The 113,572-nt window shown below is 38.4% G+C and overlaps 7 protein-coding genes across 10 annotated transcripts; 1 reads left to right on the top strand and 6 right to left on the bottom strand.

The window, feature by feature from the left end:
* Nucleotides 1-18,862: 18,862 nt before the first annotated feature.
* Nucleotides 18,863-41,058, bottom strand: tgfb1a (transforming growth factor, beta 1a). Its single transcript, XM_032544883.1, has 6 exons — nt 39,236-41,058; nt 26,628-26,897; nt 26,312-26,543; nt 20,340-20,490; nt 19,341-19,451; nt 18,863-19,265 (listed from the first exon to the last, which is right to left on the bottom strand). The coding sequence occupies exons 1-6, from the start codon at nt 39,606-39,608 to the stop codon at nt 19,218-19,220; spliced, it is 1,185 nt and encodes a 394-aa protein (XP_032400774.1). The 5' UTR covers nt 39,609-41,058; the 3' UTR covers nt 18,863-19,217.
* Nucleotides 41,059-44,961: 3,903 nt separating this feature from the next.
* Nucleotides 44,962-56,938, top strand: LOC116707521 (cyclin-dependent kinase-like 1). Of its 3 annotated transcripts, XM_032544900.1 has the most exons (10): nt 45,177-45,523; nt 45,670-45,858; nt 45,958-46,079; nt 48,050-48,122; nt 48,815-48,905; nt 50,095-50,295; nt 51,397-51,479; nt 51,555-51,611; nt 53,704-53,856; nt 55,236-56,938. In XM_032544900.1, the coding sequence occupies exons 2-10, from the start codon at nt 45,691-45,693 to the stop codon at nt 55,329-55,331; spliced, it is 1,044 nt and encodes a 347-aa protein (XP_032400791.1). In that variant the 5' UTR covers nt 45,177-45,523; nt 45,670-45,690; the 3' UTR covers nt 55,332-56,938. The 3 variants fall into 3 exon arrangements, with proteins under 3 accessions (XP_032400790.1, XP_032400788.1, XP_032400791.1); XM_032544899.1 differs by lacking the exons at nt 45,177-45,523; nt 55,236-56,938 and adding an exon at nt 44,962-45,047 and having other exon boundaries at nt 53,704-54,765; XM_032544897.1 differs by lacking the exon at nt 55,236-56,938 and having other exon boundaries at nt 45,169-45,523; nt 53,704-54,764.
* Nucleotides 46,706-70,917, bottom strand: LOC116707482 (cytochrome P450 2G1-like). 2 transcript variants are annotated; one of them, XM_032544838.1, is made up of 10 exons: nt 70,696-70,917; nt 69,512-69,674; nt 69,271-69,420; nt 68,014-68,174; nt 66,996-67,172; nt 66,139-66,280; nt 65,473-65,660; nt 65,263-65,404; nt 57,392-57,615; nt 46,706-46,721 (listed from the first exon to the last, which is right to left on the bottom strand). In XM_032544838.1, exons 1-9 carry the CDS (start codon nt 70,864-70,866, stop codon nt 57,434-57,436), a joined length of 1,476 nt encoding a protein of 491 aa, XP_032400729.1. In that variant the 5' UTR covers nt 70,867-70,917; the 3' UTR covers nt 46,706-46,721; nt 57,392-57,433. The 2 variants fall into 2 exon arrangements, with proteins under 2 accessions (XP_032400729.1, XP_032400728.1); XM_032544837.1 differs by lacking the exon at nt 46,706-46,721 and having other exon boundaries at nt 57,193-57,615.
* Nucleotides 70,918-78,165: 7,248 nt separating this feature from the next.
* Nucleotides 78,166-90,468, bottom strand: LOC116707513 (cytochrome P450 2G1-like). The gene is made up of 9 exons (XM_032544889.1): nt 90,231-90,468; nt 87,653-87,815; nt 86,730-86,879; nt 85,580-85,740; nt 84,281-84,457; nt 82,595-82,736; nt 82,320-82,507; nt 79,112-79,253; nt 78,166-78,459 (listed from the first exon to the last, which is right to left on the bottom strand). The coding sequence occupies exons 1-9, from the start codon at nt 90,396-90,398 to the stop codon at nt 78,278-78,280; spliced, it is 1,473 nt and encodes a 490-aa protein (XP_032400780.1). The 5' UTR covers nt 90,399-90,468; the 3' UTR covers nt 78,166-78,277.
* Nucleotides 90,469-93,289: 2,821 nt separating this feature from the next.
* On the bottom strand, nt 93,290-105,819 carry LOC116707483 (cytochrome P450 2G1-like). Its single transcript, XM_032544840.1, has 9 exons — nt 105,652-105,819; nt 103,607-103,769; nt 102,677-102,826; nt 97,662-97,822; nt 96,778-96,954; nt 96,137-96,278; nt 95,862-96,049; nt 94,417-94,558; nt 93,290-93,843 (listed from the first exon to the last, which is right to left on the bottom strand). The coding sequence occupies exons 1-9, from the start codon at nt 105,817-105,819 to the stop codon at nt 93,662-93,664; spliced, it is 1,473 nt and encodes a 490-aa protein (XP_032400731.1). The 3' UTR covers nt 93,290-93,661.
* Nucleotides 97,922-101,686, bottom strand: LOC116737683 (zinc finger BED domain-containing protein 1-like). Its single transcript, XM_032591033.1, has 2 exons — nt 101,294-101,686; nt 97,922-100,502 (listed from the first exon to the last, which is right to left on the bottom strand). The coding sequence occupies exons 1-2, from the start codon at nt 101,509-101,511 to the stop codon at nt 98,840-98,842; spliced, it is 1,881 nt and encodes a 626-aa protein (XP_032446924.1). The 5' UTR covers nt 101,512-101,686; the 3' UTR covers nt 97,922-98,839.
* A 3,089-nt stretch (nt 105,820-108,908) lies between the features above and the next one.
* LOC116707559 (pleckstrin homology domain-containing family B member 2) lies at nt 108,909-113,289 on the bottom strand. The gene is made up of 5 exons (XM_032544951.1): nt 112,730-113,289; nt 111,408-111,666; nt 111,155-111,188; nt 110,075-110,255; nt 108,909-109,583 (listed from the first exon to the last, which is right to left on the bottom strand). Exons 1-5 carry the CDS (start codon nt 112,770-112,772, stop codon nt 109,276-109,278), a joined length of 825 nt encoding a protein of 274 aa, XP_032400842.1. The 5' UTR covers nt 112,773-113,289; the 3' UTR covers nt 108,909-109,275.
* Between the last annotated feature and the right edge of the window lie 283 nt (nt 113,290-113,572).

Below are 113,572 nucleotides of genomic sequence, written 5' to 3'. Positions count from 1 at the left end.
ATGATGATGATGATGATGATGATGATGATTGTTTTTTGTGAGCCATCCAGAAACAACTGCCTGATCCATTTGGTATTTTTTTTTAGTGATAATTCTCTGGCTAACCACTGTTTGTCATAAAAGTTGACGGTTATAAATCAATGTTGTGGCAATATTGCTCCGTTTTCCTTTTCAAAATTCCACGTTTTTCCAGTTAGGACAGACTAGAATACAATAGAAATACCATTTCTTGTTCCCAGGGGTTTGCTTTGTTAAAAACAACAACAACAGAAAACCTGTTAGCCACTGAAAACGTCAAGATGGCCGCCATTTCTAAAGATGAAAATCAGACAATAATTACTAATAATGTTTTGATTTTTGAAAATGGCCGCCATGATTGCAATGGCAATAAAATCAGCTGAATTTTCTACTAAGGGTGGACACTGCTAATCAAACAGTTAGGCTCAGTAACCACTTGTTGGCCAAGTATTACTCTTAGCTCTGCAAATGCTAAATTGCTAAGCACATAAAAAACTAGCTGAAGCTAATGCTAACTAATTAAGACAACTGTTAGTCTGTGCCACAGATCTTCATCTCCTTCCAGCAAAACTCAAACAGCAAAATGTTGAAACTATCAACTCTAGTGAAAGAAATCAGAATTAATTTAGTGAATCAAAGTTAATTTCACTTGTTTGAATCTAATTTGATTTTAACTCATTTTATTTGTACCTCGTTTGAACTTGCTTCTCAGTTAAATGCCTTATTTTACACCAAGATGTTCTGGTTTTTCATTTGATAAGTTTTCAAATCATAATTTGGATTTTTAATCAGATCAAAGTTAATTCCCTCAGCAAACACTTGATAACTTTATTTTTATTTCTGCAATCTGGATGATGGAGATGTCAGCGGAAAGATCTTTTTGTCATTTGGACTCTCAGTTTTTTTCACTGCAAATTTAAAAGTAGCAGCAAGTTGTGCAGTGGCTGTTGTTAGCATGCCTGCAAACAGGAAGTTGACATTTTTATTGCTCTTTTTCCCCCTTTAAAGTGATCACTCCCAAAAATATTTTAGCTGGCAACTCCAAACGGGAGAAGATATGATTTTTTTCCGAATCCCAAGTTGGAAAAAATTAATGGAACATCCCCTGAAGTCAGAACTCCTACATGGAAAGTCGGAGGCCTCTGCATGTTGAATCGACCGCAGGGCTAGATTCAATATAAATATGCAGGAAAAATTGTAAGGAAGAATATTTAGACAGTTTAAATCTTATTGAATCCATCACCAAACACAGAATTATATCTTTTATTCACTACAAAGGGGTGTGGGCTTTTATTTAGACACACAAGATGTTTGATTTAGGACTTATCTTTCTGTTTTTGACATAGCCTCACTGATTTATTTAAATTGAAATAAACAGCAGGTTGATGAGTTCATGCGACATACATATGCATAACAATGCGTGCCTCTGTAGGAAGGGCGTGCATCAGAAGGATTACATAAACCAAACCCAGAACTTCACCCAACATGCCCCAGTCACAGGAAATGGGTGTAAAGGAATGACTCAGCTAGCTTTGACCTCTGCCACTGCTACACCTCCCCACCCTGCAAAAACACATAAATATTACCAAATATTTTTGTCTAGTTTCTATTAAAAACATCTTAGAACACTTGAAAGAAGACAAAACTGACTTTTAAGTAACTTTTCAGCAACATATAGGAGCTTGTCTTAAGTAGGTGACTTATTATACTTCCTTGAGCAGGTTAGAATAGATCTATGGGTTATTAAAAAATGTGTTTATTACATTTTTGGCACCATAATCATTCTTAGATAATGAGATTTTAATCTGCTCATCTCTGCCTAGTTTCAGCTGTTTTAGGGCGCCTTGTCACTTTAAATCAAAATATGCTGCATTGTGGCCACGCCCCCCAACTCATTGTTTACTCTCACACCTGAAAATGGATGCAAACAGATGGACTATTATACAAACGTACATCTTTGAAAAGCATTAGTGTAGCCTTCTGCACAGCCAAAAAGAATGCAGCAAGTGGTTTCCGAATCATAATTCAACGATGAAACATTTGTCTTTTCCAGCAGCCGTTGTACAGCACATAAAACCAGCTGACCAAACGTGATGGAGCTCTGCTGGGGTTGCCAGGTAACGGGCAGAACTCTGCTGGGGTTGCCAGGTAACGGGGCTGTGCCTGCTGACTTGTAACTTTAAAATCTGAAGGTTTTTTAACGGCTCATTTTTAAGGCACCAAAAAAACATAAATTTATCTCCAAAAACGGCTGTGTGTTTTTTAAGCACTTTGTGTTTTTAGAATCAGTAGAAACCCAAATTGAAACACAAAAACGTGCAGAATGTGAATTTGGCATGATATCTCCCCTTTAATATTGATTTAAAAATCAATATTGGCCCATCATTTCACTTATAGCAAGACATTTTTTTCATGTTTTAAGCGAATAATCTGCCAGTGGAACTAGAACCTTTTTATCAGAATTAAGGAGTTATTGACTTAAAACAAGCTGCACTCTCTTGCTGAAAAGTTACTTGTATGTCAGTTTTGTCTTATTTCAAGCATGCTAAGATACTTGCAGTTGAAATGGGACCAAAAAATATTTGGTAAGATTTTGTGTTTTTGCAGTGCAACAAACCCCCACCCTCTTTAGGTCAACTTTAATTACAAAGAAAACGTACACTTTTTCCTTTGTCTCAACACCCTTTCTCTGTAATTTTTTAGGAGTGCATCCCAAGTTTTGCGGATGAGTCACAGCTTTCTCCCCCACCCTCTCTGCAACCCAAATAGCCTTGATTTTTGCAAAGCGAGACACAGCTGCCACACAGCTGTGCATCCTTATCAAATCCACACAGGTGTGCACGATCGCAGGCGATGCTCCGGCGCACGTGTGCGGCACTGAAACTTTGGAGTTAATTTACTCGAAGACAGCACACACACTCATGCAGCCGTACACGTACACAAAAAAATCCAAAAAAACTCACATGCGGCTTCAAAGGATGGATGTCATAAACAGGACTGGGAGGGAGGAATGTGTTGTTCATTTGGGAATTCAGAGCTGGTGGAGGGGAAGAAAGGGAGGGCTGTGATGACCCTAATGTCCCTCTGAATGAAGGCAGGGAAGGAGAGGCTTTCTCTCTGCTGTCATAACCCTTTCACCCATCAATACGGCAGGGAGCGCCGCTGACACCGGAGGCCACAGATCACGGCTGACTAACGTAAAACAGACCCTGAGCTCCCTCAAACCCCCAAAACCTGAATATTAGGTGTCAACATGTGAGGCAACTGCATGCCTGTGCTGTGTTTAAGTCTACCTTCAGCGTTCAATGACTAGTGACACAACCTGCGTTAAATTAACCATAAAATTCTGCAGGTTTGAAATTACAAAAATACATTTGATTGATTGAAACGCGCTAATTTCTAAAAAAAATAAAAACTCACATTTTTTGCAGATTTTGTGCTAAATCAGCCTCATTGAAATAGATGTAGTTCCCAAAACTGCAATCGAAGCACTTCTTTTCACATCAGAGGAGTCACATGATTAACAACAGAATGTTACTACTGCTGGAAACCACAAAGAAGACAACAGGAAGTGGTGGGAGGATGATGGCACGGCGTGTTTTTTAATGTGTGTGATTTTAATTGCGTTTCTTATTTAATGGAAACACCGCAATTGTGACATTTGTTTTTCCGACATTAGGGGAATATCAATAAAGGTTTGCACACATTTGTAAAGGAAACGCAGCTACACCCGCAGAAATTTTCTAGCAAAAAACCCCAAAAAAACAAGTACATTTCTGAGCTTGAAAAAATGAAAATTTAATTTAAAAATTTCAGTTCTTAAAAATTTCTGAGCTGAATCTCATCATCTATCAGCCACCAGAGGAAATGTCAGCGTCTCATTCAGGTGTTGGAAGGACAACGCCTACTTGGGAGCGGTTTTATATATTTTGGGGAAATTGTAGTCTGCCATATTACAGAAAAGCTATGGACACAACATTTTGAAATTATACAACTTTTTATGAACTGTTTTGTTGTGAGAACTCTGATGGAGCCAGAAAAAAACAAAAACAAATCATCATCTGCTACAACTTCCTGTCGTTTTCTTCGTGGTTTCCACCAGTAGTAAGTAACATTCGGCTGTTGATCATGTGACTTGTGTGATGTGAATAAAGTGTTTTGATATGGCTGAAACGCCACCTCAGCGCAAAAACGTGTTTTTCAAAATTGACGTTGTTCTGAATCCCCACTAGAGGTCGATGTTGGACGGACAATATTAGCCTCATGTGTATACGCGTGATTGAAAACGTGAGTTTTGTATTTTATAGGGCAAAGTTGTGTGTGTGTGTGTTTTTTTTTAAAAATTAGCTTGTTTCCATTAATAAAATTTATTTTTGTAATTTGAATTTGCACAATTTTGTGTTTTGTGGAAATAACATTTGTGTAGAATATCCTAAATGTTATGAATATTATATAATATTTATTATTGTTGTTAATTTTTGTGTTACAGCAGAGACAAGGTAAATTAAAATATAAATTTTATGTTTTAAAATGTCTGTCAAACATCCTAGACACCTGACTCAACCTTAAACAAAACTTTTAATTTAACAAAAAAAATTACCATCCACATGCCACAATTCGGAATATTAAATATTAAATTTAAATAGATCACTTAAATGCTAAAACACAAAATAAAAAAAATCTCTAAACAATGTCTTTGCAAAGTTTTGGCATTTAGAAAATAGAAATAAGTTTTGTAATTCTAATTTAAACATTTTGTCTGATTTCACTTTAGTCAGTGAAAAAAAAGCGTAATTTAATTAAGTATGTGAAAATATCAGGTTTCAACTGTAAATAATGTTTTCCAAATTTAGGCTTTTAATCAAAGTCTAGAAAATGTACAGTTTGAATATCAAACACTTTCAAGGACCTCATACAGAGTTCAAACACTTTCCAAATCTTGAAAACATTTAATTTAAATTCAGCAGTAGAGAAGCAGTGGAGGCTGACCTTGAAGCCGCAGAGAAAGGTCGTGGATGAGCCCTAATGCTGATGATACTAGAGAGGATGATGGAGATGATGATGATGCTGACGAAGAAACATTTGCAAAAGAGGCTGATGCGCTTTGTTAGTTGAAGTTTTACAACGCCAGAGCTAAAGTATGAGTCAGTGGAAACAATCAAATTGGAGCTGAATAAGCACCAGAACTAGTTAGGCACTGGACCAGGATCGGTAGAAACCCCAAATGAGTCCTACTTGGGCTGTGCATGTGCAGATGGAGCAGAGGAACCTGGCACTGAGCAACTCTGCAACCGAAGGGAAGAGGCAAGGAGGCTACTGCAGCTACTGGTGGGGAAGAGGAAGCAGCTACTGGTGCTGCTGGTGACCAGAACGTTGATTCTGATGCTGTTGCTATTCTAGGTGATGATGAAGAAGACACTGCAGCAGGGATGGAGTGCTGAGGAAAAGCCTGGACTCGGTGCATAATAAAACCAAGAGGCCATTAAATGATGGGGCAAAAAATAAGTGGTAGTTTGGCCAAGCAAAGGTTGGGGGAATCCATATTATGCGAAAGCATCGGTTGTGTTAGTACGAGGGCATATTAGGGTCAAAAAAGGAGTAAATTTCCATCAAAATACCAACTTTGTAGAAAAAAAATTTACATTTCTGAGTTTGAAAAGTTAGAAGATTCTTAGAAATTTTCTACAAAAAAAGTGAACATTTTTGAGCTTGAGAAGTTGAAAATTTACTAGAAAAAATTCAGAAATGTTTTGGGAAAAATTTCTGAACCTGAAAATTTACTAGAAAAGAGATTAATGTCAGAAATTTTCAAGAAACCATAAATATTTTGGAGCTTGAACAGTCAAAAAATTGCAAGAGAAAAACTCAAAACCTTTGAAAAAAATTTGAAAATTTCTGACTTGAAAAAAAAAAAAAAATTACTTTAAGTCTACTGATGTCTTGCGTGCTTTGTAACCGGAGCTAAGTTAGCCAAAATTAGCAACAGAGTTATCAAAATTCAACAACCATAAAACTAAAACTAAGAGTGAAATGTCTGTTCTAAATAAACATGTTATGTTATCGACTCTTTGCTGGGTATCAACAGGGTTGAAACTAGAGCTTTAGTGTTAGTTGTTGTGCGTAAGGGAAACAAATGTTTATGATTAGTGTTTTATGACTAGCACAACTAACTGTTTAGCTAGCAGCGCCCACCACTTCCTAAGATAAAACCCAAAGGATCAGAGCGTCCATGACCAACAGAAGTTTGGCATGAAGGTCTCACACCTGCACCTCTGATTGCCTTCCATGATGCACTAACTTGGTGTTTGGAGCCGAGCCCGCTTCCAAACACCTGCTGGTAATCTGCTCATTATGCCCGAATGACACGATCCTATGAAGTCTGACTTCAGTTAGTGATCCGGGTTTGTTTTCCTTTCGACATGATTTGTCCTCAGCTCTCAAGTCAAGATCTCCACACATCTGCAGCACATTCAGCTTAATACACTTTATATTTTCAACGCTCGCTCCATGTGGGATTCTTACGAAAAAGGATTTTCAATGGGCCAATGAAAAACAAAAAAACCCTCAAAGAATTCTGACTTTTGATCTCAGAAGATTAAAATAGGAATTCAATCTGGAGAGACTCACAGGGCGCTCGGACCCGGCAGAAGACCTGTGTGCTGAGGATCACCGCAAGCAGGAGATTGGCTCGGGCGAAGCTCAGGGTAGTCTTCCCCCCAAAAGAGGGTGCCGGGTCGAGGCCTAGCTGGGCCTGCAGTCTGGCGAGACTTGTTAGGCGCGGCTGCATGGATGGGCCTGCGGTGGATGAAACGGCCGCTGGCCGAGCTGAGGGGCCTGCTGGGCCCAGCCGGATCTCCTGGATATAAAATAGATGTTAAAGATGGCGAGATGCTCCACCACCAGTCATTTGACGAGATGCTCACCTGCAGACATTGAACGTCGAGCTTCGAGCACGGCTGGAAGATCCGGTCTGATGTAAGAAGAGAAGGCCGAGGATGACCAGCGGCCGAGCTGTAGGAGGGAAGCTGTAGGGACGCCCCGAATGGCAGCTGATGTGGCTGCGCCTATTCTAAAAGAATGGCCCGAGAAGTGACTAGGGGGAAGACCGCATGATGCTAGAGTCAATCTGAGGTGGCGGATGAACTAGTCGGCGGTCATGGGGAAGCCTTCAGGAGTAAGAAACAGGGGTTTGGATTCGGGGCTGAGTTCATGTCTTTTTAAACGCGCATATTTAAACATTGAACGGAAGGGGCAAAACGGACCGTCTGTGCGTGCAATGCAGATGGTGCAAAGGCCTTTCGCTTTAGAGTGCTTAATAAGGAGTTTGTAGTGGTCGGGGTAGAATTTTAGATCGGAGATAGATAAATCTCTGGACGGATTTAACGCTTTAGATGCGGATGCGAACTCGCTCAGTCTTAGAAATCCGTAGAAGGCGAGGAGGAAAGCGCAAGAGAGGAGAGCTTTAAAGTAGGGGGAGAAAGGACCTGTGCAGAGCGCAGTGACGAGATTTCTAAGTAAGGGGAGAGTGATAGGTTTTCTGCTATCGGGATTAGAGGAGCTGTGTTTAGAGATCCCTTTGAGAAGAAGTCTCACTGCAGGGTTCGAGAAGAGATTGGATGACGTGCTAGGCTGCTGAAATTTGGCATGGAAACTAATCCCCGCGAGCAGACTGAGGATGTAGGTTAGTTTGAATCGACGGTGGTTGAAACAATGAGTGATAAAGGTGAGAACTGCGGGGATACTGACGGGGGGAAGGGGGCGCATTGATAGCCGAGCAGAACTTGGCAAAGGTTGGCCAGGCAAAAGTGTATGAAGAGAGCATAGAAGGGACGAGACCCGACTTGATGTAATATCGGGCTGATCGCAGGAGGGAGTGAAGTGAGCAGCTTAATTGAAAACCAGGTCTTCGAAGGCTGGGATCGGCTCGGGGTGAGCGTCGGCAGCGGGGCACAAGCGGCAAAAAACCTGAAATTTAGAGAGGGACAAAGCGATGGCGTTGGAAAAGCCGGGAACGTGCTGAGCTGTAATAATGAAATTGTTAGGTGCGGCCTGCCATGTGATGCGGCGAATGAAAGGCATAATCGATCTAGAGGAAGAGCGGCCTTTGTTGATGGTCTGGACCATGGCGGCATTATCGCAGAGGGCCGCATTCTATTCCAGAAACGGCCCCAGAGGCAGCATGCTACGGCGATGGGGACTATTTCGTAGAAGGCCGTGGACTCGGACTGGGGAAATGTGGGGGGCCACTTTCCGGCGAACCATTTACCTTTAAAAAAAAAACAACCAAAACCGGAGGATGGCGCAGTGTCCGTGAAAAACTGAAGCGAATCGGCCGAAAGGATGACGTCATCGTACAAGAAGGAGATGCCGTTCCAGTCCGAGAGCAGCTTCGACCAGAACGCGAGGTCTGAGCAGCAGCCGTCATCCAGGACGACACGCGCCAGTAGAGAGGGGACCGAGTTGGCCAGATCGAGTAGGCACGAGATGAAGGACTGGCCCTGGGAGATGATTCGCATGGCGAAGTTAAGGTGGCCCAGCAGCGAGAGGAGCTGGCGTTTTGAGATTGCTGATTCTGATGCGAAAGCACGAGAGACTTCGCGGATAATGGGAAACTTATCTGCCGGCAACGAGGCGACCATCAAGACTGAATCGAGTGTAATCCCCAGGAATTCGAGCGCCGTGGCTGGGCCGATTGTCTTTTTGTCAGAAAGAGGCAAAGCTGACGGAGTTTCGCTAAAGATGAACTGGGTGAGGGAGAGGGGGGGTCGACGAGGAGAAAGTCAAGTGGATGAAGGACCGCGGGTAGCCTTGAGACGTTAAGAAGTATCCAGCACAGCACCTCGGAAAGTACTGTACTTCTACAGCCGAAAGTAAGCCTTACGGCGAAATAGAGGAAACCATCCCACATGGCACCTAGCAGATGCCAGTCAGAGGGATGGACCGGCAAAACTTTAAAGGCGTCAGTGATGTCGGCCTTGGCTAGCCAGGCGCCGCGCCCTGCTACTTTAATGATGGGAATAGCGTGGTCGACCGAGGCGTAAAAGAGAGAGAAGGGAGGTTTGGGCATGAGGCTGTTAATGCTGGGGAACGGACCGCCGTGGGGGGTGGATAGATCGAGAATGAGACGTTTTTTACCGGCGTATTTGCGAGTAGCTACACCGAGCGGGCTTACACAGAACGGGGAAAAGGGGTGGGGGGAGCGGAAAGCAAATTCCAGAATTCTTTCTAGCAAATTTTTGGCTTTTCAAACTCGGGAATTGTCTTGTTTTGTATAAAAAATTTCTGAGATTAGTCTCATATTTTTTGACAGGAACGTGCTCCTCCTCCTTTTGTTTCTGTTTGTAGTGGCCCTGATACGCAGTTGTAATTATCACATCTCTTGCAAAGTTTCTAGCCAATGTGAGTTTTCAAACTCAGAAATCTTTTTCATCAAAATTTAAGAGATTTTTTTGCAAAAATTTACTCCTCTTATTTTTTCTTGTATTCCGTTGTACAATTCTGACCGTAATTGTCTTCCGTACATTTTTCCCATTGTTTCTTGTCGTTTCCCACAGTTTGTTGTTCCATAGCGGTTTTGTTTCTAATCTGTCATTTAATACTTTTATTTCCACATCACTTTATTCTCCTTTCCTCCTTTCAATATTTTTTCCTGCCAAAATAAAAGATATGACACAACCTGGCAGATAGCAGCAGCAGGAACGCACTTCAGCCGCCAGATTCTTGTCAATGGTTGCAAATTACTGCCTTCGTGCTTCCAACTCTCTGGTCTTCTCAACTTTAGCACATCTTATCGGTGAATTCAAAAACAATAAATTCACTGTTTTTGCAACAGAATCAACAAGATCTAAAAAGGAGAAACTTTTCAGGTTGAATCCAAACCAGAGATGGATTGTAACTAGTTACATTTACATAGTTACATTTACTTTAGTAACTTTTAGGGGAAAAAAGTACTTTTAGAGGAGTATTTTTACTATGCTGTACTTTCTACTTTTACTTGAGTAATTTTCTTATGAAGTATTGTTACTCTTACTTACTTTATACTTTCATATAGAAAGAAATTAATTTGTAAAATGTTTTCCTTTGCCTCATTACATTATTTTGTTCAATGGAGTATTAGGGCCATAGTAAGAAATTCTATTAAAAAAATTAAAAAAAAGTAACGTTACGAAAATAAACTTTAAATAATCAGAGAAAAAAGTCAGAATATTATCACTTTATTTTTGTTAGTTTATTCTCGTAATATTACGACTTTATTCTCGCAATTAAAGAATTTTATTTTCTTAGCATGACCCTACTATTCTACTACTGTCGCAATTTTGTAATAATGTTATTTAGATAAATTGTTTTCTTTTGTTTCAAATGTATTGTTTGTATGACTTTGTTTATTCTTTATTACATAAAGTCAAACTCAACTCTACTATGGTCATTTTGGTTCTTAAAATACCAAAATTTCCATTTAACTTTATATTTTGGTCCGTCTGATGATGTATTTTTTAAATATTAAATGATTGATCATCTGGTCAGTTACTCAGTACTTGAGTAAAAATACTTTTTTCCTCTTCAGTAAACGTTTTGGCTACTCTACCTGCCTCTGATAAAAACAAAGCTGACTTAAGAGTTTGCTTTAATTTGGTTAAACTCTAATTTTTCTTCTCGCTAACATAAGTGGAAACAACCCCAAATCTCCACCTTGTTTGTGTTAGATTTAGCAGCAGAAGTTTTTTACTGCCATTTATATAAAACTGCTTTTCTTGGCTTTAATTTTTACAACTTCGAGTGACATAAAATGAGTTTTAACAAAACACACATGCAAAAAGAAGAAGAAGCTCCTGATTGTGTTTCCAGTGAAGCTGAAAGCAGTTTTAACTCGAACCCCTGTCGTCGTTTCCCACTGCGCTCTCGAATTAAACAGTTATTTAGAGGCATATTTGTCTGAGGGAGAGCAAGCAGCATTTAGCCTGTTGTGTGCTCTGTTTATTACCGAGGGAGCTGTTTACCGGGTCGGATCCGTCCCTCTGGGTCCGGGGATTCGGAGAAAGTCGGAGAAGGAAGGAAACGGTGGGGCCTTATCGTGAGAAGGAGCCGGTCCTGCGGTTTAATTGGTACCTTTCTTTTTTTAGAAAACATTTCTCAGAGAGGGCCAGAACATGAGTCAGGCAGTGTGCTTTTTAACCACAGTCAGACACTCTCACATGGTGCATCATACTTTCTCTTTGTAGTTTTTTACTTTGAAGGGCTTCTTAAGTTTCCCCGTCCGCCTTTGATCTGCGCCTTTTAAAGCTGTGATGTTAGCTACTGGTTATTTCCACGACAAAAGGCCGCGGACGCCACCTGGCAAAGAGGAAATGAACAATTCACTGCTGGGTTTTCCCCCCTTAGATTCTCAATTTGGACATGATTTTTTCCCCAGCATGTCAAAGGTCGCGTGACGGAGTATTAGAGCCATGTGAAGATATGAAACAGATTCAATTACGAGAATAAAGTCGGGATTATACAAGAATAAAGTTGCAGTACTATTTTGTACGACTTTATTCTCAAATTATTTTGGTTTTATTCTTGTAATATTACGACTTTATTCTCATATTTATTCTTGCATATTTATTCTATTTGAAACGTAATCAATTACAAATTTAACTTGACTTAATGCTGTGTTCTGATTATTGATTCTATGTTGCTTTGTGTTTCTGTGTTTGTAATGATGTAAAGCACTTTGAAATGCCTTGCTGCTGAAATGTGCTATACAAATAAAATTTGATTGATTGATTGATTGCAATATTTCTACTGCATTCCTGTAATATCTGAATTTATTTCTAGTATTTATTTCAACGTTTTTTTTTTCATATTACTATGACTTTTTTCATGTACAACTTTAGTCTTCATAATTTCATTTTTACATTTCTTATTTCTGATCAGTATGTGCTTCACATTCGATCACAAGGTAGAAACAGCAGTTTAACATGTCGCCTGGTTATTTTCTTCCCCTTTCATGTCGCATGTTTATTTCAGGATTATAACTAAAATAAGGGGGGAAATCTTCAAAGCGCTGGCAGGGTTAGTAAAACACGGGAGCGAGAAGGAAAGACACAAAGAAGAGATCCGCTCGGCTGGTTCAGATTGTGATAAAATCTGAGTTTAACCTGCAGCTGCGAGACAGCAGCGAAGCTGCAGGTGCAGAGCAGAGTATCTGCCCGCTCCTTTCAAACTTTCTTTATGGATTCCGAAGTGAATTTCTTTTGTTTCCTCTGTGGCTCACCTGTGTGGGAGAGTTCATAAAGCAAGGAGCGTTCGTACAACACGCGCATATTTTGCAAAAACACAAAATATCACCAAGTATTTTTGGTCTAGTTCCTAGTGCAAATATTTTAGTACACTTGACTTAAGAGAAATCAAATTTGCAACTTTTCAACCTCAGAAATTTCCTTTTTTCCTACAAAATTTCTGAGTTTTTTTTCTTGCAAATCCTGAACTGTTGGAGCACAGAAATCTCAGAACATTTTTCTCAAGATTTCTTGAGTTCTTTCATTGCAAATTTTTCACCTTTTCAGCCTCAGAAATTTCTTTTTTCTACAAAATTTCTGAGTTTTTTTCTCGCAAATGTTACACTTTTCCAACTAACAAAGTTCCAGTTTTTTTCTTGCAAATTTTTTGAAGTTAGTCTAAAAATGTTCATGTTTTTTCGCGGAAATTTACTCCTCTTGTGTTTTTTTTTCTTTCTGGCCCTAATATAATGCTGTAATTCTGACCCAGTATTTTACCTGCTGTATTTTGAAGTACAGGTGTGCACCTGGACAGAATCCAGGTGCAAAGTGATGCCACACCCTGATGTCATGAAAACATCTCAAAATGAACGGCCCTCTGACCAGTTAACACAAGCCGGCGCTTCATCTGATAATATAATGAATACTAATAGTAATCCAGTGCTACTAAAAACACAAACTAAAAGCTTTCTTGTCTACAATTTTGTGTGCTTTGTTTAAAAAATATTAAAAGAAGTTCTCTAAAGATTCCTCCTAGTGTGACTGTTGTCACTGGGAGCAGAAACGTGTGTTTGTTGACGCTCTGCACCTGGAACAACAATGGATTGGAGCAGCTGTGTGTGTTTCAAGCCGCGCAGCAGCAGGACATCAGCGTCTGTTATTAAATCAGTCAGGAATTACGCCAGACCCGCGGACGTGTCACCGCAAATGTCACGCACGGTGCAATAAGACCGAACCCAAAACAGCGTTTGACAAACCGAATCAGGTTACATGCAACCGAACCGGGCTGCTGAGTCGACGAGCAAAAGAGCCACACTGCAAAAAAACAAACAAAAACACACTCACACTGAAAAAACACAAAACCTTACCAAGTAATTTTGGTCTAGTTTCTAGAGTAAATATCTTGGATTTCTCTTATGTCAAGGGTCCTAACTTACGAATAACTTCTGAGCGATTTTGGAGCTTGTTTTAAGTCAATAATTGATGAAAAAGTACCAAATTATTTGACTTATAACAAGACATTTTTCCCATGTTATCAGTGAAATAATCTGCCAGTGGAACTAGAACTGGGTTGCTAGGTTACGGGCTGGGCTTGGCTGAGGTTGCTAGGTAACAGTGGAATATTCTACCAGTGGAACTAGTGCTTTTTCATCAATATTAAGTAATTATACACTTGTAAACATGCTCCTATATCTTGCTGAAAAGCTACTTTAAGTCAGTTTTGTCTTGTTTCAAACACACTAAGATGTTTGAACTAGAAACCGGACAAAAATACTTTGCGATATTTTGTGTTTTTACAGTGCAGGGGTCATTATGAGAACTGAACCCTTCAGGTTTTGTAGGTAAAACCAGATGAAACACGCCACATGGTGGTAATTAAAGCACCAATTATGTCAAAAGTGATGAAAAGCAACAACAGAATAATTTTCTGGTTACTCATGCAGTCGTATAAAGTCGGCACGTGGATTGTGTTAGCGGTGAAAAACACCTGCTTGACCTCAGATCCCTGTACTTCACCTCTTACTCTTGTTTTTAGTGAATGCAAGTGTTGCTTTTATTTCTCTTTGGACGGAATGCGTTTTTCTGGCAGGAGATGTCAAGTCAGCATTTCGTTTTGGTCCCATGAAATGCTGCAGGGCCTGGGAGGAAGCAGCTGCTGAGAGACGAACACTGGTCGGAAGGACGAGCCAACTCGAGTTTACCTTCCCTCGGGGAGCGCACGATGAACAACATGAAAGATTTACGACCCTCCTGTCCTTTATGCTCTGCCTTTTTTCTCTCAGAGAAGGGAGGGTGGGGGTGGGAAGAGGAGTGGAGAGGGGGCGTGTAGCCAGTTTTAAAACTGTAATCCTGTGGTCTTCCTATCAAACTGGTGTTTTCCTTGTTAGGGGTTTGGTAATGATTCTGTTTTCTTGGAAAAACAACTCTTTATCTCACCAATTACATCCCGCTCGTCAAGATGGCAGCACACAGTGTGCTTTTACAACAATAACAAATCTAAAACTGGCAACCCATCTGTCAAAAAAAAATAAGAAAATTGTTTAATCCGCCTTCATTTATCTGCCCACAAGACACATTCACCACAAGCACCGAATGGGAGGAAAATTACCCTAATTTAGTGGTAACATGACCCCAAAGATACAGGATCAACTCTTAGCAACACAAAGTGACCTCCATGACACTCTCTAGTTGCGTTTCCATATGTACAACACTTTGGTTTCACTTAAAAATACGCAAATTTAAATAAATTAGATTAATGGAAACACACCAATTTAAAAAAACTGATTTTGCGCTTGGATCCGGTGGTTTTTCTGCTGTATGAAAATTAGTTTATTAAGCTAAACTGAAATGTAAATGTGTTTCGCATCACACAAGTCACGTGATCAAAACCGGATATTACTACTGCCGGAAAATACGAAGAAGACTACAGGAAGTGGTTGAAGGATGATGGCACTGCGTGGTTTTAATGGCTTATCGCATGAACAAACTTATTCACATTTTAATTGTGTTTTATATTTAATGGAAACATCACAATTGCAAAATTGTGTTTTTTAGACATTATCAGAATAATGCAAAAACATTTGTGCACATTTGAAATGGAAACGCAGCTAACATTATGCAAATGTTGGAAAAAATATTTTTTAATTGTGTTGTTTCCATTAAATAAGACACGCAATTAATATTCACATGTGAATATGTTTATTCATGCGATAAGTCATTAAAAATCATGCAGTGCCATCATCCTCCTACCACTTCCTGTCCTCTTCATCTTCTATTGCACTTTTTCAATAAAACCAAAAAAAACACCTCATGCTAGCACAAAAACCTTTTATCAAAAAACGTGGCTTTGTTTCCATTAAGCATATTTATGTCCATAATTCCAATTTTAAAAATTTTATGGTCAGTGGAAACTCAGCATAACGGGATCCACAATGAGTTGAACATGTTGGCCTAAATATATTGTAATTTTCCTTTTAACTAAAAACTCAGAATTACTTATTTATCTTTTGTTTTTACCCACGGTGAGGTCGCCATTTTTTCTTTTTTTTTTTGCGCCTTACTAGAATCTACAGAGTAAACACAGAAAGGCTAACTTTTTGAGTTATTACTAATATTGCATTTGACTGGTGTAATTTTATATAATGCCACACTGTGTCGCTGTTGGCTGTAAGTAAAAAATAAATAGTGACGTGATTCTGGATCGCTTCCCACATGAATAAAAAGAAGAGCGCAGTGGGAAGGACAGGATCTAACAGGTGACCGTTACCTTAACGAGCTAACCGCGCCGCGCCGACAAAGCTCCTAAACCCGCCACCTGTTGTTCTGACTACCTGTGCTACCCAACAATCCGTCCTACCTTGTGGACATGCGCATGCGCAAACCGATGTTACTCCGAAACACCGGAGTGGGCGAAAGACTGGGAGCTCTTTGAAATGCTAACGGAGCTAATGCTACTACCGCTGGTGTTGAATGTGAAACCATAACAGCTTTTGCCGAACCGGACACAGAGCTACGGAACCACTTACCGGATCACGCAGTCCGACCAGAGGTACGCGTCATTCATTGTTTTAATTATGACGCTGAAGTTAGCAGCAGCAGCACAAACACCTGCAACTTCTTAGGCCAGCTCTTTCCTCTTCCTCCGTTTGGTCCTCTTCATTTCTTCTGATGTCTACATTCCCATCAATTTTCATCAAGCTCCAGTTCAATTTGAAAAGGTTTAGAGACGTTGCTCGTCGCTGTTGTGGCTGGACGGAGCTAGCATACTTGATTTACCCAGAATGCATTGTAGCGTAAGCAACATGGCGACGTCCATGTGAGAATATTTTATTTAAATATATAAAAACTAAACAGCCTGCAGTATCATTGCAGTATAATTTTTTATATTAAAATAAATATTTCTCAGACTAATGCTACATCTAATGCCACTTACTAGCTGCTGCATTTACTTTATAACTGTGTGCAAAACCTTGTCGATATTTTACCAAAAAATACACAATTTTGCAATGTAGTGTTTCCATTAAATAAGAAAAGCATTTAAAATGACAAATTAATAAGTTTGTTCAAGTTTGTTTATACTGGGCCATCCTCCTCTTATTACTTCCTTTTGTTTTCTTTGTCGTTTCCACCAGTAGTAACATCCGGTTGTTGAACAACCGGATGTTACTACTGTTGACTCGTGTGATGCGAAGTGTTTCCATTGCAGTTTTGCAAAATACACCAATTTAAATACAGTTGAAAAATCACATCATCATAAAAACTTATTGATTTTTTATTTTATTTTTTTTAAATTGCCGTGTTTCCATTAAGTGAATTTATCTCTGTAATTCGAACTTGCGAGATTTTACGGCCGATGGACAGGCAGCTACTGGCTGCCATGTAACACCTTTTAATGGTTCGGCGGTGGAGGCGCGGCTGCGTGTCAGTGGGTTCTGTGTTTTCATGTGTACAGTGTGAGTGTTTAATTTTCCATGCAGTCACTGCCTTTAAGTCTGGGACTTACAAACGGGTCTGGACCTGCTCGCTTCTTTCCCAATCCAGCTCCATGGGCTGACAGTAATCCTCTGAGTACAGAGGCAGAAGGTTGGGGAGGCGAGGCTGGCAGGGCGGGGGTGGAAGAGATGCACGGATGGGGAGGAAAAAATGTTGGGATGGCATGAATCCCTTCGGGGAGAGGCAGTGCCAGGAACTGAGCTGCACGTTTTGTTTTTCTCAGTTCGCTTCTGTCCAACAACACTAAGTAAATCCAACGTTTCCAAAGCAATGCTGAAGTTTCCTGAAAAGAAGTCAGAATCGGATTTTCCGATGCAACACGTTAGATTCAGTGTCAGCGGTCTGGTTTTGTATTTCCAAGAAACATCGAGGGCATTTTAAGGACAGTAAGAGCTAATAAAATGGTTCTTAAAGAAACTATATTTATAGAGTTCACTTTGTTCTGATTAAAGATTATTAGAATCATTATCGCAAACTAACCAGATTAAAAGTTGCAGTGCAACACTGAACTGCATTTCTAATTGTTGACAGCATTCGTGTTCACATTAGAGTACAGAAGAGGATTACACTGAAAAAAGAAAACGGTTGATTCAACTTAAAAAGTGAGTTAATTTGTTACAAGTAATCAAATTAAATGTATCCAGGTAAATGTAAAGTTTATTGTCATGTTCAATAAACATGAATGAATTAAGTTTGATGAACTTAATTTGATTAGATGTCATAAATTAACAAACATTTTTTAAAGTTGGGAATCCATTTTTTTTCATTGTAGGGCCACTGAAAAGAATGAACTTTTTTCTCAAATTTTGGACACTCTTTCTCAGAATTCTGATTCTTTTTTTAAATCATATTTCTGACTTTTTTTCCTCAGAATTGTGTTGTTTTTTTCAGGGGTTGTTGTTCTGATTTTTTCCCCCCAGAATTCTGACTTTTTTCTCAGAATTTTTATTTTCTTTCCTCAGAATTTTTTTCTTTAGTATTCTGATGTTTTTCCTTACAATTCAGACTTTTCATCGTATTTTTTCCCCTCAAAATTCAGATTTTTCTTCTCAGAATTCTGATTATTTTTTCCCCCGATTTTTCAGATTTTTTTTTTTTTCCAGAATTCTACCCATTTTCTCAGAATTCTGAAAAACATGTGATATGTACATGTTTACATGTTTACATATGACTGGAATATGATGAAGTTTTTACAAAATTCTCATATAGTCAATGCCATAATTTAAAAAGTTTATTTGCTTTTTCAATTATTATTTGCAAACAGTTTTTCATATGTAAAAACACAGAAAAGTGAAAAATATGTTGGCTTTATCGCTAAATCAAATCAAATCAAAACAGAGAATAAACTTTAAAAACACTTACATTTCAGAAGAACATGAAAACGTCCTTTTTAAAGCTACAAAAAGGTAATAATTTACCTTGACAACTGGTAGAAAAATCACCAAAACAAGCCTGCACGGCTTCTCTAACCTGAGCCTCTTTATCTAAAGCTAACATGCAGACTGAGTCTTTAACCGCTGCGCCACACGCTGTCATCGATCTCACACCCATCACCTTCACGGACCAGGAAGTTATTACCACCAACTTCCTGACAACGCAGAGAGGTGGTGGAAATGCTGTACATGTTGAAAAAACAAATATCATGACGTAGCAGATGGGCAGCTCCATCTGCCTGGTCCGGCCTTTCAGGCACAGGCAGTTTTCCCAGGATGGACAGGCCCGTTGGGTTTTTCTTCTCTTTTATGGAAAGCACTGGCAGCAGTATTATCTTCCAGGAAATTCCCAAACAACCTCTGCTTTCCACCTGGGATTTGGCACGTTTTGCCGTTACCTCTCTGGAAGCTGCTGTGACAAATGGAAATATCCCATCTGTGAAAACAGAACTTCTTCCATCAGGGTTATTTTTGGTCCTTCTGCGCTTTTTTTGTTTTTGTTTTTCCTGTTCAAACTTTGAGTAAGAAGTCATTTTTCATCTCCAGCTGAGACAGTTCTACAACAAATAAATTAAATTATGCTAGGGGAAATCTTTATTTTTTTGTGGGGGGGTATTTCTTAATAGAAATACATAAAAAATATTGATTATTTTAATGGACAGACTTCCAAAAAAAAAAAAAAAAGCGCTGGAGATCCACTTTGAACGATCACATTGTCCTTTCTGTGGCATCAAAACAATCTTCTCCATTGCTGTTTGTTTCCAGAAGACGCAGAGCGTTGTGCCACCGGGTGTCTTTAGCTGCACTTGCAGGACTTAACAATCATGTTGGACAGCTGGTCCACCTGTAGGCAGAAATAAACCGTAAGTCATCTCGTAACTTTCCCGTAAACATCTAAAAATACCCGCGGTGTTGATACCCGGTGTTGCCTTCCCACGTAGTAGAGGATCGGCAGCGGCTCCAGCGTCTGGGGAACGCAGCACGGCTGGGCGGACGCTCCCGGGTTGTGATGTTTATACAGAGCCAAAATCTGCAAAACAAACAGAAAATCTCAGGAATCCGACAAAAATGTTTAAATTAAACTGCTGGACACAAAAACATGGGCTGATTGATTAACAGCTGGAAGCTCCTGTTAAACCAAACTGTGATTTAATCCAGGGGTGTCCAAACTGTTTGCCATGGGGGCCAAATTAAAGAACTTGAGGGCCACAAAAATAATAATAATAAAAAAAACTTTTTGTGTACTTTTTAAAGTTAATCTGCTCAATAATAAACTGAAGTAATGTTTAATGATTGTAGGTTTTGCACGATTGTGTTACAAGACAATTTCTTATTTGAGTAAAAGTAGGTTGATAAATATGGTTGTAGTTACTGCAAAGGTAGGAAGAATGCAGAGTCATTGTTAATAAGTCAGTTCTTTGTACCTCATATTTTTTTATTTATCTGTAGAATATTTTGCTCTAAAAGAGCAAAATATGTCCGTCTGCCTCACCCTGCTGGCCGCAGCTTTCTGGCCGATCGCTGAGCTTTAAAAAGCCCGACCCGCCGGTCCTGATTTTTACCAATTCATTTATTGCCGATATCCAAAAATTAATAAAATTGTGGCTGATTTATCCTTAGATCAAACTAAAACATTTCAACATGTAATCAAACAAGTTTTGGGAATTAGCTTTGAAATCAGAAGAAATCCAAACTTTCTTAACAAAAGCACTTTATTAAGGCTTTAATTTCTTTGCAAAGCTACTCTGTAAAGTTTGAAGAAGAAAATGAACGATTCAACAAGAACCAGCCAGATGGGCCACTGCCGTTTGTTATCTGATTTACTCTGAGCAGCTTATAAACCGAACATTGGCTCATGTAAAACCCGTATATAAGCCTACAAAGGATTGTTCTTGTGATTTTCACATTTAATTCCTACCTGGGAATATTTGTTTTCGGCGTTCCAGATGTACGTGCATGACCCCATGCAGTAGTTAGCCAGGTAGCCTGTGGGCTTGTGTATCCATTTCCAGCCCAGATCTTTCCTGAAGTCGATGTACAAACTCCTCACGCAGCAGTTCTCCGTTTGCCTGCATCACCAAACACAGGAGGAAAACATTTATATGGTCTTAAATGATACATTTAGATAAGAAAACAACTTTACTGCAGAAATAATTTAGTTAAAACAATGCAGATTCAAAGCTTACTCTTTAACAAATGACATTGAAATTAGTCGAACTGGATTGTAATTTGAGTGGGTTCCAGTTTCTGCTTTTTTACATAAATTATTTTGTAGTGAAACAGAAACTGAACTATAAAGTAATAAACGCTGTTATCTCTGCTCTTGTATTTACAGTTGATTTATTGCTCAGCAGTAAATATGAACCAGTGGTGCAATTAAACTAGGTTTTTTCCTACTAGCAGATTTAATTCAATTTAATTTAAAAATACTCCGCTAAAGAAAATTAAATGTTGTAACTTGTCAGAGATGCGGATGTTTGTGAGCCTCCTGTAGCAGTCTGTGTTACAGCAAATTTGAAAAAGCTTCTGACTGATGCTCTTTTTTATGTTTCATTACGCTCTGATGGCGCTCATTGCACCATTCCGATGGCGCTCATTGCACCATTCCGATGGCGCTCATTGCACCATTCCGATGGCGCTCATTGCACCATTCTGATGGCGCTCATTGCACCATTCTGATGGCGCTCGTTGCACCATTCCGATGGCGCTCATTGCACCATTTTGATGGCGCTCATTGCACCATTCCGATGGCGCTCGTTGCACCATTCCGATGGCGCTCGTTGCACCATTCTGATGGCGCTCGTTGCACCATTCTGATGGCGCTCGTTGCACCATTCAGATGGCGCTCGTTGCACCATTCCGATGGCGCTCGTTGCACCATTCCGATGGCGCTCATTGCACCATTCCGATGGCGCTCATTGCACCATTCTGATGGCGCTCGTTGCACCATTCTGATGGCGCTCGTTGCACCATTCCGATGGCGCTCCTTGCACCATTCCGATGGCGCTCATTGCACCATTCCGATGGCGCTCATTGCACCATTTTGATGGCGCTCATTGCACCATTTTGATGGCGCTCATTGCACCATTCCGATGGCGCTCATTGCACCATTTTGATGGCGCTCGTTGCACCATTCTGATGGCGCTCATTGCACCATTCCGATGGCGCTCGTTGCACCATTTTGATGGCGCTCATTGCACCATTCCGATGGCGCTCGTTGCACCATTCTGATGGCGCTCATTGCACCATTCTGATGGCGCTCGTTGCACCATTCTGATGGCGCTCGTTGCACCATTCTGATGGCGCTCATTGCACCATTCAGATGGCGCTCGTTGCACCATTCCGATGGCGCTCATTGCACCATTCCGATGGCGCTCATTGCACCATTCTGATGGCGCTCGTTGCACCATTCTGATGGCGCTCGTTGCACCATTCCGATGGCGCTCCTTGCACCATTCCGATGGCGCTCATTGCACCATTCCGATGGCGCTCATTGCACCATTCCGATGGCGCTCATTGCACCATTCCGATGGCGCTCATTGCACCATTCCGATGGCGCTCATTGCACCATTCCGATGGCGCTCATTGCACCATTCCGATGGCGCTCATTGCACCATTCCGATGGCGCTCATTGCACCATTCCGATGGCGCTCATTGCACCATTCCGATGGCGCTCATTGCACCATTCCGATGGCGCTCATTGCACCATTCCGATGGCGCTCATTAACTCTACAGAACTGAGGAAATGAGAAATCGAGCAGCTGATGCTGATTTGCCTGCAGCTTTGATGCATTTTTGCATATTTCTGTATTTACATACACCAACAAGAGCCTGTGAGTAAATATAGAAAATGTGACTGACGCCGTTACTAAATTTACCACGGAGTATTAGGACCACACTGAAAAAAATATTACAAGAACAGTCAGACTGTAAAGACAATAAAGTCATAAAATTACGAGAATAAAGTCGGAATATTAAGAGAATAAAATCAAAATACTATAAGAATAAAGTCAAAATAAAATAGAATGAAGTTATAGTCTCGTAATATTATAACTCTACTCTCGTAATCTTATTTTTTTATGGCCCTAATACTCCTTCATATAAATCTGTCTTAATTAGCTGTGATTAACTGCATGTTAATGTAGAAAGAGTTCAATGTCAACTCTCATTACTAAGAGAACCAAAACAAATCCCTTAAAAAGCTACAAATATTTCAAACAGCAGCTTGTCGTCTCTGATCTAAAGCAACTCAAGAACAGACGAGGAGCAGAGTCGCCGCCACCCATCAGTCTGGAACGGCGTATAAAGTCGTTTCTGAGGGTTTGGGACTCCAGCGAACCGCAGCGAGAGCCGCAGATGGAGGAAGCATGGCGCGGCGGTGAACCTTAAGGGGCCGCACACTGCAGGACGCCACTGCCGCCTCTTTTACTGCCCCATAAAGTGGCACCAAGCAACGCCAGCTTGGTGCCACTTTATGGGGCAGTAAAAGGTCTGCGTTCATTCAGGAATAAAAACGATACAGAGGGCCGGAGATACGGCAACCAAAGGAGAAAAAACCAAAACTAAAACGACTGCTGAGGTAAAACCGTAAAGGTGTGAAATGTTTACTGATAAATATGGTTATAGATATAGAAAATACAACTAAAATAGAATACTATAAACAGAATAACATGAATAATAATGTATTAAATGATGCTGTAGATGTAAGAAGAGTGGCTGTAAAAACACGTTCAGACTTCTACCTTTAAATATATTTTACTGCTGTTCTCTTTTTAAAATTGTGTTTAAATTTATGTAACTATGTTTATTCTTTTACTACTCTACATTTTGTCAACTCAAAGTTGCTGGATACCGAATGCGGAAAACAGATTTAGATAGTAACTAGTTACATGTACTTGAGTAACTTTTTTGAAAAACATTTACTTTTAGGAGTATTTTTACGTTTATTATGAAGTATTTCTGCTTTCACTTGAGTAAAATTTCTGGATTTTCTCCCCACTGAATGAAAAACAAACATGTTTTAACCAGAAACCCACCAGACAGACACACACCTGCAGTTTCTGTTAAAGTTTCTGAGGTTTTTTATTCAAAGAAACTGATTTGTTTCATCATTTTATGCTTTTTATATGAATTATTGTCATGTTGGTTCTTAAAATACCAAAATTTCCAGTGAACTTCATATTTTGCTCCGTCTGATGATGTAATTTCTAAATATTAAATGACTGATAATTTGATCAGTTACTCAGTACTCGTGTAGAACTTTTTACCAGATACTTTTTACTCTTACTTGTGTAAAAATATGTTGAAGTTGTGCTGCTCTTAGCTGGTTATAATTTTTGGCTACGCTGCTCACATTAATAATTAACTAAGCCTTTTGGAAAATGAGTCAAAATGTCGCGTTTGTGACCTAAAACTCAAATCATAACTGGGTCGATATCCGACTCCCAGGAAGCGAACCTGGTTGAACTAAAGTTGTTTTGCAGCAGAAGCGGCTGAAACGTCTCCGCCGTCGTCACAAACATTTAACAGCCGATGTTTTGCGTCTGCGGATGGCAGGAGCTGTTGCAGGTTTAGAGGGCAATAACTTTTTCTCACGAAGCTTTAACGTGCCCTAATAAACCCAGTCATCATTTAAAAACCTTTATTTGGATTTACCCAGCGAGTTTTTTCACTTTACATAATTGGTTTAATGAGCTGAAGAATATAAGTGAGACAAAAAGCAGTATATTATTTTACAATTTAATAGAAAGTGGATGATCTTAACAGAACCAACGGAACCGCTCAGAAGAACCACATTACTTCCCCTGGATATCAATAATCTATCAGTTATTCTGACGATTAATTGAGTAATTGAATAAAACATTTGATAAAATATTGGCCATAACAGCAGGGTTCATATCGGACATCAAAATCGGCCAAAATATTAATAATCAGAAAATAACTGATAAGACTAAAAGAAAAAAGATATTCTAGCCCACATGAACATTTGGTTATGTGTTTATCCTGAAAATATCCTCTTTTCTGTTTGTTTGTTTGTGTGTTTTATTTATCTGTTGCCTCTTTTGTAGATCAGTATGCATTACTCGGTGAATAAATTTAAAATATATCTATTTATAAAAGTATAAAAAAGACTAACATTGCTGATCCAAATGTTGATACCGATGTGCCGTGCATTCATTGTAATTATTTCTATTATTACTTAAGGAGACTTTAAAGTAATTTTTCCTTTATCTGAAGTTTATTTCATTTTTGTTTCTAATTGCAGCGAAATCAAAATATGCACTGCAAAAACACAAAATCTAGTACAAATAAATAAGACAAAACTAACTTATAAGGAACTTTTTAACTCGATATTGGAGCTTGTTTTAAGTTAATAATTCCTTAATATCGTGTAAAAATACGAGTTCTACTGGCAGATTATTTTACTTACAAAATGTTATAAATGAAATAATCTGCCAACGGTCCAATAATTTTTCACAATATCGAGGAATTATTCACTTAATAAGCTCCTATGTCTTGTTGAAAAGTTGCTTTTGAGTCAGTTTTGTCTTATTTGTACTAAAATATTTTCAAGATATTTGGACCAAAGTTACTTGTGAAGATTTGTGTTTTTGCAGTGCAGTGGTCCCCTCCCATATTAAAGCTGGAGTAACCCAGTAAAATCCAGCTTGTCACGCCGAGGCTCTGTGGAAAACTGTGGGGAATTTGGATGTGACGCTTGTTTCAGTTTCCACAGAACTTCTCTGACGGGTTTCTATGATGATACCAGTGGAGTCACTAGAGATAAGAGCGCCCTCTTTCTGTTAATACTGAACAACCTGGGTTCAGGTTGTGACCTTTCGTGACCTCCTACATTTTGTTCCCATGTAGGAGCCCTCCAGCTGCCTGACTGCCTCCTTGTCCCACTTGTTCATCAATGTTCCACATCCTGAGTGGAGGCACCAACGTAAACAGCAGTGGTCTAAACACACGACTTTGTGGAGCCCCAGTGATCTTAATATTTAGTTGAAAGGTAAAAGTTTGTGTTTTTTCTATAGCTTTGTTTCCATTTTCCATAAAATTGTGCAAATTGGAATTAAGTAAATAAATTTGCTTCAGGGAAAAACAACAACTTTGGCTAAAAAAATGTCTTTGCGCTAGGATGGTTTTGTGGAGTCACACCAGTTTGTCAGTGACATGTTTTAGGGCATCTTGTGACTTTAAATCCTAACAGGCTTCTGCTTCCCACACCTCCCAATCCAACATATGTTAAGAAAATTAATGCCAATGGAACCAGCAATTTTTCATCAATATTAAGGAGTTATTGACTTAACACAATAACTCCTGTATCGTGCTGAAAAGTTACTTGTACGTTAGTTTTTGTTATTTTAAGATATTTGCATTAGAAAGTAGACCAAAAAAAAATTTTCTTTTTTTTTTTTTGCAGTGAACCGTACATCTTTGAAAAATAGAAGTGCGGCCTCCTGCACAACCAACAAGAATGCAGGGAGTGGTTTCTGGATGGTAAGTCAACCACAAAACACTTTCCTTTTCCAGCAGACATTATACAGCAGTAAAACCAGCTGACCAAGCCTGCAGGAGCTCTGCTTCAGCTGGTAGGTAACGGACCGAGTTCTGCTTTTGTTGCTAGGTAACGGGCGGAACTCTTGCCTCACCTAGGTAACGGGGTGGGCTTCGCTGGCATTTTTGAAACGGGTCATTTTCCAGACACCATAAAACATTAACTTGCTGCCAAAATCCAGCTGAGTGTTTTTAGAATCAGTAGAAACCCAAATGGAAGCAGAAAACATTCAAAATGTGAGTTTTGGATAATAGATCCTCTTCAAAGCTGTTAAAGTTGACTCAAGTGTTGTCCACAAGCGGTTATGTGAAATCTGCGGCGTTGCTTACGCTGTGCAGGTCTCCTGTCCGCTGGTGGAGCGCTTCTTGCGCGACGTGAGGTGGCTGCTCATGTTCTTCGGGATGGACATCGTCAGGATGTACGGCGGCTGCTTGACTATCGTCTCCAAGGTCGCTTTGTCTCCTCGCATACTCCTCAATCCCGACACGAAGAAGTTGAACGTGGCGGCTGTCTGCTGCTCGCATTCACAGAACACGCGTAGTTCGAACTTCTGCTCATCCTCTGGAAAACAAATATGTCGGCAAAACGCTCAGCCTAACCCGGGGCTTGACCAGGAACACGAGTTGAGAAGAACAGTGGCCTCACCTTTGTCCTTGAGCCACTGCTGCAGAGGCTCGGTGACGTCAAAGGAGAGCCATTTATCGTTGAACGAGTTGGTCAGGAAGCGGGAGGCGTGGTAGCGGAACGAGGCTCCGGCGCTGTAGTACAGCTCCACGCGCTGCTCTTTCTCTATGGACGTCTTCTGGATGAGCATCCGCAGCTCTGCAGTAGTGAGCAGGTGGGAATCCCCCACACTGTCACGGATCTCTGTAATGTTGAAGAACATCGTTCTGGTCCTCTCCATTTCATTTGAGCCTGTGATTAAAAAAACACACACAGGTCATTAATTGTTTGGCAGGCGTTTTAAACCAGCTTGGTCCAATAAGAAGAAGCTTTTCAAAGGCTGATTTGGACTTCTGGATTGAAAATAATGGTTGAAATACTCAAGACTTCCAGCTTCATTCTGGATTCCAGGAGGAAAAACGTCACTTAACTGGATTGTTTGCTGTTTTTTAAGATGGCATATTAGGCATATTGGATCGAGGGGGAAAGGCGCAGAAAATGCAGAAATTTTCTAGACGAACAAAAGGAAATTTCAGAGTTTGAAAAGTCAAATATTTGCATGGAAAAAAAACTCAGAAATATTAGGATTAATCTCAGAAATGTTCTAGAAAAACTCTGGCAGATTCTCAATTTCAAAGATTAAAAAATTTCAACTTTTCAAACTCAGAAATTTCCTTTTTTCTAGACTTTTTTAGATTAAACAAAAACGTTTTGAGTTCTTTCAAGCAAATGAACAACTTTTCAAATTCAGAAATTACTTGTACTTTTAATCTAAAAAGTTTTTTTCTAGCAAATGTTCAACTTTCAACTCATACATTTCTGTTTTCTTTCTCAAAAACATTTTACATCAAATCTAAAAAAAATTCAGTTTTTTTTTCTAGCAAATTTTTTTACTTTTCAAACTCAGAACTTACTTGGCTTTGTTCCTAGAAATTTTTTGAGATTAATCTCAAAATTTCCCTATTTTTCTAGCAAATGTACAACTTTTCAAACACATAAATAAAAACTTTTTATTTTTTCCTAGGTAATTTTTAGGATTAATCTCAGAGATTTTTGGTTTTGGTGGAAATTTGCTCTTTTTTTTCCTTCTGTCTCCAGCAGCCCCAATACGCCGTCATAGTTTTTCTTTAAGCTCCTTTCAAAACAAAAATAAAAAAGCGTAGTCTTTAAGTATTATACCAAACTAGTTCATGCTTATCTTGGCTTGGTTTAATCTCTTCAGCCGGTTCTGGACGGTTCGACACTGTCTGCAAAATATTCCGTGGAAACTGAAGCGTCTGCCGAAACCCATTCATCAAACACCAGATGGATTCGCCATAGCTGCAGTCTCTCTCCATGCATGGCCTTTTTTAACTAGACTAGTTATTCTGTCAGTTTGTCCTCACATATATTATTATAATCACATATAAAGTCAAAACGGTTGCAGCTTTGCCTGGAAAGTGATGGTGAATTTGTTATTTAAGAGTGCTGTACATAGATTACGCTGAAATTACTCAGCGCCCAACTAAGTTATTGGCATCTCTGGCAAAAATAAATTAAAATTCCTAAAATAAACTCATTTATAAGTGAGGAGGGAAGGATAATAAATTAACATTAAAATACAAATTGGGCTGCAGCCATTGATTATGTTAGTAGTCGATTATCTTTCAATTATTCTCATGACTAATCGATTAATAGTATTAAAAATTGGCATATTCTACAGATCTTTCTTTTAAGCACTTAAGGTTTTCTTATATAGTATTAGATATCCACTAGAATGGAAATAAACAGATAACTTAATTCAAATTTGATGCAGTTTTGTTTTAATTACTGATCTGACTGTGTGGTTCTGTCAGCATATGACCTTCTTGAGTCCCTGTACTCCAGTTATTAATTGATTAATTAGTTGATTAATCACGATAATTTTGATTAATCATTTCAGCTTTATAAACAATCTGTTGCTCCAATTAGCTAAGGTTCCATTAAATGAATGTAATCTCTTTTTAAATCCATAACTTTCTTATTAATTAATTTGTTTCTGTGTCAGAGGAGGATTAATATGATGTAAAAAAATATATATATTTTTGATCATATTCAACATGGGAAAGATAGAAAAACATATTTTTTGTAAGAAAAGTTTTCACTGATGGCAGAAAAATGCTAAAATAAAAGAACTAGTCACCTAAACGTTCCCGTAAGTACGGCGCAATCTCAAACATTTTTTGAGGAGTTTTTAAAAATTTTAACCTAAAATCTTATTATATTTCTGGGGGGGGGAAATCACATTTATTTATGTTTTATCACAATTACTAGAACCCCTAATATTCCTATGAAATGTAGCTGGAACATTTTCACTTTGCTCGCCAAAGTGAAAATAAAACAGCCCCGTTTCTACTGGCCATTCTGCAAAACGGGAAAGACAAGAGACCATTTAAGTAATGCAGAAAAAAAGCCAGTTGTCTAAACAGTAAATTAAAGTTTATATGTGTGTGAACTGCAAGGTGGAGGAGCCAAAATATTGTAATCAATTAGGGATTTACAATATTTGTGCAATGTGCTGTAAAACAGTTTCACTATTACTGCAAATACAGTAACTCTGACGTTGAACTTTTATCAAGATTTTCACTCCAAGAAAACAAAAAAGTTAAAATAAACCAAACATAAGTGACTTACTTTCCTGTAAAATAAATATTTTTACTTTTCATTCTGAGCATTACATCTGCAGGTTGTGCTTCATTGATCTGATTAATTCATTAGACAGCAAGTTCATCCAGTTTAAAGTCAAATATTATTTAACAAGGCGTGCTCTTTTGCAAACGTTGATTTTCATTCAGGTGTTGGAGCATCTAGTTTCTGCAAACATGTTTATTTACAGGCTTAAAGCATTTTTACCTCCTGCATTTGGTGCTTTCCACACTTCTTGTGTCAAATTGGAGGAATTTAAGCCTTTGTTCCAACATTTGCATCCTGCAAGTCTGCATATCTTAGAGACGTTGTTTTTGTTACTGAAATACTTCCCTCATAATCCAGCCATCAATGGCCATCTGCAGATTTCACAGTGTTACACAATGATCTTAGCTAAAGCCAAACATTTATCTGTTCCAGCTGCTACAGCTGAGAGTTTTGTTTTCTCAAAGCGCAGCAGCAACTGTAATCCCGCGTCTTCCTCAACACGACAAGCGGGAACATTAGGGGGAATGTTTGATCAGAAGCTACTGATGGATCCGCCAACACTGATCTGCACGTTTCATGCAGTTCATACAGGAGATAACCAGACAGAGGAATACACAGATAGGAGCCGAAGGAAAGAAAGATTATCAGAAGTGTAAAAAACCATAAAGATGATGCAGTTAACACTGCAAAAACACAAAATCTTATCAAGTATTTTTTGTCTGTTTCTGGTGCAAATGTCTCAGTATATTTGAAATAATACAAAACAAACTTTTCTAGTTACTTTTCATCAAAATGTAGGAGCTTGTTTTAAAGCTGCAGTGTTCAATGTTTGTAAAAAATATATTCATATATTTGTTAAAACATGTCAGTATAATACGAGACAGAAAATCTGAAAAAAAATCGCGCTCCTCTGCCTTCTTCCAGTAAAAACAACCAATCAGAGGCAGGAGGAGGGTCTTATTGCTGCCAATCACCCTCCGTGTGGCGCTTCTTTCCCCCACAATCCTCTCTGCTACTGCTACAGCTACAGCTAGCATAGCCTGTTGTATTACTGGCAAATAAATAGTTTTCCTGTATCAGTAAGTTGTTTCTCCACCATTAGTATACTGAACAGCACATACTTGAGGATGGTTGACAGCGCTACAAGGCAACAAGGCACTTCAAAATGCTTTACATCATAAAAACACAAAGAATACAAAGTCATAGACGCACAGTCAATAATTATTAGTGAAATAATTTGGAGGAACTAGAACTTTTTTATCAATATTAAGGAATTATTGACTTAAAACAAGCTGCTATATCTTACTGAAAAGTCACTTTTAGGTTACTATTGTCTTATTTCAAGTGAAGTAAGATATTTGCAGTAGAAACTAGACAGAAAAAACTTGGTAAGATTTAGTGTTTTTGCAGTGAAAGCATGCAGGAACAGGGTGAACACATATAGGGTGTGAGAGGGAGTGTGAAGAAATTGGAGTTGTACATATATCAATGCAATGTCTGGCGCTGGACCATATCCTCTGCTCTGCCTGAGCCTGCCAAAGCCGGGAGCTCTCCGGCACGAACCCAACCCATCTCCGCGTACTTACTGTACACGCTCGACCCGAGCTGCACCGCCATTCTCCCCGTCGGCGCTGCTAATGCTTCGCTTCAGACGTTGGTAAAGGGGCCCAAAGTGAAAGTGAAAAGGCGCTGATGTGGAGTGCAACGGGAAATGAGATTTTGACATTCTGCAGGTCTGTCCCACCCAGGATGCAGGCGAAATCATCAGAGCGCGAGAATGGAAGCGCACTGCAAAAACACAAAACGTTTCCAAGTATCTCTGGCTTAGTATCTAATGCAAATGTCTTATCACACTTGAAATGAGACAAAACTGACTTACAAGTTACTTTTCAGCAAGACATTGGAGCTTTTTTTAAAGTCAGTAATTCCTTAATGTTGATAAAGTTCAAGATTATTTCACTTGTAACAAGACATTTCCCCTGTTGTAAGTAAAATAATCTGCCAGTAATTTTTAATGAATATTAAGTAATTATTGACTTAAAACAACCTCTATGTCTTGCGGCAAAGCTATTTGTAAGCAAGAAACAGGAGCTTGTCTAAAGTCAATAATTCCTTAATGTTCATGAAAAATTACCAGCTTAAATTAGATTAGGTAAGATTTTGTGTTTTTGATCTAGTTTCTACTGCCATTATCTTATTACAGTTAAAATAATACAAAACAAACTTACAAGTTACTTTTCAGCAAGAAATAGGTGCTTATTTTAGGTAAATAATTCATTAATATTGATGAAAACGTTCTAGTTCCACTGGTAGAATATTCCACTCCACTGTTACCTAGCAACCCCAGCCAAGCCCACCCTGTTACCTAGCAACCCAGTTCTAGTTCCTCTGGCAGATTATTTCACTGAAAACATGGAAAAAATGTCTTGCTTTAAATTATATAATCTGCAAGTGGTACTGGAACTTTTTCATCAATATTAAGGAATTATTTACTTAAAACAAGCTTCTATTTATTTCTGAAGAGCTACTTATGAGTTTGTTTTGTCTTATTTCAAGTGTACTAAGACATTTGCACTAGAAACCAGACCAGAAATAGTTTTGTGTTTTTGCAGTGCATGAGGCTTTAAATCAAAGTATGGCGACAGCAAGTTGAAGTGAACTGGGTTAAAAGTTAACAGAACTTCTCCAGAAACAGGAAACTAAGTCACTTCCCTTAAGAAGAATATTGGCTGCTGCAGCGTGTTTACAGCTAAACTTTATCCTCGCTTCTACTTTCACACGGCTTGGTGGAGGGGTGTCCAAAGTGCGGCTCGGGGGCCATTTGCGGCCCTCTCAGGGATTTTTGCGCCCCCTTGTCTTTATGACATTTCTTCATTATTCTTAGCTTTGGAGTAAGTAGAACCACAAACATCGACCTACTTTTAATCAAACGCAAAGCATTCAGCCCACATAAGAAAATCATCAACCCCAAAACGTTTGAATCTATGCGCCTGTTTTATCAAGCAATCGTGGAAAATTTTCTTTCTGTATCTACAATCACCAAAACGTTTTACTTTAGTTTATTATTGAGCAGATAAACTTTTAAAAAGACACAAAAAGTTCTTTAAAAGTTACAATTTTGGCCCTCATAGCAAAAACTTTGGACACAACTTTCTGTCAAACTATTGTGAACAATAAAAATTCAATATTGGACTTTGTTCTCCTGCAGAGTCAAACTGCTACATCCTAGGTCACAGGGGTCAAACTCCAGTCCTCCAGTCGCTGTCCTGCAGGTTTTAGATGTGCCACAGGTACAAAACACTGGAATGAAATGGCTTCATTACCTCCTCCTCATGTAGATTAGTTCTCCAGAGCCTTAATAGGCTGCACCACCTATTCAGGTGCTGCAGCAGAGGCACATCTAAAAGTTGCCCTTAAGGACTGGAGTTTGACAGGCCTGTCCTTGGTGCACAAAGCAGCGTTACTGCAGATCCTTCCTCCCAGAAACCATCACTGCTTCCAACAGACTCGGTGCTTACATCCCTGCTGGCATCTGCACCGTTTTTAATCATTTTTATTAACATTTCTGCTGCAGATAAGACAAAACTAGCTTAGATGTAACTTTTCAGCAAAATAAGAGCAAGTTTTAGATTGAAAGAAATTAATTTTTGAATAAAAAAATGCTTTTGCATAGTAATTATGTTGTTTAAATGAATTATTTAAATTTTGGTCTTTAAAATACCGATATTTTCATAATATTTTGGTGCATGTGATAATTTTAAAATACTAAATGATTATTCAATGTGCATATCTACATGAGTATGATATTTTTATTTCAGATTTATGTCATAATCTTGTACAGTATAATTATTGTTAATTTTGTTTATTATATACATATTTCTAAACCTTTTGAATCTTTGGTGTGAACATATATATTTTGCTGCTGCTGTTACACCTTGTTGAATAGTAACTAGTTACATTTACTCTGTTACATTTTCTTCAGTTACTTTTTGGAAGAAAAAAAAACTTTTTACTTTTACTTAAGTAATTTTTCTATGGACTAGGACCATAACAATAAAAAATAAGTCATAAAATTACAAGAATAAAGTTGTAATATTTTGAGAATAGATTTGCAATATTGTGACTTTATTATTGTGATGCTACGACTCTCTTCTCATTTTATTATGACATTATTTTCATAATTTTGTTCTTATTTTCTTTAAGTTTTATAAGTTTTATACTGAAAGAAACTGATTTGGATTTTATTTTCTTTCGCCTGAATTTGTAATTATATTATTTGTCTTTAAAATGCCAACATTTCAACATAACTTTGTATTTTGGTGTAATTCTTAAATATTAAATGATTTTTAAAAATTTTTTTATCAGTACTTGAGTTTTTACCAAATACTTTTTTTTCTCCGAGTCATTTCTTGGACGGCCACCTTTTACTTTTACTCGAGTAAGAATACGTTAAAATAGAGCTACTCTTTCAAATTCAAAACTACTTTATTGATCCCGAAGGGAAATGATGTTAATCAGCTGCTCCCTGTCCTAAACCACCCTGTTGCTATGGTTACGCATCATAGCAAAACAGCAGAAATATGAAAGATATGGCCAAAAATCAGCCCAACTGCACAGTATCCAAAACAAGAAGGACCAGTTGTCCATAAAAAAGATATTTTTCTCTGAAAAAAGGCAGGAATGAAAGTTTGAAAAAGAGAAAGAATCTCAGTGACAGTCCAGAGCTTCTCCAGCGCGCTGACACCAGGAACGGTGAATACCTCCTGTTTCCTGAATTCCCAATTTATTCAGGTTCTTTTGCTTTATGCTGGACTGTAACAATGAAGCCTGCTTCAGGAAAAGCGTCCTGCCACACATGGGTGCAGGGGAGGGATTTGTGTGTTGAACTAGCGCCTATCCGCAGGTAAGCCAGGGACAGCTGTTGTGACAGGTTGGGAGACAGCTCTGTAATTACCAGTGGGAGGAATCAGATTCCAGCAGCTGGCCAAATGTCTGCCGCCTTTATACTTCCTTCACTGATGCACTGATGACGTGCCGCCATTTCTCCTGCTTTATATAACAAAAAGACGCTCATTCTAGGTCAGAGAATTAATTTCTGGACAATCTGTCCTTTTGTGGTTGCTGCTGTGCTCTTGGAGAATAACTTAAGAGCAGAATTATAGGAGAGGTGAATTTGTGTGGTCTTCTGACGGACGGATGTGGCTGGAGAAATTTAGCCTAATCCATGATGAGATTACCGCAATAAAGATTTAAGACGATTGCGTTTTAAAATGCTCTGCACACAAATATGCTTTGCCTCCAGCGGTTTCAGATCTTTGGAAAGAGTGAGTCATTCGGCAGATTTGATAGTGAAAAAATAAAATGCATTTCTATATTTAATGGAACCCCTGGTAACCAAACGTTCAAAATTTGGCAACATTTGATCACAAAAAAGTATTTGTTTTTTTACACACCTTTACCATAAGTCATCATAATTAACAGAAACAGTGGCTGGAAAAGACGAGACTTGTTGACAAATCTGGTGTTGACATGTTGGTGTGGCGGGGGGACTGGGGGGCCCAAATGAAAATATGTTTAGGGTCCCAAAAAGGCTTAGTCCAGCCCTGGACTTTTATTCTTCAGCCTTTATTGTTTGTTAATTTTGATGATTTTCTGCTTACAGAAATAAAAACATGATAGTTAGAATATTACATCAGACCTGTAAAAAAACATTTTATTTAATTTGGGTTTAATGAAAAGTCCGCTGAAGACCGGCTTAAATGTGGCAAATGAACTTCATCAGAAAACATGTTCTGAATTATTTAATACATTTATTTTTAGTTGTGTATCCATAGAATTGCATCTAAAATAAATGAATGCCTTCTATTTATTTATGCTCTGCTTTTCATGCCAATAAGTGTCTAGGAACCATTATTTATTTTATTAAATTGAATTATTTTAATTAATAAATAGAATATTGTATTTAATAATTAAATAAGTAGTCATTCTTAAATATTTTAGTAATTATTATATTATACTAATATAGCATAAATAAATAAACTGATGTATTTAATTAAATTTAATTATTTTATTTAATTTCCCTTTGGGATTAATGACATTTTTTTTTATGTGAAGTGAATCAAATCGCATTTAATAATCAATTACTTCCATTTTCTGTGGGATACAAACAGCATGACGCAGATCTATTTCCTCTAGCGTTTCTTCAACATGGGAAAGACAAGAGAACATACTGTTAAAGCATAGTAAATATGTTTTAGTCTTCATAAGAAGAAAAGAGCCACAATAATTACAATATTTAAAAGAAGACAAACTGTGACCTAATTTTAAAAGTTGTTGTTTTCTTTGCATGAGTTTACCAGAAGTACCAATAAAACCAAAGGTCCGTAAACTTAAACCACAATGTGGCAATTCAGTCAAAAAGGAGAAGTGGGACTATTTCCTCTACCTTTTGGAGTAAGCATAAGAAGTATTCACAGATCTGGAGATTCGACTGGGGTGCAAGGCAAGAGACCGGCGGATGTTCTCTCTCTGGCATTCAGAGGAAACGCAACGCTCGCACCGGACCTGAGTCACTCCGCATCTGAGTGGCCATCAGCCTGCCTTCCTTCCTGCCAAGCTGCCTCGTCACAAACACGCTGCAAACGCTCTGATAATACGCTCAGGAAGCAGAGAGACCGAGAGATGGGCGCATTAGAGGCCGAAAGAGGGACAGAAAAAGGTTAATCGCTGCTAAAGAGATCTGGGAATTCAAGGGAAATCACTTGGGGAGAGACATGATGGAGTGCGAGTGACACGATAAGCAAACAAGATGTCAATTTCTCAAGTTACAGTGTTGGAAATTCCCAATCCCTGGGGGACAACGCAACAGTGTGAAAAACGGAAAGCAAAAGAGAAAACAGCAGAGAGAGGGGCCGCACACAAAATCCCACCAAGTATATTCATCTTTTTTCTGGTGCAAATATCTTATTATACTTAAAATAAAACAAAACTAACTTATAAATAACTTTTAGAAAGACATAAGAGCTTGTTTTAAGTAAATAATTCCTTAATATTGAAGAAACATTGCTAGTTCCACTGGCAGATTATTTCCTTATAACGAGGGATGCACCGATCCACTTTTTTCACTACCGATATCTTAGGTTTAGTATCGGCAAATATTGATCCGATACAGAAAAACTGAGCTTAAAACACTTCTTTTTTTAAACACAGGGACATACTGTATACTGAATTACAAATTTATTTCATACTGCTGCACCAGTACGCCCCGCTGGAATACACCAACAGCTTCAGAAGCTACTGGTCAAACGTGTAAAAAGGAGTTTAATCAATTAGGATTATAACAGCTAAAGCAAAATAATTAATAAAGAAACTGAAATTTGGTCAAACCTGTTAAAAAATAAACGGAAACAAATCTTCTTTCAAATGGTTCAGAAAGTCCAATTCAGACCTTTAAAAATAATGTAAGATAAATAATTGAGCCTGGTGCCACTCAGAGAACCAAACAGAATTAGACTGAATAGATCCGCCCTCATGGATTGGGCACATTGTCACCTGATCTAGATTTTTTTTTTAATATCAGGACCAATACAGATATTAATATCGGATTGAAGCATCACTACTTACAACAAGACATTTTCCCTTGTTATAAGTGAAATAATCTGCCAGTTGAACTAGAACTTTTTCATCAATATTAAGGAATTATTGACTTAAAACAAACTGCTGTTTATTGCTGAAAAGCTACTTTAAGTTAGTTTTGTTTGTACCAAGATATTTGCGCCACAAACTAGACCAAAAATACTTGGTACGAATGAGTTTTTTTGCAGTGTTTTGTTTACAGTTTTGGTCTTTGGTTGTCATTTGAGCAGAACAAAATTGTGCCCTTCGTTTTGAGAGTGTCTTTGTTCTCCCTTCTGGTCCTGAGCATGGTCCATCCACTTCAAGCCTTTCTTTTGATGTGGCGGATAAAGGCGAAGGGGGGGATGTGTATGCCTGCCTGATAAAGTGAGGCGTGCAGGCATGCAGAGAACAATGGGGCATTGAAACCAAACTAAAAAATTATGTTTATCATAATAGCTTGGGAGCCATTGCACAATTACAGCCCAACACCATTTGGCTGTGCAAACAGCAGATGCAGCCACGCCAAGTGTGTTAATGAAGTCGTAAAAAACAAAACAAAAAAAAAAGAGGTGGATATCATGAAAGCAGCGGAGCGCATCAAATCATGTGCAGCCAACTTGTAACTTGTGTGATCTCTGATCTCATAAAGCTGCCAGAAAAGATGTTGAGCGCAGATCAGAAGATGTGTGCATGGTGAAAGAATTTATAGATCGCTTTGGTCATTTGGTGCCTTTCTGATGAGGAAAATCTGGATTTTTACCACCTCTGTGTCAAAATGTTCACTTTTTCCTGTTTCTTTTAGCAACTTTACATGATCTGAACCAGCGTTTCATTTAATAACAAATTACAATGTTGTATGTTTTCCATGTACTACTACAAAGACTTTGTAAGTTTTAAGAAAATATTATTCAAGGTTTGATTATGGATCCCATTTTTACCTAAAAGTTGATCTTTTTAAATGTCAGGATGGAAAAATTTGTTTGCTAAAGTCAGAACTCCCCAACCTCAAAATCCAAAATGGATTCCCAGTATCTTACACTCAGAAATCACCACAAAAGCAGTTTACTAACCCCGTTTTCATTTAAATCCCCTTTGAGACTGGATACTTACATTTCATTAATACTGTCGCTCTATAAACAACCTCAGTGAATAAGTTGCTACCATGCTTGAAAGTACAAAACGCAAAGAAGTATGCTACTATTAGCTTGCACTGCCTATTAGTGGTCAATTTTTTCTTTGATGCAAAACTTCAAAATTTTAGCAAAAAGTTCTCCAATTTGTGTTTTTTTTTTCATATATTATATCTAAAATATTTTTTTTAAAAATGTAGCTTTAGAAGCAGGAATATCTGGATGTAATGCTACGTGGCGCTATTGCTACCAATCCAGGAGCATTGTTCATTTTCCTTCCTGCTGATTGGCTGTTTGACCAAGATCGGAAATAAAGAAGACCAAAGATGTTAGCTTCTGCTGTAGTGCCAAGACAATTTCAAATGTATGTATTAATGTGTACAACCGCTAACGTTTGCCCGACACACATGTAATATGGCGGTTTGACTCTGAAGCTCACGGGAAATAGCCTGTGGTGTAAACAACCATCCTCCACTGCGACAAATGAAGTGCCAAGCTGAAAAAATGGCTGTTAATGTTAATTCAATATTTGGAAGTGTGACCAACAGGGACTGAACGGCTTCATTCACGTCGTCCGCTGATGTTGCTAAAGATAGAGGAGGACTGTAATTCTAAAACAGCTCAGAAAATCAACGTCATTTCCTGATTGGTTGAAATTCAACCAGACAAATCGAGTTGAATGGGAGAAATCCCAGATGAAGGGGGATGAGAGTTGAGTGGAATTTTATATAGGAAGGCTAAGCTAGGCTAGGAATATGATGAAGTGTGGTTAGATATCATTCCCATATCTTCATCCACTATCAGACACTTTAGTTCCTCTGTGAGTTTTGGACGTTTATGACAAAGCAAACTTCAATGAACGACTCATCAATTTGGCAGCTGATGCTCGTCTTGCTCCAGATTGTCTGGACTCCACTAAAAGTTGAGTTACTTGTTTGGCAGTTTGAAGGTCATGGATCTCTTTTTTCAAGCAAAGAGATTTTGGCTCTCCAAACTCTGCTCTGTGTTCGACGTGTTGTGCAACATGCTGCGAGTGCCGGTGAATGCAGGACCATAAATCATAGCCATATAATTATCTGACATTCTTACAGCCATCCTTAGGCCGTCAACAATTGCCCTCATTCTTGAAAATGGGTAAGGGTGCTCTAGGATTCATGATTTATGTCTTCTTGCCTTCTAACTTGTACTTACGCGTCATGTTGAACTTGTTCAGCACTTTGGCAAAGTACTCTTCCTCCTCCTGCTCTGGGGAGATGGTATTCTGGACCTCGATCTGTTGCTCCTCCAGCATGTCCTTGGTGCTGTTGTAGAGGGACAGCAGGGTGGTGGGGATATCCTCCTTGACTCCAGCTTCTTCTGGCTCAGGAGCTTTAGGCAAACGCAGTTTGCTGAGGATCTGGCTCCTAATAGCCTCGATGCGCTTTTGCCTCACTATCTCCAAGTCCACAGTCTTACATGTGGACATACTGGACACGTTCTCCAGCATGTGCAGGGCCATCAGCAGCAAGAATCCCAGCTTCATTGTAGCAACTTTACAACTCAGCACCTTCTGCACTTTGAGCATTAGCAAATCCTGCCTCACCTTTTTCTTTTGCTGCCTGCCTCCAGTCAGGGATGCTTTGGGAATAGTGAATCACTCCAGAGGAGAGGTGTGACTGACGCAAGGTGTTTACACACAACAGAACAATTACAGCAGTGTGGAGAGTCCAAAAAGTGCCCCGGCTGTCCCTATACTGCAGAGAAAACCACCTAACACTCGTCTTGTTTGCATAAAGGCAGGTAGAGAGAGAATCGGAGTGGGCAGGCAGACGGCGAGAGTTAAGCCAGTCTCTGAGTCAGCTACAGAGGTAACCCAATGACGATCCGCACTGTGAAGCCAGTCCAGAGCAGAGCTGTCAAAAGCTAAATAAAGCTCATCCAAGCATAGAAAGCCCCGCAAACACTCGCATGACTTCTCCAACACCCATCCGTCAGAAACAGTCTGACAGCTCAGTAGTCTTTGCTTCTGTATTAGCAGACCAGATCGTGATTTTCGGTCCTCCACCTGCAATATTTAGCGTAATCCTGTCTTACTCAGAGCAAGTTTATACCTCTCCACGTGTCAGCTCTGTGCCGTATTGCTCAGTAAGCAGTCTCTTATTACATGTCCCCGGAGGCAAAGGGAGCAAATGTGAGTAGAGCTGAAGCCCAATGAGTGAAAATGATTACGAGTGCTGGCAGACACTGACTTACTCACTTTCTGTGCCCAGAGGCTAATAACCTGCCACAGCCTTTTGTCCTTTCTGTACCATCCAAAAGTCAACAAATTACTTTTCTGGGTGGATTAAATATCAAATAAGTATTCTCAAAAGACTTTTAAAAGAGAAATACACACCCTAAAGTAGCAGTAGCGTTGTTTATGCAGAAAAACATGTGACAAACATGGATTACTCTCAGCTCTGACTACCTCTTTTTACAAATAATAGCATGTGATCTGAGCGCAGCTGCATTAAACCAGCTTTCAACGCGTCCAGCTCAATGTCACGCCAGCTGCCTCTCTATCTGCTCTCATGATAACGCAAAGGAATCATCTGCAAGTGCACACTGCGTCAGAGATAAAAGAAGTGCAAACAGGCCTACGATCCGAAGCTCAAGAGTGTCAGTCTCAAGGTAACCCTGTCCCGGAGGGAAAGTTCTCAGGAATCAGACACACCTTCTCCTTACGAGACAGAACCATCCGGACACAGCAGCAGAAAACTCCAGCAGTAGCAGGAGGAATTGGAGCGCAGCTTTTCCTCCGTCCATCCACTGGTGTCACCTCGTTTATGCTCTCTACTGCTCCTTCACACCTTCTCCCTTGGAGTCTCCTCTGACACAGGTCCCTACTCACACCTTTCTTTTGTCTCTGCTCTGTTTCCCCCGGCTGCCTGTCAGAGCTTGCTGTTCAAAAAAGTGATTTGTGAGAGCTCCGAGCTCAGATAACTTGTACACCCTCTCGCTCTCTCTCCCCTCTATTTTTTTCTCTTGTTCCTGTTAGTCGTCTAATAGAGCGAGAAGTTCTCCGCCCAGGAAATGAAGCTAACGGCAACATCTGCCTGAGTTCTGCTGCCTTGTGCTTGTGTTTTTATCAAGATCCCGCTTTACTCTGCCTCAGTAGACCGATGTGAACAAGTCAGGCACGGTACAAGGGCCGCAACCAACTCAATGCCAGACGAAAGAAGAGAGCCAGCTCAAGGGAAGCAGGTTTAGAAAGTAGAAATGTGAATTTGATGAGGTGAAGAGCCAGCAGGGCAGGGTTGTGTGGTGCCCTCTCCCAGGTCTAAGTGCTCTTTAGAGGTTGGATTGTGTATTTTCTAAAAGACGGCAAGACTAAAACAAACCAGTGAAGGTTTCAGCTACTGCAGCTCTGTCTGTCAGTGGAAACAAACTGAAAGTGCATTGTCTTGTTTTGAGGTTTTTGCTCTAAATGCGCTTCCAATTGCTTCTTTAAAGAAAGAGCTATTCATTGAATGATGACATTTAACAAGAGGACACTCAAACAGAAAAAAATCCCCTAAAAGTTTCCCATATAACAATGTTCATTCAGGAAAGGAAACTACGGTTAATGTTTGTGCCTCTTCACGTCCGATTACCTTCACTGGTAGCTTGAAACTACCTAGGGGGATGTTTTTAACTGTCAGCAGCTATTGTTTTAAAATCTGAGTTTAACTTGGTGAATACTGCCATCTGGTGGACCAAATTTATAGGCCTCAAAAAGAGGCACCAACAGGTTTAGGGTTCTCACTCTTAACTCAAAGGTCTTATTTTTGATCAAATGGGTGTTTATGGTTTAGCAAAACAACAGGAAACACGGTGAGTAAAGGAAGAGGCACGCACAGCAGATAAAAATCAAAACAGAGATAAAAATCAAAACAGAGATAAAAATCTAAACAGAGGAGTCAGACAAGGAACAATTCATGTAACCCAGTACTTTCCCCTTCTGTTTTGGTCAGCATCCAGTCATGTGTCTGATGGATTTATACAAACAAATTTCCAATGCAGTGTTTATGAAATGGTGTCTGATTGAGCAATATTCCCAGAAAGTAAAAACACTGTTTGTCATCAGTACGATCAGCAAAAGCAATAGGAATTTGTAATAATAGAAAACAACACGTCAAAAAAGACGCACCAAATTTTGTAATAACAACCACAGTTTGGATGGATGGGCTTCTGAAAACAGCAACTGTGTCTCCAGAAGCAGCGATGTTGACCAAGCTACCCTGAGGCATTTCATACCTTCTGTGTTTCACCACTAGGTCTCCATGCCAGAACCTCAAGGTGCCTGCCTGTGTCAGGAGGGCTTCATATTCTGCTTTCCCATCATTCACAGTGAAGTTGTGGGAAAACGGCAAAGTCTCTGAAGAGGGATGACAGGAGAAGGTGTTTTCAGTCAACACAGAAATGACAGTCAATAAATCATCTAACCACATCAGAGCTGACCTTTCACATAGAGCTGTAGCTTCTCTGAAGCGCTCTGATGTGCTTTCAGTGTTGACGTTATGTCATCAAGGCTAAAATATAAGACAGTTTATGTTTTTGGCACTTTATGTCTTACAATTGATATGAATAAAGACATGAATAAAAACAGAAATAATCTCAACTGAAAATGTTACAACTTTCAAGAAAGCATTGGAAAAGAATAATAAGCTGTGCGCTTTTAGGACGTCTTTTCTCAATCAATACACTTACAAACTTACGTTATTCTTAGTTTCAGACTATTTAAAAAATTGTGATCAACTCTGAATATTTAGTTCCTTGTCATTTTTTTAATTACATTTGCAAACAAAACAATAAAACATTCTGAGGCAAACTACATTTTTACCCAGTTGGAGGCAGAGGTTGCATACAGCCACATTTTCATATTTTTAAGTAAAACACAAGTTTTCTTATATTTTGAGATAAAAATGATTACTTGTCATTATTCTAAGTCTAATCTGAATTTGCGTCTTGTATCTTTTATTCTAATGTTTGGTCTCTTCGGGTAACAGGCCGCGTTCCGATCAATTTTTTTGACTATTTACTTAACAGTAACTGAACTTATTCAGATAGTTGTAAACCACAGTAGCCTACTTTAAAATGAGAGGAGGCTATAGACCCTTTTCACATGACGTCACACAACTTCCGTTTTGGCTCGAAGCTGGTATCCTAGTTCCGTGTACTTAAGTAATGAAAGTGTCAGTCAAGAGAGCTTATTCGACAGCATATGTTGACAACATCACCGTGGAGTTTACCATCCTACATTTGCCTAAAAAATGAAGATTTCCGTTTCACCATTCTCTCTGACAAAAAATCTAATTAGCAAGGCTACAAATTCTTCACCGAACAATACCTGTTTGACTATGAAGGTAGGTATTTTTGTTTTGCGTAACCGTTAGCTTAGCATTAGTGAATTTTGTTAGCTAGCTAACTACGTGACATAACTGTTCCTTAACCAGAACTTTTTACTGTTTTTGAACTATAACGTTTTAGGCTCTAATCTTGATCAGATTATTAAATTATAGACTGGAGTTGCCACTCATCCCATAAAATAGGGATTTGTTTGTTATAAGCAGAGATGTCCGGTGCCGCCGCTGCTTTGTAATGCCTTTAATCGGACCACTTTTTCGGTAACGAATAATCTAACGAGTTCGTATTTCAAATCCAGTAATCAGATTAAAGTTATTTATCCAAATCATTGCACATTAATATTTTCTTGTGTATTTATTTTTATTCCTTCTTTGCGTCTTTGGGAGAGACTCTGTGACAGTTAGCAGTGACAGAAACATGAACAGTGCATGGAGATGCGCATTTTGTTGCTGGAAAAACAGAAATGTCGTCAAGCCCAACTGTTATTTGTGGCTTTTGTCTTGTTTTTTCTAAACTTATAAAAAAGTAATAAAAAAGTGAACCTCTAACGTTACAGCGCTGACAGGCGGCCGTGTATATCTTTCCTAACTGTGGCTAAAGCTGCTGCTAGCTGGTTTACTCATGATCAGAGGCTGGTTCCTTTGAATACAGTTGGAGAATGGTAAATTGACAATGACTTATAACGGTTATCTAGCACGTAAACACTGTTTTATAAAACACAGAAAGTGAACCTCTAAACGTTACAGCGCTGACAGAGAGTATATTTTTCCTAAATGTGGCTAAAGCTGCTGCTAGGTGGTTTACTCTCCGATCGGAGGCTGTTTATTTTATACACAGATAGAGAATGGTGAATTTACAATGATTAGTAACAGCTATCTAACACTTAAATGCTGTTATTATTAAACTTACCTTTTATTATATCCTTAAGATTATGAGAATGCGGGAAGTTTTCAGCTTGGTTCCCAAGGCAAAATCACACCGGAAGTAAAGATACCCAGTTTTGAGTTATGGCGGCCATTGTCTGACGTCACTGTGAAAAGGGTCTATTGAGAGAAGTACTTGAACCTAAAATAAAATACAAAAACATATAAAATTAGTGACTCATTTGGGGGGGAAAGAAGGTTTTACCGGAGATTCAATGTTACAAAAAAAAATAACAGCTAGGTTTAGCTGTTATTTTAGCTCCATCTCCATGTCCACAGTATGGAAGCCACCATACTGTTAACATGTATGGCTAACAGTATGGTGTTAGCCATTTCTTGTCTCCATGGTTACAACCAACGAAACTTTAAGTAGCCAAAAACGATCATAGAACATAAATAAAAATATTTCCTACGTTCGTAATATATGGATGATTATGTTGTGTCTACTTAAACGATTTAAATATATTAAAATAAAACCAAATTGGCTGGATTAGGTATAGTTTACTGTTAGCCACTATGGTTAGCCACTTATTTTCTCCATGGTTACAGAACGTGTACTTACGTACTTGTTTACGTTTACGTAGAAATCTTGGTGCGCTTGTTTAACCTTTTATGCTAATTGTAAAACGTTTTTAAATCGCCAAAAGAAACCGTCTCCGATTTGTCAGGATTTTATATAACGTTGGGCAACTTCTCCACATTAACTCTACTGTCTAGTAAGTCCATGAATTCAACACTAACCGAACTGAATATTGTGTATTTTACTGTCTGCTTACTGAAGCCGTTTCCCACTGCTTTTCTCCCTGGTTACGGCGTACGTATTCCCACGTAAGAGCTTTTAGCTTACGTAGCTTTGTGAATTGCCATGTGTTTTTGTATTCTTGCTTATTTTAACCCCCACGTTTGTTATTAGAGGTAAGTTAAGTTCTCTATCTGACCACTTTGCGCCTAAACGAAGACCAGAGGCGCCAGCTAAACATTTACTGTAATTTGAAATGTTTATAAATTAGAAAGCGGAGCCCCAAAGAGGGAAAACAATCCTCAGGCGGTTACCATAGTAATGACGCAGTAAAAGAGCAGACGGCACAGTGACCTCCTTAGTGAAGCATTGACAATGACGGTACAAAGACCTGTTTCTACTTTTATCTGTAGAAAACCTTTGCTGTTTTGGAGGCTAATTTAGATTCTGGACGTGAGTATATGCGAGCTCATTTTCAACATCTAGAAAACAATTTGAAAACATTAGGTCTGCATGAACTATTGACTTTACAAGCAATCATCCGGTCAGTCTGCTGAAAACTGAGTCCTTTTTTTTTTTTTTTCTTGCCTATTTTGCAGATAGTAACTTGAAATTGCTCGATGGAGAAATATGAAAAACTGGCCAAAATTGGCGAGGGCTCCTATGGTGTGGTGTTCAAGTGCAGGCACAGAGAAACGGGCCAGATAGTTGCCATCAAGAAGTTTGTGGAGTCTGAAGAGGATCCCGTCATCAAAAAGATTGCACAGCGAGAAACGCGTATGCTTAAGGTGAGAGGGGTAGTTTCGCCTTAAAGTATCAGGTTTGATGTAAAACACGAAGCCTTAACTTATAGCTTTTGTTTTGTTTTTCACCTGTTGGTTTTACAGCAGCTTAAACATGTGAATTTGGTCAACCTGTTGGAAGTCTTCAGGAGAAAAAGACGGCTCCATTTGGTGTTTGAGTTCTGTGAACAGACGGTCCTCAATGAGCTGGACAAACACCCCCAAGGGTAAGATAAACACACCATCAACGGCTCTGTCACAAAAAATCAATTAATTGCATGATAAATTAAAATGAGCTCAATAATTACCGTTTGCATAATTTATTGTTTCCCTCTTTCTACCAAAAACTGGATGATAAAAGTATTTAATTCGGTGCTGTGGTCACAACTGGCTGTTTTTACTTCATGAATAATTTTATTCATTGTTTCTGTTATGTTGTTTATTTATTTTGGATATTTAAAATGTCTTCCAGTTCCAGTGTTAAATGTTCACCAGAATTTAAAGTTTATTGATATTTGACAATGTGTTCTTGCATTGTTATGCCGTTATGGCCATTATCTTACTTGAAAATGGTCTCAAAACAACGTTATCGTTTATCGCAATAATGTCTGGGACAAATTAACCTCCAGCAAAATGTGTTATTGTGACAGCTGTAGTTGCAATAAAATCTGCTGAAGTCCAGGGAAATATGTGTTTACTGGATGCAAAAGTGCTTTTTGTTTGAATTTTCTAAAGGAGATTACTAGATTTGCACCAATCCTAATTTTTTTGTCTGATTTGGATTCTTTTGCGTCATTTCATGCTTGCCAAGAAAAGAAAAAAAAATCAGTCTATGCAAAGGAGGAAAATAAAATAATTTTTTTTTAAAAATCGCTGTTTTGATTACACAGGAAATTTTTAAGTAATCTCCCATTTGTGCATGAAAGCATTATTTTCTCCCCTCATTCAGATCATTCATCTTAAAACACATACAAAGTACGTTCTTTTGGAAAAAATGTGATTTAAGTAATTTTATTTATCATACAGTAAATCCTAAATTGTAGAGATAATTATTTGTAGAAGTGATGTTAGGATACTTATAATTCAACCATATGGTTTGATTTTCAATGTATCTGTCAAACAGATTGATTGAAGAAGAATAGTAGCAGAAATGAACATTCCTGTAACAAGATTTTAAATACATTTTAAATTAGGTATTTACATAAACTGTATAAGAAGACATTTAATTGTTTTAGATAATTGTCTGGGATTAAATCTGACCAAACATTTCCTTCTGTGGAGCGTCCTTCTTCTGCAGAGAAATCTGTTTTCATGCATCGTCAACAGGGCCGGGTTTCCAAGGTTGAGGGCCCCTGGGCTTAGTGGTGCCCTATACACTAAAGAAAAGTTGCAAATTACAGCACATCAGTAGGTAGTTCTATGCAGGCCCTGTGGCATGGGTGGGTGTTGGAGGGCATTGCCCACCCAGTCAGCTGTGCCCCCCATGGACTGGAAGCTGTTTTTTTTTTTCTTTTTACCTCAGAGTGACTAACTTTCTGTTATTTCTATCTCAATTTGATACAGTAGGGCCTCCTGTACTTCCCTATCTGTGCCCTCTATACCCCGCACTTCGTTTTTTAGAAATTACAAGGGCTTAAGTTGTTGTCAACGTGTCATAATGGGTTTTTCCGAGCACTTCAGTATTTCATCCGCCATTGTTCAAAGTAACCAGGACAGGAAAAAAGCTCCAACACGCGTCATTACATCCTTATTGTTTATTTCATACTAATAAACATGTTTATTTTATTTGACAGGTTTACTTAAAGGTATATTTATGTATTTATGTAAAAATAAAAGCTGAATCCTAAATGTACGCAGTGCTTTGCTGCCAACAGTTCTTCAACTCTAATTAAGTACAGTAACAAAGTACTTTTACTTTTTTACTTTACAACTCCACTCAGAGTTTTTAATCAGAACATCAAGTTATGGATTTTTCTTTGCCCTCAGTCAGAAAACCAAACCACAACGACTTGTTGTCTGGGTTATTTTCCCATAAGGCAGTGCAGCAGAAAGTCTAGCTGCTCGTGGAAACAAAGGTGCTGCTGCTGTTTGAGATGGCCTAAGGTTACCTAGGTGTCGTTTTTAATACCTACAGTATTATATGAGAAAATTATTTAGTTCCTTGTACAGGAGTGAGTCGGTGTTGGTTTGTCTGCAGGGTCCCGGAGGCTCAGCTGAAAAGCATCGTGTGGCAGACTCTGCAAGCTGTGAACTTCTGTCACAAACACAATGTCAGTGGATTTTTTACTTCAATAGAAACATTCTTCTGTAACAGACACACTTTTGTATTTGAAGTATTTTTAATTAGAGCAGGGGTGTCCAAACTTTTTGCCACGAGTCAAAATTGTTCATTGTGGGCCGAGAAAATAAAAATTAAACCAAAATCACACAAATAAAGTCGGCTAATTGTATTGTTGAGCCAAACAGAAAAAGGATTTTGCTGCACTAAAAGAAAGTTGTCCTGGCTCGATTTAACAAATTTATCCTCAGTTATAAGAACAAGATTTTTAAAACACTTTAATAAATTCAACAAAAGCTGATTTGGGTGCAGAAAAGTCGGCTGTTTGGTAAAAGTCTCTGAATCAACGTGGATTAGAAAAAGACAAATAGTTTTTGTTGTACTTAACATTTTCCATTCTAAGAAAATTATATCGGTAATAATTTTACACAAATCAACCATCAACTGGATGGGTCACATTTTCATATGGACATACATACACATACATATGTAAATATACATATGTAAATATATATATATGGCACTTTTGTCTTAAAGTCTTTTAACTGTCTGTAGTTTTCTTTCTTTCTCATATATTTTGTATTTTGTTGTCCATAACACACTGTAACCTTATTTCTCTGTTGTAAACCTACTTTCTATGATAGTTTCTGACGCCCTGCCTCGTTTTTTCATTTATTCTTTCAGTGCATCCACCGTGATGTAAAGCCAGAGAACATCCTCCTCACTAAAAGCGGCGTCATCAAGCTGTGTGACTTTGGCTTCGCCCGCATTCTGAGTAAGGTTATTCGGAGGCCAGCGTGTTTATGTGCAGTTAGTGTTAATGCAGCTCTAATGACTTATTCAGCATGGAACATGGAGCAGGTCTTTGCTGATAGCCTCCTCACTTTCTTGTGTTTGAATGACTCCTTTGCACAAAAGGAGCATTCAGTCAGTCGGTGTGTGTGTGTGTGTGTGGGGGTGTGTGTGTCTCCTGCTTCAGGTTTCAGGGTAACGTTACCATACATCCACATGTCAACATGCCGTGTAATCCTTTCCTCTACGTTAGTTAGTGCTCAGTATCTTGAGTAAATGTTTATAGGAACGGCCAGAATTGTTCAGGAAGTACTGGCGGGCCGAGACAATAAAAATTAAAGTAAAATCACACAAATAAAGTCGTAATTTTATTGTTATTGATGGAATTAATTTTTCATTAAAAATCAATGTGTTGAATTTTATTTTAAAAAGTTATTAAATGTTAACATTGTTGCCTGTCAGTTGGATTAAATACTGATAAGCAGAAAATTGTCTTTTTTAACATTAAACTTCGACATATTTATACAGATTTGAGTAGTAACTAATTACATTTAATCAATCATTTTATAATTTAACAGTTGCTCAGTACTTGAGTAAACTTTTTACCAAGTACTTTTTTATTCTTTCTTGAGTAATTTCTTGGACAGCTAAAAATATGTAGTGATACTCTGACTTTCGTACAGAAGTATCTGTGGTTGCTCTTGAAGGAATGTTCAACTCACAACTTCTCTCAAAAATCAACCTTGCTTATTGGCTTTATGTTACAATTTTTCTCTATTATTTACTCCGCTTTTGTCATATTATCTTCTCCTTAGTAGCAAATCAACTTATTGTCCTGAGAACCTGCCGCAGCTCCGTCTTTGGCTGAATGAGCCTGAAATTGAAGTGAAACTTACGGAGCTTGTCGAGGGTCTATATTGGAAAACAGATCCGCATAAAGTGCATTTTACGTCCAACATCTGACTGTTTACCGTTCTGGTACGGCTGCCATCTTGTATCAACTTGCTCCGGTTAAGAAAGACCAGTGGTGCCCTCTGCTGGTCGGCGGCCAAACTACAACACTAAAATAATGTCTAATTTGACATTATTAGCTAATCATTTTAATCTACTAAACCATCAATTAATTCTTGATTAATTGCTTGAGTGTTTTTTATCTGTCTTTGTTTACGCAGCAGGACCAGAGGATGACTACACAGACTACGTGGCGACCCGCTGGTACCGGGCCCCGGAGCTGCTGGTTGGGGACACTCAGTATGGACCCCCTGTGGATGTTTGGGCTGTTGGATGCGTCTTTGCAGAGCTTCTAAGCGGGAATCCTCTCTGGCCCGGGAAGTCTGATGTGGACCAGCTGTATCTCATCCGAAAAACTCTCGGTACTCAGAACAACGCTTTGAAAAATAGATTCCCTTCACAGAGTTGTGAATATACAGTGCCTTTCTGAAGTATTCACACCCTTTAAACTTTTATTACTACAAACTTAAATGTATTTTGTTAGCACTAAGGCTGAAACGATTAATCAGATTAATTGTGATTAATCGATTACTGAAATGATTGTCAAATTATTTAGTAAGACTGAAAAAAAGACCATTTACTGGAACAACACTTTCCTTTAAAAAGTATTTACACCTTTGAACTTTTGTTTACCATGAATTTAAATATATTTATTAGCATTAAGGCTGAAATGATTGATCAGATTAATCGTGAATAATTGATTATTGAAGTAATCGTCAACTAAGTTAGTAAGACTCAAAAAAGGCTAATTGCTAAAAGAATGGCACTCTCTTTTCTGAAGTATTCACACCCTTTAAACTTTTATTACCCCAAACTTAGAGGTATTTTGTTAGCATTAGGGCTGATTAATCTGATTAATCCAATTAATTGTGATTAATCAATTATTGAAATAATTGGCAACTAACCTTGTAAGACTCAGAAAAAGACTAATTGCTGAAAGAACAACACTCTCTAAGCAGTAATTAAGCCAAAATTGTGCAAAATGTACATAGAAATTTATCCAAATATTAATCAGAATATAATAATCAATTATATAAGGGTTGAGATTTTCACATGTTGATGTTAGAAGTATTTATTTTGCTACAAATGATCAAGGATTCACTAAACAAAAGCCGTCAGTACATATTAACAATAAAATGTTTATTTTTTTATTTAAAAAAGAAATTGAATTAATTGTCTGCATGCGTCTTTTAATGTATTTCTAATATTGTATTAATCGAAGGCTTAAATACAAAAAATCTGCATATTGTCCTAATTTTTATATCAGATTAATCGATTAATGGTCAGAATAATTGATTGATTAATTGATTGAACCTTGCTGCAATGAAAAACTGCTTCAAATTAAAAGAAGACCGTTTGGAAAATATGTTTCATCTCTGTGCAACCTGTCTTATTTGTTTTTTTAACTTGTTGGAAAGAAATTAACTCCAAAAATGGTTTTCTAATCACATTTCGTCCTCCAGGTGACTTGATCCCTCACCACCAACAGATTTTCCGTTCCAATGTTTTCTTTTCTGGAGTCAGTATTCCTGAACCCGACACAACGGTAAACAGACACGCTGAACCAAAAGATTACCACGTTTGGTCAAAATATTCATTCACTTTTCTTGTTTTGTCCCAGGAACCGTTGGAAAGGCGATTCTATGGAGCGTCTCTCCAAGCTCTCATGGTCATGAAGGTAAGAAACATTTATTTATAACATAATCGATCAATAATCCCTCAAGATCAGGATTGCTAAAACATTTTCAGATTATCTCAGATTACTTTAAATTCAGCTTTCTGCAGAAAATTATTTCAATCTGCATCATGTTTGTGATCAATTTAGTCCAACGTTTAAATGTTGCAACATGCGCACAGGTGTAAAATTACCAAAATAAAATTTAACTTACTGAATCTATACATTTTATTCATATTAATAATTTACTCACTTTTTATTTAGATATTATTGACAGGAAACTTATTTTCAGTAGCTCTTTCAAGACAAAATTGCATCCTTAGAAGATATCAATCGATCGAGTTTATTTTGCTTTACATCATAAAAACATAAAAACATCATATAGCAAACAGCTGCAAAAACATTCCATTTTGTTAGGCAGGGTGTGGTGACCGTACGCCATCATGCGGTTTAAATTTCATATATTTTATTGAAAAGTGGTTACATCGGTTTTGACGAAGGCGGTAATTAAAGGGACAGTGTTATGTTTTTTCCTGGCACATAGTGCTATTTTTTAGCACAGTCAAGTAACTATGTTAGCTTCAGTTGTCATGAAAATGCTGCTTATATCAAACATCATATTAATGAAATTAGACTTTGTGATTTAACGCCTTGAAATTGGGCCTCTGTCTCTTTAAGGGTGCATTCACCAAGCCCTGTTTAGTCCTCCTTATACGAACTCTGGGGAAATACAACCAAAACCTAGCCTAGCCTAGCGCTAGCTCGAGAAATGTGTCATGATGTTTTACCAAAACAACGAAGAAATCCTGCAACTGCTAAAATGTGACACCACTCCATTTTTGTTTACATTTTGTTGCACTCATGTCTTGTTCGGAGGTTTTCATGTCGTTTCCTTCAGTAGTTCTTGGTGCAGCGCCCCCACAGGCGAGAAGGTGAACAGGTTTTCATTTAGTTTGGATCATTTTATGCAATGCAGTGTGAAAGAGAACCACAGCAGGTGAAAATGTAACAAATGTTGCAACTTTGGTCCTGAATCGAACGAAAACACAATGACTCTCTCAGGTTTTTGTCCTCTAAAAACCTGGGGCTTGATTTGGACTGAAGGCCTGGCACTCGAGTTTAATGAGCGGTCTTTGTTTCATGTAATCAGGTGAAAGTAAGCAGAGCTCAACTAGGACAGGAGAGCACAGATTCTCCTGTAAAAACGCAGTGTTTAATTTATCAAAGACGGCTGCAAACTGAGATTTTGAATGTTTGCTCTTATGCTTTAGTGTCCAAACCTTTGGCCAAAATCGTCGAATCAAAAGTATTCGCAGGCCAAAGAAAAACAAAACCTAAAATCAGGCAAATAAAGTAGCTGATTTTTAAAAAAAAATGGATATTTATTCTAGTTCCAAAAATTGAATGGGACTTTTTACCTAAAGACTCCGAAATTGAGATTCATCTCAGAAATCTTCTAGAAAAAGTGTTGGAAATGTTAAACTTTTGAAACTCTGAAATTTCCAAATTTATTGTAGAAAATTTACGAGTTTTATTGTGGAAATTTACTACTGCTATTTTTTTATTTGACTTTAGTTTTACTATGTGCAATGGCTAAAATATGCCTTTGTAAATTTTGCATGTTTGCTGTTTTTTTGTTGTTTTTTTTGGCTCACTAAATAAATGTATTTTCAGTGGTAAAGACCAGGCTTGGGTCACTTTCTTTCAAAATGTTTACTATATTTAATCAAGTCCATTAAATTAAATGAAAGCTGTTTGGGTGCATCATTTTAGTAAAAGCCTCTCCTACCTTTTGTTAAATCTTGGTTATAAAAATATAAACATTGTGTGCTGTACACTACATTTTCCATTTTTAAGAAAATTACAAATTAAAAGTTTCCATATCATTTTCGAATTGCAGTTGAGGGCCACACAAAATCAGCCCACGGGTCGGTTGTGGCCCATGGGCCGCACTTTTGACCCCCCTGCTTTATAGTAACTATTTATCTCTCAGACTGAACTCTTTACTAGCACAACCTCGTTTCTAACGTAATCTTCCCTGAAAGCTGTCCATGCAGTCGGTGTTGAGGCGGATGTTTGGTGTTTTTGCGTCCAGTCCTGCCTGGTGATGGACCCGTCCCTGCGGCTGTCCTGTGAGGAGCTGCTGGAGCTGCCATACTTTCAGGATGAGGGCGGGGCCAACTGGGGCCGTGAAGTGGAGCGCCCTGGGAGAAGACATGACAAAGCGTCCCGGCGCAGACAAGCTGGGGTAAAGACACCTTCATCAGACTTCAGTGGTGGACAAAGCACTCAGCTCGAGTACTTCAGTAAAAGTATTGATATTCATGGTAAAATTCGACTCAACTGCAAGTAAAAGTTGCTCAGTCAAAAGTTTACCCAAGTTAAAGTACTGAAGTACTTACTTTTGAAAATACTCAAGTATTCAAAAGTGTTAATCAGGGCTGAGCGATAAGCCAATCATATATATTGTGATAGATGCGTAATCAATATCAATAAATAATGCTTCTGAAAGAATTTTAAATAATTTCACTGAACTCAGATCCAGAACCGCACAGCATTCTGGGAGATGCAGGCAGAGGAAACGCTTTAGCCACTCAGCCTTTCACGGCTAACTAAGCTAGGTTGATGGAATCAACTAACTCTCTCACTCTTTGGTTACCTAGCAACTCACTCATTCTTCGGTTACCTAGCAACAACCCGTCCAGTATCTTGCACAGCAGCGGTTTAATGTTTTGCCACCTCATAGCTGATGAAAAAAACAACAACGTGGAGTAAAATCTGGATTAAACGGGAAAGATAACTCCACCAGTTTGCCAGTTTTTCAAATATTTAAAGCAAAAAACTCATCAATAATTTTTGATATGGCCTAACAGGAAACTCTTATATAGTGATATCTGTTTCAGCCAGATAGTCCAGGCCAGGTACAAATTATATTTTCTTATATCAGTACTTTGTTGTATTGTTTTCTGAATGCTTTCACTGAATCTTGCTGAAGCTACCTGATGATGTACTGACACAGAGGACGACTCTGCTAAAAACATCTACACCACCTGGAAAACATTCAGTATAAAACTGTTTTTTTTTTACTTACTGAAGCCCCGAAAAAGGAAAGAGAGGAGAGACTTTTTAGGACCATTGTAGATATAAAAAACTGAGTAAATTTCTGCAAAATATCTCAGAGATTTTCAAGAAAAAAACATGGAAATTTTTTCTCAAATTTGTCAGATTAATCTCTTTTTTTTTTAGATTTGAGTTTTTTCAACCTTTCAACTCATCAAAACTCAGAATTTTCAAAAGTTTTTTTTCTCCAAATTTTTTGAGATTAATCTAAAAAATTTCTGAGCAATTTTCTTCTGTAAAAATTTCCTTAATTGTTCTAGAAAAAGTTTTTTTGGGGACACGCAGTTGTATTATGCTGAGCCAAAAGGAACCAGAACCGATGAGCTTCCCAGAACTGAAATGGAGTCAAAAGTTATAAGTTTTCCCAAAAAATAAATACTCAAGTGAAGTAAAGATACTCAAGAAATGTACTTAAGTACAGTACTCAAGTAAAAGTGCTGTGTTTCTGTCTACTAGTCACTTTGTCCAGTTAAAATGCACTTTTCTCTGTTTTCTCTCTTTTCGTAGGTCCAGTACTTTCCTCAGTTACCTAACAGTAACGTCTCACCGGCCCCAGATGTCAAGAAACTAGTAAAACATAAATATCACCTGCCCAACATTTAAAATAAAACATCCACAACTTTATCTTCAGCCGTTTATAAACTGGTACTCCGTGTTCCTGTTTTCTGCTGCGTCCTGGCAGGTTCACGTAAAACATCGTTCTTATTGTTCTGAGTCTTTTACACTAGAAAAATGTGACACTTTGTATTGTTAATCAAAAACACATAGAATATGAAGCAGTACAGAATGATGTGAACTACATGTTTAACTTGTTGCTGACCTGTTGAAGTCTTGATTAAGGTTAAATAAAACCTGCCATGGCAGCTGATCCTCTAAGCAAGTTGATGGATTTTTAACAAGCCTTCAGCCGCCGGGACAGCGATCCCCGCCGTCCGACAGACACCGGGGTCACAGCCTGACAGCGTGACGCACGGCTCCACAGGATCACCTGACCTCAACTTCTCGTCTTACACATGCAGCTCATCAGTATGCTGCTCTGTGTCACTGCCTGTTAAACTGCACTGCAAAAATAAAAGAAACATTGTTAGAACACTTGAAATAAGACAGAACTAACTTTATAAGTAACTTTTCAGCACTATGCAAGCCAATAATTTCCTTATTTTGATGAAAAGGTTCTAGTAGAACACTGGTAGAATACTCCACTGCACCGTTACCTAGCAACCCCAGCCAAGCCTCGTCACCTAGCAACCAAATTCTAGTTCTATTTTCCAGGTTATTTCACTTATAGCATGAGGAAAATGTCTGGAAATAAGCTGCCAATGGAGAACTTTTCATCTATATTAAGGAATTATTGACTCAAAACAAGCTCCTATATCCTGCTTGAAAGTTGCTTGTATGATAGTTTTGTCTTATTTCAAGTGTAATAAGATATTTGCACCAGAAACCAGATCAAAAATATTGGTAAGATTTTGTGTTTTTGCAGTGTGCAGGTTTTACTGGGAACAGATGTTTTGGGGACATAGATATTATCTGATTTCATGTTTTAATTGTTGCAATTCTGCAGGAATAAGTAATATCACACTGCACTGCAAAACCAAAATCTTACCAAGTATTATTTGTCTAGTTTCTGGTGCAAATATTTGACAGTACACTTGAAATAAGACAAAACCAACTTACAAGTAGTTTAATTCCTTAATATTGTTGAGAAAGTAGCAGTTTCACTAGCAGATTGTTTAAATTATAACCAAACATTGTCCCCATGTTATAAGTGAAATGATCTTTAAGGAATTATTGACTTAAAACAAGCTCCTGAAAGCTTACTGAAGACTGGCTTATAATTTGGTTTTGCTTTATTTCAAGTGTAGTAAGATATTTGCACTAGAAACCAGATCAAAAATATTGGTAAGATTTTGTGTTTTTGCAGTGTTAATCATAGACTTTGGTCCTGTCTAGAGAACATAATGAGACCAGAGAGAGTAAAATCTATATGTAAACTTCTACGTTGGGCTGCTGTTGCCACTGAATACGTCTCATATCGACTTGTTCCCTGTATTTTACTGCGATTCTATAATTGTTGTTATTTATGCATATGCTTGTTTGTTGCTATGGTTTCTCGGTTTTGTTTTTTTCTCTTTCAACAGACTTCTTGTGTTCGCTCTTTTTTTGTCTCCATTACAATTGAAATAAAACCGAAGCAATTTCTAATTTTTCTAAGTTGTACGTACCTATAAATCCTAGTGAAAGCTGCAATGCTCCACTAGAGAAAGTAAAAATGTTCAAGGTGAAACTTGACAACTTCACCTTGTCAAGTTTAAAAACAATACAGTAGTTAATAGTTAGGTGTTTTTACAACAAGTTATAATACAGTAACAATTTTTTACTCACAAAAGATCCCAACAGATGTACAGTATCTTACAGTGGAGTTTTTATGCTAAGAAAATAAAAAGAAATTACAAGGATAAAGTTAAAATAATATGACTTTATTCTCATATTTCAGCTTTGTTCTGGTAATATTATGACTTTATTCACATCATTTTATTTTTTATTAGTATGGCCCTAATACTTTAGAGGAACCACACTCCATACCACTAGGTGGCGGTAATGCTTATCTGACATTTTTGCCAACCACCAATAAAATCAAGAAGAATCGTGATTTTGTTTTTTAAAGTTTTGCTCTCATTCTGATGGAAACAGCTGTTCCTCTTTCATCTTGGCGTCGCGATGATTTTGTGAGAACGAGGCAGGTTGGCAAAGCTGCTGTACTCTGGAATGAGGTTGATGCTGTCGGGACCTTCAGGGCAGGTAAAGGTGAAGTCCTGCAGGAGAGTCACTATGAAGATAAAAAGCTCCATACGAGCCAGAGACTCGCCCACACAGGCTCTTTTCCCTGAGGAAACAGAATATAAGCATTCAGTGATGTTATAGTGAATGCTAACTGAATGTTTATTACAAATTAGGGCAACTAAAGAAAATAAAACATAAAATTACACGTCCAGTCGTTTATTATATGGTCATTATTTCGACTTTATTGTCACTTTATTACGATTTTTTTTTTTTTTTTGCGTATTATTCCGACTTAATTCTCGTAATAATACAACTTTATTCTCCAAATATTACGGAGAATAAATATTCTCCGTAAAGTCGAATAAAGTCTGTGTAAATAGCTACTAAATGGTGAAATTCTTCTTTTTGTTTATTGGTACCACAGTGACACTTAGTGGTTGATTTGTGAATTTATTTTATAGAGCGGTAGAGTTCTTCTTCGCGTATTTTTGTGTTAGGCACTTCCTGTTTGCTAACCACGCCGAGTGAGCGTTAGAGCCTGAGGAAAAGTAAAGAAAATCTGTAAAATAGCGCTCTTGGGAAGCAGAACGAGGTAGGAATGTGCGCAATTGTGTTTTGTGAACATTTATGTTTATTTATACATCATGTATCCTTTGTTTATACTGCAGTTTTCACGGTGTCAGACAAGGAAGGCTAATAATAAACTGCACCCGTTTGGAACTCCCTGCGTCTGGCTGTTCACTCCAAGAGGCCGCTACAGTGAAAACTCGCTGCAAGAGACCAGATCTTTCTGCAGTGAAGCCGACACCATTCTACCTGGAACCCAGCTGTCGCCGCTTGCATCGATGATGTCACACAGGCAAGATAAATGGACAATCACATGAACAAGCTCACAGCATAACTGAATTGGCATAGTGTGTCAAAGGATAATTAAAAAGTCTTCGGTGAACCAAGGCAGTTGCAGGAAGCAAATAAGATGTCACTTCCAACAGAGAAAACGGATCCTGTAGACATGCCTCTCAGGTCTAGCTCCAGAGAAAGAAAGCTAACAGAAAAAGGCCAAGAGATGCACGTCCAAGACAACAAAAAACGTGAGAAAGCGTTTCAGAAGGCTTATGATTCTTGGAAGTGGGTAGCAAGAGAAACTAGGAAAAAACTAAAGGCCCTCTGTACATTAGAAGACCTCAATGATTTACAAGAAAACATTCAGGCAAAGTACGATGCTGTAAGACTGCAGTACGAGCCCATCCTACGTAACAGTAACACCACACCAGAGATTGTCAAAAGATGGAAGCTTGTGTTACGCTCACAAAGGAAATTTGTGACCTTATAAACAATCGTACAGAGACTATTGATAAAGATTATAATAGTCATCTTGAGAAAGAAAGAGTGAGAGAAACATTAAACAAAGATGAATATGGCTCTATCTTTGGGCACACTCAAACTGAAACCGTAAGCTCATCAAAATCATCAGAGAATTCAAGCAGCCATTCCAGCTCATCTAGTACCAGTAACAGCAAAGCAGATGCGCAAGCAGAGCTTGCTGCTAAAGTGGAGCAATCAAAGGCCACCAAAGAAATTCAAGCACAGCAAGCACAGCTCCAAAAATTAGAAAACGAATGGAAACTTAAAGAGTCAAAAATGCTGTCAGAAATTAAGCAAAAAGAAGTGGAAATGCAACAGCAGCTGGATCAGGAAAGAGCAAAACTGCAGCGGTTAAAAGAAGAAAAGGAAATAGCTGTAGCAGCAGCTCGTGTGAGAGCATATGATGAATTTGAACGCAGTGAAAACAATGTTGAAGATACTAATTACAGAACAAACCCTATCTTCTTTAGAGATAAACCCTGCTTGAGTCCAGAAGCTACATCGTTCCAGCCTTACCAATCTGCTCCGGAGGTGACAATAAATCCTGAGTCATCCAATCTAGCTGAAGCAATCGCCAGCTCATTAAGTATAAGTCGCTTACCAGTCCCTGAACCTACTGTATTCAGTGGGGATCCTTTAAGGTTTACTGATTGGAAAATGTCATTTATGACTCTCATTGACAGAAAGCCCCTCCCAGCTAGTGAGAAGATGTTTTATCTCAGAAATTATCTTGCTGGAGAAGCACGCAAAGCTGTTGAAGGTTTCTTTTACCGAGACTCAGAAAGTGCATACATTGGAGCTTGGAAAGTCTTACAGGACAGATATGGGAACGCGTTTATTATACAGAAAGCTTTTCGTGATAAGCTTGCAAGATGGCCAAAGATTAATGCAAATGACTCACTTGCACTACGTGAATTTTCTGACTTCCTCCAAGGTTGCAAGGAAGCAATTCCACATGTCAAGGGATTAGCTATCCTCAGTGACTGTGAAGAGAACCATAAGTTGCTCAAAAAATTACCTGAATGGATTGTTCGCAAGTGGAGTCGAATAGTTGTGGATGAACTTGATGAATCAGGTGATTATCCAGATTTTAAATGCTTCACAGAGTTTTTAAGCAAAGAGGCAAAAATAGCCTGTAATCCCATTGCCTCACCCCTGATAGGAAATTTCAAGTTTGCAGACGACAGAACCCAAAAGAGAGCCAAGACTTTCAACACAAATGCACAACAAAAGAGTTTCAGTCATGGGATACAAGATACAAATGACTGTAAAGCAAAATCATCTTGCTATGTTTGTAAAAGTGAAGCCCATGGCATCACCAGATGTCCCGCTTTCGCCTCAAAGAGTGTTGAAGACAAAAGGACATTCATACACGAAAATCGGCTCTGCTTTGGATGCCTGAGAAAAGGTCACGTGACCAAGGAATGTAAGAGACGACACACATGCAATATATGCAGACGTCGTCATCCAACCTGCTTACATGAAGAGAGGAAGGAAAGATCTGTGGAGACAACAACAAATAGCTCCACTTCCACAGAAGAACATGCAAACCAAGAAACACACAGAGTTGTGTCCCATACATTGACTCAGCATGTTTCTGCCACTACCAGTATTGTACCAGTACTTGTGTCTTCACTACAAGAGCCACACAGAGAAATACTAACATATGCAATGCTGGACACACAAAGTGACTCGACGTTTGTGTTAGAAGATGTAATTGACAGACTGAATGTGGATTTCCATCCAACAAAGCTGAAACTGAGTACTATGACTGCTGTCGACACAATCATTTCCAGCAAGAGTGTTCATGGTCTACAAGTTCGAGGACTTAACTCTGAGAGTCGCATCCAACTACATCAAGCTTATAGCAGAGATTTTATCCCAGTGGACAAGTCTTATATTCCGACGAAAGAAACTGCATTAATGTGGCCCCATCTCAGAAACTTGGCAGATAAGTTACCTCCCGTTCAGGACTGTGATGTAGGGCTTCTCATTGGATACGACTGTCCAGCTGCTCTAGCTCCACTTGAAGTTATAACAGGTGATAAAAACCAACCATTTGCACAGAGATCAGAACTAGGATGGAGTATAATAGGCTCATCAAACCCCCACCTAGACAGACAAGGAGGTCAAAGTTTTGTGCATCGACTCACAGTAAAGGAGCTACCAAGCCCGTCTTCAACTGACATTTTAAAGGTCTTAGAGTCGGATTTTACGGAGAGAAGTTACGAAGAAAAATATGTGTCCCGAGATGATGTTAATTTTATACAGTTTCTCAGTAACAACATCACACAGAGGGATGACGGGCATTATGAAATGCCTCTTCCGTTCAAAGGCAACGACCCGCCTAACCTACCAAACAACAAAAGACTAGCCCAAGTTCGCCTGCAGGGTCTTAAGAAAAAATTAAAGACCAGCAAACAATACTATGAGCAATACAAAACATTCATGGAAGAAACCATAAATAAGGGTGATGCAGAGCCTGCCCCTACAACATCTGAAGGAGAAACAGAGTGGTACCTTCCACATCATGGCATCTACCATCCCAGAAAACCAGATAAGCTGAGAGTTGTTTTTGATTGTTCAGCCAAATTCCATGGTGTTTCTCTTAACGACACATTGCTTACTGGGCCTGATTTAATCAATCCTTTGGTAGGAGTACTATGTCGCTTCAGGAAGGAGACCATAGCTATAATTTGTGACATAGAAAGAATGTTTCACCAATTTTCTGTCACTCCTGAATCCAGAAATTATCTCAAGTTCCTCTGGTGGAAAGATGGAGATTTGGAGAAAGAACCACAGGAGTTCAGAATGACAGTTCATCTCTTTGGAGCTGCTTCATCTCCAGGATGTGCCAACTTTGGGTTAAAGCATCTGGCACAGCAACACAAGGCTAACTATCCTCAGGCAGCCACATTTATTGAGAAAAACTTTTATGTGGATGATGGCTTAGTCAGTGTGCCATCAGTTGAGGAAGCCAAGAAACTGATCATTGAATCACAAGAGTTGTGTAAGAAAGGAGGCTTAAGGCTTCATAAATTCAACTCAAACAAGGAAGCTGCTCTCACATGCTTGGATTCTTCAGAAGTAGCAGCCGCCATCGAGCCCCATGGTTTGGATCCATCCTCATCTGAGCGTGCACTCGGGATTCAGTGGTTGATAAAAAATGACACCTTTGTTTTTAACATCGGCTTAAAAGATCAAGCTTCAACCCGCCGCAGCTGCTTGTCCATCATTGCTTCGCTTTATGACCCTCTCGGATTCATTGCTCCATTCAGTCTTAGTGGAAAACTGATTCTTCAAGAGCTTTGTCACCGAGGCATAGGATGGGACGATCCTCTCCCAGAAGACATAAAGCCACGGTGGGAGAAATGGACAAATGATCTACTGAAATTGAAAGAGATCTCAATTCCCAGATGTTATCACCCCCCTGACTTCCACAACATTGTCAGAGTAGAGCTGCACCATTTTTCTGATGCTAGCTGTGTAGGATATGGTGCATGTTCTTACCTGAGATACATAAATGACAAGGATGAAGTTCACTGCAGTCTTGTGATAGCAAAGGCAAGGGTTGCTCCCTCAAAGATCACAAGTATCCCAAGATTAGAACTTGCAGCAGCAGTGATTTCTACAAAGGTCAGTGTCATGCTTAGATGTGAACTTGACCTAAAGATTGATCAAGAATTTTTCTGGACTGACTCACGAGTTGTACTAGGGTACATCAATAATGATGCTCGCAGGTTCCACATATTTGTTGCCAACCGTGTTCAACTGATTAGAGATAACAGTGATCCTAATCAGTGGCATTATGTTGAAACATCAGAAAACCCGGCTGATCATGCATCCAGAGGTCTTTGTGCTTCAGATATTCATTCGACAAACTGGCTGCAAGGACCAAGGTTTCTTTGGGAGCATGAGTTACAACTGACGACCAGCACTCCAACGGAATTACTAGTCGGTGATCCTGAAGTCAAGACAATTCAGGTGCTCGCAACTGATGTCAAATGTAGTAATGACATCCTCAATCGCCTGAATCGATTTTCCTCTTGGACAACACTCCTCAAGGTAGTTGCAAGAATCAAGAGACTAGGTTCAAAGCAACAACATGGCGAACATGTGACTGTTGACGAACGTGAAAAGGCTGCTGAAACAGTGATTAAGATTGTGCAACAACAAACCTTCCCAAATGAAGTAAAATTGCTTAAAGGTGAAAAGAACATTCCAAACACCAGCGCTCTTTTCAGTTGTGATCCCATCTGGTCTGAAGGGCTTCTTCGTGTCGGTGGAAGATTAAAGCAGTCATCTCTCTGTCTTAAAGTCAAACACCCAGTGATACTACCCAACAACAGTCATATTACTAAGCTGATTGTGTCCCACTACCATGCTAAGACATGTCATCAGGGTCGAGGCCAGACACAAATGGAACTTAGAACCAATGGCTTCTGGGTCATTGGTGGGAGTAAGTTGGTGGCCAAGATGATACGTGATTGTGTGTTTTGCAGAAAACTTAGGCGGCCAACAGAAAAGCAGAGAATGGCTGACCTTCCTAAAGAACGCGTCGAATCCTCTGCACCTTTCACATATAGCGGCATGGACTGTTTTGGCCCTTTCATTGTGAAGAAAGCCCGCAAAGAATACAAAAGGTATGGTCTAATTTTCACATGTCTCTACTCTAGAGCTGTCCATATCGAAATGCTCGAAGACCTGTCGACTGACTCTTTCATAAATGCACTGAGATGCTTTATCAGCATTAGAGGAGCTGTAAGACAACTGCGCTGTGATCAAGGCTCTAATTTTGTTGGTGCCAGGAACGAGTTCACACAAGCACTGAAACAATGTGACACTAAGTTACTTGAAATTTTCTTGACGGACAAACAGTGTGAATTTGTTTTCAATTCCCCCTCTGCCAGTCATGCAGGTGGTATCTGGGAAAGACAGATCAGAACCATCAGAAATGTGTTGAATGCTACTTTTGCACAGTGCTCAGGCCGACTCGATGACGCCTCCCTCAGGACATTGTTATATGAGGCAATGGCTATTGTAAACAGCCGCCCATTAACAGTGGATGGAATCAATGATCCGCGAGCATTAGAGCCCATAACACCGAACCATCTCATTATGATGAAATCTAAGGTTTCTCTTCCTCCCCCTGGAGTGTTTGTCAAAGAGGACCTGTATGCCACAAAGAGGTGGAGGAGAGTGCAGTATCTCATTGAACAATTTTGGAGTCGCTGGAAAAGGGAATATTTGTTGAACATTTCCATGAGACAGAAATGGCACTCAGCTCAGCGTAACCTCAAGAAAGGGGACATTGTCATTATCAAAGACGACAACCTTCCAAGACATCAGTGGCAACTAGGACGAGTGGTTGAAACTGTTCAAGGCGATGATGGATTGGTCCGTCGAGTCAAAGTTCAAGTCGGAGAGCGAAAGTCCAATTCCTCTTCCAAACTCTCAATTATTGAGAGACCAATCCAGAAATTGGTTCTTCTTTTGGAAAATGATGAGAAGTGATAAACAACCTTTGTACAGTTTATTCACCATGTTATTCTTTTCTGCAGACATGCTCATTTAGTAGAGTCAAGAAATCCTGTTCAGTTACTTTCCTCATGTCTTCTTTTGTTCATTTATTGAGACAGGATTTGGTGGGAGTGTAAATAGCTACTAAATGGTGAAATTCTTCTTTTTGTTTATTGGTACCACAGTGACACTTAGTGGTTGATTTGTGAATTTATTTTATAGAGCGGTAGAGTTCTTCTTCGCGTATTTTTGTGTTAGGCACTTCCTGTTTGCTAACCACGCCGAGTGAGCGTTAGAGCCTGAGGAAAAGTAAAGAAAATCTGTAAAATAGCGCTCTTGGGAAGCAGAACGAGGTAGGAATGTGCGCAATTGTGTTTTGTGAACATTTATGTTTATTTATACATCATGTATCCTTTGTTTATACTGCAGTTTTCACGGTGTCAGACAAGGAAGGCTAATAATAAACTGCACCCGTTTGGAACTCCCTGCGTCTGGCTGTTCACTCCAAGAGGCCGCTACAGTCTGTTCTTCGACTTTATTCTCATAAGACTTTAATCTCTAAATATTCTGACTTTATATTCTGACTTTATTTTCGGATTATTTCGACTTTATTCTGGCATTTAGTACGAGTTTATTATGATAATATTGTGACTTATTCCTGTATTATTATGAGTTTATTGGATTATTTTGTAACAAAAAATATTACGATTTTACCCTCTTATTCGACTTTTATTCTCGTACAATTTTATTGTAATCTTATGAATTTATCGTCATAATTTTCCTGACGTCATTCTCAGAAATGTATTTATTTATTTATTCCTGCTATGATCTTAAAACTCTTGTAGTTTTGAGGTGACGGATTTACCTGCAGAAAAAGGGAAGAATGCTGGGTTTTTCTTAAAGTTGCCGTTCCGGTCTAGAAAGTGCTGCGGGTTGAAGGAATGCGGAGTCGCCCATTGCTTCTCCTCTTTAAGCACGGAGTGCAGCAGCGGCACGACCACAGTGTCCTACGGGGAAACAGCGGGACGCAGAGTTACAACCAAGGATCAGAGCAAACCGCTGAACCTTGGCTCACCTTTGGGATGGTGTAACCCCTGAACGAGACGTCCTGCAGCGCGTAGTGAGGGACGCTGAAGGGGACGATGTCCAGAAAACGCTGGATTTCATGGATGACGGCGTCCGAGAACGGCAGGGATTTCCGATCCTCCATGTTGGGGCATCGCTCCCGTCCAATCACAGAGTCAATCTCCTCCTGCATTTTGTCTGGAGAAGAGGAAAGAATAACCGCCACAGTGTCAAAACCACAGAGATGACCAAGTGTTTCCGGTCTAGTTTCTAGTGGAAATGTCTTAATGTACTTGAAATTAGAGAAAACTAACTTGTAAGTAACTTTCAGCGAGATATAGCAGCTTGTTTTTAAGTCCATAATTCCTCAGTATTGATGAAGAAGTTCGAGTTCCACTTATTTCGCTAACAACGGGCACTTTGCCGTTACCTAGCAACCCAAGCAAAACCCGGTCTGTCTCCTAGCAACCAAATTCTAGTTCCACTGCCAGATTATTTCACTTATAACATGGAAAAAAATAATCTGCCAGTAGTATTTTTTTAAATCAATATTAAGGAAATATTCACTTTCAACAAGCTCCTAATATTTCTGTAATAAAATGATAATATTTTGATTATAGAGTCAAAACGATCAATAATAAAGTCATAATATTTAGTTGGTAAAGTCTCTGTTTACCCTGAATGTTTCTGTGCTTGATCAGCACACTGAGAGCGTGTCTGATGGTGGAGCTGGTGGTTTCTGTTCCCGCCAGGAACAAATTCATCACGGTGGCCACCAAGTTGTCGTGGTGGAACTCAGTGGAGGGATTTTCTTTTTCCTGGAGGAAAAAGTAGATCCAGAATGTTATAGTTTGAACCTTGGAGGAACTTAAAAGAAGCTCTGACGACACTAAGAAGATGCTTTTAGCAGCAAATGGCTAAAATCCACCAATACTGGGAAGCCCTATGAAAACGCTTGTAACTTATAACTGACTAATTTAATAGCTTTCTCAAGATGAATTAATTTCCTGACAGTTTTCTCGAGACAACAAGGTGATTAGTGTGTTAAAACTCATTCCATCCTTCATATTATGACTTTATTTTGAGAATAAAGTCAAGATGGTACAAGAATAAAGTAATAATTCTACAAAAATAAAGTCATAAAAGAATAAAGTCGAAACAATAAAGTAAAAATTTAGGACAAAAGACAAAGTTATAATATAAAAATTGTGTCAATATGTCGAGAATGAAATAATACTTTGAGAATAGTTGTATGACTGTAAAGTCGTAATAGCATGATAATAAATTAATAATATTATGAGCATAAAGTCGTTTGAGAATAAAGTCAAAATAGTTTCAGAATAAAAGTCTATAGTTTGAAAATAAATTAGTAATATTACAAGAATAAAGTAGAGATAATATGATAACAGTGGTAATATTTCTAAAGTCAGGTTTAATACACAAAGACGTTTGGAAGGAAATAAACGTCAGAAGTCAAATTTTCTATGTTGCTTTTGGTTTATAGAAACAGGAAATCTTCCCCGTCTTCCCGACCTCTTGACCTCGGATCAGGAAGCAGTCGATGAAGTCTCTGGGAGAGCTGGGATCCAGTGTGTCTCTGTGCTCTTGGATCTTCGTCTTGACAAAGTCTCGGATCTCCTCCACCTTTGCAAAAACGGCGTGCTGCTTGCCAGGAAGTCGCTCCATGAGCCACGGGAAGATGTTGTACATCTGAGGGAGAAACGCAGCAGGTTTCACCCACAACTCATCAGAAATGGGAAAGTTTAGCAGAATAAAGTTAGAACTTGATTCTTTATGATGGTATTAGATTATAAAACGAGTGTAGAAGAGTCTTTATGCTGTTGTGTTCAGTGGATTTTGACTTTCAACAACAGAATGCTGATTTTTAATCTCAGAAATCAAGTTTTTTTTTCTCTGAATTCAGACATTTAAATCTCATAATTTTAACTTTTCCCTATAATCCCATAACTCTGACTTTTAATCTCAGATTTTTTTATTTCCAAATTCTAACTTTTTTCTCAGATGTCAGATTTTAATCCCAAAGTTCTGACCCGTTTCTCATAATTCTGAAGTTTAACACCGCAATTCAGATTATTTTTCTCACAATGCTGACTGTTAACCCCAAAGTTCAAACATTTTTTCTGATAATTCAGATTTTACCTCAAAATTCTCAAATTCCTTCAGGATTCTGACATTTAATCCTAGAATTTCAACATTTTTCTCCAAATTCTGGGATTAAATGTCAGAATGCAGAGAAAAAAGTTTGAGTTCTGAGATCAGAAATCAGCATTCTGAGAAAAAAAAGTGGGAATAATGGGATTAGAGAGGATTAAAGGGATTCGTCTAAATATTTATTCTCATAATTCTGCCTTTTACTTACAAAATTCTGACTTTTTTCCCCAAGAATGCTGAGTTTTAATGAAAGAATTATGACTTTCCCCTCAACATTCAGAATTTAATCCCAAAATTCTGACTCTTTTCTTAAAATTCTAACACTTAGTCCAGACTATCAGGAATTAAATGCCGACTTTATGGAGGCGCCTGCTCTCACCACGCCCTTAGGGCTGCTATTGAACCTGGCGATCTTAGTTATGACGGCCAGCAGATTCACAAACTGCTTGTCTTCGTAGCTGAAGCGCTGTCCGAACACCAGGCAGCAGACCACATTGGACACGGTGCGGCTCAGCAAGATGGTTGGGTCAAAAGATTCACCTGGAGGCGAAAATAAAAACAGTGCCAAACAATTTTTTTTTTTTTTGCTTAAAATGATTTCCAACATTTCTTTCTGTAACCAGTTTTATCAGGGTTTTTTAAAGTTGTTTTGTTTTGCAGTGACAGAAAATTTCAGGATTATGGTAATTGGAAAAAGTTAAAATTCTGACAGTTTTTCCTCAGATTTCAGACTTTAATCCCAAACTGTTGACTTTTTTCTCAGAATTCTGACATTTAATCTGAGATTTTAAACTTTCAGTCTCAGAATTTAACATTTTTCCTCAGAATTCTGGAGTTCAGCCCCACAATTCTGACTTTTTCCTCAAAATAAGACTTAATTTCAGAATTATTACTGTTTTTTCAGAATTCTGATGTTTAATCCCACAATTACAATATTTTTCTTAAATTTAATTTTGCTGATTTAATTTATGCATTTTTTTTCTCAGAATTCTTGAATTTAATCCCACTATTGTGACGTTTTCCTCCAAAATAAGACTACTAATCTCAGAATTGTGACTTTTTTTCTTAGAATTCTGAGTTTTATTCTGACAATTCTGACATTTTTCTAAGAATAAGGCTTAACTTCAGAAATGTAACTTTATTCTCAGTCATAATTCTGACTGATAACCAATCATTCAGATTTTAAGCCCACAATTTGAACTTTTTTTTCTCAGAAAAAGATTTTTAATTTTAAAATTATCAGTTTTTTCTCAGAGCTCTGACTTTTAATCTTTTGATTCCGTTGTTCCATGGGTAGATTATTTCACATATAACAACACATTTTTCCATGTTATAAATCTACCAGTGGAACTAGAACCGGGTTGCCAGGTAACGGTCTGAGCTTGGCTGGGGTTGCTAGGTAACGGTGGAACATTCTTCCAGTGGAACCAGAACTTTTTCATCAATATTAGGGAATTATTAACTTGAAACGAGCTCCTATATCTTGTTAAAAAGTTATTTGTAACTTATTTCAAGTGCACTAAGACACTTGGTAGTGCTTGGAAAGATTTTGTGATTTTTGCAGTGTGTCATATGTATTTTTGGTGACTATTTCCGTTCTCTTCATAATTTTTTAATTAATGTGATCAATAAAGACCTCTATAGGTGCGGATGCGAGCCCTCATGTGTTTGCTCTCCTCCTGGATCCACTCCTCCATCCCTTTCCTTCCCATCCCAAAGTCTCGTAGAGTCGACAGAGTGAAGCGCCGCAGCTGACGCCAGCGGTCACCGTTACTGATACCAATTCCTGTCAAACAGAAATGTTCAGCTGAAAAGTCAGCGCAAAATGCTGCCAGAGTCCTTTACGTGCGATTTAAGATGATTTTTGAAGGTGTTACCGTATCCTCTGGTGGCTTTGTGCAGAAACGGCACCGGCGCTCTGCCTGTGAAGTCGTCTGCTTGGTCCACCAAAGCTTCCTTCACCGCGTCGTATCCGACCAGAACAACGACCCGCTGCCAGCCCAGGTAGACGGTCATCACAGGACCGTAGGTTTTACTGAACTGAATAAAAAAAACGACATATAAATTATACATTCTTATTGTGGTTTGACTCTTTTTAGCTGTTAACGTGACCCTTGTACTCCAGCGCTGACTTCTCTGTTACTGGTAACTTCTCCTCTTGAAATGTATTACTTATTATCAGAATGCTTTTTGTATTTTTGCAGTGTGTAATATGTATTTTTGATGACATTTTAATCCCACATCTCTGACTTTTTCTCAGAATACTGAAATCTTTGCTTGGAGCTATAACAGTTTATTGTGCTTGTAGCCGGACAACTTGTAAAATTGCAATTTGTTGATTCAAATATTTAAATGAAACTGTTTTTGGTTAAAATAACATTATATGACAAAATAAGTGTGTATTTCGCCAGGGTCTTAATAAATAAATATGCAACATGATTCAGCAGTTCACTGAAGTCATTCTTGTGTTGTTTACTTGGAAAATAGATTTTAAAAAATGACTCCAAACACAGAGGATGAACTTTGACCAATGCTCGAACTGTTGCAGTTCTTCTTCGTTTTCTTGATTTGTTTCTGTGTTTGGGGAGAAACGATAATGTTGCATTACTGCCAGAAACCTACTGATAAGGTAGAGTTTCTAAAACACTAATTAAAATGTGGACAATTTCATCATCTGAATTTCCCTGTGAAATACTAATAAATTTATTATTTTCCAAATTCCTCCAATATTAATCTCCTTTTTATCCACAAACTAGAATAATATGATCTTTTGTCTCTTTTCCTGCACATTATTGACATTTTCATATTGCTGTTAAGTGCAAAGTGTCCAATTTTTAATCTAAGTGTTGCAGTTTGTGCGCTGTTTGTAGATATAGTTGCGTGGTTTTCGCAATCCATTCCTTCTACGGAAACCCATGGGAATGTCCTAACTGATTATACGACACTAGTTAAACTCCCAACAGAATACATGAACATTTTTATGTTGCAACTGTGGAAAAAACCCGAATGCTTTTACAAGCCCTGTGCGCACAGTGCAGAAGATTTTTAATCACAAACTCACCTCCAGGAAGCTTTTAAACGGCGCCGTCTTTTTCATTTGCAGCAGATTTCCTATGAGAGGCAGCGGACTGGGTCCAGGAGGCAAACGGTACTTCTGGGTGTTTTTACCAGAAAAGAACCAGAGGAGAGCCACGATCAGCACCGACAGGAGAAATGTTGCAGAAACCTCCATGACGCTCTGCAACACCTGCAGCCAAGACTCTGAGCTCTGCCTCTCTGAGGGGCTTTTATAGCAGAGTGGGGTTTTTGTTTTCCCACACTGAACCACGTGATTCACCTTTAGCACAGCGCACGTTCACCTGGACAGTCCTGCTCATTTCTAGTCCGAACAAAAACCCATTTTCACTTCAAAACACAAAGTAATGCCTAGTAGTTTTGGTCTAGCAGCTTCAAATATCTGACACTTGAAATAAGACAAAACTGATAAATAATGATATAAAATAGAAGGAAAAGTACTAGTTCCTAGATTATTTCACTTATAACATGTTAAAAATGTATTTCCTATATGGAACGAGTACTTTTTAATAAATAAAATTGACTTAAATCAGTGTGAGTCAGTTTTGTCTTATTTCAAGTATATTGCAATATTTCAGCAACTATAGACCAAAATACTTGGTAAGATTCTGTGTCTTTGCAGTGTATGCTTAATTTGTAACTATTTAAGACACTTCCTTCACTGCGAAAACAATATATTACCAAGTACTTTTGACCTAGATTCTAGTGTAATTATTACACTTTGAAATAAGACAAAACTAGCTCATAACTCTTCAGCAAGATGTAGAAGCTTTTGTTACGTAAATTAAAAAATATATATATTGCAAATTATTTCACGCATAACATGGGGAAATTGACTTGTTATAAGACATTATTGAACTATTATAGACTACAAATTTTAAACAGATGTTAATTACCCCATCTTCTCCTTCATGAAGAGTTTTTTGTGCAGTAATCTGAGGCTGTTTTTTTATTATTATTAATAAACATCATATATATCAACAATAGCTGACATGTATCGTATTTTCGGTGTTTAAAATAATGAAAAGAAACGTCGTTTTTCTCTGTGCTGACTACGTAACGTTAGGCTATGCTCATGTCCCTTTAAGACGCTGCGTTACGTGTACAGACTGTAGTCACGTGACCCTTATCTAGTCTGTAACAGGAAGTGAAAGAAGAAGCGACGCTTGCAAACGGCAAGTCTGTTTAACCAATGACTTCTGTGAGGAACAGTTAAAAACCGGACATTTCGTCACCCGAGGAAAGGAGAAACACGAGATTATGATAATTCATGACGTCAGTTTTTATTTTTGAAAAGTAAATGGACGGGGGGGGCGTGGCTTAAATTAAGGAGCGGCCATCATGAGATGACCATCTCGGTCCAGGACGAAGAGGAGAAGTTCATCGTCATCAGTTGTTTGGCTTGTTGGATCAACAACGGAAGTTAAGTTGTTTTATACTTCTAAGTTTGTTCAGTTTAACTTATTAATTCAATAACTTTTAACTGCTAAAACTAGTGTTAGCCAGACCAGAGGAAGCTAGGAGGGCATAAGCAAAAGGTTTTACTTGTGACCTTTCAAATAAAATAGCCATGTTAATTAATTCAAATAACAATAATGATGTAAACAGTGACATGTAGAAAATGTCGAGTAGCTAAGATTAGCATAAATATCAGCTCATTGGTTGCAGAAATCGATAAGATCTTTGAAGTCTGTTTCTTTCAATGCAAAATAAATCTGCTAAAGTAAGAGTAGCAATGGTTCATAATATTATTCAAGTAAAATGAAAAAGCACAATGCAGTAAAAGTACTCCTATGCATACTTTCCCCCCAAAAAGTTAGTCAAGTAAATGTAATCACAAATACCAACATAAAAAACAACAAAATTAGTTGCCTAACAAGCGTAACATGATATATGGCGCAGGATGTCCCTCAGATAATTGTCCAGCGTCCTACCATGTTTTTATGTGAATTTTTTTTTTTTAAGTTGACAATTCAACTTGTTATTGGAAGACATTAAGAATCCTAAAAAAAAATACAATTCAGGTTTTTCATTCAATAAATTTTTTTGCACTTCAGATGTTTCATCCTAATTAAAGCGTCCAAGATGTTTTCATTCTTCATCCGCGAATTGTCACTTTGTTCTATGAAGTTGTTAGCTTGTGTTCACATGCTGACAATACTATGTCTCACCAAAGAGTGTCACGAGACGCCATTGGTAGGATGAGGAAGAGCAGATGGACGACCAGGTAAGTCTAAAAGATTCTTTTTCAATGAAACCAGAATTCTCCCACATGGTGGTGCTAACAGTCCTGGTTTCATTAAAGAAGAACCTTTCTGACTTACCAGCTCATCTATCTGCTCTTCCTCGTCCTACCAATGGTGTCTCGTGACAGAAGGATCCCACGGAAACAAAGAAACAGGTGAATTTAAATACACAAGGGGAGAAAATCAAGAAACCAAAAACAGCTGCAGCAGTAAAGGATAACACTTCACACCAAAGGGAGAGGAAATTAACAAGAAACTCAGAGAAAAACCAGTATCAGGACAAAGAGACTTTTCAATCCGACTTTGCTATCACTGTTACTGGCATATAAAAAAAACTATATTAAATAAACTACAATACTTAGTCTGGTGTGGTGCAAATAAAGCCTGGTGGCCCACCAGGCTTATAAAACACAAGGGGAAATCATGTTGGCATAGATGTAACCATTTAGTTTATATTTTCATGTTTAAGCACTTTGTATTGCCTTGTTGCTGAAAATGTGCTATATAAATAAAATTACCTTTACTTTTATTTTTATTTATCTTGATCAAATAGCGTTACTCAAATTACTTACAAAGTTCTTTGCCTTTTGCTAGTTTGCTGCTATGAGTCTAACACACATGGCGAGCAGCAACGTTTCTCTGCCTCACAGCTGTAAAACCGGTGGGAGCTTCGTGATCATGTTGCGTTTATAGGCAGCTTGGAAAAACTCATTACGACATGTTAACAGATTTAACTGTTTTAACGGTGGAAATAAAGTGCAAAAGACAGAGGACAAGGATTCAGGAAGTGCAGAAGCTCCTATTGCTACAAATCAATATAGGAATAATAGGAAGTTGACCATTGATGGGTAAAAACAATCAAGTTTATTTTTATAGCACATTTTAGCAACAAGGCAGTTTAAAGTTCCTTACATCATAAAAACATAAAAATAAGTCATGAAAACAAGCATACAGTCACCAAAAAAACTGCTTTTTTGGCCAATGGGTGGCCAATGTCCCCCAAAACTCCACAGTAACACTGTTATCATCCATTTATCGTTATATAGGTAGACTGCTCAATATATCAAATTATACTTATTTTAGGTCATATCGTCCAGCCCTGATGGGAAGTAGTAGTCACAGTGTCCAACAGACATTGCTAGAACGTCAGAAGACCACACAATTTATAACAAGACAAACACATAAAGATTTGGTAAAAATAATAACAGCCATAAAGAATTATAAAATATAAAAACTGATTTAAAAGCATTTTGTTTTCCACAACATTTAAATATTTTGTCATCGTTCAGGGAACGTCTGTTCCTGAACTCCTGATCTGACGTTCATTGAACGTCGTCTGAACGTTCGCTTGCTAGCTGGGTTGCGGGGGAAGCCGGAGGACCCGGAGTGAACCCGCGCATGCACAGGGGACAAAATGCATATCTAATGCAGAAAGACCCCACCGTGCAGCCCTACTTTTTAACCAACCATCCATCCATTTGGGGCAATTTACAGTAATCAATTGAACTAACATGTGAGATTTTGGATCTTGTGGGGGAAGCCTGTTTCCAGGAGGAACCCACACATGCACAGGGAGCAAAACATTTGTGTAATGAAGAAATGCCCCACTGTGCGGCCCTACTTTTTAACCGTCCATCCATCCGTCCATCCATCCATCCGTGTAGGGGGAATTTGGAGTAATCATTTGAACCGAATTTGTGATTTTGGGCTTTGCTGGCAAGGAATATTCAGACAACATCCCTTTTACTGACCCAATTTCTTTTAGTGTTTTAACTAGTCCCAATGAGTTGCATTCCTAATTTAGTTTCACTGTTTTAGTGAAATGACAATAAAGCTTTAAATTTAATTGAACGTTGTCCAGAAAGTTCAGTGAATGTTTGCAGACGTTTGCCAAACGTCAAAATGAAGCACCAGTCAGCGGATTAGCATTGCGTGCTTCATTCCAGATCTTCCGAAACCAGATCAGAGGTTCACATTTGTCAGGTGTTTATCTGGCTGTTGGCTTCCAGGGTTCTCTGGTTTCTGATCTTCCGAAACAAGATTGTAAGAATGCACCTGTACAAAAACTGGATGGCACTCAGCCATCTCTACAGTTTGGTCAGAATACACTTTGTAGGACATCTTGGAGACTGCGCTTTTTACTGATGATTGTGTAAAACACTCCACAGGTGTCATAGATGACTGTCGAAATTCTGTGTATGTTTTCCGTATTAACTCTGGGGTTGTGTCTTCACTGACTGGCGGTTGAGTTGCACCCTGGTCTTCCTGTTCGACTGATTCACCTTCTTCTGAAATTAGATCACAAGGGGACATGTCTGTGCGACAAACCAAACCCTCTACATCTAAAGACTGTTGATGGGCATCTGAACCCCCTACGTCTACAGACTGTCGACGGAAATCTGAACCCCCTACGTCTACAGACTGTCGACGGAAATCTGAACCCCCTACGTCTGCAGACTGTCGACGGAAATCTGAACCCCCTACGTCTGCAGACTGTCGACGGAAATCTGAACCCCTTACGTCTACAGACTGTCGACGGAAATCTGAACCCCTTACGTCTACAGACTGTCGACGGAAATCTGAACCCCTTACGTCTACAGACTGTCGACGGAAATCTGAACCCCCTACGTCTGCAGACTGTCGACGGAAATCTGAACCCCCTACGTCTGCAGACTGTCGACGGAAATCTGAACCCCCTACGTCTGCAGACTGTCGACGGAAATCTGAACCCCCTACGTCTTCAGACTGTCTGCGAGAAGATGGGGGTTCAATTGCGCCTTCGCCTTCTTCCTCACTTTCTTCATTCTCCGAACTTTGTGGGACTGGATGAACTTTAACTCCACGACAGCACAACTTATAGACAGAGCTTTTGGTGTTTTTCCAAGCAGTTTTCAGAGTGGATTGTGGGAGATTCACTTTTCTGGGATGTGTGAAGACTCTTTTGAAACAACATATAACCTTGTAATCTACAATTGGGTGGTCCATTCTCATGAGATAGAAAAGTCTATCCCTTGTCACATCCTCGTTTCCAGTTAGCAGTTGAAAGATGTCTTTGCTGAGTTTTTTCTCCATATGGTAGAAAATTAGAAAATCTTGTTCCTTTAGTTCCTCCCACAGTATGACAGAAAGCCTTTTGTAGACTGGTATAGTGTGTTTAAGTTTGTACTGGGTGACAGATCTATAACTAGCCTTACAAATCAGTTTCCAAAGAACTAGATTGACCATTTTGTGACGTTCCTCTTCTGTTCCATGCTTGATGACTTCTACTTCCCCTATCAGTGATTTTTTCCTTTTACTAGCAATGGTCTGAGTGTCGGTCAGGCAGTTTTCATCTGAATACAAGCTCTCAGTGTCAAACAAAGCATCTTTGAGCACTGTTCTTACAGATGAGAGAAATCTCTCCTTTTTTGTAGGCTCTGGAAGAATGGGGTTCTCTAGGTGATACTTGAATTCTTTCACAATCCTCGGATACGTATCTGGGTAGAAAAGTATCGCGAACAAATGCAACTCGCTAGCAATGTGGAAAGAATCGCTGGCGATGCTTTGGAAGATCCTTTCGCTTAGCTCGTCTGACATTTCTATCACAAGGGGCATCTCTAGTTTCCCAGTTTTTTTCATAATTTGGCGTAGTAGCTGAATGTGGGCCACCTCAAAGGTGTCTCTGACAATATACAGAGTCGATTCATCTGCAACCTTCTCAATCACCTTCCAAAGAAGGTCACTGACAAATCTCTTCTTTGAATAATCAGGGCTCCAGGGTTGTTTTTTTCTGTAGCGTTTTGCAATTTTTTTACCAACAGATTCACAAGCGTTAGCTAATTTCTCAATCCAGGTTAACTCAGCCATGTCTGTCTCTCTGACGTGAACTCTGATAATGGATTCTGTGTCCAAAGATTGCAAGCAGTTAGCAGCTAGTCATAAAGTATATTCTGCTCTATTCTAGGAGTCGGAGTTTGTGATGCCACAGACTCTGTCACAGACTCTGTGACATCACCAATCGCCCTTTGATTGGCCTCAAACATAAATTAATTCCACTTGGCATAGAAGCCTTAGTGTCTGCACCATGGCAACTGTTGCTAGGGGTAGCGAGCATGCTCTGTAGCAAATACTAAGGCAGATATGCTAATAGTGCTGTGGATTTTAAAAAGTGATTTTATTTTAATTCAGGGTTTCCCCCAGTGTATTATAAGCCCTGCGGGCCTCCAGGCTTTACTTGTGCACCCACCAGGCTAACCATTGCTTATGTATTTTTAAATGTTTGCATTTTTTAAAGACTTTATAGTTGGTGTTCAGGTATTAATCTTCCAATAACACATCGTTATCAAGCAATCGTTTCAAATTTCCTGTCAACTTTAAAAATTTTTTAACTCCAAAAGACGACGGGCCGCCGGATAAATGACTGCCCTAGCGCCCAACCACCAGGCTTAGCAAGTTTTCTGGGGGAAACCTTGTATTAGATTTTTTTCTAACAATTAATACTACTTTATATACTTTTATTTTGCGTTATTACCTAAAACCTAAGTATTAGATTAATATATTATTTGCTAAATGATTAATGTCATTGATCCAAAGTTATGCTAATGGTAGATGTGGTAGCTCGATTGTTATTTATTTATTTTTTGCCTTGTCAGTTCAGCGTCCTGCTGTGATTAACAAGCAAAGGCAGCTGCTGTGTTTGATCTGATTGTTTGCAGTGTTTGTTTCCTTGTACCTTCTTAATTGTGAACACACTAAACAGAATAGAGTTAGCCTCCTGCAACAAGGAAGTAGCCACCGCTGGATGCACAAACATATTAATTTGGTACTAATACCACGCCATGGCCAGATTTTAAGATTTGATGTTGTGTTTTTGTGGGGGTTCAGCGATTCCTCAGAATATTAACTTCCTTGGTTTTATTTTATGAAAATCACTTAAAAAAAGATGAGAATTATGGCACATAATCACAGTATAAATTCTTTATTTTTAATATTTATCCTAACAATTGTGTAACAAAAAATAATCAATATTTACAGAACAATAGGCATAAAAAATATATAGTAATCATAACATGTTTTTTCAACATCATCACCTTCCTAAAATAAGTACCCAAGTCATTTTTTGGCAAAATCTATTTACTTATTTATTCATTCATTTTTTGGAAGGAAAGAGGTGTTTTTTGTTTTTTTTGTCAAAACCACTTTTGACAAAAAATGACATAGACCATTGTTTCAATCTGGTAAGTTGGATATTAACATATTAGTGAAATAGATGCAGTTAAAATTTAATTATCACTGAAGTTGAATTGAGATATTTTCAGATTGCCTCAGAGCAGCTGTTCCCTTTCATCTTGGCGTCGCGATGATTTTGTGAGAACGAGGCAGGTTGGCAAAGCTGCTGTACTCTGGAATGAGGTTGATGCTGTCGGGACCTTCAGGGCAGGTAAAGGTGAAGTCCTGCAGGAGAGTCACTATGAAGATAAAAAGCTCCATACGAGCCAGAGACTCGCCCACACAGGCTCTTTTCCCTGAGGAAACAGAATATAAGCATTAAGTGATGTTATAGTGAATGCTAACTGAATGTTTAATCCAGGAAATCCTAAACTTCTCCATGCATGATCCCCCCCAAAGAGCATTAACCCTGCAAATCTACATAAAATTATAGAAAATATGTAAACAAATGTCAACTTTCAGAATGTCTTTTATTCACTTTTCCTTAATTATTTCATTAATTTAGCTTAAATGCTACGTCATACCTTCAGATTTTAGGTGACCATGAATTTAACACCAGATAATACAATTTTCCACCAAAATCAACTTTTTGATAAGAAATCTGTAATATTTTATATTAATCACATCAAATTTTATTTTAGACCCACATTTCTTATGTTTTTTTGCAGCTGTACTGTTTCTTCCCAGAAACTTGACAATCTCAGCAGCTGGATCAATTTGACTGACATTTAAATATGTAAAACAATTATTTTTAACTTGCATTAAAAAAAATTATTGAATAAAAGTAAAAAAAATAATAATGAAAAATGTAAGATTAAATATTCATGGGATTCTTTTATTTTGTGTTTTTTTTAAATTTCCCCTCCAACTTTCTGAGGCCTCTACAGCGCCCCCTGCCGCCCTCTATGAAAAACACGTGTTTAATGAACTCTGAGGTGACGGATTTACCTGCAGAAAAAGGGAAGAATGCTGGGTTTTTCTTAAAGTTGCCATTCTGGTCTAGAAAGTGCTGCGGGTTGAAGGAATACGGAGTCGCCCATTGCTTCTCGTCTTTAAGAACGGAGTGCAGCAGCGGTATAATCGACGTTCCCTACATAGACACAACAGCAGAAGCAATATTCAAGAACAGTACAACCAGAATCTGAAGAATATATCGTCATTGTTATGGTGTACAGTAGACTTTCTTGCCTACAGAGGGAAAATAAGTTATAAACAAGCCACAACCAAGTGTTCCTTGCTAAATCTTTGATACAAACCTCCTCTAGCAGAGTTTTTATTTAGCGCTAATTTGCTAATTTTGAAAATGTTTAGCGCTCTTTTCTGAATAAATCCTGAAGCGTTACTTTACTTGGCTATTTTGTAAATATTAAGTTAGATAATGTTCAATATCTGTGCTGAAGTTTTGGTTATTCACTGTTAATTCTTATTTAGACCTTTCTATTCACGCTCTTATTTTGAAGTCTGTGCACGTAGCAGTTCCACTTCCTCTCCTCAAGTTCCGTCTCTGTTTTCCTCCAGTAACTTAATTGCAACAAGAAATGTACAGGAACAAAACATGGACAGTATGGAGCAATATATAAACATAATATCTAATGGCATTGTAGAGCATAAAGTCAGAATTAAATTGGTTCTTTGTAGTCTTTCAAGGATATATTTTGAATTTAAGTTAGCGCTTTAGCATTAGCTTCTGGTAAATACCGTGTTGTTGTAGTTCTTTAACATTAGCGGATATAATATTTTTGATTAACTAACCTTTTAGTCCCACCACTTTGCAGTTATCTGGTCAGGACATTTACTTGAGTAACTGTACTTTTTACTTTTTACTTGAGTATTTTTATTTTTGCAGTGTAGCAACTCTTACTTGAGTAAAATGTCTGGATTCTCTGCTCTTTGTGAATAATTTCTCTCTGTGAATAATGAAGAACAAGTTTATTTTAACCAAAAACTCACCAGACACAGAATCTACAGTTCCATGCATTTTATTTAGAAAGAAATTGATTAGATTTTCCTTGATTTTGTTGGTTATTTATATGAATTATTAGAATTTTGATCTTTAAAAAGCCAATATTTTCACATAAATTTAGATTTTGGTCTGTTTATGTAATTTTTAAATATTAAATGGTCGATGTTTTGATCAGTATGTCAGGATCTGTTACTTATCTGTGTTTATTTTGAGTTTCTGTGTCTCTGAGTCTCCACGTTGTCCTGTCTCCCCTTGATTATTCCCAGGTGTGTCTCATTCCCTGATTACCTCCTGTGTATTTAGTGTCACCTGTGTCTCTGTTTGGTCCACGTCGTGTTTGTCCAGTTTCCTGTTGCCACTTGTAGAGAGCTTTTGCCTACGCTCCTCTGTGCTGCCTGGACTTTGTGTTTTTTATTTCTGGATTATTCTTCATCATTAAAATATCGTCTCATCTAACTCCTACCTGGGTCTCAGCGTCTGCCTCCACCACCACTCCCGCGTCTCATGACAGTAGGACCCGACCACAAGTAACTACGGTGAGGCACGCGATAAAGAGTATCTTCAACATGGACCCAGCCCGATGGGATGATTTATTATTTAACATAAGAGACTTTGTGGAGATTGTGTCGGAGCCATATTTCGCCCCCAGACGCATTGGAGTAGCCATCAGGCTACTCCTGGTGCTGGAGGGATGGGCAGACCAACTCCAGTCCCTGGGGTTGGAGAGGCTTAAGCAGGAGGCAGAGTGGGAACGCCAGGCAGCTCTAGCCTTCTTGGCCGGCGACGCCCTGCCTCTGGAACCGGATTTTCGTTCCACCCAGCTCCAGCATCTCCAGTTCCAGCTCCTGCTTCTCCACCCCTCACCACAGCCGCTGTCTCTGCGCCTCCAGCCGCCGCTCCAGCCTCTGCTCCGGAAACCATCCCCATGGTGATGGGGTTCCAGGCAGCCCGCCTGGCACCTGGCCGACAGGCGGCGCGACTGCCGGCATTACCTGCCCCGGTTAGTGGGTTATTGGCCCCGGTTAGTGGGTTATCGGCCCCCTCAGAGCCTTCTAGTGCCCCTCCTGAGTCTCCGCCCCCAAGTGCCTCTCTTGAGTCTCCACCCCCTAGTGCCCCTTTTCAGTCTCCGCCCCCTAGGGCCCCTCTTGAGTCCCAGCCCCCTAGTGTCCCTCCCGAGTCCCAGCCCCCTAGTGTCCCTCCCGAGTCCCAGCCTCCTAGTGTCCCTCCCAAGCCTCCCAGAGACTCTTCGCCGCCGCCTCCTGGTGTCCCCAGAACTCAACCGTCGCCTCCTGTGGCTCGGCCCCTGCGCCGCGGAAGTCCGCCGGACCCGCCTCCGGTGACCCACCTCCTGCGCCGTGGACATCCGCCAGACCTTCCCCATGGGCTCCGCCTCCTGCGCCGAGGACGTCCGCCGGACCTTCCTCTTGGGTCCCGCCTCCTGCGTCACGGACGCCCTCCGGACCTCTCATGACGGTCTGCCTCCTGTGCCTTCTCCCATTAAGGATGGGTTGTCTTTTGGACTGTTGGCCCTTTCTGTGCCTCCGCCCACTCTGTTGGGTTGTTTTTTGTTTTTTCAGACTCTAGCCCCCCGTCCAGTGCCCCTGTGCCCGCCCTAGTTGTGTTTTTTGGACTTGGTTTTTCTTGTTTTTTGGGTGTCTGGTAGCCGCCCTTGAGGGCGGGATAATGTCAGGATCTGTTCCTTATCTGTGTTTATTTTGAGTTTCTGTGTCTCTGTGTCTCCGCGTTGTCCTGTCTCCCCTTGATTATTCCCAGGTGTGTCTCATTCCCTGATTACCTCCTGTGTATTTAGTGTCACTTTGTCTCTGTCGGGTCCACGTCGTGTTTGTCCAGTTTCCTGTTGCCACTTGTAGAGAGCTTTTGCCTCCGCTCCTCTGTGCTGCCTGGACTTTGTGTTTTTTATTTCTGGATTATTCTTTATCATTAAAACATCATCTCATCTCACTCCTACCTGGGTCCACCACCACTCCTGCGTCTCATGACACAGTACTTGAATAGCCTTTTTACCAAATACTTTTTTACTTTAATTTCTTGGACAGCTACTTTATACTTTTACTTAGTTCCTACTAAATCCTACTTGAGTACAATTTTCAGTACTCTGACATCCTCTACCTACTAAAGACTTTTTACAAACACATTTACTGAGGAAAAACCTTGGCGTTTTCAAAACAGTACCTCGGGAATCGTGTAACCCCTGAATGAGATGTCTTCCAGAGCGTAGTGAGGGAGACTGAAGGGGAAGATGTCCAGAAAACGCTGAACTTCATGAATGACGGCGTCCGAGAACGGCAGGGATTTCCGATCCTCCATGTTGGGGCATCGCTCCCGTCCAATCACAGAGTCAATCTCCTCCTGCATTTTTTCTGGAGAAGACGATGCAAAATGGACGCCTGTTTAACTCAGTTTGTTGTGTCAGCAACAAACTGTATTTATAGTGTATATCTACAGACCCTGAATGTTCTTGTGTTTGATCAGCACACTGAGAGCGTATCTGATGGTGGAGCTGGTGGTTTCTGTTCCTGCTATGAACAAATTCATCACGGTAGCAAACAGGTTGTCATAGTGGAACTCAGTGGAGGGATTGTCTTTTTCCTGAGAGAAAAAAGGGGAGATTTTTAATATTAATTCAAAAATATTTCATTGTTTCCACCAGAAAACCTGCTCAACCCAGTGGTAGGGGTGCTGCACTGCAAAAATACAAATTCTTACCAAGACACTTTAGTATAGTTTCTAGTGAAAATATCTTGGTACACTTGAAATAAGAGAAAACTAACTTATAAGTAACTTTTCAGCAAAATGCAGGAGCTTGTTTTAAGTCAATAAATGATTTTATTTTCATGAAAAAGTACTCATTCTACTGGCAAATTATTTCACTTATAACAAGAAATGTTTCCCATGTTATGAATGAAATAATCTGCCAGTGGAACTAGAACTGGGTTGCTAGGTAACGGGCTGGGCTTGGCTGGGGTTGCTAGGTAACGGTGCAGTAGAATATTATACCAGTGGAACTTGTAACATTTTCATCAATATTAAGGAATTGTTGACTTAAAACAAACTCCCATATCTTGCTGAAAAGTTACTTGTAAGTTAGCTTTGTCTTATTTTATGTGTACTAAGATATTTGCACCTTAAACTACACCAAAATGTTAAAGGTTTTGTGTTTTTGCAGTGTAGGGGCAGTCATCCTACCGTGGTTTTGAGTTAAAAATGTTTACATTTGGCAGGAAATTTTAAAATATGACCATGTGACAAAATAAATATAAATCTTTTGCACTTCAGTTGTTTCATCCTATATAAATTTAGGTCAATAAGATAAAATAGATATTTTGATCCTTATCCGTGACATGTCACTTTATTCGCTGTAATTGCTAGCATGCAGGCCAGTAAACCCAGCAGCAGTTATGAAAAGGAAACAAAAAGATACTTGACCTCCGTCTCTCTGTGTGTTCACACACTGACTAATGTTGCCAATGTGCTTCTAACCGTTTCACCAAAGAGACTCTATAAACCATCTGTGCTATTGTTTAGTTCTATTACAAATGATTTCAAAAATGTTGTTGATATTCTGCTAATGTTGAAAAAACACAACTTCACAATTGCGATGTTTCCATTAAATAAGAAATGCAATTAAAAACACATTTGAATACGTTTATTAAAAAACACGACGCACCATCATCCTCCCACCACTCCCTGTGAAATTCTTCTTCTTTTCCGCCAGTAGTAACACCTAGTTGTTGATCACATGACTGGTGATGTGGAAAAAGTTTTTCCATTTCAGCTTAATGCTGAATAATCTATTTTTGATACAGCCAAAAAAACCATCTCATCTGAGCGCCAAAACCTTTTATCCAAAGACGTGTTTGTTCTTTTTTTTTCATTTGCGTGTTTCCATTAGGCAAAATTATTTTTGTAATCCCAATTTGTGCAATTATACGGTCAATGGAAATGCAGCTTTTGTTACTGGTGTATAAAAAAACTATAATAATTAAACAAAAGATGTTTAACCTGGCGGGGGTCGTATTGAAAACCTGGCAGCCCGCCAGGCTCGTAATACACTGCAGGAAAGACAATCTGTATGTTAATTCTTTTGCTGATTTCATTTAAGAAGAACAAGTAATCTTGATAATGTCCCCAACCTGATGAGCTCGGATGAGGAAGCAGTCGATGAAATCTCTCGGTGAGCTGGGATCCACCGTCTTCCTGTGCTCCTGGATCTTCATCTCCACAAAATCTCGGATCTCTACGATCTCGGCGAAGACAGTGTGATGCTGTCCAGGAAGCTGCTCCATGGCCCACGGAAAGATGCTGTACATCTGTGGAAGAAAAAACTGCATCTTTGTTTCCCAGAATATAGTAAACTAACATGGTGAAAGTTTTACAGAGAAAGACATTATTTTGCATAAATATACAAATCTTAAACCAATACTTCGTTGAACAACGTTGTGCTTTAACTTCCACATCCATTACTAACGTCGATTGATTAATTTTAGCCAGACGGAAGCCGAGCTCCCGCCTTAGAGATCACTCCTGCTATGCACCATCAGACTAGCGGCAGCAACAATTACAAAACACTTGGTGGAATATCTGCTTTTCAGTCCAGTGCTCCTAAGAATGGTTGTAAACGGCATAATGAGAAGATGATATGCTGAAGGCGGAGTGTTGGTAAGAGCAGGAGCTTCTTAAAGAGACAGGGGCCCAATTTCAAGACTTAAATGGTGAAGTCAAATTTCTTTTCAGTAGTTTTTGATGTATGCAGCATTTTTATAGCAACTGAAGGTAACATACTTCAAGAACACAAAATCTTACAGGTATTTTAGGTCTAGTTTCTTGTTCAAATATCTTAGCACGCTTGAAGTAGGACAAAACTTAAATTTCAAGCACGATGTTTTAAATAAATAATTCTTTAATATTATTGAAATAGTTCCAGTTCCATTGGTGGATTATTTCACTTATAACAAGACATTTTTTCCATGTAATAATTTAAATAATCTGCCTGTGGAACTAGTTTCTAGTTTAAGTTCAAGTGCAACTTTGTACACATGAAGAAAGACAAAACTAACTCAGAAGTACATTTTCAGCAAAATATTGAAGCTTGGTTTTGGTGAAAAAGTTCTAGTTCCACTGGTAGAATATTCCACTGCACGGTTGCCGAGCAACCCCAGCCAAGCCCAGCCCGTCTCCTAGCAACCCAGTTCTAGTTCCACTGACAGATTATTCCACTTATAACAAGGATAAGCGTCGTTATAAGTGAAATAATCTGCCACTGAAACTAGAACTTTTTCATAAAAACTAAGGAAGTATTTACTTCAAACAATCTCCTACCTTTTGAAAAGTTACCTGTAGGTTAGTTTTGTCTGTTTTGCTCTAGTAGCTAGACCAAAACAACTTGGTTAGATTTTGTTTTTGTGCAGTGTAGAGCGCCGCCTCCCACTTACCAAAGCCATAGGGCTGCTGTTGAAGTTGATGAATCTGGAAATGACGTTGAGAAGCTCCAGAAACTGCTTGTCTTCATAGCTGAAGCGTTGGCCGAACACCAGGCAGCAGACTACGTTTGACGAGGTGCGGTTCAGAAGGATTGTGGGGTCAAAAGGTTTGCCTGGAGGCAGAAACAGCAACACAATAGACTTGTTTTACAAAGGTTCTCAAAAAGGCACATTATGTAAAATGTTTGCTCAGTTTTTAACTGCTTGAACAGCGGAGCAGGTTTTATCCTGCAGACTCTGGACTTGTGCATTTGAGATGTGGCACAAAAATACCTGTTTACACCATCGTTCAGTTTCATGTTGCACCAGTTGTTGTGCCAAAACAGTCAGGATTATAATAAATCATTAACTTACACTAAATTATAAAACTGCATTTCATTCAAACTCCTTCATGTCTCTCAATTATGACAAGATTTTCAATCTGATAGATTAAGTTATTGATTCGATAATAGAAAATTAAAATATATGCAAATTTCAGATGTGGTTTTGGTTCACTTTATGACTTCAAAAAAACTGACCTCACATTCATGATTTGACAGAAATATATTCAAACTGCAGATATTTCCAAGATCTCACAATAGCTTTTAGCCTGTTAATTTTTGCTGATTTTATTTTATTTACTTTTAGATTTTTGCACTGAGTTTTCATGTGTACACATAAAATGTATTTTTGGTCTAGTTTCTAGTCAAATATCTTAGTACACTTTAAATAATTAACTTAAATGAAGGTGTAATTTTCTCCCAGAATGTCTCAGAAGTTTTCTAGAAAAAGAAGTAAGCTTTTGAGTGGGAAAAGTTGCAAATTTGCTAGAATTTCTTTTAATTAACTTTGACACTCATCTTTTAATTGAAAAAAAACTGTCAGGAACTAATACTTCTTATCAATATGAAGAAATTATTGACTCAAAGAAGCTTCTATATCTTGCTGAAAAGTTACTTGAAAGTTAAATTTGTCTTATTTTAATTATACCAAGATATTTTTAGTAGGAACTAGACCAAAAATACATGGTAAGATTGTGTTTTTGCAGTGAAGTAGGAATATTTAAATGTAAAAATGTGTAAATAAACTTTTTAGCCCTCAATTCAAGAAGTAGACACCTTACCTTTGAAACTGCGGATGCGAGCCCTCAGGTGTTTGCTCTCCTCCTGGATCCACTCCTCCATCCCTTTCCTTCCCATCCCAAAGTCTCGTAGAGTCGACAGAGTGAAGCGCCGCAGCTGACGCCAGCGGTTCCCATTGCTGATCCCAATGCCTGCCAAACAGAAGCAGACACCAGGGAAATTTTAAATAATTTTGTAATAATGGCATGAAAATGCATATTCCTCTTCTCAATAAACCTCAATTTTGTAAAGAACACTAAACCTGGAAGATCTTCTAAATATCCTAAATAAAAACAAAAACATGAAGAAAATGGAATTTAAAGCCAAACACAACTAAAACCTTAACTGAAATGGATTATGAAGTCGCTGTCAACAAAATTGCCCTTCAAAAAGTATTACTCATCAGAATGCACTGCAAAAACACAATATTTTACCAAGTATTTCTGTATAGTTTCTAGTGCATGTATCTTCTTACTGCTGAAATAAGTCAAAACTCTTACAAGTAACTTTTCAGCAAGAAAGTACTAGTTCCATTGCCAGATTATTTCACTTATAACAAGACATTTTAGCAATATTACAAGTGAAATAACCTGCCAGTGGAACTACAATTGGGTTGCTAGGTTACGGGTTGGGCTTGGCTGGGGTTGCTAGGTAACGGCTCAGTGGAACATTCTACTGGCGGGAACTAGAACTTTTTCATCAATTATTGACTTAAAACAAACTCCTATATTTTGCTGAAAAGTCTTATTTCAAGTGTACTAAGATATTTTCACTAGAAGCGAGACTAAAAAATACTTGGTCAAATTTAGTGTTTTTGTGGTGTGGAAATTCTGGCGCCGCTCATTTTTAGCTATCATGTGATTAATTGATTAACTGGTTTTTGCGACAGGCAGGAAGACCATCAGCAGCGGATGTTAGCGGTTACCGTATCCTCTGGTGACTTTGTACAACAATGCCAGCGGCGCTCTGCCTGTGAAGTCGTCTGCTTGGTCCACCAAAGCTTCCTTCACCGCGTCGTATCCGACCAGAACAACGACCCGCTGCCAGCCCAGGTTAAAGGTCATCACAGGACCGTAGGTTTTACTGAACTAAATGTAAAAACAGATGATTATTTAAACAGCAAAACAAAACATTTGAGAAAATTCCAGGAAAACTAATTTAACTTTGTGCAGAAATTAACAGAAACTGTGGATTTGTTTCAGAAACCAAATATTAGAGTATTTTTGGTCTAATTTCTAGGGCAAATATCTCAGTACACTTGAAATAAGACAAAACTAACTTACAAGTAACTTTTCAGAAAGATATAGCAGCTTGTTTCAAGTAAATAATTCCTTAAAATTGATGAAAAGTTCTAGTTTCACTCCCAGATTACTTGACTTAGAACATGGAAAAACATGATGTAGTGAGTGAAATAATCTGCCAGTGAAACTTGTACTTTTTAAATCAATATTTAAGGCTTACAGACTTCAAATGACCTCCTATCTGGATGAAAAGTTAATTGAAAGGTATTTTTTTATTAATTCAAGTGTTTTGCAGTGTACCGACATAATTTGCAACTTTGTACTTAATGTACAAAGTTGTACATTTTAGTACAACTAAAATGTTTGTACTGAAAACATTTTAGTTCACTTGAAATAAAACAAAATGTACTTCACAGAAACTTTTCAGAAAAATCTAGAGCTTGTTTTCCATGAATAATTCCTTAATATTGGCAGATTATTTCACTTATCAAGATATTTTCTCTTGTTATAAGTGAAATAATTATCTATTTCTTGCTGAAAAGTTACTTGTAAGGGGGCCGCCCTAAGGCAAAGCAAACTAAACAGCCACTTCGGGCCCCATGGCCACCAAGGGGCCCCCTCAATGGAGCTGATTTAAAAAAAAAAAAATTATTTATTTTTGTTTAACAACGATTTCTACGTGATTATAACAACAAAACACACAATTTCATCATCAAGTGATTTGTTTTTACAATAACATATATTTGATAATGTATGTATTTTATGGACAAAGGGGAAACAAATAAATTGCTCTTGGGCGCCCCTGGTGGCCGCAGTGGGTACCGCACGCTTCGCCGGTTACATGAGCTGCCGAGCAGTGAGCGTCCAAACGGCCAAAGCTCCGGTCGAAGATAAGTTAGCGGATCAATGTCTCAAAAAAGGACTTATCCTTCAGGGAGGGAGAAAAGAGGAAGAATAGAAAAAAAGCCACGATAAAGGTATGTTTTAATGTATCTTTGTAATGTTTATAGAAAATATTTGTGAAGCTGCTAATAGAAAATTAGCTTTATAGCGACTTTGACCGGTCCAGTTCAACGGCCAAACATTTATGCTAGCGTCTTTGTGTGAAGCTGAGTTTTAACTTGAAATGAGTTGATTCTCCTGCTATTTCTGTATATTTCTGAGGTCTTTTGGTTTAAAAACGGCGTGTTTGATAAAGTTTGATAAGAATAATTGAAACTTCTCAATGTTTGATATTGTCTAGCAAAATGTTTTTCATCAGGCTACATGGCTGCTGCATTAACATATCAATGAGCTACTCTAAGCTGTAGTTGGTGATATGTTGTTTGCTGCTGCTCATTTTGTGGCTAAAACAAACATTATTTTTTACATCAACTTCAAAGTTATGTGAAACTTCTATTAAAATCATTTCAGGACTCAGAATCAACCTGGTACTGGTACCGGTCCATATTCTCAGGGGAGAAAAGCTCCCCCGGTGTAAATTTGATTTTTTAACTATGTGAGTTACTCTTAAGAGAAATTAATTTAATCATAGAATGTCATGAATATGTGTGTAGGGCTGCACTGATTGCAGTTTTCTGGCCGATCCCTGGTAACCGATATTTAAAAAGCCTGACCTGCCAATTTTGATTTTTGCCGATACCAATTTTTTTTGTCTGGAATGTCGCTAAATGTAGCAAGAAAGTCACTGAGTTAGCAACAGTGGGGTGAATATTGTTAACTGTAAACGTTTAGACCTGACCTAGTGGGCTGGTCTGTCAGTCAAACCTCTCACTGCAGAGCAGACGAGGACAGAGGCTGATTTTTAAACCTTTGCTAACAAAAATGAGATCAGGGGATCAGATGGGTTTCATGTGTAAGGATAGGCCAATCACAATCCCCCAAAATGAAGGAAATTGGCGCCTAGAAATCGACTGGCTGATAAATATAACCTATATTATACATGCATAGGATATAATGTAAACAGCACTATCAGCGATGCAATAAGTTTAAAGCAGGTGTGTGAATGATCCCATCATCTGACTGTTGATTCCAGCAATCCACATTGTTAGCAGAACTAGAGGGCCCCAAAACCAAATTTCGTTTAGGGCCCCATGGAGGCTCGGGCCGGCCCTGACTTGTAAGGTAGTTTTGTCTTATTTCAGTGAGCTAAGATATTTGCACTAGAAACTAGACAAGAATACCTGGTAAAAATTTATGTTTTTGCGTTTTTTTACTAAATCCCTCCGGTCACTTCCTTGCTCCACTACTCAGCCAACTCACCTCCAGGAAGCTTTTAAAAGGTGCATTCTTGTTTATTTGCAGCAGGTTTCCTATGAGCGGCAGCGGATTGGGCCCTGGGGGCAGACGGTACTTCTGGTTGTTTCTAACAGAGATGAACCAAAGCAGACCGATCAGCCCTGCCAGCAGCAGAGTTGCATAAAACTCCATAACTCTCTCTGTGGTTAGCAGGCGTCTCTCTGGATCAAACCGATTGGTTTTCCTGTCTGATACGTTGTTTATATTTAACAGGGAGCGGTGAGGCCCATGTGATCCCACAGAGTGTACTTTCACCTGATTATCAGTGACAAGCTGTTTGGCAGTTTTGCCTAGACAAACGCGCTCAAAATGCTCAGTAAACAGAAGGTTTTTGTCACAAATTATGAAGTTTGGGCAGATTTTTGTTGAGTTCCTGACCAGAAAAAATGCTACAATTAAAGAAAGTTGTTTTCTATTTATGGTGAGCTAAAACTGAGGGAATGTTAGTTTCTTTCCAAGTGTTGATGGTGGATTTCAAGAGAAGCAGGTTTGGAACCAACACTACACTGCAAAAACACAAAATTCTACCAAATATTTTGGTCTTGTTTCTACAAATAAAACAAAAGTAACTTAGAAGTAGCTTTTCAACAAGAAATGGGAGCTTGTTTTAAGCAAACAATTCCTTAACAATATCCCTGTCATGATAACAAATTTTGCTGAGCGATTAATTGTCTCAAAAATGATTGCGATAAACGATAATATTATTTGAAGACCTTTTTACACTGATTTGCCACGGCAACGGGTGTGCTTAACGACAAAGAGAGAGAGAGTAAAACGGTAGGAGAATCTCACTGAGGAAGAAATATACTGCATCAGGTTTTCTATCACTTTATTTTTTCTGCTATAAAATAAGTCAATAGAGTTTAATTTATTCGTGTCATGAGGTAGATCTCAGCCGGCTGGTGAGAGAAAAAGTAGATCTTGGTCTCAAAAAGTTTGAGCACCCCTGCGGTAGATCTTCCGATCCAAATCAGAGGTTTTCCCAGACTGGGAGCGTTAACGCAGCCTGTTGAATGTGACAGGTAGCTAATCAAAAAGCGCGGATTCCCCTCCGGGCTTTCTGAGGGGAAATTACGTCGGGGAATCCCAAACAGCTGATACAGCGCAACCCGAAGTCCAGGTGGAAACAACATTAATGTTTATTCAACATTTCGTGCAAAGAATATAGAAATGACAAGAGGAGAAGTTGGAGCGAAATTTCTACTGCAGTTGATAAACCCGGTAACTTTTCAGCTGTTCTTTGTTAACGTGACGTAAATAGGTTATAATGATTTCCATTCAGTCAGGACTTTACGCTGACACTAGCCACATGCATTGCAGGTAGATTGTAGTAAAGCATTGATTAATACCTGGTTTTAAAATTAGTTAACTGGACTTGTAGCCATTATTTTGTGCCCATTGTTGGACACCACACGGCAGGACCGAACCTGATGGAACCGATATACCTAAGATTTCTGTCGGCTCATGTGTGGTCTGTCAGGTTTTGAAAATGGGCCGACAATCGGCCGACAGCTCTAAGATCGTGTCGTGTGCGCTGGGCTTTACACCAAGGAAATGAGGAAGGGAGGGTCAGTGGAGAGCACCGGAGTTGAGCCTTTTTTCATTCAGTGTCATTAGCAGAAGGAGAAAAAGGCCGGAAGAGACGATAATGCCGATAATTAAAATGGTGTTGATAGTTTTAATTTATCGTACGATTAATTGATTCATCGTTTATCGCAACAGGCCTACTTAACAATATGAAAAAGTAACTAGTTCAATCTGCAGGATTTTTCTAATTTTTCCTACATTATAAATGAATTAATCTGCCAGTTTAACTAGAATTTTTCATCAATATTAAAGAATTATTGACTTACAACAAACTTTAATTTCTTGTTGAAAAGATACTTGTAAGTTAGTTTTGTCTAATTACAAGTGTGCTAAGATATTTACACAAGATACTAGATAAAAATGAAGATTTTGTGTTTTTGCAGTGAAGACATGTCTGGGGGCATCCCACAAGGCTCTACACTCGGCCATTTTCTGTTTAGTCTCTTCATAAATGACTTTTAACACTCAAAAATCATAAGCGACTTTATAAGAGTTGTAGATTATTAATCCTGCAGTGTTTGTAACATTTTTTAAAATATAGTTTAATGTTTGCATTTGAATTGAACAGAAGGGAAATCTTACACATGTAAGACTTAAAAAAGACATTAGTTGTTCTGGACTTGAAGAATCTATTTTATGAAAAAGTTACTATAATTCCACTAGTTAGTAGAATATTCTTCTGCGCCGTTACCTAGCAACCCCAGGAAAGCCCGTTACCTAGCAACCCAGTTCTAGTTCCACTGGCAGATTATTTCACTTATAACTTTGGGGAAAATTAAATAATCTGCCAGTGGAACTGGAACTTTTTAATTTGTATATTATGGAATTATTTTCTCATAATTGTATTTTTTTAGTCTGGTCCTTATACTCCAAAAGACGACGGGCCGCCGGATAAATGACTGCCCTAGCGCCCAACCACCCACCAGGCTTAGCAAGTTTTCTGGGGGAAACCTTGTATTTGATTTTTTTCTAACAATTATTACTACTTTATATACTTTTATTTTGCGTTATTACCAAAACCTAAGTATTAGATTAATATATTATTTGCTAAATGATTAATGTTATTGATCCAAAGTTATGCTAATGGTAGATGTGGTAGCTCGATTGTTATTTATTTATTTTTTGCCTTGTCAGTTCAGCGTCCTGCTGTGATTAACAAGCAAAGGCAGCTGCTGTGTTTGATCTGATTGTTTGCAGTGTTTGTTTCCTTGTACCTTCTTAATTGTGAACACACTAAACAGAATAGAGTTAGCCTCCTGCAACAAGGAAGTAGCCACCGCTGGATGCACAAACATATTAATTTGGTACTAATACCACGCCATGGCCAGATTTTAAGATTTGATGTTGTGTTTTTGTGGGGGTTCCTCAGAATATTAACTTCCTTGGTTTTATTTTATGAAAATCACTTAAAAAAAGATGAGAATTATGGCACATAATCACAGTATAAATTCTTTATTTTTAATATTTATCCTAACAATTGTGTAACAAAAAATAATCAATATTTACAGAACAATAGGCATAAAAAATATATAGTAATCATAACATGTTTTTTCAACATCATCACCTTCCTAAAATAAGTACCCAAGTCATTTTTTGGCAAAACCTATTTATTTATTTTTTCATTCATTTTTTGGAAGGAAAGAGGTGTTTTTTTTGTCAAAATCACTTTTGACAAAAAATGACATAGACCATTGTTTCAATCTTGTAAGTTGGATCAACATATTAGTGAAATAAATGCAGTTAAAATGTAATTATTATTGAAGTTGAATTGAGATATTTTCAGATTGCCTCAGAGCAGCTGTTCCCTTTCATCTTGGCGTCGCGATGATTTTGTGAGAACGAGGCAGGTTGGCGAAGCTGCTGTACTCTGGAATGAGGTTGATGCTGTCGGGACCTTCAGGGCAGGTAAAGGTGAAGTCCTGCAGGAGAGTCACTATGAAGATAAAAAGCTCCATACGAGCCAGAGACTCGCCCACACAGGCTCTTTTCCCTGAGGAAACAGAATATAAGCATTAAGTGATGTTATAGTGAATGCTAACTGAATGTTTAATCCAGGAAATCCTAAACTTCTCCATGCATGATCCCCCCCAAAGAGCATTAACCCTGCAAATCTACATAAAATTATAGAAAATATGTAAACAAATGTCAACTTTCAGAATGTCTTTTATTCACTTTTCCTTAATTATTTCATTAATTTAGCTTAAATGCTACGTCATACCTTCAGATTTTAGGTGACCATGAATTTAACACTAGATAATACAATTTTCCACCAAAATCAACTTTTTGATAAGAAATCTGTAATATTTTATATTAATAACATCAAATTTTATTTTAGACCCACATTTCTTATGTTTTTTTTGCAGCTGTACTGTTTCTTCCCAGAAACTTGACAAGCTCAGCAGCTGGATCAATTTGACTGACATTTAAATATGTAAAACAATTATTTTTAACAGTTTTTTTTTATTTTTTAATTTCCCCTCCAACTTTCTGAGGCCTCTACAGCGCCCCCTGCCGCCCTCTATGAAAACACGTGTATTAATGAACTCTGAGGTGACGGATTTACCTGCAGAAAAAGGGAAGAATGCTGGGTTTTTCTTAAAGTTGCCATTCTGGTCTAGAAAGTGCTGCGGGTTGAAGGAATACGGAGTCGCCCATTGCTTCTCGTCTTTAAGAACGGAGTGCAGCAGCGGTATAATCGACGTTCCCTACATAGACACAACAGCAGAAGCAATATTCAAGAACAGTACAACCAGAATCTGAAGAATATATTGTCACTGTTATGGTGTACAGTAGACTGTATTGTCTATAGAGGGAAAATACGTTATAAACAAGCCACAACCAAGTGTTCCTTGCTAAATCTTTGATACAAACCTCCTCTAGCAGAGTTTTTATTTAGCGCTAATTTGCTAATTTTGAAAATGTTTAGCGCTCTTTTCTGAATAAATCCTGAAGCGTTACTTTACTTGGCTATTTTGTAAATATTAAGTTAAATAATGTTCAATATCTGTGCTGAAGTTTTGGTTATTCACTGTTAATTCTTATTTAGACCTTTCTATTCACGCTCTTATTTTGAAGTCTGTGCACGTAGCAGTTCCACTTCCTCTCCTCAAGTTCCGTCTCTGTTTTCCTCCAGTAACTTAATTGCAACAAGAAATGTACAGGAACAAAACATGGACAGTATGGAGCAATATATAAACATAATATCTAATGGCATTGTAGAGCATAAAGTCAGAATAAAATTGGTTCTTTGTAGTCTTTCAAGGATACATTTTGAATTTAAGTTAGCGCTTTAGCATTAGCTTCTGGTAAATACCGTGTTGTTGTAGTTCTTTAACATTAGCGGAAGTAAAATTTTTGATTAACTAACCTTTTAGTCCCACCACTTTGCAGTTATCTGGTCAGGACATTTACTTGAGTAACTGTACTTTTTACTTGAGTATTTTTATTTTTGCAGTGTAGCAACTCTTACTTGAGTAAAATGTCTGGATTCTCTGCTCTTTGTGAATAATTTCTCTCTGTGAATAATGAAGAACAAGTTTTGTTTTTTTTTATTTTCGATTTTCATAACTTTGAACAAGTTTATTTTAACCAAAAACTCACCAGACACAGAATCTACAGTTCCATACATTTTATTTTGAAAGAAATTGATTAGATTTTCCTTAATTTTGTTGCTTATTTATATGAATTATTTGAATTTTGATCTTTAAAAAGCCAATATTTCCACATAAATTTAGATTTTGGTCTGTTTATGTAATTTTTAAATATTAAATGGTCGATGTTTAGATCAGTACTTGAATAGCCTTTTTACCAAATACTTTTTTACTTTAATTTCTTGGACAGCTACTTTATATTTTACCTAGTTCCTACTAAATAAACCAGATAGGGTAAAAATATGGAGAAGTCCTCCTACTTGAGTACAATTTTCAGTACTCTGACATCCTCTACCTACTAAAGACTCTTTACAAACACATTTACTGAGGAAAAACCTTGGCGTTTTCAAAACAGTACCTCGGGAATCGTGTAACCCCTGAATGAGACGTCTTCCAGAGCGTAGCGAGGGAGACTGAAGGGGACGATGTCCAGAAAACGCTGAATTTCATGAATGACGGCGTCCGAGAACGGCAGGGATTTCCGATCCTCCATGTTGGGGCATCGCTCCCGTCCAACCACAGAGTCAATCTCCTCCTGCATTTTTTCTGGAGAAGACGATGCAAAATGGACGCCTGTTTAACTCAGTTTGTTGTGTCAGCAACAAACTGTATTTATAGTGTATATCTACAGACCCTGAATGTTCTTGTGTTTGATCAGCACACTGAGAGCGTATCTGATGGTGGAGCTGGTGGTTTCTGTTCCTGCTACGAACAAATTAATCACGGTAGCAAACAGGTTGTCATAGTGGAACTCAGTGGAGGGATTGTCTTTTTCCTGAGAGAAAAAAGGGGAGATTTTTAATATTAATTCAAAAATATTTCATTGTTTCCACCAGAAAACCTGCTCAACCCAGTGGTAGGGGTGCTGCACTGCAAAAATACAAATTCTTACCAAGACACTTTAGTATAGTTTCTAGTGAAAATATCTTAGTACACTTGAAATAAGAGAAAACTAACTTATAAGTAACTTTTCAGCAAAATGCAGGAGCTTGTTTTAAGTCAATAAATGATTTTATTTTCATGAAAAAGTACTCATTCTACTGGCAAATTATTTCACTTATAACAAGAAATGTTTCCCATGTTATGAATGAAATAATCTACCAGTGGAACTAGAACTGGGTTGCTAGGTAACGGGCTGGGGTTGCTAGGTAACGGTGCAGTAGAATATTATACCAGTGGAACTTGTAATATTTTCATCAATAAGACAATCTGTATGTTAATTCTTTTGCTGATTTCATTTAATAAGAACAAGTAATCTTGATAATGTCCCCAACCTGATGAGCTCGGATGAGGAAGCAGTCGATGAAATCTCTCGGTGAGCTGGGATCCACCGTCTTTCTGTGCTCCTGGATCTTCATCTCCACAAAATCTCGGATCTCTTCGAACTTGTTGAAGACAGTGTGATGCTGTCCAGGAAGCTGCTCCATGGCCCACGGAAAGATGCTGTACATCTGTGGAAGAAAAAACTGCATCTTTGTTTCCCAGAATATACTAAACTAACATGGTAGTTTTGAACATGTGAAAGTTTTACAGAGAAAGACATTATTTTGCTTAAATATACAAATCTTAAACCAATACTTCTTTGAACAATGTTGTGCTTTAACTTCCACATCCATTTCTAACGTTGATTGATTAATTTTTGCCTGACTGAAGCCGAGCTCCTGCCTTAGAGATCACTCCTGCTATGCACGCGGATACATGAGTCCGAAATGGGTTTTCTCCGCAGGGTGTCTGGGCTCTCCCTTAGAGATAGGGTGAGATGCTCAGTCATCCAGGTGGGACTCAGAGTAGAGCCGCTGCTCCTTCACATCGAGAGGAGCCAGTTGAGGCTCGGGCATCTGGTCAGGATGCCTCCTGGACGCCTCCCTGGTGAGGTATTCCGGGCACGTCCCACCGAGAGGAGGCCCTGGGGAAGACCCAGGACACGCTGGAGGGACTATGTCTCTCGGCTGGCCTGGGAACGCCTCGGGATTCCCGCCAGAGGAGCTGGAACAAGTGGCCGGGGAGAGGGAAGTCTGGGCCTCCCTTCTGAAGCTGCTACCCCCGCGACCCGACCCCGGATAAGTGGAAGAAGATGGATGGATGCTCTAGTAGCTAGACCAAAACAACTTGGTTAGATTTTGTTTTTGTGCAGTGTAGAGGGCCGCCTCCCACTTACCGCACCCATAGGGCTGCTGTTGAACCTGATGAAGCTGGAAATGACGTTGAGAAGCTTCAGAAACTGCTTGTCTTCATAGCTGAAGCGTTGGCCGAACACCAGGCAGCAGACTATGTTTGACACGGTGCGACTCAGAAGGATTGTGGGGTCAAAAGGTTTGCCTGGAGGCAGAAACAGCAACACAATAGACTTGTTTTACAAAGGTTTAGGGTTGTTGTAAACGAATATTTTAGTAATCGAGTAATCTATCGATTATTCTTACGATTAATCGAGTAATCGGATAAAAAAATTTTATAAAATAAACTATTGGCAAATCTGCAATAACACCAGTTAGTCCAGATCAGTCCAATATCTCCTTTTTGAGCATCCCTAACAGTTAAATGTTTGTAGTTTAGAAAGTTTACTTGTAACAGTAGTTTGCTTTAACCTGAAGAAAAGTTATACTAAGATATTAAATTATATTCAAATAATAAAGTGGCAGGCTCACAAATATGCTTATAAAAATGTCTATACTCCAGCTTTTAGTTTATGTATTTATCTTCAGTGAGTAATACACATACACGTAAAAGAACTAAGTAAACAACTCATTTAACTCTAACATTTTATTGATAACGCAATTAAACCTCCAGTAAAGTTTCAAATCAGTAGTACAGCAAATCTCTTGCTTTTTTGTTCTAAAGTTCAAACAGAAAAGATAAATAAAGAAAATACTTGATTTAAAAATAAAACAAGTTTAGACAAAATAGTAAATACTGCATTTTATACAATATATTTTAAGTCTAAGGTGCAACAAATTCCTTGCTTTTTTCAGTGCTAACACAAAAGAGTAAAAAAATATTCATTAGCTTTAAATAGAAAAGTTAAGGCAAACCAGAGAATACTGCCTTTTATACATTCAAATTATAAGTTTCAAATCTGAGGTAGAACAGATTTCCTGCTTTCTTAACTGCAAAAACAGAGGAGAAATAAAAAAAGAATTAATAGAAAAGATTACTAAGGCAAAATAGTAAACACTGGCTTTACAAAAACAACTTGAACCTCAACAAAATCAACTTGGATGTTCTTAAAGATGGAATAAAAAAATATCTTAAATCCAACATATACTGAATGTTATTCAATATGCATTTCTTAAATGCTCCAACACACAGGTGTGCATGTGTTTAACTGTTAAAGAAGCCTTAAAGAAGACTATGGTTGCTGTGAAGGAAAGTGAGCATGTCGACATGTTGTGAACTGAGGCTTGCCCTGCGCTTCGATGCGATGTTCCCTGCTGCGGAAAAAAGCCGTTCTGATGGTGTTGATGTTGCTGGTATACACAGAAAGAACTTTGCAAGTTTTGACAGTGTTGGGTACCGTGCTGCATTTGATTTCCACCATAGAAGTGGGTTCTCCCTCTTGGACAGTGTATGCTCTCCAAAGTACATCAAGACTTCCTTTTGAACATCTTGGTTCAAATGCTGTTCCTCATCCTCCTCATCACTTGTGCTGGATTCTGAAGAACCCAGTAGATTGCTGAAAAATGTGTTGGTGTTCTGCTGATGCTCTACAGGCTTGTCTTGGGCATCAGTGGAGACCTCATTTTCACCTGAATTTTTCTGTCTCATTTTCTTTTTGACATCAAGGACCATTGTTTGAACCATGCTTTGGATCTTAAAGGCTTCATCTGGGGGCAAGAACTTAAGTTTCTTAAATCTGGGATCTAAAGCAGCAGTAAGTACAACAGTATTTGAGGATTGAGGCTGACACATAAATAGTCCTTCCCATCTTGTTGTGATCTGTGCCATCACTTCAGCTTGGTATGACTGAGCTGGTGCAGTCTCAAAAACTTGGGTCTGTATGGACTTCTTGAGGCTTTGCACAAGTTGTGGAAGTGCAGAAAGAGTAACGTAGTCTTGCCCACTCAGAAACACCGTTGCTTCTTCAAATGGCTGAAGAGCCTTGCTTATCTCCTCTATAATATTCCACTGCTCTGGCTTAAGATCAAGGTAGTGTTTTCCTCGTGGTGTCAATGCTGGGTCAGATAGTGCAGCAGTTATCGGCCATCTTTGCTCCAGCAGCCTACACAGCATGTGGAAAGTACTGTTCCAACGAGTGCTTACATCTTGTATGAGCATGTGTGATGCTGTGCCCATTTGCTGTTGCTTATCCTTCAGCTTTGTGCAAGCCAGTTCACTTTTTTTAAAATGTTCAACAAGACATCTTGCAGCTGCCACACACTTTGAGATGCTCTGGTTGCTCTTCAGAGCATTCTGTACCACCAAGTTCAGGGTGTGCCCTGCACATCGCACAGATGCCCACTTATGCTTTTCTGCCAAAATCTTCACTGCTGCTACAATATTGGCACCATTGTCGTGGATGACAGCTCTGACTTTCTCAGGTGGAACATCAAACTTTGCAATAACCTCCTCAAGCCACTCTGCAATGTTTGCTGCTGTGTGTCTTTCTTCAAGTGGCATTGTTGTCAGGGTGTGGGACTTCATTTTCCAGTCCTCTCCAAGAAAGTGGCATGTCACTCCAAGATATGCCTCTGTGGCAACACTTGTCCAAATGTCTGCTGTGAGAGCAATGCTGTCTGTCTCTTTTAGGATGTTTTTCAATTTGTCTTTGATTTCTTCATACTTTTTCTCCATCATTTTTACAAAGTAGGTTCTGGAAGGAGGGGTATAATTTGGATTGAAGGTGGAGATCATCTTCTGGAATCCTTCATCTTCCACCACGGACAGCGGTCGCATGTCTGTGATGATCATATTTAAAATGCTGTTTGTGAACTCAGCTGCTTGAACAACCGAACATCCTGGAACCCTTTGAACAAAGCTGTCCAACGTATGACTCTTCGGTTCACTGAAAAGAAGCACAATGTAATGATTATTTGTTTATTCCTTGTTATGAATTAAATATATTTCAAGTGCACTAATTTGGATATTATAACATTTAATATTATTAAGTTGGAATCTGCACTGACAGCTCATCTGCCATGATAGCAGCTTTAGTTTCAGTTTTATTTTATTTATGGATTTAAGGCTTTCATTTATGTGTGAGTTTTGAGGATGCTTTAATTAAAAGCATTATTTTTAACCATCACAGAAAAATCTAAATGCAGTGAAATGTTTTTTTTATGTATTGGAAAACAGAATGTAATCTATATGTTAGGAAAAAAATAAACTTACTCAAAATGTAAAGGTTTGAGTTTGTACAGAGTTCTGCAGCCTTAACTAGTCATGATAAAATGCAAAAATGTTGCTATTTTTATTAAAACGATGCTATTATTTATTCTTGATTGCTTAGGTATAAACAAATATAGAATTACTACAAAAAATATTAATCAAAAATTTCTAATTCATACATAACAGTAGCGAGAAGAAAAGACTAACTTTTCAGGATGGAAAGACACCAATAAATAAATGCTTTTCAGCTTATGCCTGTAATCTGTTGCTGCGTATTTTTATTAACAAACTTACATTAAGTCCTGCATAATTTCTCTCAGTTCCACCCTCACATACAATTTACACTACACCCGGTTAAGTAACCGCTATGTTTAGATGTAACGTTAGCAAAATAATGTGCCTCAATTTACATCTATAACATGGCAGATTATCACACAACGTAGTTAGCAAAGAGAACATAAACGTTACCTGTTGGCAACCGTGTACGAGTTGGATGCATGTAGCGGGTGTTTTCTCTTCAGATGCTGCAACATTGATGTCGTGCTGTTGTGGTACGCCAATTCTGCTTTGCAGTGGATGCATTGCGCTGTGTTGTCCTTTCTGTTTAGCCTAAAATGTTCCCAAACTTTTGACATTTTTTGTCGCTTTCGGGGTTCTCCTTCTGAGCATTCTCCGGTTCCCTCCATAGCTACAAACTTAGCACATGTGCTCCAGGCGCTAACGGACGTGGTAGCGTTGTGCAACACAAAAACCCTCCGGCTAGACCAGTGTGCTGCGTATTTAACAGCATTGCTTATTACAATACAATAAATTTAGCGAAGCTTCGAGGCAGATAAATTTCCTTGAGGATTTTTTGTAATCGAGTTACTCGAGTTACTCGATGAATCGTTTCAGCCCTACAAAGGTTCTCAAAAAGGCGCATATGTAAAACGTTTGCTCAGTTTTTAACTGCTTGAACAGCGGAGCAGGTTTTATCCTGCAGACTCTGGACTTGTGCATTTGAGGTGTGGCACAAAAAAACCTGTTTACACCATCATTCAGTTTCATGTTGCACCAGTTGTTGTGCCAAAACAGTCAGGATTATAATAAATCATTAACTTACACTAAATTATAAAACTGCATTTCATTCAAACTCCTTCATGTCTCTCAATTATGACAAGATTTTCAATCTGATAGATTAAGTTATTGATTCGATAATAGAAAATTAAAATATATGCAAATTTCAGATGTGGTTTTGGTTCACTTTATGACTTCAAAAAAACTGACCTCACATTCATGATTTGACAGAAATATATTCAAACTGCAGATATTTCCAAGATCTCACAATAGCTTTTAGCCTGTTAATTTTTGCTGATTTTATTTTATTTACTTTTAGATTTTTGCACTGAGTTTTCATGTGTACACATAAAATGTATTTTTGGTCTAGTTTCTAGTCAAATATCTTAGTACACTTTAAATAATTAACTTAAATGAAGGTGTAATTTTCTCCCAGAATGTCTCAGAAGTTTTCTAGAAAAAGAAGTAAGCTTTTGAGTGGGAAAAGTTGCAAATTTGCTAGAATTTCTTTTTAATTAACTTTGACACTCATCTTTTAATTGAAAAAAAACTGTCAGGAACTAATACTTCTTATCAATATGAAGAAATTATTGACTCAAAGAAGCTTCTATATCTTGCTGAAAAGTTACTTGAAAGTTAAATTTGTCTTATTTTAATTATACCAAGATATTTTTAGTAGGAACTAGACCAAAAATACATGGTAAGATTGTGTTTTTGCAGTGAAGTAGGAATATTTAAATGTAAAAATGTGTAAATAAACTTTTTAGCCCTCAATTCAAGAAGTAGACACCTTACCTTTGAAACTGCGGATGCGAGCCCTCAGGTGTTTGCTCTCCTCCTGGATCCACTCCTCCATCCCTTTCCTTCCCATCCCAAAGTCTCGTAGAGTCGACAGAGTGAAGCGCCGCAGCTGACGCCAGCGGTTCCCATTGCTGATCCCAATGCCTGCCAAACAGAAGCAGACATCCAGGGAAATTTTAAATAATTTTGTAATAATGGCATGAAAATTCAAATTCCTCTTCTCAAAAACCAATAAACCTCAATTTTGTAAAGAACACTAAACCTGGAAGATCTTCTAAATATCCTAAATAAAAACAAAAACATGAAGAAATGGAATTTAAAGCCAAACACAACCAAAACCTTAACTGAAATGGATTATGAAGTCGCTGTCAACAAAATTGCCTTTAAAAAAATATTACTCATCAGAATGCACTGCAAAAACACAATGTTTTACCAAGTATTTTTGTATAGTTTCTAGTGCATGTATCTTCTTACTGCTGAAATAAGTCAAAACTCTTACAAGTAACTTTTCAGCAAGAAAATACTAGTTCCATTGCCAGATTATTTCACTTATAACAAGACATTTTAGCAATATTACAAGTGAAATAACCTGCCAGTGGAACTAGAATTGGGTTGCTAGGTTACGGGTTGGGCTTGGCTGGGGTTGCTAGGTAACGGCTCAGTGGAACAGTCTGCTGGCGGAACTAGAACTTTTTCATCATTTATTGAGTTAAAACAAACTCCTATATTTTGCTGAAAAGTCTTATTTCAAGTGTACTAAGATATTTTCACTAGAAACGAGACTAAAAAAATACTTGGTCAAATTTTGTGTTTTTGTGGTGTGGAAATTCTGGCGCCACTCATTTTTAGCTATCATGCGATTAATTGATTAATTGGTTTTTGCGACAGGCAGGAAGACCATCAGCAGCGGATGTTAGCGGTTACCGTATCCTCTGGTGACTTTGTACAAAAATGCCAGCGGCGCTCTGCCTGTGAAGTCGTCTGCTTGGTCCACCAAAGCTTCCTTCACTGCGTCGTATCCGACCAGAACAACGACCCGCTGCCAGCCCAGGTTAAAGGTCATCACAGGACCGTAGGTTTTACTGAACTAAATGTAAAAACAGATGATTATTTAAACAGAAATACAAAACATTTGAGAAAATTCCAGGAAAACTAATTTTCTCCGTGCAGAAGTTAACAGAAACTGTGGATTTGTTTCAGAAACCAAATATTAGAGTATTTTTGGTCTAATTTCTAGGGCAAATATCTCAGTACACTTGAAATAAGGCAAAACTAACTTACAAGTAACTTTTCAGAAAGATATAACAGCTTGTTTCAAGTAAATAATTCCTTAATATTGATGAAAAGGTTCTAGTTTCACTCCCAGATTACTTGATTTAGAACATGGAAAAACGTGATGTAGTGAGTGAAATAATCTGCCAGTGAAACTTGTACTTTTTAAATCAATATTTAAGGCTTACAGACTTCAAATGACCTCCTATCTGGATGAAAAGTTAAGTGGAAGGTATTTTTTTATTAATTCAAGTGTTTTGCAGTGCACCGACATAATTTGCACTACCAAATAAATCAGTGTTTCAAAGTAAGTATTCATTTTAATAACAAATTAGTTTTAAAGAACAGCTTAAATCAAAGAATACACAAAACCTGCATGCAGAAAGTCTTTGGTTACAACAGATATGTTTCAACCACATTTAGCTGCAAAAACACAAAATCTTACCAAAATCTTTGGTCTTCTTTGTACTGCAAACATTTTAGTTCACTTGAAATAAAACAAAATGTACTTCACAGAAACTTTTCAGAAAAATCTAGAGCTTGTTTTCCATAAATAATTCCTTAATATTGGCAGATTATTTCATTTATCAAGATATTTTCTCTTGTTATAAGTGAAATAATTATCTATTTCTTGCTAAAATGTTACTTGTAACAGGGCCGCCCTAAGGCAAAGCAAACTAAGCAGCCACTTCGGGCCCCATGGCCACCAAAGGGCCCCTTCAATGGAGCTGATTTTTTTTAATTTAGTTTTTTGGTAACGATTTCTACGTCATTATAATAACAAAAACACACAATTTCACCACACGCTTCGCCGGTTACATGAGCTGCCGAGCAGTGAGCGTCCAAACGGCCAAAGCTCCGGTCGAAGATAAGTTGGCGAAACAATGTCTCAAAAAAGGACTTATCCTTCAGGGAGGGAGAAAAGAGGAAGAATAGAAAAAAAAGCCAAGATAAAGGTTTGTTTTAATGTATCTTTGTAATGTTTATAGAAAATATTTGTGAAGCTGCTAATAGAAAATTAGCTTTATAGCGACTTTGACCGGTCCAGTTCAACAGCCAAACATTTATGCTAGCGTCTTTGTGTGAAGCTGAGTTTTAACTTGAAATGAGTCGCTAAATGTAGCAAGAAAGTCACTGAGTTAGCAACAGTGGGGTGAATATTGTTAACTGTAAACGTTTAGACCTGACCTGGTGGGCTGGTCTGTCAGTCAAACCTCTCACTGCAGAGCAGACGAGGACAGAGGCTGATTTTTAAACCTTTGCTAACAAAAATGAGATCAGGGGATCAGATGGCTTTCATGTGTAAGGATAGGCCAATCACAATCCCCCAAAATGAAGGAAATTGGCACCTAGAAATCGACTGGCTGATAAATATAACCTATATTATACATGCATAGGATATAATGTAAACAGCACTATCAGCGATGCAATAAGTTTAAAGCAGGTGTGTGAATGATCCCATCATCTGACTGTTGATTCCAGCAATCCACATTGTTAGCAGAACTAGAGGGCCCCAAAACCAAATTTCGTTTAGGGCCCCATGGAGGCTTGGGCCGGCCCTGACTTGTAAGGTAGTTTTGTCTTATTTCAGTGAGCTAAGATATTTGCACTAGAAACCTGGTAAAAATTTATGTTTTTGCTTTTTTTTTACTAAATCACTCCGGTCACTTTCTTGCTCCACTACTCAGCCAACTCACCTCCAGGAAGCTTTTAAAAGGTGCATTCTTGTTTATTTGCAGCAGGTTTCCTATGAGCGGCAGCGGATTGGGCCCTGGGGGCAGACGGTACTTCTGGTTGTTTCTAACAGAGATGAACCAAAGCAGACCGATCAGCCCTGCCAGCAGCAGAGTTGCATAAAACTCCATAACTCTCTCTGTGGTTAGCAGGTGTCTCTCTGGATCAAACCGATTGGTTTTCCTGTCTGATACGTTGTTTATATTTAACAGGGAGCGGTGAGGCCCATGTGATCCCACAGAGTGTACTTTCACCTGATTATCAGTGACAAGCTGTTCGACTGTTTTGCCTAGACAAACGCGCTCAAAATGCTCAGTAAACAGAAGGTTTTTGTCACAAATTATGAAGTTTGGACAGATTTTTGTTGAGTTCCTGACCAGAATGAAAAAATGCTACAATTAAAGAATGTTGTTTTCTATTTATGGTGAGTTAAAACTGAGGGAATGTTAGTTTCTTTCCAAGTGTTGATGGTGGATTTGTTTTGGAACCAACACTACACTGCAAAATCAGTCTGGAGAGACTCAAGCAGAGACAGGTGGAGAAGGGGCGGAGGTGGGTTGAGTGCAGCCAGAAAGCGGAAGATGCCATGGATGGAGTTCCTTATCAACATTGGCTTGGTCGGTGATTGGCCGTGACGTGGCTTGGTCCAGGCGTTGACAGGTCGTCCATGATGAGCGGGACGCACCGATTGGATGTTGCAGGTGGGGCTGGAGAGTCCAATTTACTGCCTAGGCTTCATTAACACAAAATTCTACCAAATATTTTGGTCTCGTTTCCACAAATGAAACAAAAGTAACTTACAAGTAGCTTTTCAACAAGAAATGGGAGCTTGTTTTAAGCAAACAATTCCTTAACAATATGAAAAAGTAACTAGTTCAATCTGCAGGATTTTTCTAATTTTTCCTACATTATAAATGAATTAATCTGCCAGTTTAACTAGAATTTTTTCATCAATATTAAAGAATTATTGACTTACAACAAACTTTAATTTCTTGTTGAAAAGATACTTGTAAGTTAGTTTTGTCTAATTACAAGTGTGCTAAGATATTTACACAAGATACTAGACAAAAATGAAGATTTTGTGTTTTTGCAGTGAAGACATGTCTGGGGGGCATCCCACAAGGCTCTACACTCGGCCATTTTCTGTTTAGTCTCTTCATAAATGACTTTTGACACTCAAAAATCCTAAGCAACTTTATAAGAGTTGTAGATTATTAATCCTGCAGTGTTTGTAACATTTTTTAAAATATGGTTTAATGTTTGCATTTGAATTGAACAGAAGGGAAATCTTACACATGTAAGGCTTAAAAAAGACATTAGTTGTTCTGGACTTGGAGAATCTATTTTATGAAAAAGTTGCTATAATTCCACTAGTTAGTAGAATATTCTTCTGCAGCGTTACCTAGCAACGCCAGGAAAGCCCGTTACCTAGCAACCCACTTCTAGTTCCACTGGCAGATTATTTCACTTATAACTTTTGGGAAAATTAAATAATCTGCCAGTGGAACTGGAACTTTTTAATCTGTATTAAGGAATTATTGACTTAAAACAAGCTCTTATATCTTGCTGAAAAGTTTGTTGTAAGTTAGTTTTGTCTTATTTCAAAGCTAACTCCTAATCTATAACTGTTTAATTTGCTTATTTTAGTATTTTACTGCTATCACAGTGAAGCTGAGGAGTGACTGAAAGGTAAACAGCTGCCAGTGCTGCGGAAACCACGTATCATCACTCCTCTACCATCATGCATAACAGTTTGAATGAGTAACTAGTTCTGATATGCGCCATGAATTGTGGGTAAATATCTCTACTTTGATCTCGATCCCTAAAGTGCCTTGTTAAAAAAAATGTATGGCTCATTTAGATAGGACTCTTATGTGTAAATCTGCAGCATCATCCCCGCGCCCCGATTACCTAACCGCTGTCTGTTTGCTCTGATCCGACACAAACAGAGCAAACATTGAACTGGAGTAAAAGCCACAGAGTCACTGCAGGATTTATTTACAGTTCTTTAACAATTCAGTCATAAATCTCTGTGCCAAGTGTAGGAAAAGGCTCGTCTTCTCAGATCAGGTGAAAATGTAAATCAAAGATTACATCAACACAGAGGAACATTAGCACAGTTACAAGAAAACAAGAGGAAAAAGGACAGAAATGTGAGATAAAATGATCCCACACTGCAAAATACAAAATATTACCAAGTATTTTTGATGGAGTTTGTAGTGCAAATGTCTTACTACACGTGAAATAAAACAAAATATAGGAGTTTGTTTTAAGTAAATAATTTCTTATTGTTGATGGGGAAAAAAAGTTCCAGTTTCACTGGCGGATTATTTCACTTATAACAAGATATTTTTCCTACATTATATATGTATTAATCTGCCAGTGGAACTAGTACTTATTTTTTCATCAATATTAAGGAATTGTTTACTTAAAACAAGCTCCTACAGTATATCTTACTGAAAAGTTTCTTGTAAGTTAGTTTTGTCTCATTTCATGTGTACTAAGATATTTTCGCTAGAAACAGAAATACTTGGTAATATTTTGTGTTTTTGCAGTGCAGTTACTGTCAGGTCATCCTGTGGCGTGGAAACTGTGGAACAACACACACAGTTTATGTTCAGAGGAGTCAAGGTGATCAGTTATTCACCTTGGGAGTGCGGGCATGAAGCCAGGAAGAACGCCTTCATTCATTCATACATCAGATGTATAGATGACTTAATTCATTAGCAACGACCTTTTATAACAAAAGAACTGATGAAGAGATTCTGCACTGCAAAAACACAAAATATGTTTGTCTAGTTTGTAGCGGAAATGTCTTATTACATTTGAAATAAGACAAAACTAATAAACTAGTAACTTTTAAGCAAGATATAACAACTCGTTTCTGATGAAAAAGTTACTAGTTCCACTGGTAGAATATTCCACTGCGCTGTTACCTAGCAACCCCAGCCACGCCCGTTACCTAGCAACCCACTTCTAGTTCCACTGGCAGATTATTTCACTCATAACGTGGGAAAAATGTTTTGTTAGAAATTAAACAATCAGTCAGTTGAATTAGTACTTTTTATCAATATTAAGAAGTTATTGACTTAAAACGAGCTCGTAAAAAGTAACTTCTAAGTTAGTTTTCTAGAAAGTAGAACAAAAATACTTTCTAAGATTTTGTGTTTTTGCAGTGAAGAACAAAATTTTACCCTGTGTTTCTGTCTGGTTTTTACTGCAAATGTTTTTGTACTCATGAAATAAGACAAAAGTAACTTATGGGTAAATCTTTAGGAGATTGCTTTAAGTCAATATTCCTTCAATATTGATTAAAAAAGTTCAACTTTAAAGCAAGATATTTCCCTCGTAAGTGAACTAACCTGCCAGTAATACTAGGAATTATTGATCTAAAACAAGCTTCTAAATCTTGCTGAAAAGCAACTTGTAAGTTAGTTCTGTCTTATTTCACATGTACTAACATGCTTCCACTAGAAACCAGATAAAAGACCAGTTTGTTTTTGCAGTGTGCTAAGAGAACCAGTCACTGCAGTTCCTTTTAAAAGGCAAATCCTCCGCAGTCAAATGCGTCAAAGTCGGAGTCTCCTTCAAAGTCGAAGGTGTTGAAATGCGGGGAGTCGACGTCCTGGCTGCAGGCGTGGAAGGAGCCGCCGGCGGGGAGATCGGAGAAGGCCCCGGAGCCTGGGGCCACGTCCAGGGGCCCTGCTGGCCAGCGGCGAGGACGGGGAGCAGGAGCTGAGGTAGCCCAACGCGGAGGAGGCCGCCGCCCCGCCCATCAGCAGACACACCGCCCGCACCGCCCGCGCATCGCTGCTGTTGCCATGGCGCAGGCAGTCAGACACGCGATGAGGCGGGGCGACGGAGTTGCTCCGCAGAGGCTGCCTCGGTCCGGGCGCTGCAAAACACAAAACGACAAGACATCTGAATTATAAAAATAAAATCTAGAACTGTTTCTTAAGGAGGATTAGAGCTCTTATTTATTTATTTCTGCTAAGAATAAATAAATAAATTATGAGAATAAAGTCATAATATTTCAAGAATAAAGTTATAATATTTCAAGAATAAAGTTATAATATTTCAAGAGAATAAAGTTTAAACATTAAAACTGTCTCGTAATATTTCAACTTTATTTTCATAATTGTATTTTTTTAGTGTGGTCCTTATGCTCCATAGTACTTTAACCCTGGAAAACCCGGACAAAGACATTTACTTTTGTAATAGCGCCCCCAGGTGGCTGGATGAATGAACAGTTTTTCGGCTTGGTGGAGTGTCTAAATGTCTGCTGTTACTCCTTTATTTTTATTCATTTATTTGTAGAAGAAATGGCTGATTTGAGCTCTTCAGCTGTTATTTTGATATTTTTTCTGTTTTTCAGAGGTCGCTGACCTGGCTGTCTGTCTCTGAACGAGCCTCCTCTCTCAATGACGCGGCTCAGAGGCGGCGGCGCACCAGCAACCCTGGGTGATCCGGGCTCCTTATCACTGGAAGAGTCCGGCAGCGGCTCTCTGTCTGTGATGCAGGGAGTGAGGCTTTGTTGTCTCTGAAGGGTCAAAGGTGACATCACACCCTAGAAATGAAAGAAAATAAACATTACCTATATTAAGAAAAGTAGAGCTATGCAACTTACAAACTTTGTTAAAGTGAAAAGGGATAAAACCAGATAGTTAATAATCAGATTTGACCCTGTGAAGTTCAAAATGCTAAAGTATAGAGTCCCAGTTCACGTTTAATATTTTAGTATCCACTAATCAGCAAATGTATTTCATGCTCACCCCTTATGTTACGACTGGAAAACGCATTACAATGTAAACATTTCATGTCAGTCTGTATCTGTAATTATTAGTGAGTTTTTTGTTTTAAATAACTAAAATGCTGCCAAACTTGATTTTATGACCTTTTATGGTTTTTTTCACGACGACGTTTTTGTTTTTAAGCAGTTATGAGGAACCGTAAACTGCTGTGCAAGTTACTCAACACATCGTTGCTAGGTAACCACAAGTTACTCAAAAAAGTTGTTGCTAGGTAACAAAGAATGAGTGAATTATTTGATTAGTTTATTCTTACATTATTTTGACGTTATTCTTGTACGACTTTATTCTGATATTACGAATCCATTCTTTATAGTTTTATATTTTTTATACTAATTGCTTTCATTTTGATTTTTAAAATATCAAAATTTCCACATAAATTTATATTTTGGTCAGTCTTATGATATAATTCTTAAATATTAAATGATTGATGATTTGATCAGTTAATTGAGTCGCCTTTTTACCAAATACTTGGACGGCTACTTCTCACTTTTACTTAAGTAAAAAATATGTTGCTACTTTTAGTGTAGCAAAAGTTTTGGCTTCTCTACCCTCCCGTGTTTTCATTATTTTTTGAATGTCTGCATCTTATAATCAAACCTGCCATAAAACCGGTTTAATGAGGAAACAGGACAAATAAAACTTTACAGCGACTGACCTCTCTCACTTTCCTGATTAGCTTCAGCCAAAGACTGTGGAAGGTAAGAAAAGACGTGTTATTAACTCTGACACACATCCAGGCTGGAAAACATTCACAGAGGTGGAACTGTGTCAGTCTGACAAACATGTGCAATAAAAACAAAGTCTGATAGTCAGTGGGACAAAGGAGGAGAGAACCTCAGTTTATCGATGTTCCTGCATGTGGAGATAAGGTCTGATAAAAAGTGGGACAAAGAACATCTGGCACCCACATGCAGTCGTCGGGGTTGTCCGACAGAAGCAGCAGGAACTTGTTCTGGGGCAGGATGAGGGCAAAGCAGCAGTCCCTTCTGCCCCCCGGGGGCAGCCTGGGCAGGTCCAGGATTTCCCGTCCCTCCGCGATCGACTCACAGTTGGACTGTAGCGCCACCACCTGGTCCGGTGGAGACTCAGCGTCCCGGCACACCAGCAGGCTCCCCTCCATGGTGAGCACAAGGTACTTCTCCTTCCACTGCTTGAACATGAAGCCTCCTGCAGAGGGACAGCGACACAAACTGGATACAAACTGCTATCTGAGGTTCAAATCTCCAAAATATGTCACTGTTTTTTCTAGAAAATTTCCTACATTACTCTAAAAATTTCTAGCTAATTTTTGACTTCCCACAGGAGTCAAGATTTTTCTAGAAATTTTCTGAGATTAATCTAAATGGTTTTTTTTAGATATTTGTTGGAAATTTGCTCCTATTCCTCTTTTTTTCTATGACTTAAATCCATGAAAGAAAAATATATCAAATAAAAAGATGCACACAGAACAAAATTAATCTCTGAAATTTTGTAGAAAAAAACTTTTCTAAAATTGTCTACAATTTTCAACTTTTGAGAACCAAAAGTAAACAAAATTCAAGCTTTTTAAACTCAGAAATCTCCACGTTTCATCTCAAACTTTCTGAATTTTTGCTGGCAAATTTTATACTTTGAAAACTCAGAAATATAAAAAATAAATAATTTTTACCAATTTTTGACTCTTCAAACTTAAACATTTCCAAGGATTTTTCTAGACAATTTCTGAGATATCTCAACATTTTGTAGATATTTTGTCAGAAATTTGCTCTTATTCCTCCTTTTTAAATCCGTAAAAGAAAAATAACCAACCATCCATCCAACCAACCAACCAACCAACCAACCATCCATCCATCCATCCATCCATCCATCCATCCATTCATCCATCCATCCATCCATCCATCCATCCATCCATCCATCCATCCATCCATCCATCCATCCATCCATCCAACCAACCAACCAACCAACCAACCAACCAACCAACCAACCATCCATCCATCCATCCATCCATCCATCCATCCATCCATCCATCCATCCATCCATCCATCCATCCATCCATCCAACCAACCAACCAACTCTGTATCAGCAGAGTCTTAGAAAAAAATGCTGCTGGATTTGGTAAGCAGTGCGCACTTCAGCTACAATATGTGTCTGTATTTAAATAAAGCAGCGGCATCATATATGAGAGTTAAATCGATTAAAGGAAAAATGCATCAAATTAAACAGAAAGTAATGGAAACAGTGGGAATCGTACCATATTTCCGGAGGAATCCTCGGTGAACGCCCGCTGTGCTCATGTTTTCCGCAGCAGAGACTGAAACGAAACGAGGCTGAAGCTGGAAAATAGGCTAAGAGAGGGAGAGTGGGGCAATAATCCGCACTATTTAGGCCTTCATCACCTAAACCCAGCCTGCCTCTCCTCACAGGAACAACATATCAGCACAAGAGCCTCCAGTAATCACAGCTGGACAAACTGCGTCACTTTCTTTTCTCACAGCGCATAATGCGCAAATTTAAGGATATATTTTCACACTACACAGAAGGGGACGATAGATTTGGATAAATAAATCAAAGCTGGACTGTGTCACGCCTCCTGGCCTCGGTTGGCCTCAGAACCAGAGGTTCGGATTACCTCCTGCTAAAGCAGATTAAAACAGGGATTATTATTCCCGCGCAGCTGGACTGCACGTCTGCTGCCCCAAAACTGCGGATAGACAAGTCGTTGTTTTGAAATCTGAGTGCGTCACTTCACATGTTAGCTCTAAGAGATGTCCTATTTCCCAGCGATCGATTAATCGCAGCGCGTCGCGTTGAATTGTTTTTTTTTTATTATTATTATTATTATTATTATTATTATTATCTTTATTCATTTCATTCAATACAAATAAAAAAAAATTTTAATACAAGGAAAAAAAAATAAAATAATTTAAAAAAAATGAAATGAAAGGTAGCAGAAAGAAGAAAATAATCTTATAATATCTGCCCCTTTTTCTCAACTATGGATCAAAACAACAAAAAACAAACAAACAAGAAAAAAAAAAAAAAAAAAAAATTTTTTTTGATTTGTCTTATGTGACAAAAAAAGAAAACAAAGGAA

The sequence above is a fragment of the Xiphophorus hellerii genome, chromosome 18 (genome assembly GCF_003331165.1).
Source record: "Xiphophorus hellerii strain 12219 chromosome 18, Xiphophorus_hellerii-4.1, whole genome shotgun sequence".
Classification (NCBI taxonomy): domain Eukaryota; kingdom Metazoa; phylum Chordata; class Actinopteri; order Cyprinodontiformes; family Poeciliidae; genus Xiphophorus; species Xiphophorus hellerii.
The sequence above is the reverse complement of the archived record's forward strand: the minus strand, read 5'-3'. Positions and strand labels throughout refer to the sequence as shown.

Coding starts and splice junctions, on each gene's coding strand:
- tgfb1a (XM_032544883.1), bottom strand. CDS start 39,608: ATGCTCAAAGTGCAGAAGGTGCTGAGTTGTAAAGTTGCTACAATGAAG. Junction 26,544..26,627: donor GCAGTGGCTCAAGGACAAAG/GTGAGGCCACTG, acceptor TTTGTTTTCCAG/AGGATGAGCAGAAGTTCGAA. Junction 19,266..19,340: donor ACGTGGGAAGGCAACACCGG/GTATCAACACCG, acceptor TTCTGCCTACAG/GTGGACCAGCTGTCCAACAT.
- LOC116707483 (XM_032544840.1), bottom strand. CDS start 105,819: ATGGAGTTTTATGCAACTCTGCTGCTGGCAGGGCTGATCGGTCTGCTT. Junction 96,279..96,777: donor TCCTCATCCGAGCTCATCAG/GTTGGGGACATT, acceptor TTTTTCTCTCAG/GAAAAAGACAATCCCTCCAC. Junction 94,559..95,861: donor GGGGTTACACGATTCCCGAG/GTACTGTTTTGA, acceptor GTGTCTATGTAG/GGAACGTCGATTATACCGCT.
- LOC116707559 (XM_032544951.1), bottom strand. CDS start 112,772: ATGAGCACAGCGGGCGTTCACCGAGGATTCCTCCGGAAATATG. Junction 111,667..112,729: donor AGGATTCCTCCGGAAATATG/GTACGATTCCCA, acceptor GTCCCTCTGCAG/GAGGCTTCATGTTCAAGCAG. Junction 109,584..110,074: donor GTTCAGAGACAGACAGCCAG/GTCAGCGACCTC, acceptor TGTGTTTTGCAG/CGCCCGGACCGAGGCAGCCT.
- LOC116707513 (XM_032544889.1), bottom strand. CDS start 90,398: ATGGAGTTTTATGCAACTCTGCTGCTGGCAGGGCTGATCGGTCTGCTT. Junction 87,816..90,230: donor CTTTTAAAAGCTTCCTGGAG/GTGAGTTGGCTG, acceptor TTTTACATTTAG/TTCAGTAAAACCTACGGTCC. Junction 82,508..82,594: donor CAAACACAAGAACATTCAGG/GTCTGTAGATAT, acceptor CGTCTTCTCCAG/AAAAAATGCAGGAGGAGATT.
- LOC116737683 (XM_032591033.1), bottom strand. CDS start 101,511: ATGGAGGGAACCGGAGAATGCTCAGAAGGAGAACCCCGAAAGCGACAA. Junction 100,503..101,293: donor TCGTACACGGTTGCCAACAG/GTAACGTTTATG, acceptor GCTTCTTTTCAG/TGAACCGAAGAGTCATACGT.
- LOC116707482 (XM_032544838.1), bottom strand. CDS start 70,866: ATGGAGGTTTCTGCAACATTTCTCCTGTCGGTGCTGATCGTGGCTCTC. Junction 69,421..69,511: donor CAAAGCCACCAGAGGATACG/GTAACACCTTCA, acceptor TCTGTTTGACAG/GAATTGGTATCAGTAACGGT. Junction 66,281..66,995: donor TCCTGATCCGAGGTCAAGAG/GTCGGGAAGACG, acceptor TTTTTCCTCCAG/GAAAAAGAAAATCCCTCCAC.
- LOC116707521 (XM_032544899.1), top strand. CDS start 45,691: ATGGAGAAATATGAAAAACTGGCCAAAATTGGCGAGGGCTCCTATGGT. Junction 51,480..51,554: donor TTCCTGAACCCGACACAACG/GTAAACAGACAC, acceptor GTTTTGTCCCAG/GAACCGTTGGAAAGGCGATT. Junction 51,612..53,703: donor AAGCTCTCATGGTCATGAAG/GTAAGAAACATT, acceptor TTTTGCGTCCAG/TCCTGCCTGGTGATGGACCC.